General features: G+C 45.5%; 2 long non-coding RNA genes across 2 annotated transcripts in view; both read right to left on the reverse strand.

Moving 5' to 3' along the window:
- Positions 1–13,326: 13,326 nt before the first annotated feature.
- LOC135446162 (uncharacterized) lies at positions 13,327–61,612 on the reverse strand. The gene is made up of 3 exons (XR_010439682.1): positions 61,541–61,612; positions 23,389–23,465; positions 13,327–15,484 (listed from the first exon to the last, which is right to left on the reverse strand). It is a non-coding gene; the product is annotated as an uncharacterized LOC135446162 (long non-coding RNA).
- A 45,925-nt stretch (positions 61,613–107,537) lies between these two features.
- LOC135445055 (uncharacterized) overlaps positions 107,538–144,179 on the reverse strand; it is a 198,079-nt gene continuing 161,437 nt past the window's right edge. The window contains exon 4 of the long non-coding RNA XR_010439448.1: positions 107,538–107,597. This is a non-coding gene — a long non-coding RNA (uncharacterized LOC135445055). The remainder of the gene's footprint in view (positions 107,598–144,179) is intronic.

Consider the following 144,179-nt stretch of genomic DNA (forward strand, 5'->3'; position numbering starts at 1 on the left):
GAAAGCCTTTTCTGCTATAGCCTGGAAAGAGTTTGCCAAAATTCAGGGGTTTGAATAAAAATAACTGCATGTCCACATTGTTTAGTTTCTCTTGGAAACTTTAAAAAATGTAAAATATTTTTGATAGCTTTACCCTGCACTGCCCAGCCACATTAAGCCACAGTAAACTACATTCTTATGGTTGTCATAACATTTTGCCCTGTGTTGCTTGTGACGTGAATAATCTATTAAGATACACAAGGTGCAAAGTGCTGCCTTCCTGTCTCTGAGTTCCTGCAATCTCCTGTAACAATTCCATGCAATTCCTGCTGGAGTGGTGCAGGAAGAACTCTCTGCCACTGCTAGAGCCACCAGAGGGTCCAGGATTGCGACTCTGGATGGGCTTGGCCCCGACTATTGGGGCTGTGGGGATCAGCCTTCCTCCCGCTGCGCTCCCCCTCCTCCTCCCCATCCCAGCCTGTCATCAATCTCACTACAATGACAGCAGACAAATGTTAGCCTTTGCAAAGATCAGATGAAATCTATGGCTTTAGGGCTGCTCACCAAGGAGCGGGGCAGGCTGCACCAGACACGGGCACCAGCAGTCACCTCCTCTGCATCAACCTACTCAAATCACTTTGGCAGCCATCACAGGCATCTTCCACGGGCAATCCCAGTGCTCAGATAGATTCTGACAAACTTTAATGCTTCAGCTTCTCCACACAGTCGGTGTTTTGGTAGTTTTTTATAGCAAGATTGCTCATTCAAAACTTTTTTTTGGGGGGAGGCTTTTGAGGTGTGTTTGGGGCAATGCTGGAAGCCACTCCACCAGCAGCTCAGGAGTGCACAGAACTGGAGTTTATTTTAGGTTAGTACACTTGTCCCTCACATGCTCTGTAACCTGAATTCTGCTAGCCAAGGGGAAGAGAGGGGGAAAAAAAAGGAAAAAAAAAGATTACTGCATGGCATAAATATGCTGTATGTGCCCTTGTCTCCTGCAATTTCTTTACATCGATGTGCAGGAATATTTATCCCCAGTAGAAATGTTTAACTAATCTGGTAAATGTCAAGCCATATGGTGTACATTGTAAGGATTTCATCAGGCCTTTTTAACTCTTTGTGAAAGTCTCTCCCTCTCTTTCCCTCCGCTTACTTCCTCCCTCATTTTTTTCCTTTTTTTCCCCCCCTCCTTTTTTTTTTTTTTTCCTTTGTGGCTGCCCTGCCAGAGCCTATGAGGCAGGAGATAGAGCAGGGAGTGTTATTACCCACAGTCAGATCAGGGATGTGATGTTCATGGTGTACAATAACAAGCAGTATTAACCAGAAGTGCAGCTCACGAGGCACCTTTTCGCTGGGCACTGAATGTAATTTTTATCAGCAGTGACCTGCAGAAGAAGATCACTAATACTTTTTTTTTAAAACAAACTGTCCACTCCAACAATGCACAAAATTCCCAGGGGCTACCTCATCTCTTATCGCTTCCTTTGAATAATCAAGTCCTTACAACAAATAAACTGCAGTTTTGCAGCACTTTCAAGTAAGGAAGCATTTCTGCACTGTAACTATCTGGTGTATCTCCCACAAAGATAGAGTGCAATTTACAATAAGCAATATCAAAAAAGAATAAACCGTTATATTCGTGCCAATCCTTATTCATGGTTTTATAACAAGACATATCTGTTTTCTTCCTATAAATCTTGACTCTATTTTTAGAGTTTGCAAATAATGACTCCAGTCTTTGGCTGCCTGCCACTTCTGTGAAAAACTAGAATAGCCACAGTGCAAGACTATAATATTAAGGGGGAAAAAAAAAAAGAAAAAGGAAAAGGGAAAAACAAAAAGAGAGGGATTCTTGCTGAACTCTGTGTATTTCCTACCAGGACAGACCTGTTCAAGATTGTGATAAGTGATGCAAATGCGCAGAATGTGTCAGGGAAAAGCAGGAACAGCATGGAACTTCGGCTAAACTTCAACACCTATTTATGAATTCTTTTGCCTAAATCAAGTTTCTTGTACCTGCAGGGGCCCTTTGCTGCATCACAGGCAGATGCTCACACCCAGCAAGGCACCAGCCAGCCCGGGCTGCTCTGCTGGGCACCACTGCTGCCTTCCCCTCTCAGCAGCCACCAAACTTGCTTTTAGCATCTCTGATGGGCACAGCCTCTGAGGCAGGGGATTGCAGAGCACTTCTTGCTATGCTTCAGCTCAGAAATAAAAAATAAAACCAAAAAACCCCAGCAGGAGAAGCTGCCACCTTCAGCCGAGGCCTCCGGACATTTTAGAGCCGTGGCAGGCTAGGGAGGGGGAGCTGCAGGTCAAGGAAAGGATAAGATCTGGGTGGCTGGGAATGGGGAGGGAGAAAGAGGAATGTAATGAAGGAGGTAGAGAGGGAAAAGCAGGGAAATGACAGCATTCAGATAAATTTAGCTCTGAATCCAAACTTCAGGGGGAGGGGAGGCGTTTCCTGCCCCAAACCTCTGAACTCTCTGAGATTCTCCCATATCGCGAGTGATTTACCTGTAAAAAGAACTGCAAAGGGGGGGGGAAAAGAGGAGAAAATTGAAATAAACAGTTCTCTGCTCTTTAAACAGTCTTTCCATCCTACTCCTCCAGGGTCAAATGTTCAGGCACAAGGACGCAAACAAAAAAAAAAAAAGGAAAGAAATAAAGGAAAATCACTTTTATAAAGAAGATCTTTACACAAGTGCATTAGCCCCAGTTTTCAGCAGTGTAACAACAGTGTATCAGCTGTTAACACAAAGTGGCCTCCCCACATACCTGCCAGTTCCCTAACTCCAAAATATTTATTGGTACTTTATTGGAAACATAACATTTCATCATTATTAGCGACATTATTAAGGCAAGTAATAGTACAACGGATACCAGCATAGTTATCTGAGCTTTGTTATGTGCGTTTTGGGGAAAAAAAAAAAAAAAAAGAGAGGCACGGCTAAGTTGTAAACACACCCAAAAAAAAGGAGCAAAACAACAAATTATTAATTATTAATTAATCAGAAGCACAAGTCCAAGACTTTTGCTGTAAAAGCCATCAAATGAATGTAGCTATTAGCCATGTATGTATTTTTTTTAATTTCTTACACTAACGTGTTTCTATTAGCAGCACTATCTGGCTGGGCAGACAGCTCATGCCTGAGCAGCCTCTCAGCATTCAGGAAGTTGTTGACAAAGACTCCTGCAATAGCCTGTCTGATTTTGTGTTATTTCCTTTAATTGAACCAATAAGACCTGCACTCCTGCACTCCTGACCTTTGCCCAGAAGGCTAATTTGAGATTAGGGTAGTCTGCAAGAAAGAAATGGGGACTGAATTTTTAAAGCACAGAAACATTCCTATAAGTAACAGAAGAAAAGGATCAATTTTAGCCCCAAACCACTCTGCTCTTAGAGAGGTCTGTGGAAGGACTTCGGTGAGACAATACAGCCTCTTAATTTCAGAAAAGTTAGAATCACTCAGCTTTGTCTTTGTGCTGAGTGTTTTAGGGCGTGCAATAAAAATGATGCCCATGACTTTGAGTCCTTGGTGTCTTTACAGTCACCCAGTAGGACATTCAGAAGTCCCCCAGGAAAACTTACACAAGAGCATAAAATATGTCATGCCAGATAAATGATTCTTTGTGGTTCTTATATTATTCTGGTGTGGTACTGAAGGCTGTGATATTTAAGCCCTGTGCAGTGCCAGGGAATGAATGAGACAGGCTCCTCAGCTCGAAACTCACAAAAAAAAAAAAAAAAAAAAAAAAAGGAACAAGATGACAAACATTAATAATTAATCAGAAGCACCAGCCCAAGACTTTTACTGTGAAAGCCCTCAGCTCTCCTGAATCCATATCCCTAACAGAGGAAAAGAAGCAGCTGAACACCAGTTAACTTAACTGCACTGGCCTTCTGCAGTGCTGCATGCAGAAAATTCCTGTTCAGAGCCACAATAACATGTTTCCCTCAGCTGCAACGCTGGAATGGGGCTGCTGGTGCTGTCCTACACAAGGACACCCACCAAGCTGGGGGAACACTTCAAGCAGCAGGTAAAAGACCCAACAGTTGCTGCTGCCACGCAGATTTAAAGGCTGTTCCCTCTATTTACACATGTAGATATTGTAGTGCTGCTATGCAAACAGTCCTCTGTGGACTTTTGCTAGTGGGTTTTATTATAACACATTCCTGACTATGAATGGCACCTTTCCTCCGCAATATCTGCTGCCGTGCCCTTTGTGTTTTACCTTCCGACTTCTGGTTTTGTTACTTTTCTTGCCGGCAGCGTTTAAAAAGTAGGAAATGAACTTTCCCTTCCCTTCCTAGGGACGCTCTCGGCCCGAGGGCTGCGGCCGCATTGTGTTCCCTGAGCTCCGCAGCCGCTGGGAACGCGGGCTCTGTGTCAGCTTGTTCCTGCCTGTGCCGGAGAATCCAAGGTCAGGCTGACCAGTGAACTCTGGGGTTTAGCGGGGCGGTGTGCAGCACAGGAGGGAGATGTTAACCCTGTGCTGGGCCTCTCGGAGCGCTCCGCTCGCCGTCGGCGCAGCCGGACGCGCCGCACACGGCCCGGGGCCCTCACAGCGTCCCGTCCCTCGCCGGGATGCACGGGAGGCCCCCAAGGGGTTAATACATGCCATTCCCGAGTTCAGTGAAGGGACAGGCCGGGCCCAACAGCGGGAATTTCAGGATGTTAATAGCCTCTTCTCTTCCGATTGGCCCAGAACGAATGCAGGGTACAGTAAATTGTCCTTGTCAGCTTAGCTCACATGATGATATGCTTTATTTCTAGACATGCCTTGAATCTGTCCCTTGAATTTATGTTCAGAAAATAAACACTTCCAGACGGCAATAAAGCATTCAGTTGTGGCTGGCTGTTGCTCAGTCTCAAGCCAACCAAAGCCATTTACTTTGGAGTTTCTAGAGCTTGCAAAGCTTTGGGTCCCTCAGTTCCTGCTCACGTTAGCAAGTGTCTCAGGTTCCCCCCCTCCAAACCCTTGGGTTTCAGAGGGTGTCCAAGTGGAGCTCCAGAGAGTTTCACTTGGTTTCCATGAATCATCCTGAAAGATGACATCAGGTCACCTCGTCCACACACAGAGACCTTCCTATCTTTTATGGCAGGCAACACTGAGAGGAAAGAAAATAAAATAATCAATGGCGGCAAGTTGCAAAATAAAGATATCAATGATTCAGGATATGAATTTCCTACCATAAAAAAGTAAATTAAACAGCTGTTCCATTTGTGCCTGATGTGGCTAAGGAAACAATTGGTGGCTGGCTGATTTACTGATTAGGAAGGTTGCATGCAGTAATCTCCAGGTGTTTCTGACAAATGCCCAAACAGAGCCGCAGTGTTTGTTTGCAACCAGTAATTTCATGGCTATCCCTTCCCTCCTCAGCTCCCCTCAATAACACCAGTTTATAACTGCATAGTTACAGTATAGGGGAGTTTGGCAAAAATCAATGGTAAATGCACGTAGGAGACAACAAAAGAGCAATACAAATAGAGAAAGCCTCGTTACAGCTTTAGTTTATTAGAGGTGTGTGGATATTAAAATGCTTTCTTCAACCCAAAGGCAATAGAAGAAAAAATACTGGGTTATATCCACCACTTTTAGGGCTGGGCAGACAGCACTCAAATATTCTACCTGGAAGAAGCTGGGAGAGCCCCATGCATAGGTGGTTTAATTTTTCTCCTGTTTGACATGACACAGAATTTCTGCTTGAGTCTATTCCTCCTGAAAAAAGCCCCCACAGAGGAGCCTGTGTGGGGCCAGAAGCAGCTCTCGGGCATCTGAATGTGCCTGATAGCAAAATCATTTGATAAGGAGCCTGGAGACCTGCAGGGGTACTGCTCTGTTCTAGATTATAAACTCATTAGGAGATAAGAATGCAAAAATAGGAATACTCCAGGTATCAGGTGGAGCTGGAGTAAATTCCCACGGATGGAGGGCTGGCAGTAACAGCTGCCTGCTACAGGGCCAGCCTGGCCAAGACAGAGGGTGAGCACGGGGGTGGCTCTCTCTGCCACCCTCAGGCGGGGACCTGGGGCAGGGGGGATGGCCCAAGGGACCTGACACAGAGACCAGCACAGAGGCTGGTGGGGGGACATCCATTGGGCCACCTTCCAGCAAGACACACACTGGAAATTATCTGAGCAGAGGAGGAAAACTGCTGCACCATTTCTTCCCTTTTTACCCACCCAGCACCAGGCCAGATGCCTCCCATGCAGCAGGGGTGCAAAAAACATCCCTGGGGCTGGTTCATCCCTGGGTGTTCAAAAGATTTTGCAGTTTCACGGGAAGGCAAAGGGCAATTACACTTAACACCCATCCCCTTTGCTTTTCTCTGGCTATCTTGCTTTCTGTTCCTCATTGGCTCTCATTCCCATCCTTCCTTTCCTCTTCTCTTCCCTTGATCCCATTCAGGGACTCCAAAGGACTAATTCAGCACAGCACGGGCAGAGATAAGTTAAAACAATGAGGAGATTTGCAATTAGGGAGAGTTTGAAGGATTGGGAATTGTGCATGTTTTACAGTCATCCTTGGTGATGGGGACTTTATCTAAAGGAGATAGAGCTCCTTCCTTAGCTGCCACAGCCCCACCCTCCTGCACCAAGTGAAATTCCACATTTTAACTAAGGTGCTGCTGTATTTCAAACGTTATCCCATTGAGGGGGGAGGAAAAAAAAAGTTTAAAAGGTAAGGTGTACTTTGACTGATTATCAATGGCATACATGCCTTTAAAATCCTTTGTTAATGAGGTATCCTTATTACCATAATCAAACACACTTAGAAACTTGTCACAGATAAGCAAAATTCCTCACATTCTTTGCTCTGCGCTTTCCTTTGGCATCTCCTCCCCACCCCCTCCGATGCTTCTGAAGGTTAAGGACCGGTAGTGCTGGAAATTGAAGTCCTCTGTTTACCCCCAGGACTAAGGAACAGTCAGAGCCGCCTTGCTCTGCTGCAGCGATGACCCCGAGGGTGACCTGAGGAGACCACCCTCCTGAGAGAGGAGAGGTCACCCAGCCTCCACACAGGACCTGCTGGGGCATCCTCTGCACACACAGCCTGCAAATCACCCCAACTCTGCCAAATTATGTGTGAAGGTTTTGTAATGCAGACTACTGTCCACCAGGGATTAAATTAAGAACATCAAACCCAACACAGAAAGAATTTCATTTTATCCTAAATTCGACTTGCAGTGTTTTATTTAATGCTTCTTATCAGCCCTCACGTCCCAAAACATCTCGCCACAAGAAAATACTTAAATAAATTGGTGAATTTGTGCAGAGGGCCATACAAATTTAGCATGAAAGACTCCTGCTTTTAATTTGTTCATACAGAACATGGACTCCGACAGCCACTCAGGCAGCCTTTCCTATTCATTCCAGAAACCATCTCTTCTGCCTGTGTTTACAGAGTACCTGTCTAAATAGCACAAAAACTTGATTTAAATGCAAGTGGTCTGACATGAATCAAGTGATTGATAATTAGAGCAAAGTTAGAAATATACTCAGCTCAGACAGGAGAGTGTGCACATAACTACGTGTCAGCATCCAACGAATTCTATTCCAGACTGGACCATTTCATGTGGAATTGCAATCCACAGCAGCATTTTTCATAAATCTGACTTTTTGTTACATAAATATACATCTTATTACTTGGGATTGTTGGGGTTTTTTTTAAATCTATGAGAAAAACTTTCTGCTTTACTGTGGCCTTCAACATACAGATTTGCTTATTTTTGGATTTGACAAAGTTGTTGAGGGCTAAAAACCTGAAATAAGTCAAGTTATGAATCCTGAGGACCACTCCAGCTCCTTTACTGAAAAGCCACACTGACTTCCCTGCAGTTCCTTCCTCTGAGTTTAAAAACAAATCTCCAGAAGCCCACAAAAAAAAAAAAAAAAAAAAAAAAACCAAACAAAAAAAAAAAAAAAGCAAAATTCAAGGCTGGTAGATAGGAAAATTCAGGCTTCTGAATATATGAAAATTTGATTCCTAGACTTAACAGATTATTTGTAATTAGAGCCTAAATGTGTCAAGTAAGTAGAAAGTAAGTAGAACAGGTTAAGGAATTAGAATATAGAATATATTGATCTTATATATGTATAAATAAATGTGTATATATTTAGATACTTTATATTAAGCAGTAACATTCCAATTCTCCAGCTAGCAGGACTCTGTTAAACTCATTCACCAGGATGAGCACTTTCACTTGGGAGGCTGAATATCAGTAAATGTGTGAAGAAAACCCACTGAAAACACACGTGTGCTCCTTTGGAAAGTGAAACAACAACTCCTACCACACACTGTTATGCCATTAAAACTCCTGATACTCACGTCACCTTCTGTATTGATCAATTATGGCTGCTCATGACCTAGCCAGGCAGTAAAAATCCTGTAATTTTGGATGGCATGGGGGGCCCAATCCTGCTGTGGCTTGAGACAGAGCAGCCAAAACCCTCATGAAAGGCCATGTGGATTGGGGTTTATAATCCAACAAAGTACTTGGCTGCAACACTGTTAAAAAGTCAGCGTTTGCCAGAGCTACCACACAATTATGGGATGGCTGCAGCATCTCCAGAATTACAGGATGACTGTAGTTCCTCCGACAAGGCAGTGTGGGAACTGCAGGTTAATGGTATCTCTTAATGGCGATGGCTGTAATGTAGGTTAATGGGATCATAATTTCTTTTCCCTGGGAGAATTTGCAAATTCTTCCATTCATTGCCATTATTTTTAGCAGCAAATGAAGGATGTGATTCCGACCTGCAGATGTTTGCACCAGGAGGTTTGTTTTTAGTGAAGAGCCTGTTCAACTAACTGAAACCAAACCCAGGGCAATAGTTTCAGGGATAGTGAGGAAGGCTCAGACTGGAACTGTTTTGCCTCTGTGTGTTTGGTGCTGCCCACTTTTCAGAGAGCTCTTTTGGGCTCTCCCATAGCATCCCCTGACTGTGGTCGTGGTGGAAGACTTTAACATTGCCCTATGAACTAAGCCCAAATCCTTTATGCCCTGAAACCCACCATGTGGGACATTGTGAGGGTTAACCCACCATGTGGGACATTGTGAGGGTTAACCCACCATGTGGGACATTGTGAGGGTTAACCCACCATGTGGGACATTGTGAGGGTTAACCCACCATGTGGGACGTTGTGAGGGTTGCAAAAACCCCATTTTGGGTTATGGATGAAGTTTATCAGTGATCTGGAGGCAGATCTGCCCAGCCACATCGCTGTCCCTGCTTGTCCCCATGCTGCCTGCTCCATCCTGCCCTTCAGGCCTTGCTGCTGAAGATGCTGGAGGGCACGAGCTGTTTGTCCCTAGGAAAACCAAACTTTGCTGACTTATCAGAACAGGGCATGCCTGGCTGTCAGCTTATCAGAGGAGGGGGGGAAAGAGAGGAAAAGCCTTTCTTAAGCAGCACCCAGGCCCCAGCTGGGCAGCTGGAAAGGGCAGGGGGCTGATGGTTCTGCTGTACCAGCATTGCCCCCTCCCTTTGCAGCTTCCCAGGCGGGTTTGACAGGCCCTGGAGAGCAGGGCAGCCTCACAAACACTCCTCAGAGGGACTCCTGCCCACCCTTCCACCCTTTTCCCTGCTCTTTCCTCGTGTCCCCGTGGTCTGTGCCCTGGCTGGGGTGTCCATGTCCCGTCTCCGATGCCGCCGTGACCCCGTGAGCGGGCAGGCGAGCGCCGGGTCAGGGCTCGCCGGGGCCAAGTTCAAGGGCACAGGCTGGTACAGACATATAAACAAGGGAATGGTATGTAAGCAATAAAGACATAAAGGTTAGGATCAGGGCTAGCAGTACAATAAACAGCTGTGATAACCCGGTTTGTTTATAGATAAAGAATTTACTGTAAAATCTGCAACGTGCAGGATACGTTTGTTAACGCTTTAAGGGACGTATGCTTTTAGATCCTCTTTCATTTCTTGTTCTGTGCACAGAGTAAATGTCACCAAACATCCCTTTTTACTTCTGCTTTCTTTTAAATCAAGCCCAGGAAACACACACATATCACATTAGCTGGAAATCATTCCCTTCAAAAATCCCTCAAGAGCAGCCAACACGTTCCACAGGAGTTTAAAACTGCTGCTACAAGAAATGCAGACAGCCCAGCCCTTAAGATTTTCCTGATAAAACACCCATGTTTCAGGCAAGGAATATCCCTTTATGCACCATTTTTCCTAATTTACTATTAACACACATAAATACAGTAAACACAATTTCAGCAGGGCTCTTGTAATTTTGCACAGTGTCTGTTTTGGCAACTTTTACTTTTAAGATATATTTCAGAGTGTAGCCAAGCGTTTTGCAAAATTACCACGGTGCTTCTTAGGTGTCCTGTGAGGCTCCCATCAGAAGTACCATATATTGTACTGCAGCTATTGATCCAAATGGCTACATTTCTGAAGCAGAAAATGATTGTGTGGTGAAAGCAGTGCAGAGGTGCAGTAAAATGCCCTCAAGTATATAAAGACATAAAGATTAAAGTCACCCTGCAGGTTCCCTTTAACTCCTCCAAATCCACTGTGTAATGTGTTCTTTTAGGATAAATCAAAAACTTTGTACAAATTAACATGACAGGTGCCAGTGTTCATAAATAAGATGGCTCCTCACCATCAGGAGGCTCCAGGAAAGTTTACTTTGCTTTAAATACATGCAAAAGCTGTTAATTAAATTCCCAGATGTCCAAAGAACATCTGAATAACTAGAAGGCAAAATAACACCCCAAAATTTGTCAGCCAGAACACGTATTCAGGATAAGAAATTGAGTCTTCAGTACACAGGATGCCCTAGAGTGTTAATACCAACAATTTTCAGTTCTGTGGTTAGTCTTCGATAAAGTGCAGATGATCTTAAATAGAAAACACATAGGTGGAGTCTGTCAGGGATGCTTTCTCCTCCACAGCACCAAAGTGCCTTTTCTAAACTGTGGGATACACTTTTCACCAGCTTTTAGCAACACATTTGTTACGTAGGACTTGTAAAAGCATTTGACTGCAGGACAAACAGATTTGCCCTTGCATTGCTTTCACATTCATCCTTGGGATACTTTTTGGTGCCAGCCAGCTTCAAGACATTTAACCTTCCCCCAGTGACACATAAAAGCATTTTGCAGCTGACAGAGAGGGCTCCCAACACCCCTGAACTCCACAACCAGGCTCAGATCACGAGCAGGGCTCTCCAGCTCTTCTTCAGTCTAATTAATAAATAACAGCATCTTACCAATAAGCTGCATAATTTAATTATATAAACCTGCCCTGAGCCAGGTTCTTCTTTGTCCTGCTTCTGCTTCCACCATGCTCAGCAGATGAACACTCAAGGTGAAATATTTCCCCCAGTCAAGCTGATGGTTGAATTGTCCAGGATCATAAGGGAACTGGTAGACCCTAAACAGATTAATCTTTGAAGAAAGAAACCTTTCAGTCTCTGGCTCCTAACTCCTCCTGTACACAAATAAGGTATTTTCAGGAGCTTGTACTTCAGGAGCTCTGTCACTGAAATAATCAGTTGATCAAAACATCCTTATAAGTAAAATTCTGGCCCTCTCTAGCTCTGGTCAAAAGACAGATGGATGAAAAGGCATTGCTAATGCAAACCCCTATCACGTCTGGGGCCTTTCCCCTGCACAATTATCCCGCCTGGATTATTCCTCCAGGACTGTGACTGATTTACACACTACAGGAGTGCATCTCATCTGGGAAACGAGTGCAGCTTTTTAATTATTCTCTGCACCACGGTATCACCCGCTGGGTTCTGGTCAGGGCTGCCGTGCTTGGGGCTGCACGTTGCAGGGGGACAGGATGGGGCCCTCCCAAACTGCTTCCCCCCACCTTGGAAGTTGGGCAGAGAGGTGACACAAGGCTGCAGAGAGATGGCTGCAGCTCAGACAATGAGCAGCTGTAGCACCCTGCCTGGCCTGCTCTCCTCAAGGGCTCAGAGGAGCCCCAAGGGAGGTTGAAGGAGGAAGATTGGTGTGAGCGCTGTGCACGGTCAAAGCCTGATGGTGCTGGCCAAAATTATTACTTGAAAGCATAAATAAAAGGATGGAAAGGCTCTGACAAGGACAGTGAGGGTTTAATGTGGGGTATGACAGCACAGAGGCAGCGGGGGCAGGTGACAGGAGGTGGCACAGATGCTGTGACAGATTCAGTGGCTCTGGATCCAGAGCCAGGCTGGGGAAGCAGGGGTCCCACTGCCTGCCAGGGTGGAAGGGAACAGGGCAGTGTGGAAGTACAGTGTGGGCCATCCCCCTCCCAACACCCTTCCACAGAAAAACCATCCATCCCAGGAACAGCAAGCAGTGGTAACGAGCAACTGCAACAGGGTGGATCCCTACAACTGCACAGAATCACAGGATGGTTTGCATTGGAAGGGACCTTAAAGCTCATCCAACTCCACCCCCTGCCATGGGCAGGGACACCTTCCACTGTCCCAGGCTGCTCAGAGCCCCATCCAGCCTGACCCTGAACTCTTCCACAGCTGGGGCATCCACAGCTTCTCTGGGCAACATGTGCCAGGGCCTCACCACCCTCACAATAAAGAAGTTTTTCCTAACATCCAGTCTAAGCCTACTCTCTCCCAGTTTAAAGCCATTCCCTTTTGTCCTGTCACTACACACTCTCGTAAAAATTCCTTCTCCTCCTCTCTTCCCTTCAGGTACTGGAAGGCAGCAATTAGGTCACCTCTAAGCCTAAGTCTCTTCTGTAACATCAAGGAACAAACAACAACACCAACAAAGCCCTGCAAGGTTAACCCAAATTCATTTCCCAAGGCCCCAGTCACTGCTGATGCCCCTGCCTTGTGGAGGAAGCTGTTTGAAGCGGGGCAGCATATCCGTGTCCTTCCCACCTGGCCACCCACACCCCAGCATCCCTGGACTGTGTGAGAACAAGCTCAGAGCACTCAGACAGGCTGGACAAGATGCTCTGGCAGCTGCTTTCATCCTGCGCATCTATCTGAGAAAGGCACTGCTGGAGGGGACCCTCGCTGGCCACAGGAGGCATCATTAGAGCCGTGAGCTGGCCTTCAAACCAGCTTGCACTCAGAAGGGATGAAGAATTGTAAGAAGGAACAACAAGAAAGAATAAACACACAGCTCTGCCCTGCTCAGACAGGTAACGTGGGGAGGGGTCACACTCATGTTGGGGGCTGCCCCGTGTTTCCCTTTTGAAACTGGTGGCCCCAGCTCTTACACGACAATTATTCACATATCCGGATTTATGAGATTCCTCACCCAGCCAATAAAAGCGGGAGGGAAATATAGAGATGTCCATAAATGACATATTTTCATGCTTTGTGCAACCCGTCCCTGCGAAGCGCTTTTGAGCAGCTAAGCAATTTACATCTAATAGCAAAGTGTTTTTTAATCAGTCAGATCAATTTGTGAAGAATTGGTACATTAGGTATAGCCATATAGCAGAGATCCTTATAGCAAAGGTTTAGAAGTAATTGCTCCCTGACCCACTGAACACTGTATTACTATAGAAGTTTGTATTCTATTAAGAGTTAATAAGTGACCAAAATCTAGACTAATACACTGTCAGGGTTCATTATCATTACAGGTTCTTGCTATTTTTCCAGTGCCTTTTGCTCTGCCGTTCTTGCTACGTATGGAAAACCTATATCAAGATGGTTGTCATGGCAATGGAAAGATTTGCATGTGTCTTATCTATCTATTTAAATACCTTCTTATGGTTTATAACTGCCATAATACATCCCTCCAGCCCTGCTCATTGCTAATTTAGAGCCAGCCCAGTGTGTCTGAGGTCAGTGATACCATCAGAAGCATGTTGTCTAGACAACTCCAGAGCCACTGTCCATGGGATAATTGTTTTATGCAAATAGAAATGTACAGTGGTGACACTCTCATCCATGACTTGCACAATCTGCCTGTGCTGGGGCTGGACCATCATCACCTGCCCAGAAAGGGCATTTTCTGCCACGTCATCACTGGTCTGTTGGTCTTTTTGGATACCAGTTTCCTTTGGTCAGGCCTGGAGCTGCTTTGAGATGAGGCACTGCAAAAATCTGCCTTGAGTGCAGGTGTGCCACTTAAGAGCATTGAAGAAAACCTGCCAAATCCATGCCCCTCATCAAAATTACCCATTTGTACAAGGGTGGATGAAACCCTTTCGACCCAGGGCATGAGCCCTCAATAAAAATTTTGAGTTGGTACCAAGGGTCTTTTTGGAAGGATATTAAAAAACAACTCGACAAAGATTCCAATGGGTTGGACTAAAATGATCTAAAACTTTCTACCTGCCACAAATCTAAGTTCTTCCTTTCTCCATGTCTTTGTACCTCAATTATTTCTATCAAAACACACTGGGCTGAGAGTGCTCCTTAGGAAGATCATGTGGAAGACATGGAAATATTTTGCAGACAACAGAAACTGCTGGCTACTGACAGAGAGAGCAATACCTGCATCACTCTGCTCCCCTCTTTTATCTTTTCCTCCTTCAGGAGTTCATACTTTTCTGCTACATCCAAATGGCTGCAAAGGTAAGTGTGGCTATTACTGCAGAAATCCCTAATGCACACTATGAAAACACAGAGCGTGGCAGCAACAACCACCACCATGAAAGGCTATCTCTGAAACCCAAAACCCCAGACTCCTCATTCCTCTTTGATCTCCCTGACTCAGGGGTTGTGGTTTTTCAGGACGTCCACAGATTAAAACCACTTTTTCAAGTACTCCAAGATCTACTAACGATTTATTTCCCAGCAAATCGTACACTGCTGCTACCAGAGATAATTAATAATAATATTAGAAATGTTTAATAATTTGATAATTGACTGATTTGTTGCCACTATTTGCATCTCTTGACCACACTTACGGATTAGAAATGTATTTCTCCTCAAGATAATTGATATTTGTATTCACAGTGTGAGGAAATGCCACCTATTCCTGCAGCAGTAAATCAGGAACCATTTACCCTGCCAATACAGTTAGACAATGTTTACGTGCAGGGCTACATTCATTGTTTGACTAATCCGCGAGGGGTAGATTTTCTATTGCATTTCAATAGCTCATCTACTTCAGACTGTTGTGAACTTTCTAAAGATGTGTTTTCACTGATAATAGCAGATCTTGGAGTGCAGTAATCTGGAATTGAAGCTGCAGTGACAGATTTACTCGAGGAGCGTTTTGCATGAGGCATTGCTGCAAACATTAGTTTATATCCGCGCGTGTACAAATATTTTACACGGGCACACGGAGCCCACAAAAGCTTCGGAAGGTGATTCCTGCAGTTTAACCAAGGAAGAATTTCAAGTGCAGCGCCGGTGACCGAGCGTTTCTCATAATGGATTTCACAGCAGATGACCTGGCAGCTAATCCCGTGATCTGAGCTGCACATACCCAAACAAGGCCCCCAGAGGGTCCCCTGCTTTCACATGCCGCTGTCCAGAGGTCCAGACTGACCTCCTCACCCCGTCTGGGAAACATTCCCGCTCCCGCCGGCTCATTCTTGCTGACAAACAGAGCAGGACCAGTGGGCACTCGCTGAAAAGGGACAAGAGAGGGGCCGTGAATGGAGCGTGTCTGGTACAACAATGCCAGACAATGTCTGTGAATGGGGCTGCAAACCGTGCTCCTGTTAGAGGGGCTGCCAGCAGCCTCCCTGCCCCCTTCTGCTCTGCTCCCCTTTCAGAGACACATCAGGCCCAAAGACGCACCAAAGGGGTGCACAGTCACTGGGTGCTGTGATTCAGAGGGGGAGTCCCATGGCTACGTAATTTCTCCATGTGCCACCTGCCCCGTGCGCCACTAAAACTGGTGGGAAGGACAAAGCCAAACTTCTGAGTGCAAAAGCACCAGTGTTACACTCTGGGATGGGCCACTGGCCTCCAGTTCTGGCACCACTAATGAGGGGTGGGGTTCCGACCAGGTTTGATTTTAATTTGATTTAAGTTTTGTGTTTTGGATAAACACAAAGCAAAAAACAAACCATTTACCCACACTGTGACATTCTTCTCCCATCTAGTTTATAGCAAAAATGGCTTCACAGAGAACATGAGATAAAAGCAAAACATGTTAAAGGTTTTATAGGATACACTTAAACTTGTCTCACTTATGCTTAACCAAATCCTGAGTAACTTTTCCAAAACGAGGAGAGAATATCCAAATTTTACTGGTGAAGGCCAGTATGCAGCCCAAAGCACAGAAGGAGTTTGGAAAGTACCTGGGCCTAAATATTGTCCCTTTTTCCCTGAGAAGATATAAAGTTTCATTGAAAATACTTTAAATTACTTCCAATTACATGGGAAAATTTGAATTAAAATTCAATATTTTTCCTACTTCTAGTACTTACTACCAGTACTGATCACAAGTGACCATTATGTCTACAGGATGAGCCTTTGGTACTGCCTTACCCTCTAGTCCACAGTCTGGCAAAAAGAAATAAAAGGAAATTATAGGTTTGCCATATGAAACAGCAAGTGCCATATGAAAATCTCTTCCCAAGAGGCTCCATAAGCCTCATAAAGGCTATTTTGGGTGTTGAATCAAAAGCTGGGGAGCTCCAGTTGGGAAACCCACAGTATACTCCTCAGGAATTTGGGATTTCTCCTCTTGGGAGCCCACCAGTAACTCTAGCTCTACATCTGCAAATGCCCTTTGGGACAGGAGCAATTGGGTCAAGGCTGAGACTGTGAATCTTAGTAAAACACAAAAAAAAAAAAAAAAATCCTTCAAATACTGGGAGCCTTCAGGATCAAAGCTGCCCCATCTGACTGATGTGTCCATCTATGTTTCTCTGTCTGCAGAGCTCTGCATGGGTCTATGTGCAAAATAAAACTTCCTGCCCACATTTTAGATCATTTCCCAAAAGCATATTTGGGATGTGAACGTCCAGGCTGACCTGCCCAGACCTATATCAGCAGCTAATTTAAGCCAGCTAAAAAACCCGTGGGTGGTCACAGCAGGGTGAGGGGCACCAGCACCATCTGCAAGAGCAGCCTCAAGAGCAAGTCTGTTCTACTTGGGCCAAGCTCTAAGAAGGGACTACATTCTGTCCCTACTAAATCCTGTCCTGGTGAAAGCAGGGCTCCCAGAGCCGCAGTTTGCTGGCAAGGCAGCCTGACAGCTTAGGGGAAAAAACAATTCAGCAGCAGCCCCAGCTGCTCCAGGCAAAGCAAACAGACAGGAACAGCCCCCAGCAGTGGCCATGGGGCCAACCCTGGCCACAGGGTCCCCGTGGGGCTGGTGCCACCACAGCTGGGCAGGAGCTGGGCCCCTGTGCCACAGCATCCCCTGGGAGGGTGGGCAGCTGGGGGTGACACAAAGCAGGCTCCAGGCTGTTTCATCTTGTGCTGTTTTATCCCAGGAGCAGGAAAGCATAAAGGTGGTTTAAAAAAACCACAGCTTTCTGTTGTTGTTGTTGTTGGGCTGTGGAGGTTGCCCCTTTTGGAACATCTGGGCCTCTCCTGGAGCGTGTCTGTGGGCAGAGCAGAGCCTCTGGCCCCGAGCCTGCAATGCCCAGAGGACAGCCAGGGCTTATGTGACAGATAAAAGCAATGGATCAGGGGGAAGGTGGAGGTTAAAACAATAAGGAGAAATTTTTATTTAAAAATGCATGCTCCTATCTGTTTAGTATAAATATTTTAGTTGTATGGAGGGATTTTAAACACCCACGGGAGCTTGATTTGCTGTTAAATTCAGTGAGATTTAGGTGCATCAATCTGGGAATGTGCTGGTCTGGACAGAACTAACACTCTTCCTGTGGGTTTGGAGCCACAAAATCAGTGCTGACCTCCAAAGCTTAACATCCCAGGGACAAAGTGACCTCCCTGCTCTGGCAAACTCGGCCCTGGCCGGCTGCTCCCCCTGCCCTGGAGGCGAGGCAGGGAAGGAGGGAGGGGAAGAGCCTTCCCCTTCTCCCCGGGCTCATAACCAGCTAAGTTTTTGTCTCGTTATGCCTTTTAACACAAGTAAATCCAAATAACTGGGCAGTAATGAATTATAAATGGAACAAAAATGAATATACTATTAATACTACTCCCAGAAGGGGATAAAAGGGATCAGCAGCTTTATCCCATGGTGCAGCTGAGAACTGACAGGCAGGCTGGGCTGACATTCAGAGGCCACTCTCTTTTCATGAGGGAAAATAAAATCCCTGGTGAAGGCAAGGCAATATTTCCCCACTCCTGCAGAGGAGCCCTGACTGTATTCCCACCCAATCCCAAACACTGGGGCTCTTTCCCCTAAAGCAGCAGCTCCTGAGAGGCACAGGCCTGGGATGGATGCACAGGGGATGCTCACAAGGCGACCAACCAGGGCCTGCTTCTCCTCCTCCAGTGAAACACACTCGTATAAAAGAGGGAAGAAATAAAATCCAGTGCTTACCAATCTCCAGAGCTCCGGGTGCTCCAGCAGCCGGGCCCTGAGGAGAAGAGAAAGCCAAGGCCTGTCCTGGCTCTGACCTTCCCCCAGCCAGGTGCCACGGGGCACCCATGCCTCTGGTGAGGCCCTGGCCCTGCTGCTCCACAGGAATGATGGGAGATAAGGGCAGTGATGATTTCTGAATTATTTTCTACAACAGGCTTGAGAGAAGGGGAAGGGGTGCAGCTGCATGGCAAGGCCATCCCTGCCCCTCACTCCCCCTGCAGTGGTTTGGATATCAGTGAGGATCACCCCTGATTTCTGTTTTTAACTCCACCCAGATCCAGAAAGTTGCTAAGCGCCTCTCTAATCCTCAAGCACTGAGCAAAGCCAATGGAGCAGACACTTAAACTTTTTTATATATTTTAAAGTGTGGATAAACTTCAGCAAGTGCTGAAATCTGGGTGGCATTGATCTGAGGTACAGTGGGCACTTCCAGTTTTTCACACATTCAGCTCCAGGCCCTTTCTGGCCACAGTGGCCATGAGGGGCAGCAGCTCCAGGGCTCATTCCTGCACCCTGTGCAGCCCAGAGGTCACAGAGCCTCTGGGACCAACACAAAGGCTCATCTCAACTGCAGCAACAGGAAAAAGAAACTTTGGCATGGTCTACAGTGGAGTTTCTTTGGTCATCAATCTTGTTGCTAATTTTGGCAAATTTTTACTTTTTTCACTATGCAATTCTCTCCCTCTGGCTCTGGAAAAAGCCTGCAGAGACTGCCAGGTGAAAACTGCTCAGAGCAAGGGAGTTGGGCACACCAGGAGAGATATTTTCCTTTTCTCTTCCCCTTCTGCAGTGCCAGTAACACCTGGTAGCACCCATAGAGCAGCAGGTACATGGGCACCCAGCAAAGTGCTTGTGCCCAGAGGCTGTGGCAGGGCTTGGTCCTGCTGTGTTCAGCCAGGCCAAAGCTCTACCTTGTCATGGGTGGGACCAGGACACACCAGCATGTGCAGAAGAAGTTTGGAAAGCAGTTTTGAAAGTTGTTTTCAACAGTGACTTGGCTAATTTGGGCAGAAAAGGAGGCGCTTCGTTTTTGCACGTGTTTAACTGGAAGTGCTTTAAAGTGGACAGGTTTTCTTCTCAACAGGAACATTTGGGCTGAACTCAGCTCCTCCAATCCACTTCCCTCATCCTCTTTGTCTTTCACTTGGCACAGTCATTTTTGCACAAATTAATCACTCCCAGGTTCATCCTCCCTGTGTCCTTCCCCCGCTCCATGGCAGAGCAGGCATGCCCTGCTCTGGGTCTCCCAGGAGACAGAGATAAATAATTGGATCATTGATAGTGTTTCAAGAAGAGTTAAAAAGAAGAAGAAGCCTCCAGCCGCATCACATGAAGAGGATGCAACATGTCCCAGAGTCCTTGGTGACACTAACGCTGTTTGCTATTGTGCTTATGTCACTTTTTGCCCTTACCAGGCTTAGATAATTTGAAATAATAAATTGCCATTCCTTCATCAATACTTTGGAAACAACACCAGTCTGTGCCTTCACTCACAGCCCATGGTTTCTCTGAGAACTGGTAGTTATTTAACAGCTACCATCAGGCCTGGGGATGCAGGCAGCACTCAACCAAACTAATGGAGGGATAAAAGCAGCCAACAAAGCTCCTTTCACTGCCCAGTGATCAAGAAATACAAAGTTCACCTTCAGCATGTAATGTACAGATTTTAAAAAAAACCCTTCAGCAGGTGCATAGATTATTTTCATGTCTGACCTTACCCACTTGAGCCTTCCTTGACACAGAAAGCCATTGCTGCCCACCAGGATTTGCTCACTTAAGCATGTTCTGCTCAGCCTCAGAGCAGCTGCTCTCCTTGCAGGGCTGGTGGCTCTGGTGCAGGTGCACATCGTGTGAGCCCAGCCTAAACAAAGCACCTGGCTGTGACTGCTGTGGGGGGCCCTGCTCCTGAGCCTCCCTGCTCTCCCGGGGACAGGGACACCTGCACGGAGCTGGGACACTGCTCCCGCCACCCTCACGGTGACACTGCAGGAGATCTCTGGAGCCAGGTGATTAATGGGGCCGGGGTCTGGTCCCTGCTCCCACAGGGAAAGTGCAGGCCTCAGAGAGTGCCAGGAGGAGAGCTCTGTGCCCTGAGGCTGGCAGCAGTGACAAACTGTCCTCCAGCTGCTGATGGTGACCTGCTGTGCCCAGCCTGCCAGCCCTGCTGCCCCCAGGCCATGGACAGGTACCCCAGGCACCAGCTCCCCATCCCACAGCCAGGGTACCACCGTATCCATGGAGACTGGCCCTGCTGTGGTCACCATGGAAACACCCAGCAGTGCTCAGGTGATGCTCAAGCACTGGGGAGGTGGCAAGGGGACTGTCCCACGCTGACCCCACAGGGGTGAGAGCACGACCCCAGCTATGGGAAAACCAACAAAACCCAAAGAAGCATGGCAGCAGAGATGCAGAAACACCACACAGCTCTTCATCCTTCCTCCTGGGCAATGTGGGCTTCCAGCAAGACTGGTAACATTTCCCAAAGAAACCCCAAGAACAGAAAAGAAGAAGAAAATGGCTTTTCATGACACGTGGGGTGGTGCCATGAAACTTTGTCCCAGCTGCACTGGCTGGCTCCAGCTCACAACCAGCACAGGCCTTGCAAGATCATCACAGCCCTCAGGTCTGGGTAACAAAAAGCTTAAAAAGTGACTTTCTCCAAAGGAGATGGAATTTTAATTGTTGTCACTGCTTCTCTCACCCACAATGTTTTGCACAGAAAAAGTGCTCATTTCTACCACGCCAGAATGACCCAGAATTCATGTTAGGATATGGGCATGCCTGCACACTGATGGATTTATTTACTGTTTTATGGGATGTGCATCCAACCTCAGTCATCAGCCCTGTGTCCCCTTGGGTCATGGAAGAGCGAGTCAAAAATCATCAAAAAGAAAATAATTTCTTTTTGAAAGCTACTTGCACTGCAGCCCCAAGAAGCTGCCTGTGAGCTGGGCTGTCTCAGCAGCACAGAATGGCATTGCATCTCCACTGCCCTGACCATGGGGAGCAGGGGAATATTCCAGCAATTACTGCAAATCCCCAGGTGAACCATCTGGAATAACCAATTTTAATAGTGTGTCACTGCTGTGTCTCAAGAAGCAGCAGTGAATGGGCTCTAAGAGGTGCAGTGGGGACCTGCCCCTAGCAGGGCCTGCCCCATGAGGGGTTCAATCATCAGCATCCACACACCCACCCCTGGTGTCCACCAGCACTGTCCCAGTCCTTCCCAGCTGCCTCCTCTTCCCTAACCTGTCGTGCTTTCAAGGAAAGCATCGTTTCCCCACTACAGAGGATAAAATGCTGAATTTAAGGCACTAAAACTTTGCTTTCCATTTAAACAGTTCAAACATTGTCTTTGCCTGAAAAATAACATCTCACACTCCCTGCCCTGAGCCCCTCAAGGCCTACAGAAAGCTTGGAAGAGAGAAGGAAGTTCAGTTTGCTTCCCTTTCTCCACCCAAATGTCTTCTACTGACTGCAAAACCTGTAGGGACATCCTTGCGAAATCCAAATTCCCGGAACAAACTTCAAAGCATTGGGAGCTAATATTAGCATTTTTCATAATGTTGCAATGATTGTATTGTGTTATAAAGCCTTACAAATTACTTAAAAGGGCTTTTTTTTTTTGGCCTTAATATTAGAGACTAGGCCGATAATTTGTGTGATTTCAAGGCTGCAGCTACAAGTGCTGAGCTGGCTGGCCGAGCCATGGTGCTGCATGGGCAGCAGTGGATCAGCTGGACAAACAATCCACAGCCATTCACATTCCTGAAAAAACATCACCTTGCAGGGATCCAGAAGCAGGTTACACAAAACAAAACAAAAAAGCCTCAACCAAATTTAAAAAAAATACAAAAACAAAACAAAGAACCCCACCAAAACAAAGCAAGCAAACCAAAATAATTAAACTACATTGTGTTTACAGTGATGTAAAAAAAATCACCTTCCACACATTTACTAAATAACTGCTCTAAAAGTCAGCCTAGAAGCAAATTAGACCCAGAATCCAGGAATCCACAGTACAGACAGCAACAATTCCTAAAGTTGGTTAGAGTTCAGTCTTGATGAGAGCACACATTGGATTTCTGCAAACAAAAATAATACATACCCCCCCAAAAAAACCCTAAACCCCAATATTAATATTTTAAAGAGTGGAAATATTGGGGTTTTCTAATGTTTTTATGTTGCAGTGCAATATTTCCTCAATTATGTGACTAATGAAAAATAGTTTAGCTTAAAAAAAAAGATCTGGTACAGGCTCTGCACTCAGAACTTTTACTACCTACAGAGAGGGTTTAATTACAAAGGTCTTGTCCACAAGGTCAGGAAGAAGAAAACTAAAGGGAGTCTGATCCTGATTTACTGTGACTCCCTATCCCCACTCCCATACTGTTAGAGGTGCTTTTCCATTGTAACATAATTTATATTCACTTTGAAGATACTTCATGGGGCACGGGGAGACGTGGGCTCTGCTGAGGATGACATGAGCCCATTCCAACTACAAGGATTTAGCCTGGGATAAAGGAGCTGTGTTATCAGCTGAGATCAGATCTGGAATGCTGCCCTGTACCTTGCTGGCTTTTTCAGGGGCAGGTTAAAACACCAAAGCACAGATTTGGTCAAAGGAGAGGGCCCAACACCTCCTGGGTGGCCCTTGGCCAAAGCAATGCTCCTACAGACACACTTTCACACAGGTCTTGTTTTGGAAAAGCGACTACAAAGCAGGTGTTGCATTTTTCTATAGGACTGGGGAGCCAGCAAGGAGAAATTCTCTGAAGCAATACAGAGAGAAAAAATAGAGGGAAAAAAAGCCGTAAGAGGAAGCAGGCTGTGGCTACAGGAAAGCATATTTCTTTAAAAACACCTCAGGAAGTTATGTTACTTTAAATTCTTCAGCTGCCGCCCTCAGAAGAAGCACACGTTCCACTTTATCATGCGAAGGAAAGAGAAAACGGAGCACCATAAATCGGAGTTGTGCTTACAGAGAAGGTGCTGTTTATCTGTCTGATATTTAGACTGACCTTTGCTGGGTTGTGGAGTTTGTCTGTCTGCAAATCCTCAAATCTCAAACAGAGAACACTGCCGAGCACCAAGTGACCTGCGGGGGGATGAAATATTATCTCCTGCTCTGTATACAACTTCTTCCCCGGGAGCCTCAGCAGCGCCAGCCCTTTATCTCCAGCCTCTCCTGGGGCTGGGGGGCTGCAGGGCACCCCGTGTGCCAGCACCACGCTCTGGAGTGTGCCCGGGCTCCTCACTCTCATCTCTCTGATCAGCAGACACTAAACCTGGCAGAGCCCCGCTCCAGCCCCGCTTTGTCCCTGCTCCCGTCCGCTCCTGCCGCTCGCGCACAGTGGCAGAACCTGGGCAAAGCCCCACGGGGGAAATCTCACAAGCAAACACACCCAGCTCCCATCCAACATGCACTTTGTTTCCTCAGAATTGCCTCATTCCCTCCTTAGAACGCTGGAGTGGTTTCTTTTAAATCATCCCTTGGAAGATGATCCTGCACCAGAGATGGCACCGGCGCTGCTTTTGTTATCCCCAGGAAAATGTATTGCTGTGTTTTTGCCAACCACCTCCGCTGCCAGTGCTTAAGATTCAGCGCTGGAGCTCGTGCCTTCCCCTTGCTTAGCCTTCCAAAGCCTTTTGCAAACATTTAAATAAACAGCCCTAGGAAGTAAGTATTAATAAATACATTTTACAGAGGCTGATTTAGTCCAGCCAGTAGGAGTTATGCACACACGAATTAGCAGCAGACTCAGAAGTCCCTGTGCCTGCAGTCCAAGTGCTGCCAGACAAAAGCTGGCTGGAGTCACTTCCTGAACATCCCAGAAAAAGAGACGCTCACTCCACCATTCAGTCCCCTTGCAAACTTCTTTCAAGAGCCTGAGACCCCATGAAATAGCCAGGTTCACCAAAGTGGGCTGAAAGCAGTCCTAGCCTAATTTCCATCCACTCCTCCAGGAAGCCCTTTCCAGTGCAGCACCTCCAGTCCTTCCCTCCAGCCACAGGAGCAATCCCTCATGAGTTAAAGCTAAACGTAGCAACAGGCAAGATTTGTGAATGAACAGGCCAGAGGACTGTCAGGCCAATCTTCTCACAACGATGGCTTATTCACAAAAACTGGGCTTTGAACAACCTAATTAGGACTAGGAATACATCATCTGGACAGTACTGAGAAAAGTGAAATATGTTGCAATTGCCAACACTCTTTCTATTGTTTCCAGTATCAGCTGAGCAGCCAAGGAAACCTCCTTCCTTGAGCAGGAAAAGGGCACAGCAGGCTCCACATGCCTCTGCTTGTGCAATCTGAGGACACCCCAGTGAAAACCCCAGGCCGAGGAGCAGCAGCTGGGCTCTTTTCCCTTTTCCCTCGGTGTTCCAAACCTGCCCAGGTGTGATATCCCCATCCACCAAGACCCAAGCCAGCTCTGGTGATGGCCACAGCGGTCACTCCACTGCCCAGAGTTCAAGCCCAGGACTGAAACTCTGCCTTAAACCCCATCTAAAGGTGCACTTGGGGGCACAGCACTTGCAGGCAGCAGTGACCCAACCACCTTTCCATCCTTGCTGGCATCCCACTGGCTGATGCTCCGTACCGAGGAGGGCACTGCAGGCCTCTGGTGGGGTTATCACCACCATGGAGGGAGTGATTTCATCCATCTGCACACAGATGAGGAAGCTGAGCACCTGTCCTTTCCCTCAGAGGCTTTCCCTACCCACAGTTCCACTGGTGGCCTCCCTGCCACCAGCAAAAGGTGACATGGCAGAGCCCAGGCGTGAGCTGGAAGAGTTAATCCTCCAGCATTTAAGCACAGATGGAGCCAGGGAAGACTTTCCTTCTTTAAAAGTACAACTGTTGTTCTGTTTTCCTCAGGTACAGATTCATTAGCTCTTGACTGGCTCTCCTGGCTTGCTGACTACTTGTGGAAAAAGCCATTTACCCTGGTGAATGTCAAGGTTAGTTCAAACCGTCCTTGTCATCAGTCTCTCTGGCAGAAGGTCAGGGAGAAGCTTCCCTCAAATGGGCAGCATCAAACAAAGCAGAGGCTGACTTAACTCATGTAAGGAAAGGAGACCTTCCCTGCTAGGCAATAAGGACAGGAGATTAACCCCTCTCTCTCCCCCAGCTCCTCTGGGGCTGCCTTCAGGTAGGCACCTCCACGTCCATGGGGCTGATCACATCCTCATCTCCCCTTGCTGGCACACCCAGGCACACCAAACCTTCCAGGGAGGACTCATCCCCCAGAAATGTTATCCCAGCAACAGCTCATGTCCCTTTTCTTTAATTATTACTGTTTGTTTAGACTTCCAGTTTAATTCTTACACCTCTGGCACCACAAGCCTCCTCACTACTTCATATGGTAAGGATCACAGCACATCACCAAACAATAACAACCCCTTTCATAATACCTGTTATTCCTACAGAACAGGATGGGGTGTCTTCATATATGGTGGGAAGCCCCTCCATATATGCAAAGAGAGGCACATGTGGTACTTAATGAAAAAGGAAAAAAAACCCCAATCCTGCCGAGCCTCTGTACCCTTTTGCCTGCTGCGAGTGAGCCGGCTCACAGGATAATTAACTTTAAAAGGAAATATTTTTGGAGGTAACACTTTTGATAAGAATACCATGGGTAAATTACAGGAAAACCTCTCTGGCACCTGGAATGGGTTTCACCCAGAGGGCTTTAGCATAAGAAAATGAACGGGGGAACAAGAGAGGAAACTCTCGGTGCTCCTTTCTATGCTCTCCATTCACATGGGAAAATTTAGAGGAATTTTTCAGCAGGAAGGAATGGTGGTAAATTATAAATGGTAAAAAAATACTGAGGTTCTGAACACTCAATCTTGCAGCATTACAGCTTGCTCCTAGGGTTTCACTCTGTACCCTCTCCTACGCCAGAAGGGATGGGCCAGCTCTGAGGGTCCCATCCAGAGGGCCACCTCTGCATCCCATCTGAGGGTGCTGGGACCAAAGGGAGGCAGAGAGGATGGACATGTCCTCATTGCAAAAGCCAGAGCACACCCGTGGCAAGCAGACACTGTGAGGAAGAATAAAGATTAAGGAAATAAAATGTTTGCTGTCCTACAGAATTCTTCAGCTGGGAGACCCAGAGCTTTCTGTAAAAAGCTCATTAGCAATCTTAACACAGAAGGAGAAAGTGCTGCAATTATGGAGATTCAACTCAAAATCTTTTTGGAGACCGTTTTGAATTCTCACATTCACCTCTAAGGCACAAGAGAAGCTTGGTCTGAGAGTTCTGGTGCAGAAGAGCTCTCCTGTAAAGCAATACTCACCTACAGTCAATTAGACATTAGCCGGTGCTTTGAAGTTTAGAGGCTCTGAGATTCTTCAAAGAAGGTCTATTTTGAACCAGGATTTCAGCCGAGGTCAAACACGGCACCCAGACCTCGCTTCAGACTTCTCTGCCCTCGCAACAACAAACATGGCTTGTGGTATTTCTAATTTGTGGAGGTTTCTGAGAGATGAGCAGATCAAAAATGTAAATGGCTTCAGCCCTGGGGTCAAGCAGGCAATCTGTGCCAGCGTGTGAAGGAAATGAGTATGACAGTTCACAAAACGTTGCTTCCAGGAATAAGAGCTCTCCTAATAAGCCAATGGTGGGCTCACAGAGGATGCTCTGAATCCCAGTCTCCCTCTGAATTCCCTCTGGGTTGCAGCTGGAGAGCAGACCCTGGGCCTGTCAGAAGACAGATCTGTCTACTTGGAGGGCCCAGGCCTGGACCTAACTTTTGGTTCCCTCATGTTTCAGCATCTGCCTGGCCCGCTGTGTCAGGATTCAGAGGGGCCTGTGCTTTTTACCCCTGTGCAAATGAGCCCTGCAAAAAACCCTCCCCTGCTTTTATTGTCTGCAAGGCTCCTTTCCACACTAATTCTGCACTTGTAAAACACTCCTGCAAAATGAAGCCAGAGATGTACAAGGCCTGTCCTGTCTGCTTCCATTAGGGATGGGGAGCATTCCTATCAGTTTGAAAGTAGGTCGAGGCCTTTTCATGTTCATTCAGTTTTCAGGTTTCATTTTTACACACACGCACATATTCTAGGTGGGGCTGATGGCACTGTCTATTACTAAGGTTGTATGACACTTCCCATTATAAGGGACTGTTTCATTTGCTTATAACTTTTGCCAAACTCAAACCAGACTTTTTCTGTAATTGCAGCTTCCAGCTGCTGGAAGAGGGGCCTTGGAGAGAACAACGGGAATCATTTTTCCCTGGGTATCTCCAAGTCTCGGAGACACAGAAAAGGAAACAACTTCATTTAATGGGGGGGGAGAAGAGGACATGTGAGGAAGACACTGAGGGTGGAAAGAAATCCACGGGATAACAGGTCAAGCAAAATTGAAATATGGGATGGGAAAGACTGGTTACAGCTGGCCTTGCTTGGGTGGACACAGGGTCTGCAGAGAGGAGCTGGTGCTAAATGATGAGGGGAAGAGTAAGGCTGTTTGGGCTAAGTCATGAGATAAAAACACTTGTAGGAATAAAAATAATATTTTTTTTTAAATAGACCCTGTGCCTGGGCAAGCAGTGAGACTGGGAGTCAGAGGATGGCAGCAAAACAGTGGAGCTGGACAAGGCCACGATGGTGGGGCAGGCTGGGTGAGGAAGCAGGAAGAGAATCCAACTGAAGGGTCGGTGCAGAAGGTCACAGAATCACACCAGTTGGTCTGTGTCAATGGGAAAATGTCAGGGATGTCCCACAGTAAAGGAAGAACTTTGAATGAACTTCCCAACCTATCCTGGAAAAATGAAAGCAGCACAAAGCTGAGTTCAACAGACACGGAGTCTCCTTTGCTTAGGAACAGGCACTACTCGTGCTCATCAGCAAGGGGAAGGAGAGGCCTTTCAGCCCCCTTACCCCAAAACAGCAGCAACTTCTGCCACTGCTTCCAGCATAAACACTGGGTATGAGGGGAAAAAATCATAAAATGATCACTAAGATTAAAAAAACCCACACTGACAAAGACTACCTGAGTGGTGAGAGGAAAGAGCTGCAGAGGGAAGCCAGCCAAGCATTCATGGGCAAGTGCTGCCTTTGAGTCTCCCTGTGACCCTGGAAAGATGAGAACTGAGGTGCCCCAAACCCCTAGCCAGTTCTGTAAATACAAGTTACATCTTCCCTATCGCTACATTTCCTGACATAATTCTTAGGAACTATTTGCATATCCAGGGATTCACAAAAAAAAAAAAAAAAAAAAAAAGATTAGGTGAGATCATGAGGTAAAATTAGACTGGGTGCAGATGGGAGAAGGTTAAAACCACTCTTCGCTTCCGTGCTCGGAGATGGGAGACGCGAGAGCATCTCGCAGTAGGAACGGGCGCTGCGGAGATAATTTGTGTCAAATTGAAGCTCTGCATTGACAGATAGCTAAGTACAATAACAATTATAATAATAAAAGCCAGGCCCCAGCACATGCTGCGTGCACGGACATCTCTTGCCCTTGAAAATAGCAAGGGAACGGTGGAGCTCTGTGTAACCATCACTTAAGTAAGCTAAAAAACGCCTGAGCTAAAAGCAACTGTGTTTCCTGATGAATTGAAGAGTTTGCTGATGCAAAGTCTTAAATGCAGGTTTGAAGTGGCAAATTCACTGCTGTAATGCATTGGAAGGTGCCACAGTGGTTTGCAAAAGGAGCAAAAGGGAAGGTGTTATTTGGAAGGATCCATGCATTGTAGAGAACTGGACATCACCCTAAAGTTTTCCTTCACCAAGTGCACGAATAATGCTGCAGGTCTGAGGTTCTGCTTCTCCTGCTGTGACAATTGCTCTGGACCACACTTGTGCCCCAGAGCTTGACACAGACCTCAGGAGCACTGAGTCACCACATTCCTCTGGTCATAGAAACGGTGAAAGGCTGGAATCTAAATAAACCACCACCAAAAAAAACCCAAAAACCTAGGGTTGGGAAGGGAAATAAAAGTTATTCCTGAGGGTTTAAAACAACCTCTAACTACAAATGGTTTGGGTGAATTCTTCCTGTGGACAGACTGTTCTACATCTCCACACTTACTCTTGCATCCCTCTTTGGTGCATCTGGTGCAGACTAAATTCAGTGCCCATCTGACGCAGCGTGGCAAACTGTACACAATAACAAACCCAAAAGTCACATTGTTCCTTCAGCTGTCGCTCCCCAAAGGGCAGCAGATGAAAGTTGCACCCTCTGTCCCAGTGGTGGGCGTTTGGGAATCTGGGAGTCAACAACTCCTGTGCTGAAACTTGGATTGTGGCTAGAGGTGAGCATGGCTACCACATGCCAATATGCCATACAATTTTTAGGACAAAAATACCCTAAGATTGCATGCAAAAGGAGAAATAATTAAAGTCAATTCAAATCAAGTTCTTAAAACTTAGGAAATGCCAAACTGAAAGTTGCCTGGTCAACTTTAATTTAGGCTCCTTCCTGGTACAATGGAATTTTGATTCAGTCTTTAATTACACGATCACTTAATGTTTGTTTCACAAGATCATTTCCTCATTCAGTACAAAGCAGTTGCCCAGGCAACCTTCATCTTTGCATTTTCAAATTTTGAGTGCTCAATTCAACAGTCTTTAGGAGGAAAAAAATAAAAAAGGAACATTTGTACGGAGTAACTGTGGACCTGGTCTAGGTGGTTTCCTTGGGGACATGTGGTGCTCCTCCAAGAGGAATGAAGTTCTCTCAGAGAGTGAGCACTTCTCCACAGTAATTGTTCTGGCAGCAATCACACCTTCCCTTCCCCAGCCAAAACAAGGCTGTGGGTGACAAGTGCTACTCTCTCGCAAGGTCCAGCACGACAGGGAGCAATGCTGAGCTCCCAAAGATGCTCAAGCCCTCTCCAAAGGCATGGAGCCGGCCTCCAGCTACCAGGCGAAGTTGTGGCTTAGGCTCTGGGGTGATTCCCAGCTGCCAGCACTCACACCCAGCACGGGCAGGATGGCAGAAAGTGAGATATGCTTTTGGCTATCACAACACTCTGTTAGTTACTGTTCCACCCTGGCCCCCAATTAACTCCCTGCTCCAGCCTCAAATCAATTAGGTTTATGCCCCTGCCCAGTTCTCAGTGTGCTCCAGTCTCACATCAATTCTGCCTGCAGTGATTTAACAGTGATTTAGCCCCTGTCTCAAACGTACCACTTACCCCCCATGACATTGCAATCGTTCTACATTTATTTTCTCCTCTTTTCTATGCTTCTCCCCGCCCCTCCTCAATATGGGAAATTTGTCAAAGCACACCCTTTGCCTGGAGTTGTTTTGCTTTCACAAATTAGCACTTTCCAGTAACAAAATGGTTTGCCTAAAAAGAAAAATAAAAAAAGGAAAAAAATATCTCCACACAGCCTCTGGTGAGAGCTCTGTGGCCTCAGCTGATGGCTCCCTTCTCTAGCAACCTTTCGCTTCTACATTTCACTTTAGCTCTCCTGGCTTTCTTCTGAGGATTTCAATATCAGTGAAGCCAGTAGCCACTGTGTTTTCTCATGATGATCATTCCACATTTTTCATTTGGGGAATGCCTTTACAAGGCTTCATTCTTCCAGGTTTGCTCTTCATGTGCACCCCGAGTGGACTTTCCCTGGACTGAAATTCAAATCTGAATGACTACGGCCATAAAAGTCTCATTTTCAGTCCACCGGGACAAGGTGAAACAACAGCCTTGGGACTCTGCCCCGAGGGGCACTTTGGTGTGTTGGGAAGGTGGAGGCATTAGTGATGGCATTTGGGATGGGTCTTAGAGTTTAAAATGGGAGCTCATTCCCATTCCTCATACACGCAAATAAACAAACAAAATCCAACAAACAAAACAAACCCCCAAGAAAGAATAAAAAGTTTGCTTTTGCCTCAGCCTTGTTTCAGCACTAATTAGAACTTCCACCTCCCCATGGTGCTGCCTGTGACACGGGCAGTGTCACCTGCTGCTGGCGATGGCCAGGTGCCAGCCTGGCACTGCCAGCCCTGCTCCTTCTCAGTTCACAGATTTAGCCCAAGCTCAGCTCCCCTGGTCCTCCCAGCCCGCCTGCTTCCGGAAACTGGAGATATTGTATTTCAGGGTGCTAAAGCATTTGTGTATCCCTGCCTTATAAAACATGCAAAAATGCCATCTGCAGTTAGCATGACTAACTCCAAGCACGCAGTCCTACTACAGATCCCCTCGCAGCTTTCTTCCTTTCATTGCTAAACACTTTTCAAGAAAGAAAGAAAAATCCATTTTTAGTGCTAATGCCACCTGCAGGTTGAAGAAAAACAGTTGCAAGATCCCTGAAAACTGAACAAACATGCTTTTTGTCCCCCCCTCCTTCCCTATCTAACCACAAGGAATGTTCCTGTGCAACTGCACCTTTTTTCTGAAAGGAAATGACTTTGTCCGTTGGAAAAGTGACCTTTTCTCACTCTCAGATAACACAGCTTGTCTTATCTGCTGGTGGAAACTTCCACCTGGCTGGTCGCTGGTGGTTTGTGGGGAGCCTAAAATTAAATCAGGAATTTTCTCTCATGTTACTTCTGCAACTGCTCCCAGCTCCCCTGCCCCGATGGGATGTAGGGATCTCAGTTGCCAATGACCCATTCCCAAAAAGTCTAATTCACATGGACACTCAAATACGCATTTATCCACCTGCAAAAACTGTCTGGAGATGCTTCATGCTGTATCTGAGCACTAAATGCAAACACTGCTGTTGGATGCACAGCCCCCCTCCCTGACTGACACGGCCGGGTGCTCCAAAGGCAAACCTGGGAGCTGCAAACTATTTTGGCACAGAATGCCTTTACCATGGTGCTTTCCAGCCTCATCTCAGTTCTTTAAAGTGGGATTAGTTACCCCAGGCAGATGAGGAAGAACCACCTTGTTGTGAAGAAGAAATTAACCCTAAGCACACCCGGCCAGGCTCCATTATTTACCTCCACCTTAGTGCCACCAGCAGGACCTCCCGTGGCTGCTCCCTGCCAAGACCAGGGGTGCCACACATTTCTCCCTCCTTAGGGGCCCATCCAGGTGTTCTCCTCCCAGGCCCAGGCCCAGCACAGCTCTCACACCAGCTCTTCCCCTCCAAAAGCTGCTGCTGGGAACACCACCACCACCACCACCAGCTCATCGTTATCATCAGCGGTACGCTCTCAGTCACGTCACGGACCCTGCTCTCAGCCTCACACTGCTTTTTCCTGCTGTGTGAATTCTATCTGGGAAGGAGCGAGCAGAGCTGGAACAGTCAAGTGTGTTTGACTCTGCCCTCGCCCCGAAAAGGGCATCTTGGACCTACATTTTGTAACCATTGGACTTAAGTACGGGAGACTGCGCCACCTCTGACACAAAGTAACGCGGAATACGATGACATAATGTTATAAGAACAGACAGAAATAATGTGGAAAAGCCCTTTCTGGCTCTAATAGGCAGCTGGTGACACAGGTGAAACACCTACTGTACCACTTAATAAAATTATTTTAATTTAGAATGGGAATGAAGAAATGGAGCCAATTACCTTAGTGGATCTGACAGGCAACCCTAAATGGATCCTTGGTTTGGGCCATTTTTATCCCTATGAATAATGATAAAATGACTCAGAAGAGATGCCTGAGGAAACACTGCACGCTCCCAGCCCAGATAATATTAATAAGGCAGGCTCCCAGCTGCAGAGAAAGAAACCCGAACAAATCATCCTGTTTTCACTTGTGCCCCCTTTTCTTTGACCGAATTACAGGAGAGGATGGGGGGAGTGCCTGCCCTCCCACACCTGAGCGGATGACAACATCCCTGTCACCTCCAGGCACGCTCCAGAAGGAGTTTGCAGCATTTCCATGGGCAGAAATAATATTGGTGTCTGCACTTAGCTGGGTTAAAAAAAGAAGTTTCAGGGCAAAGAAACGCCTGAAGGGTGTGGAGGGACTGACAGTCAGGAGCAAGGAGAAACACTGTACCCCCACCCAGTGAGAAACAAGAAGTATTTGTGGAGGGTGCAAGTACAGGATGGATTTTCTACCCCCATGGACGGGTCCAGGCACTGGCCCGGGTGGACAAATGGTCTGTTCCAGTATGGCAACTCCTATTTTCCTGTGAAAATACAGATTTCATGGTGCAAGATCAGTTCTGTCAGATTAAATCAAAATGCAATAATCACTGAGCAATTGCCATCTGATATCTAAATACCCCCACCAGCCTTATCCTACTATTAATTTTAAAACAGACACCTCAGAGAAGGAGGATTTTTTTTTTTTCCCAGGGAGAGGAATAAAAATCCTCTGAAGTGATAAAAATTAATCTCAATTCATGTTACTTTCAGTGACAGCGATTGTACCAGGCACACAGGCTGTCCGGTGGTATTTCTGGGATGAATTCTGCATCTTGAAATAAGACAGAGGAGCCTGAGAGATGTTGTTTTGTAGGAAGAATTCCCCCCCCCCGCCCCCCTCCAAAAAATCATCTTCCACTGCAACTTCTGGGCAGAGAGGCCACGGGAACCGCTGTGCCTTTAAGACCAGATGTAACCTGCAAATCAAAAGGCCACAGCATTCACCCATGTCATTGTCCCCTGAAAGATCAAAACCTCATTATATACTTGGTGGAATATCTGTTCTTTTAAAGGAGTTTACATATTTCTCGTCTTTTTTTTTCTTGTTTTATTTTTCTGAGAGCCCCCACCACTTCTCCTTTCCTCCATCTATTCTTATCACTTTCAAATTACAGAGATCTATTTTCAGATGAACGCACTGAACAAAACCTTCATCTGGGTATTTTTTTTCCCTCTCCTCTCTTTTTTTTCCCCCTCTTTTTTTTCCTTTCCTTTTTTTTTTTTTTTTTTTATTTCCCAACATGGCGGTACGTGCTTATGCCCGCTATCTGCATAAGTCTTTTGTGTATTGCTAATGGAGTGCTGGAATTGTGGCAGCTCTGAGCAGGGAATACATGTGAGCAACAATATGCTGACAGACCCCTCAGTGGAATCTAATCTGTTCCAGCTCATGCACTCCTCAGAAACTATTTAACTTTCATTAAACTGTGTTTGATATCAGCTAAATAGAATGCATACGGCACCAATATAGCTCATATGGTCTCATTCATTCGATCACAGCAGTGCTTTTTTCTTATATTTTCCCCCCACTTGTGTCAGTACCCGGTATAGCTGGGTAAATAGGAGACCTTTGAAGATATAGTTAGTACTCAGATTTCTTTATTCTTTTGTGCTGGTTTCTTAGTGTTGAAACAGTGATTCATGTATGTCTCAGACAGCCTCCATTAATTTCATGTAATGTAGCTTTTATCTCGTAGCTGGGACAACTATCTCCAGCGCTGTCTCCCTATAGCATCTCTGGCGCAGCAGCCCCTCCGCCTTCCCACCTCCCCCCAGCGCCCCTTTTTCTCTCACCAGCAGCTCATTTCTGGAGAATTTACTTTTGTTTTCTTACGTTGGGTGGGTGTGTGTGTGTGGGGGGGATAAATAAAAGAGGGCTAAGATTGCAGAGGAGAAGTAAGGTAAAGATCTCCCCATCCGCGTGGATGTCTTTATGTCTCGCGGAGGGAGGAAAAAAAGGCAGGGGGAGCGGGGAGGGGAGGGTTTGGGGGGAGTGGGCTAAAATATCTTTCGTGGCAGCGGCTGGATAACAGTTTTTTTAACCTATTCACAGCACACTAATTTGATTATGAATGCAGCACAGTAGGAGCATGCAGTTTCTGGGGAGCGGGAGGAGGGGGCGACGGGCACTGGATTTACAAGCCGGGGCTGTTCAAAAGTTTGAACGGTCAAATGCGCCTTGAGAAAAAAAAAAAAATTTAAAAATGTATCAAGACCCAAATCTCCCTCCAACGGTCATGAACCCCCCAAAATATTTTTAAAAATCCCCAACGCCAAAGTAGCCAGTCCTTCAAACCACAGAGAGCTGCAGCGAGTGTGCTACCACCACAAACAAACATTGCGAGTCCATTTGTAAATAGAGAGAGAAAAAAGCTGTTTTGCTTCTTTTTTCCCCTTCTTTCTTTTTTTGCCTCTTGAATGATCCAAATACATTAAAGACTTCTTCACCTTACAAGGAGGATGGAAGAGGGAAAGCAACATCAACTTGATTGGGAAAAGTGAAAGCGATTACCTTACGCTTTCTTTCAAGATTTTTTCCAATTACGTTTTATTAAGTCCAAAGGAATAATCACAATTTTTTTTATATATTGCTTAAGAGAAACAACATGGGGTCCTCTGGTAGAGGGAACCCAATTATTTGGGATATTATTTCACGAAACCTTTTCATTTTATTAGTATACCAGAGGGTTTTCACATTCGCCAGGCTAAGTCCTAACTATTATTACTTTTTGGGAAGAAGTGTCTCACCGGGGCAATTAATTCCGTGCATTAACACCGGTGGCTGCCGTGCCGCACGTTTTAAACCGGAGGAGGAACGCGAGCTCCCCGCGCGATTTATCATCCAGTTCAGAACGGGGTCACCGACGCCAGCCCAGGTAATACAAAATGAGTTTTTTTTAGAGGAGATTTTGCTGCGCAGCAACTTTGCAAAGTCCCGAGCTGCACCGAGCTTGCTGGCGCTCCGAGCACGAGCCCTGGGTCTCCAGGCAGCGGCTGCCAAAGGGAGAACACAGCCGTGCCCTATCTGCTCCCTGGAAATCAAATCCTACTGCAGCAACTTCGCTCCCGAGCCCGCAGAGGCTGCGCAGGCAAGGGCTCGCTGCTAGCCAGCCAAAAGGCTGATCCAAAAATCATGGAGATAAGCTTATTGACATTTTTACTGTACGTTATTAATCTTATTAATAGCGTTAACAAAGGCTAATTGAAAATGCATCATCTGTAATCATGTCAGTCTTCGGTTTAGGGCATTTTTGTCAAAGTAAACTGTAGAGAAGTAATTCACACTCTGCTGCTGTTTGCCCCTAGTTTTGGGGAGGCAGGAAGGAGGACAGGCTGATTTCACTCAGCTCCACACAGCCCGGAGTCAGAGGCAGTGAAATTAACGGCTGTGGTTTCCTGCACTGTGAGCCCAGAGATAAAACCAGCTTTAGATGAGCGTGCATGGGGCCAGGGGGTGACAGAGGCAATGCTTGCCCCCTTTCTGTTGCAGCCAACACAGGACCCTGGTCTGGCAGGGACCTCTGGTACCTCAGGTACCAGTAACAGGCATTGCCTGTCCTCATGCTTTTCCATTCTAAAACCAGGCCAAAACAACAATTTTAATCACAAAAATATTGTTGTAGGACAAGGGACAAGCAGGCACATGGGAAAGGCAGGTGGGGAGCAAAGATGTTTCACTCTCCAGCAAGCGACAGCAAAACCCAAAGAGCAGCTTTTGCACCTCCTGATGTGGTACAACAAGCACTGTGAAGCCTCTCCCAAAAGGATGATGCCAGCACAATCCCACAGCCACACACAACCCAAATGGCCACTGGAAGGCTCCATGGAAGAGATCCCTCAGCTCAATGGGAGGAAAAGTGCCACCACTGTCATTGCAGCATCTCCCCACTTGCCCCGAGACCACCTCAAAATTACGTTGCCCCATTTCCTTGTAAATTAGAGGCAGCAGAGCCCTGACCTGTGCTATGGCCACCCTGCAGGGTTCTGGGCACCCTGGGCATCATCACAGCACAGGGAAGAGTGCTGGGTATGGATGGTGCCCTGGCTCTGCTTGCCCAGAATCTTGCACTGTTACTCCTCTGGATGCTCCACATTATATTATCTCTGCTTTGGGACAGCTGGGGAAGCACCACTGATTCCCCTGGGACAAAGTAACAGCTTTCACATAATGGAAATTCAAGATCCTTGCAAAACCCACGAGCTGCTCACACATCCCCAGACCCCTCCTTGCGACAGGGGCAATGACAGCACTGGCCACAATCACACTTTACAACGCAGAAGAGCTCACCTCTCCAAGCCAAAACAGAGCGTGCAGCAATGCACAAGCCCCCTCACACCCTTTTTTTTTTTTTAATTATTTCAAGTATTTCAAGCAACACCCATGCTCCTGAGCCCTGCTGCCAAGGACAAGCAGAAGGAAGGGGGAAGAGCCGAGGCCAGGGAATTGCTGGAACACCAGCGAGCAGCCGCCCCAGCGCTGTGCAGCCAGGTAGAGCTGAGAGAGAAATCTCTGATTCATAATCTCCGCTCAGCACTGCTCCTGTGCTCTAATGAAAACCGTGGCATATTGGTCGCTCTCGCTGCCAAGTGATATGGCCATGCCCTCTCCACAGTATCCAGCTCCAAACACGCTTGATGGGCGCTCTCCAGGGGCACTGCCTGCGCTGGTTTTACATTGCTAACATATGTAGGTACACCTGAAAGCTGCAGCCTGCCACTTCTCGTGGACCTCGCTGGGGTACCTTTGCTCTTTTGCCACCAAGGGTTAATTTTCTAATGGCTGCTTTGCTGCTGAAGCTGGCCAAGTTTTTCATCGCCTGCAGAGCACCACAAGCTGTGATTTGGAGCCAGAAAACACCATTAATTTTCTAAATAGGAAGGATCACATATGTAAACTGTCTGGGTCTATAACCAGTTGGGCAGGTAGAAGGCAAAGAGAAGGAAAGAGGATTTTCTTTTTTTTTTTTTAACACCAAAGCAAAATAAACCCAAGGCTGCTGGCTGCACTGAAGTTTCTTGGCAAGGCTGGGCTCCCCCTTGCCTCCCCCCATGCCTCCACCACACACACACACTCTCGGCATCACCCATGGCAGTGCTCATTTTTACTGGAAAAGGTCAGCTGGATGATTTATTGAACAGTTATTGAAGCTTTTTTACATGAGGCTGTATGGACGAGTTACTGGAAAATTCAAGGAACTGGCTCATGGTTCATATCAGAACCAGCCCCATAACCAGAACCTTCCCAGGGCAGCGTGGGCTAATCCTGCCCCAGGAGAGGCACTGCCAGCTCCCCTTTGTGCCCATGGAGCTGGCAGGTGGCCCTGGAATTCTGCAGGAGCAGAGGGCTGACACGGTGGGGTCAGGTGTTTGCTCCCCACACCACCCTCCTCCCAAACACCCAGGGCAGCCGATGCCACAGGGATGCCTGGTTTCTTTCAGCCAAGCACATGCACAAGAACAGCCCTCTGGTGCTGCAGAAGGAGGGGATGGAGCTCCAGGTGCTCTCCTGCCCTGGGTGCAGCAGCCCACATCCCCTCCTGCCACTGGCCATGCCTCAATTTCTCTATGTACAAGCTGGTGTGCAGATACTGACCACAGAGGGGTGCTCTGGGTCTTAATTAATTAATTAACACCTTCCACAAGGCACTTGGAAGGTCTTTGGTGGAGGGGACTAACAAAGTTCATATTATCAAGTGACTTAAGAGGCCGAAAAAATTTTTAATCTGTTTTTTTGCACGTCTTTCATGCAACATTTGGCACTGCACAATTCAGATTCCCAGCTTTTTTTATGCCCCTCCACAAATACTTTGGAGCTGCCTTCTACTCCCTTTGTGATCTGAGAAGGGCAGGACCAAGGGCACCCAGCACCACTCAAAGCACAGGGGACACCCCAGCTCCCCAGGGCAGAACAAACCCTCCAGCTGCAGACCAGGACAGAAAAATTACATTTTTTCCAAGTTACTCAATACAGCAAAGACACAAGGAAACACAGGCCTTTTCCACTTTCAGGTGCTGTGTAAATACCGAGGCAATCACGGGCTGCTTGCAGCTGTGATTGCACCGTGACCTCCCAAGGCCTGATCCTGCATTATTCCCCACTGCAGCAGCCATCCCAAGCAGATGCAAGAACCACGGCAGGATCAGGCCCTTAATTAGTTCAATATTCCCCCCCACCCTCTGCCTCTCAGCACTTTCCCTCCCAAGGAAGAGCATTATTCATTAAGGGCTGAGCAGAGCCCACCGGAGCTCGTTTTAGCAGAGCTCTCCCTATGATCTTCCCAAGCCTTTAGCAGGGAGCGAGCCTCGGACTCCCTTTCATGGGCTGCGTTGTGACCTGGCTTCAAAGTGTGCAAAGAGGTTCCACAGCTCCCTTTGTGCAGCACAGTCTCTTAATTGCACTTTTAAACACAGTGTAATTTTTGTAATTAACATTATGGTTTCAGAGGGCAGAGAAGCCTGCACTATGCTAATTACAAACTGGAGTAGTCGGAGTAGAAATCCAAGGCTCCGGTTGCTGAGGCCGAATGCAGTTTTTATGAAGGATTTCAAAGCTCCTCCGTGGGCTCTGTGTTCCGAGTTATCATTAGCATTTGATAACATAAAGAATTTTTATAACATGTGACAGATTTCAATGTGAAGATCTCACCTGATAACTGGAAAATTTACATAAAGATCTTCATTAGCTCTCTGCTCACATTACTGCGAGTGGAAGAACTACAGCGTGCTGTCTGCCTGCAAGATGGGGCTGGGGAGCCCAAGAATTCCAGCTTTATTATAAAATTTATAGTACCTTGTGAGGGGAGGTTATAATAATCCTCAATGACGTTGGGAATCAGAGCAATTCAGAGTGGAAGGGAGCATCAGAGGTGATGGGAAGGGATATTTCAGATTGCCACGCAGCGGAGATCACGGCTGTGGCAAAAGCCATAAAACATCCCTGAGCAGCTGCTCAACCCCCCTCCAGATGCCCAGCTTGGGCCAGGACCCATCCAGGCTCCATCCCATGGCCATCACAGCAGTCTGAGGTGGCCTCTGGATGGGGCAAATGAGGGTTCACATCACTCCTGGTGCCTCTCTGCTTTCTGCCAGGCAGAGGTGGCTGCATCTCTGTGGGATGCACTGCCCTCCCCCAGGAATGCTTCCTTTGCTTTTATGGATACAGAGCCTCACATCACCACAAAACTCACACCACCCAGAAACCATTAGTAAAAGTTGATTGGTGTCCCTCTCTCTTACAATCACGACATCCCACAGCTTCTCCTGGGACAACACACAGTATTTCCCAGGCATCTGCACTGCCCCAAGACCTCTCTATTGCCTGGTAAAAGCTGCCTGGCAGTATCCTGGGGACACCTAATTTTCTAAAGGTTTCATATTTAATATAACCTTCAGAAAATAACTGAAATTGCTCACCAGCACAGTGTCACAAATTAGGAGCTGATGCCCACAGAGCTGCTCCATGGCACACTCCTGCCACACTGAACCAGCCAGGGATCTGAGCAGTGGCCAGACCTTAAAGTCATCACACCAACCTCAGCCTACCAGGTTTCCTCAGAAGCCATCAGTACCTGTTTTCTGATTTTCTTCTTGGGCTAAAAAGCCTCCCCAGCACTTTCAACTTCAGGTAGAATAAACTTTTGCTCTTCCCACAGGAAAACCAAGCACTTTCACCATTTGGTGCACAAGCTTCACTCCAAGTCTCCAGTGGGACTGTTAAAACCACTGCGTGTCTCAGACAAGCCTCCTTACTCCTGTTGCATGTGCAAGAGCTACACTGGGACCTCCAGAGCTGTCCCTGCAATGCAATCTCCCTTTCCTCTACTTCTGCAAGCCCAGTGGTTGGAGAAACCAAAAAGCAACCTTAGATCAATGATCAAACTTTCATAGTAGATGGCTTTTATTTTTACAAAATATTTGCTTCCAGCAGAGTATATCTTAATTTACGAATGCAGAAATCTGTCATTAAGCTTTGACCCAGCTTCATGGCATTGTCAAATGCAATAACGTATCTTTTAATAGTTTTATATCAAGTAAGGACATAACATATCATTAGTTTAAATGTATTTGCAAGCAATTACCCCCACCAGGATATTTGTGAATGCTCATGCAAAATTGATGAAATTCTGACATGCTTAAACATTGTTCATTTAGCTCTATTCCTTATGTATAGAAAAAATAGAATAAATAATTCTGCTGCCACTTGCAAACTACTGCTTGGCATTTTCATTCTGTTCGTGGCTTCTGTCCTGCCTTTAAACTATAGCCCTTGGTGATCATTTGGAAAAACAGTTTCATATATGTTTAATTTTAAATAGATGTACTAGATTATTCATTCCTCTTATTATTGTTCAATGCAGTAATTTAAACATGGACTAGATTTAGTGCGTGTCAGCTGCCTTTCTTTTACAAAATGGGATAAATTATTAAATGAGTGGAGGTTGTTTGACAACGGGTTTTCCACTACTTCACAAAAGAAAGACCTTTGACATTCAGCTGTCTTTTGCAAAGAATAAAGAGCAAATCAATTAAGCCTCTATCCTGTGGTTCAAAACACACTGTTATGGCACATTCTTGCTTACCTCCAGGTTGATTTGGGAAGACTCAACCCATCTCAGTCATACCACGAGGTAAATTATTGATGTCATTGTCAGGTTGCCTTGCAGGCTGCACTCTCTGGCTCAAGCACCTTCCATAGAGTCATTCCTACTCATTCCCAGACCTACAGAAAATTCCTATCAATCCCTAGCAACATTTGCCACCCACTTGGAAGATGTGTTTATTTTTGGCTGCTTCTCTTGCAGGGGCTCTGGCTTTCTAAGAAATGTCTTCATTGACAATGGTCAGGAACTTTTGTGTTTACAGCTCCTACGAGAGAAGATGCCCAAGGAGGTGGAGTGGGACATCAGGTGTGAGGTGATCAAAGCTAATTTTATAATGTTTTTTGGCTCTGTAGAAACCAAAAGTGAAGGGTTTTTTCTCTGCCAGAATTAAGATTTTTGCAATTTCACTAAGTGCAGGTGATCACCCCTCACATTTTTTCCATTGTGTTTTTCCACTTCCGAATGACAAATATTTTAGAAGCTAAGGGCTGATCCAGAGTAGAAATGTAAATCACTGAAAGCACACTTGGAAAAAGACTTGGGAGTCTCCCAAGCCCCTTCCTCACCTGTGAAAGATGCTTCCCTGCTATCTTTAGGCCAGAACTTCATTCACTCCAGTTTCTACCATCCCAAGTGACAGGATCTGCATTTGCTCCCCTGGGGCACTGCTCCTGCCAGGGAGCTCTCAGTACTGCTCAGCTCCAGCTTTCTATTTCTCCCTTTTCCCTGCAGGACTGGAGCTCTTTGAGCAGTGTGACAGCTCACAGGAGGTCTTTGGGCCTGAGGACTGCCCCAAGGCCACCTGCACACAGAGATATCAGGGCTGCAAGTGCCACCATACAAGAGGGAGAGACGCATATTTTTGAGCCAATGATTAATTTTGAAATAAAAAAAAAATTAAAAATATCCAAAGTTACATCTTCCCATAAATCTTTCCTAGGCTGCAATATTTCTCCTCACAGCAGAACTATGAAGACAACAGATGTGGGGTTTGCAGCTGCATTTTCTCTTGGGGGGAGCTTGTACACACCCTGCCCGGGAAGCGCTCGCAGAATTTTGCAAACTCCTGCAATCCCACTTTAGAGCATTGCTTCCTGAGGAAAGGTTAAACGAGGTTTAAGTGCAACGTAATAAACCTTCACTGTTCATAAAGTCGTGTGATAAATGCACATGTGGTTACTCTGGGTAAAAGCAGCGAGGTCAGCAGGCAGAGCTGGGAAGCAGCAGCCCCACAGAGCCAGGTCCCAGCACAGGGCTCCCATCCATCAGCAGGGTGGGATGCTCCAGCCCATTCCCAAGCACCTCACCCCGAGCTGGGATAACTCCTCACCCACCACAGACACACCACCTGCACAAAATAACAAACTTTTGGCACTTCCAAAAGGAGTACTGCACTGATTGTGGTGCAGGTAAGCAGAATGGCACTTCAATTATTATTGTTATTTCAAAGTGAAACTCTGATTGCTAGGGGCATCCCAGTTTTATCGAGCTCATTTTATTTTCCCTTCATATATTTGAATAATATGTCCTTTGCCAGCAATAAAAAATTGTCATATACCCCCTCACCAGAGTAGCATTTTATATAAACATAGCATTGTCCTGATGAGCTCAGATATGAACCTTTTTGTTTATAGAATTTCTCCACAATCTGCAATATTTATGATTTAGAAAAGGAACCAAGGGGGAAACGGCCTGCAAGGAGCTATTGTGCCTGCAGACTTGATTCACCAGGTAGGGATGTGGTCACAGAATAATGATCTTGCTGAAAATAATAATAATAATAAAAGTAGTAGTAAAACAGTATGAACTTTCAGTGTATTCCCCTCACTTTGGGAGACTCAGTAACATGGCAATTTCAGCCCTAAGGGGCTAAAACTCAACACACCAAGGTGGCCAGAACCCCTCTTTGCCAGCACTACAAGAGTGTGGAGTTGTTCCTGTGCGTGAGTGGAACCACCTGGACAGAGCAGGACAAGGACAGGCACCCTTGGTGACACATGGGACAAGAGACAAGGCTCATCCTCTGCAGCACAGGGACACTGCAGAGACAGTGATGGTCTGAAGAAGCAGCAAAGTCTCACAAAGAATGGAGTAAATGGTGGAAAGACTTCCATCCTCCATTGTGCCAAGCCCAGACAGTCCAGCTGGTGAGAGGGAAGAGGGATGATCCCCGTGGGACACCTCACAATAAGGACTTTACGTCAGCGGCGCATCACGAGGCAAAATCACTCAGAGGAAAAACAAAAGCAGAATGAGAGCTGCTTTTGAGAGGTTTCTTCAGGGGTTGTATCTTCCAACCACCTTGTGGCTATGGTGCACAAAAGCTGTGAAATGCCACAGAGTGGAAGATGAGCCACGTTCAAGAGGGCACTTCCTCCCCCCCTCCCCACTGGTTTGGGGCAGATAAACCCCAAAGCCAACCCTTTTACAGCAACACTCGGGTGGAAGCAGAGGTGCTCCACCAGCCAGCCACTTGTTATCATGAAGGCCCAGCCAGAAATTGTGTTTTTTGCAACAATTTCCTCCAAATTGGATTTTCATTATGATCAGAGAGCCATTTACTGGAAGCAATTGCTAATTACACTCATGTCCCCTGGAGGGAGGATGTACAGCAAAATGAGCATTTTGGTGGGAAATTCTCACACAGTGTACCTTCCACAATTTCACCCATGGACATTTTCCAACAGGACAGGCTCACAAGTTCTTCATCTGACTTCAGCAAGAGTTTTGGCTCAGCACAGTCCTGTGAGAGTCTGCTGTATATGTTTTGGCCAATTAGGAAACAAAACATGAAAACAAATACTCCTTGAATCACTCTGAAAATCCCATAGGGCACCTTGTCCATCCTGCTGACAACTGCAATATTTTTCTTCAGTCTATTCCCACTGTGGTTTTCACTGGCCAGCATGCCATGGCTTTCCTAGATCTCTCAGGAGACCAGTCCACAGACCACTAGCCTGTATTATTTTTTCCATGGCTTGAAGTTTTCCTTAGCTCAGTTTCATGCCATTACTCTTTCCACTTAAAACATCCCAGATAATTCTCCTTATGCATGCACCAGCAGCTTTCCTGTCTACCCAAACTCCTTATAGAAGACATCTTGAATGTTTTTGCTCCTAAAGAAGCCAGGCAGCCACATGTGCTGAGGATGGATTTCACCACTTTGGCAAGGAGCTGTCTGAAGATATTTACCTCCAATGTCAGAGCCTACATTTATGGCTGTGTGAGCCTCTCACATTGCAGAGGAGCTTTAGTCTAAGCCCAGCTTTGGGTGGAAACACACCCTGAACCCAGGAGGTTCTGGTTCCTCTCCCCAACACCTTTGTGTGTGCATCCAGCACCAACATTTCTGGGTTACACATCTGAATAAAATGATGACTATTTTATTCCTCCTTCACATGTGACAAAATAAAACAAATCACCCTGATAATTCCAGCATCTCACCTCAGGACCTGCAGGAGCTGCCTGCAAGAACCATAAATCCTTTTATGGATTTACGGCCACACAGTTACTTTGTGATATCCAAATAAACCCACCTGGATGAAAACTGGGGAGTCATATTTACTCCTGGAGCAACTCTGCTGAAGGCCATGGAGTTCTGGACTTCAGAGCATTGGATTTTCTCTTTTCAGTTGCATGGGATTCTTTCCATAAAGGTATAATAGGGAGAGTAATGAATAATCTTGTTTTGTTTAGAGATTTGGGGACCCAGGCAAGAGCTGGTCAAAGCAGCTGGGATAAAACACTCTCCAACAGGAAACACCATTTTGTTGGATAGGAACTTTTTGCAGGAGCCAGCACATTCTGATAGAATTTTCTTTAGAACAAAAATTGAACCATGGTGTTTTGGTGAGAATAAACCCTAAAATTAAATTTCATTGGAACAGAGCAAGTCAATTATTCATTGCCAAAGAAAAAGCTGTTCTGAACTGTTACTTTGCATTATATCCCTAATTATAAAAGAAATACTGAATTGGAATGAAACCTTTTGATTTATTGAACCAGAACATTTTGACTAATTCAAAAGAGCATGTCCCAGAAATGTGTTTTTTTTACAGGCAATTTCAAACTTTGTGCCAGTTGTTCTCATTGAGAACAGATCTCTGCATTCTGAAGCCACAGATTTCCCAGCTAAATGGAGAGAGGATGCATGAGAAAACCCAGCAGTTTGCACAGAACTGGTGGCAATATTACATCTGATACTGCTCCTCACACTCCCAGAGCTCGCTGCCCACCCAGCCCAGCCACATCCCCACCCCTGCAATTTCTGCAGGGGGGAGGAAAAGCAGGCACCAGGCTATCGAGTGGTTAACTACACAACCGGTACCTAATGGTCCTCATTTGCATGATTTTAATAATAATGAGCAAAACCAAACAGTTAACTTGCACTTTCTACCTCAGCAAAACCGAGCTGTAATTGTGTAGAGAATAATTTTATGGGTGAAGTGTGCCCTATATTATAAGAGATTAGAATAAAGTGCTCTAATATTCAATGTCTTAGCAGGTGCAGGCACTTACCTGGGCAATTAAAATCTTTTTAATATACAAATCACAGCCAATGAGACTACCAGCATGACAAACTGGATCTTTGAGGACATACTGTGTTTGTCTAAAATAGATTTTTGTTTGCTAGCAATAATGTCTCTAACTTTTGTTTAAAAGAGCAAATGATGAACACAGACAAATTAGCAGGGGATTATTTAAAAAAAATCTTATTTCTGTGAAAACATTCATTACATCTCTACCTTTGTGTAATACGGGCATTGATACTTTTACCCAATACCTCTTTTAAAAAATATCCACATGCAACAATTGATTTTATATTTTAAAGTTTTATCTCTTAGGGGTTTCTGGGCTGGCTTGAATTGAGTTTGGCATTGAAATAAAATCCGATCATGGAAAGCACATGAATTTTCTTTAATTGATGGATTCATTAGGTTCATTAAATGCCCTCCTTTGTGCTCAGAGCATTCTGTGAATGTGAACAGGTAAGACAGGTGTAATGTTTCCTGTCAGAAAAAGAATTTCCCAGTTACTCCTGAGCAATTCCACAACTTAAGGAAAATAAAAAGGAAACTTGACTCAGCCACCACTCAGCTCTGCGCACAAAACCACCCTGGGTTTGTGTTAACTTGTGAATCTCTGGTACCATTTAAAAAGCAGGATTTTGCGCACAAATATCAGCCAAAACAGGGAAGGACTATCAGTAATTTCAAGGAGTGAAGGCAGAGGAGTGAGGCTTGTCACCAGGCCCATCACTTCTCCCACCCTAAGTCCAGCCCAGGGATGCAGCCCCAGCCTCCAGGAGCAAGGCAGAGGTGCTGGATCCCCCACAAACACACTTCCCAGAAAAACAATTTGGGCAAGGACAGCAAATTTGTGTTGGAAAAACGAACGTCCCTTTCTCCTTGTTGCCCGGTGGAAAACGGTCCTGGTGGTTTCCCAAGCAGGAAGCAAAGCCTGGCAGCCTCCTCACTCAATTCACACCTCAGCCTGTGCAGAGAGGTGCAAATTGCACCTCCCAGAGCCACCTCTCCAGGAGGGTTTATCCTAAGGGAGGGCAGGCTGTGCTGCACAGCCACCCCTTGAGCAAACCCTCTCCTGGAAGGCAGCTTCCATGCAGGGACACTCCTCACCCTCAGCGCCACAGCACGGACCCCTGGCTCTGAAGGAATTGCCACAGCTCCAGTGTTTGCAGTTATGGGGACGTGCCAAGCCTGTTGTGGCTGCACCAAGAGGGATCACAGCCTGGCCCACCTGGGAAGGAAAAGTGCCGAGTGCTTGGAAGATGTTGGAATGATTCAAGGCTGAAGGAAGACTGTGAAATGAGTTGTGTGAAGACCAACAGGGAGGTACTGAACTAACCACAGACAGAGGACATGGTGTGGGATCACCCTGTTGGAAGTGGCTTAAAGTCCCACAGGGCACAGAATGACATGAGTTTACACACAAACAGAGTGTGCTCAGCAACTGAATGAATATTTGGCTGGAAATTGGGACCACTTCAAACACTTTGCAGGTAACTCCAGGAGTCCCAAGAGGGAGTTGCTCCTCCTTGGAAGAAGCTATTGGTTTCCAGAGTTTTGTTTCTGTGAATAAGTGGAAAATACTCCTAGCATGGCCAGTTAGGATCACTTCACAATATATTAATAAATACAGGCTTTTCCACCTCAAGAGAGGTTTCAAGACTTGCTAAACCACACACTTTGAAAGAAGTTATGTTTCCAAACTAGGCTTCCCATTCCAGCCTTCAGAGAGAGACAGGCAGATACTTGGCATGACCACCCCTGCCACAAACACCTTCTCCATGCCTCAGGTCTCTGACAGATCTTCCTGTGCAATTGGAAACGAGCAGCTTGGGCCCTTCTTCTGTATCTGGGTGATCTTAACTTGTTATCCCAGCAATGCCCAGATTAGGCATTGGTCTCTTGGAGACCCTTCCTGTGCTGGGCAGCAATGCTTGCCAGAAGCTCATGGAGAAGAAGCAGCAGCCCACCCTCTTTGCTGAGGGGGCCATTGCCCACCCTCTTTGCTGAGGGTCCATTTGGCTGGCCCAAAACCCCCAAAGAGGTTTGAGAGGCCGGATCTCCCTCATCCTTCTATTTTAATGCTTATGTCATTAACCACAGCACACTTGGCTTCCTTCTTGTTAAACCATAAACATGGGAAAATCCCTGAAATTACCAGTGCCTTAAAAAAAAATAAATAATGCAAGCTCTGAGCCTCTCTGCTTCTGCTGCGGAAACAATTTAAACCCGAGCTTTGGTTTGCACCCAAGCTGCTTCTTAAAGGAGCTTAAACCCTTTAATGTTCAGGCATTCTTGCACGCCCAGTATCAACATTTTGCCTCGCGGTCTCTTCCAAGTTCGCTGGGAAATGCACATCTGCAACTGCTTTACATACTTTTTGCTTTCTCATTTCCTAGGCCAAAAGTCTTCCACTATCAAGCCACAAATTAATCTAATTATTTGGATATTTAGGCCTTTTAGGCTCGAGTCAGCAGAGAGTTAGGCATGTGTCTAATATTGCCTCTGCAACGTGACTGCTGGGGGACTATTTAAAGATAAGCACATGGCTAAACACTGCTCTGAATTAAGCCTCAGCATCTCCAGAAGCTGGCTTGAAACAAACTGGGGTTTAGGCACGCAAAGAATTGCCTTGGAATAGAAAACCAGAGGATGGGAAGGTATTTAGCAGGTGTGCACAAACACCCTATGGAAGGAATAGATTGTTTTGGACAAAAATCCTCAACACATGGCTGAGATAGCTGCAATGATTAGGAGAAGGGAACAGTTTTAAAATATAATTATTTTTGTAACTCATCATATGGCAGTTTGAGGGGACTTATTTCACCTTTAGCACTGTTTTTTAAGACTGGTCAATGATAAATTAGAAGCTTTTTCCACAGCACAAGCATGAAGGTGTCAGGTTCTGCAAGGGTCCAGCCTTGCCTCAACCCTCTGGTCTGTGTGGCCTGAGGAAAAACAATTCCCAGAAAGGACTTGCCACCAAAAATCAAATGTGCAACATTGTCAGTAGTTAAATGAAAGGAAGTAAGAGTGAAAGCAAACTGTAAGAATCTCTACCATGTTTCCAACCGCAGTTTGGGCATTTATATGCAATACTTACAAACATTTAAAGAAGCTAAATTATCCAGGCCCATTATCCTGATGTTCAAATTCCACACATGACTCTGCTCTGGGGGAATGGCAGAAATGTGACCACCCTGGGACAGCCAGCAGAGGGGACACCCAGATTTGGAATGCCGGGGATGGAGTTTTTGTTTGTCCTGAGGACGAGCCATCCCTCAAAAGGCAAATTGTGAGCAACAAACCTCCCAAGCCAGCACCCCAGAGCACCCCAGCAACGCCTGGGGAGGTGGGCTGCTGCTCCCCATGGCTCAAGCCCTGCTCCCTGTGGGGCTGGGACACCTCCAGGCGCTGCCACCCACGGCAGCGTGACCTCGGCGGCGCTCATGATCCATGGTGCCATCAGCTCCCCGTTTACAGCAGGAAAGCAGAAAAGCCATTTAGCCAGAGCCTGCAACCCTTCAGCCCACGGTGCCTTGACAGCAGAGGTTATGGGGGGGGGGGGGGGGGGAGAAAGGGGGGAGAAAAAAAAAATAAAAAAGAGAGGGAGAGAAAGAAAGAACAATGTGCAATCGGCGCTGCATTAGAGATGGAAAAAGTACTTAAAGCCTGCAACATTCATCAAGGCTGAATACATAAATGCCACATTTTGAATAAGCCAAGCAAAAGACAATGACAAAGGAAAGGCGCGTTGCTTCAGGAATCTCTATCATTTTCATTTGCTGCTGTCAGGAACCTGTTTTTTGCCTCTCACTCTATCAGCCATTATAGCATTAATGAAGTAACCTCACATAGTTATTGACTGGCTTGTCAGAGTCCCTGCCTGATCCCTTAATAGAAACCATTGGTCTTCAGTTAAAAATGGGGTGAGCTGGGAGGTGCTGTGGGCATGTGCTGAATTTCAAGTGCACTCCTGAGGTTATCAAAAGCCATGAAATGCAAATTATTATATTTTTTAAACACACAGATTTCATGCAACTGAGCATATAAAATTGACTAATACTGTACTTTATGCATTCCTAATAATGTTTCCAAATATGCTCTGCATATGATCTTTCCCCAGAAAGTTGTGGGTGGTATTTGAATAAGCAGAAACGGGCCTAGTTTTATTTTGTGAATAAAGTAGTTTCCTGGATGTTGCGAGTCTCTGTTCCTTCTAATATAAGGTAATGTTTATGCACTGTCTGTTCAAACAACACGGGTAATCCTTTGTCTGAATTTCTGTCTCAGATCAAAATCATTTTCCCTTCTTCATTTTTCCCCCCTCCCCTCCTTTCATAAAACATCCGAGGTCCCAGAACTAGTATATTCTCATTTACTAGAAATTGAGGGTTGGCAGAGGGTCTAGAAATAACTTCTTTTCCCAGAAGGTAGTAAATCCAGGGAGTAATCTAAAACACTGAGTTGTTAATTCCAGTACCACCACGCCACTGCCTGCTCTGGGGGTACCACAGTGAACCAGCCCTGGTGACAAGCAGCCAGGGCCTGCACATCCTCCTGCAGTGGCTGCATCCAAAGAAGCCATTTCCAGCTGGGAAAGCTGGAAAACTTGGGACTGACCAGTGGGAAAAGCTACAGGGTGACCTTTCACAGGTGATTCCAGGGGAGACGGGACCATCATGCCTGTGGTCTGGTGATGTTCATCAAGGCTCTTAGGTGATCTGACTGCCAAACCACACAGCCCTGCCCAGCAAACCCAGCCAGCTTTCCTGGCTCAGGCTCTGCCTGCAGGGAGCATTTGGACAGGTAGCCCTGCTGAATAAACTCCTCTCCGAGCTCAGGAGAGCCTCAGAGGTTAAACATGACACAGGTTGTGAAAACAGGAACGAGCAGCCTCACGTCACAGACAGCAGTGAGAGGAAGAGCTCCACAGCCAGACCTGATTTGAGATTGTTCAGACCTCCTGGGTCTGCAAAACTGGGTTGACATTCTCAGAAGAACAGACTCCCATAATAATTGTGGTCCTCTCTCGTTTCTGATTGGGCTAAAAATTCCCTCAGAACAACTCTCACGGCACTTCCACATCCCTGGTCTGAAATTAAGCAAATTTCTCCTAATGAATACTCTGTCTGTTGATTTGGTGACACGTTTTCTCAGTCTGAAATATTATGAAATTCTTTAATTCTGCCCCCTTCCCCCTGTTTTCAATTAATTATTTGCAGGCTGTTTCCCTCCACAAAAGACATTCCTTTTCATTGGGACATTTGGTGGGCAGCACATCAGGAATGCCTTTCATTTAACCTATTTCCAAAATTCTCCCCTAGCCCTGGGTGTGCAGTGGTAGCAGTACATTTCCCCATCCCCTCACACGGCCATGAGGGACACAGGGCACCACAAAGACTCAGCTGCTCCAAAATCAGGGCAAGGAGGATTCCAGGGGTCCTTGAGGGAGTCACAGCATCACCCAGTGTACAAACACCCTCCAGCCCACAGCACTCTTGGGTGACAGTTCAGTCATTGTGCAGGACAAGCTTACCCTTGGCTGAAAATAAGAGTTCTCTTTGCATATGAGGAAAAAGAAACCCCACAACATGACACCACTTTCTAATCCAGAAGAGAATACATGGGACAAATAGCCCTGTGCTCTCTCCCACATCTCAGGAAAGTTTCAGGGCATTGGGTTTTGGTCCAGTGCAAAGCCCAAGCAGCCAACCAGCAGCTTTTTGTGTGAGCTTGCACACTGACAGCTCTGGAATGGGCACAGCAGAGACTCTAACCTTTGTTTGGATTCTCACTTTCCAGTGGGATTTGTCCATCCCTACTCATAAGCTCCATTACCTTTAAGTTTTTCTCTTTTTGGGAGATTTTTTTCTTCCCCTTCAGGGTACCCTGATGCCACCTCTGTAGCCTGAACCCCACAAACAGCCACTCCTGCCCACAGCAGTGACACAAGGAGTGGCCCTCACAAACATCATCACTGCCAGGAGCTCAACAGGGCTGATCTTCTAATTGTGCTTAACAGTTGCTAAAAGGAACCAAAAATTCATCAGTGAACTTTGGCTTCCCTGGCAATTAATATTGTTATTACAGATTTGTTAATAATTATTAGGCTCTGGCAATGCAGCAAAGATTTTGAGCATCTCCAGGAAGACAGAGCGTGCTGGACTCTGCTTCCATGGGTTACAGCTGTGGCCTTATTTTGACTGTACCTTTTTTGCCTGCAAGAAATCCTGCTTGATTCATCGATAAATTCGCACTCATGACCATCATCTTTGTTTTGGGGACATGCTCCAAGATCCTCAGAGAAACCTGCATGGATTTTGTGCACCCCAGCTGCCACCAGGAGCTGCTCAGCCTTGAGGATTTTCACACGAGCAGTGAAAAACTGAAATTATTCTTCAAGGCTACTAAACCCAGCAAATTCACAATGGCACTGCCTGTATGCAAACAGGCCCACGGCTCCCTGTGTTTTGTTGAGTGCAATATATTTGGCATGCAAAAGCTGTGTCTTCAGGGATTTTTTTTTTACTTTTTTTTTTTAAATAAGTAGTCTGGACGTATTGTAAGAGACAAAGTAATTAGCATTCACTCAGCCCAGCAGGGCAGCAATTTAAACTTTTACAAGGAGTCAAAGTTCAGGATGCTGCCCTGCCATCAACTTTCTACATACAGATGGGGTACAGACTGGAATATCCAAATGCTTCCAGCTACTCTGGCTTATTTGAAACTCCAATAGACACGTTACTGTGGGGAAATTGCTTAATCTGCTGCAGGATTTATTGCCATTGTATGCTCAGTATGCAGGTCCTGGAGGGTCAGAAAGAGCTGCTCTCAGTGCAACTATTTCATACCATACTAAAAAAGTTTCTGACCATACCTTTAATCCTCAACATCTCTACATCCTATTTTTATGCAGACAGGCACATAAAAACACTCCACAAATTGATTGGGTGTTCACACCCTACTCCAAATAATACCACAGAGTGGGGAAAGGAGAGAGGCACAGCACTCCACTGCTCATTTCAGTCCAGAAAGAGGCAACTTTGTTGTCATATAAAGTAAATAAATAGAAAAGTCAGGAGGAAAAAAAATAAGTGCCCTGCTGCATTGGATTGATTTAAGAGTAAGTGTGTGCTGCTGGAGAAATAGATTTTTTCACTTCTTAGGCAGTCATTTTTACAAATGTGTGAGGTGAGCACCGATTAAAGCTCGCCAAGACAGAAGCATTTTGTTCCTGGCCCTCTGTTTTCAGCTCCTCCCACCCTTCTCTCCCCATGCCCACCCTGACCTGTTCACTGGCAAGGACAGGAATCTGTGCCCACCTTGGGGACCAGAATCCAGAGCCCCAGGGCTCTCAGGAGGGGAGGGGGTACTGCAGCCACTCACAGCAGAGAAAAATGCTCTGCCCCACTCCGCATCATTATTTGGGGCTTCCAGAGGGAAAACACTAAGAAATTATTTTTTTTCCTTGTTGCCCACCCCCAGGCTCTCACTTGTAAAAGCAGGTAAAACTGACTAGAAAGAGGAGATAAATGTATAAAAGCATTCCTTTTGTACACAATTCTCACTCAGCAAAAGCAAAACAACTCTAGCAGGAAGGAAACCCAGGTACAACAAATATAAATATAACAACCCAGGTGAAAACCAGTCTTGTCTAATTGCCCTGAGAAGTACTGTCATTATTTTGATGGCTTCACCAGTTTTGTTTTTTTTTAAAAAAAAGTTGGAAAACTTGACTCTGATTTTTGGCAGGATCTTTGCACCTCAGAAAAATAAATTCAAAGACAAAAAGCAAGAGCAGAAGGAATCAACACACCAAGATTTTAGGCCTCATGCAGGGATGAGCATTGGTTCTGTACAGGCCCCACTTCATGCAAGTTCCAGATTCAGAATGAAGCACTTGCCTTGTTTGCAGATAAAAGTATCATCTCCCAGGTTCTCACTATCTCCTATTTGCCAAGCAAAACAGAACTTAGAACACAAACAGTTCAGCTCTTTCCCTTTTCCAAAAAACCTAATAAAGGCTATCAGCTTCTATATGGTGTGTATAAAACCAGGGGGAAACAACCCTACAGCTCCCCTGGTTTTAGGGGAATATTTGCCTTCTTAAATAAGCAGCACAGGACATGAAGGAACTTTTCTGAGTCAGTAATTCAGGCTGTCCTGTGAGTGCTGGAGGAGATGGGGATGGCTGATCTGTGCTTTGATTCAGAAATAAACCCCTCATCACTTCCTCCTCAAATGAGACAGACACCTTCCCCCCAGCCCCAATGCAAATTTGCACTGGCTCAAGTCATACAAAGGTCTAAAACGTTTATTTCCTTTTCTTTGTTTTAAGCCTGCCAGATTTCTTCTCACAGGTGAAATACCACAGGAAAAGCAAGATAAGGTTTCCTGAATATTTACAGATTTGCCCAAATTCAGCAGAGAGGAAAAAAATCAAAAATTAGTACTCACAAAAGGTTTCCAGAGTTCTTGCCCTCAAGAAACCTGAAGAGTTTGGGTACCTGTCTGAGTGCTGGTCTCCATTACTTTTGGAAACCACACAAGACCCATAGGATCTTGTCCAGTGAGGCCAACACCACACTTGGTTAGGACCCATCACAGCACCCTTAATCCCAGACCCAAGCCTAATTAAGACTGAAATAAAGCTTTTTTTCTTGCTTTCATCAAGGTCCATTCCTATCATGAATTTAGACAAATTCTTACTGCTAAATTTTCTTTTCTTGTGCCAAAAATACCTCTCTTTTCAATTAGAAAATGCAACTTGTTTTAGTGTCAGAGGCTTTAATTAAGCATAGTTTGTCTAGAACAGCTCCAGGGTTTATTTATTATTTATTATAGAAAGGTTAGTTATTTATTGGGGAGGGGGAAGACACATCTGTTAGCTGCAACTCCACGGAACGAACCAGACAGCCCATCACTCAAAGTGCTGTAGGATATGAGTGGATCACTATCAGGGTCAGGAAAAAATACTTCTTTTCCTCATGTGTTACATAATGAGCATGTTTTTGATACTTTCAAGTCTCCCTTGAAGCTGTGGCTGTTCCTGGTCACTATTCAAGGACAAGACATTGGGTTTAAGGGGAGGGGGGAAATAAAACAGGGGGCTTGGTTTGGGCTGCGCTGCAGGAGTGCTCCCACACCACTGAGACAGGCACTGCAGAAGGGGCTGGACATTTTTCCTCGCCTCTGGCAGATGCAGCATCCGAAGTGAGGATCAGTCCAGGTGCAAGCAGAGCAGTGTGCAGGCAGGATCCTCTGGGAAGTGGCAGGACACGCTGCAGACCAGCTCCTGCTGCAGGGACAAGCTCCTCTCTTGAGCACCTCTTGGAGGGCAGGAGCCTATAAACCCAATGAGGGGCCTAAAAAGCCATGCTAAGTTATATTTTTGCCTTTTTTTTTTAATTAAGAAAGCTTTAACTTTCCCCTCACCACTTCTGGGCTGAATTGGTTTGATCCAGACAGGTAGTTATGCATAAGAGCAACCACTTTATATTGAATTAGGGGATTTCTCATGCAACACATCTCACCAATTACAAGGCAGGGATGCAATTCTATGATTTATAATACATTATACTGTTAAATAATATAACATTATAGATACAATTTGTACCTATCTCTCCGTGGATTAGAGAGGTGGCACATGAAGAGTGGATCATTAAACAGCAGTGCAAGGCCAGGGGCCAAGCACTTCTGTTTAACAAGCTGCTCCAAGTACCACCCCTCTAATCCATGGAGAGAGAGAGAATAAATTGTTCCTGTGTCTTGTTCTGAATCAGGTTCTTTGGGTGTGTTTTGGGGGGTTTATATAATAATTATCATTTCCTCTTTGGGGGTTTTGCTTTCTGGGGCTGAACCAGTTTAGGCTGAAGGAGCTTCTGTTCCAGAGAGGATCTGGAATTTAGGATCTGGACAGATTTGAGGGGAGAGAAGAATGACTTTCAGGCCATTCCAGCAGAAGCTCAAAGGCACACCTGGAGAGCACAGCCAGCTCCCCAAATGAATGGGCTGCAAAAGGCAGCAAGGATGGCCCAGGGCAGGAGCCTGGCTGCATCCTTGCTCCATCAGGCAGGAATGCCCCAGGAGCACCCAGCCTGCAGAGCTCAAACCCCTCCAGCAGGGCTCTGGGTGGGGACAGCACCTTTCCAGCACAGCATTCCACCTCCCTGGTCAGCTCCATGGCCATTCCTGGGTGCACATCAGGAAGAAGCCGTGGCTCAGCGTGCCAAGGTCCTCGGGAGGACAGAGGGGACACGGTGCTATTTCAGTGTGGCCACAGGCAGCAGCTGAAGGTGAGCTCTTTGACCTCCATCTCTTGTGCTTGTATTACCTCTCCAGGGTCAATAATCAATGCAGATGGGAGCACCAGGCTCGACAGACAAGGTGGTGCTTTATAACCCTGGCACTGGGATGAGGGCTCCATGCCTTGGCTGCCAGGTTTATTAAACTCCATTTCTGACCCCTGAACGATGACAACACCTCTCCATAACAGCACAGTTGCCTGGCTCCCGAGGAGGGCAGCACAATGAGGGAGCCTGAAGATATAGGGACACTGTTAGGCTGCCTTATAGCCCCTAACTCATCATCTGACAAGGCATTGATTTCTATTGACAATTTCATTGTAATGTCAGAACGTAACCTGAATTCATCTTTCATCCACTTCAGAAGTAAACAATGGCTCTTGGAACAGGGAAGGAAAAAAAATAACAAAAATAATAAAAAGAATTTTTATTCCAGCTTTTCCTCAAAAAAACCCAAGAGAACCAAGACTGCTCAGCAGCTACATGGAGCAGGGCAAACTATTAATAGAAAACACATTATTTGACAAATTTTATCACTGCTTCAATTTGCAAATTATTCACAAATCTACTGTCACTCATTCAATTCTGTTCAATTTATGAAGTCGTATTAAATTAGCATTATTCCACAGAAACTATTTCCAGCCTCCAAAAAAATTTCCAGGTGATATTTACAGCATTAGCTGACAATTCCCCGTCACCTCAGCCATGGGAAGGTGCCATTACTGTCCCTCAGCTTAACAAGCTGTGAAATAAACAGGGATGGGGGGATCCTCCTGATCAGGCTTTCCACGCTGTCTATGTTTGAAAGAGGAGATAAAAAGGAAAGGCTGGCAGGGCTTGGCGTTGGCACCACATCACATTTCTATTAATAAAGAACGGCAATCAGCTCTGAAATTAATGTGGATCTGTTATCTCCTCACACACACAAAGAATCCGTGTCTGATGTGCTCACACGGACCACAGTGTGAGCCATGGGGACAAGCCACTCGTTTTTCTGTTTCACTACCCCTGTGCCTTGGCTCTGGTCTGGTTTTGTGGGTTTTTTCCTCAGAAAAGCATGTGCAGACATGTAGGATAAAGATCTGTCAGCATGGTCCCTCTCTGTGTTTCTAGAGACGACACAGATGTATTTCATACGCCTCCAAAATGCAAATTGAAATTTGCTAATTTCTAGGTTTTGGCCACCTGTTGCACTTTACCACTCCTCTTTAATAGACACATGGTGCAGATTAAAAGTTTTACTGGGCTGGAGGCTGAGACACTTCCAAAGTCCTCCACAAATATCAGACACACTTGGCAGACAGGAACACTGAGGTACAAATTTCCACACCGTGGTGAAAGAGACCCTGGAGCCTTAAGAAAAGTGAAATAAAATAATGAAAACACACCTCTTCATTTCAGTTTCACGGGATTCAAATGATGTACAAAAATTCCCTAAGCAATTTTCCTGCAGCACAGCTCCCTAATGAGGCTGGGGAAGCAGCTTTTCTCCACACTCCCACAAATAGCTAGTCAGGATGAGCAGAAAAGGTAAATTCAGTCTTTCAGGGTGGAAGCCATGCTAGAGATGACAAGCTGCTGGTCATGGCTCAGCTAAACCATCCCATGGCAAAATTCTAATTTTGAGAAATTTGTTTGGGGTATTTGCTTTTTCACCAATGGTTACTTGGGGTATTGTTTCAAGTTATGTCTGAGTAGTCCCACACTGAATAAAGAGTAAGGAAAACATCCAAAATTACCACTTGTCCCATACAGTTTTGGCATAAATAGGATCTCAAGGTATTTCATGATATTGTCTTGGGCAACAAGAAAGCACAAGATAGAAATACTCTAAGTCTAGAGAAAAATAAAGTAAAATACATAATCATTACAAAAGGAAGTAACAAACCCAACACCTGAGGAGGTGTGCACTGAGGGGGAATTTGCATTCCTTTAAAAACATTATTCCATGCATTGTCTCTGTTGTATGTTCCAGGGACACTGTCTCTCCAGCTGTGACCCATCAAGCTACTCCTGAGGACAAAATAGAGTCATCCTGGGATATTGTCACATCCATCTCCCACAGGAGAAGAGACCTGACAGTGCCTGGGACATCTTGGCAAAAAGAAGCGACAGAGAGCAGCCAGGGAGGGAAGAGCTGACTCTGAGAGACTGCCCCTCACACTGTGCCGCAGCCCCCAGCCGGGCTCAGCACGCCCAGTGCTGTCCCCAGGAGCACAGGGCACATGGGAAGCACGGCTGGCACTGCACCAGCTGCTCCCAGGGATCCCAGAGCACCCCGGGGGCCGCGGCACCCGGAGCCTGCCAAAGCATCTCAGCTCATCCCTAATTGTCAGCCATCTCTATTAGCTCCACACTGGGGCTCTGACATAAGGATGAACAGAAGGGTTGTTACTGGCTACTGAGAGGAGAGGAGCTTCTGGTCCAAGGAAGAAAAGCATCTTCCATGGCAGAAGGAAAAAAATCTTTTTTTCCTTCTCCCATAGGCTAAGATGTACTATGACAAAAGACAAAGGGACCACGGAATGGATGTCCATCAGCCTAAACTTCTCATAAGAGCACAAAAAAAAAAAAAAAAACAAAAAAAGGGAAAAAGGCTTTATGGCTTGCCTCTCAGTATTAAGCAGTAAGTGATCTGTTTTATAATTGTCTCAAAGAGGGAAAAGGAAACAGAAAGGGAAACAGCACTACCTGCACCAATCCCAGTGCACCATGACTCCATTTGAGCCCTCAGCCCCAGGAGAAGGTGGCTGGTTTGGCAGGGGCAGCTCCTTCTCCAGAGCACCTCCCTCTCAATGCTCCTTGAGACCCACAGCCACAGTGCAACTCTCCCTGTGCCAGCTGAAGCTAAAAACTTATGTAGCTGGGAAGTAAAGGGAGAAGGGAAAAAAGTCTTGACTATGCCGAGACCACGTTTCTCAGATTATGCCAAAATTCTGATCTTTCCGTATTATTTCCCTGAACAACAGCCCAAGTTAATAGGACCTAAAAATACCCCAAACACATTTTTGGTTTTACAAACAGCGTTTCATTCATGCATGTCTGCCTGGTGATGCAGCGTCACAATTGTAATAAGAGAGCTGCCAGCCCTGGAAGGGTGGATTGCTCCCTGCACTTGGAATGCTAAAGAGGGATGAAGCCACAGAGCAGGTTAAAGTGAGTTTCAATGATAAGGGAATTAAGTCAGGCCTGGAGCTAGAAGTCACCTGAGTCCAGGGCCACAAGCACCTCTGCTTTAGGCTTAAGTTTTTTGCCCAACACAAACAGCAGAAGCATCACTGAGATGCCAGGAGCAGGCTCAGCTAGGTGTTGGATCCTGGGATGGAGTCAGGCACTCAGGTGGCACCTGCACCCCCTCACTGTGCCTGGGGATGAGAGGTGCCACAAACAGGGAGCATAAAGCAGCCCTAAATTAAAGCGCTTCCAACACAAGGCAATTACACTCCATAATGTTTACTTATCTTATATACACTCATAGGGAAGATAAATGTCTAGTAAAAACCACAATCCACTATTAAACAGCTATAAAATACTTCGCTGTCTTCCCATTTCAAAAGCTCCCATAGTATAAATAGTGGTCAAAAGTTCAGTGAACTGTCTTGTAGTCTGGTGCTCCATTCAAACCATGCTATTTCCAGAGAGTCTCCTGACACCGTATCTAATTTCCAAAATGAATATGCTTTAATTTTCCTTCTTCATGCATTGTGCTTTTTCCTCATTTAAAACAGCAACAGCCTCTGGCAGTAAAGGACATCACATTTCCGTGTGAGATGAAGCTTTTTTCCCCCGATATGCAGGAGAATGGCATGGGTCAAGGGAGAAAAAATGTATGCAAAAAACATCACACCCCACTGACCCCAGTATATTTTACATTACAATTTTGCCATTTCCAATATAGGTTCATTTTGCAGTGGACCATATCAGCCATATTTCAGGATTTACACTCAAAAAAAAAAAAAAGAAAAATCAGTACCTGGAGCATTGTCTGCATAGGGTCTGTCCTAATGCAATATACGGATTGTCTCAATGTGTAGTGTAGCTTGCAGGGAACACACAGGCATGCAGGGAATACTTATGCATGCCAGGGAGGCAGCACAGGTGTTCTGCTGGGGATGTGCACATACATTCAATTATCTCTGCAGGTAACACACAAGTGCATTTGGATGGCTTCAAACCCAGCCTGGCACATGCTGCAGGTGAACCCCCTGGAAGCAGAGGGGGTTTCTATGTAGGAACTCCACCTCCAAGCCATTAAAATCCAGAAAATGGGGTACATGACACAGGTTCACCCATTTGAGCTGAGCCTGCTATGCTTTCAGTGGACAACACAAGATTTATCCCCTGGCAGGCATTAAAAGGCTTCCTTCCACCTCTAGCAGAAGGCAGAGATAATTAATTAATCCACAGCCTGATTGGAAAAGCCCAAAAGGTTCTGGAAGCTCCTCATGGCTTCACCCTTTAGCCTTAAGTGTTTAAACGAGGCCCAGCTGTGCCTCGTTAACACTGCCCAGGCCCTCTGAAGCTCCAGCAGCTGAGGAAAAAGATTCACCTTTTGTTCCCCCAACCCTCCTCCAGCACCAGGAAAGGGGTGAAGTGGAAACTTGGGGTAACCCTTATATTTACCAGGGGTAAAAATCCCCACACTCAGTGGGAGTATTGTCTAAAGGCCATAAAAAAACCGACTCTACAAACTACCAGGACCACAATGCTCACAGAGCTGGCACAGCTGACCATTAGCAACAAAATAATCATCTGCTATTTTGACAGAAAAATCAAAGAACTGTGACTTAAAAAGCACTGATTCTCATAAAAACCCCACTGAATTCCCATAAAATCCTCATCCTCTCCACAGATGACCAGCTCAGGGAAGGCTTACAAGAGAAACAATACACATATACAGGTGCATAAATATGCCAACAAAGTTGAACCACAGAACTGAGGGTAAATATAGATGGGGAGAGGGCTTAAAAGAGAAAAAAAATTAAGAATTTCACCACAGAAAATCATCACCTTTCACATCCCAAGCAGCTACGCCACCTTACAACAGCCATAGCAAGGAGCAACTTCAGGTCCTACAACCATCAAGCTTTCTCTGCTCATCACCTCAAAGAAACACGGAGCATTGTTGTGCCACAAATCTGTAAAACTTTAGGAATAACAGGCAAACTTACCTCACCCAAAGCTCAGGGTAGCCCAGGGAGCTGGGGGGAGCTGCTGTGAGGGAACGTGGAACAGCACAGACTAAAACTGCAGCCAGAGCAAGCTGAGGCTATAAGTGTGCTCCACAGGTGTTTGGGATAACACACTAATTAACTCCCAGAGCTCATTGGCTGTGAGTGCTCTGCTCCACACCCTGCCAGCAGCCCTGCCTCAGCACACCCCAAATTCTGCTGTGGAGCTGCTTTTGGGGTACATAAAGCTGCTCTGGGTTATTTCAGAGTCCCAACCATGGCACTAATGGAGGTTTCCTTTAATCAGAGGCAGATGGGGGCCCTTAGATCCTGGGGACAGAGGTGGGGACAGCCTGCTGAAAATGCCCCGAAATGCAATTGCAAGAGCAGCAGCTTTTGGTGTTATTTGAAGCAGAAAGGGTAAAACATGCAATATTTTCTTCAGGTGTTACCACTCTTAAATGTCACAGAGAAGCATCCTGTTGCCTGGCACGTTGTGGACTCGAGGCTCAACAGGTTTGCTTGCTTATTGTCAGCATTTACCTGAACTGGTTTTTAATAAAAGCCTCTGAAGCAGGAAAATCTCCTGCCTGAGAGGAGGCGTGGGGAGCCCGAGTGGAGGCCCCTGAGAGTTGCTGAGCTACTTAGTGACAGCCAGCTGCATCCCTGATATATCCCATTCCTTCATAACTGCAAATCCCCTCGGTGCTGCTCTGCACAGGACCAGCTTTCCTGTCAGCAGTATTGGATGGGAGCTGATGCTGCTGTTTACACATCCACGGTCACAACAATTTCAGTACCTGCCTGGCAAACACTGCTATGTTCCAAGTGGCCAGCTTGAGCCAGCAAGATGTGCTGGAGGACAGAACTTGGGCCTTTCTGTATTCACCCAGGGCTTTGAACTTACCAAAATGAACCTTGATTCCAAATAATAATAACAATAACAGTAATAATAATAATTATGTTCCCTTTGGCTTCAGAACACCAGTTCCATCAAAGTACTGACTATTGAAAGTTCAACTGCTAATGGCAAGCTATTTTGAAAAGGGAAAAGTCTGGAGGCAAATTATGAGGGAAAGAATAGATATTAATCATTTTTAAAGTCATACTGTCTCAGGCATTATTTTCCTTTCTTTCATTATTCATGATGAGTTTTTTTGCTTCAAGGCCAAGTGAATTCATAGGGCCTGACCCATCCAAACACAACCACAACTCTGAACAATGCAGCCCAGCTGAGAATGTAGATAAAAGAAGAGCCCAAATGGAAAGAAAGAATGAAAAAGAAGATAATTTTGAACATTGGATTTAAACACACACATGAAAGTACAACCTTCCTGCTGATGAGTTCTTTTCCCTGTACCCTGTCCACTCTGTTGCCATCCCATGCACCCTGGTGAGGGATCTGTGGAATGGGAGTGCCAACAAGGGACTCATCCCATTTCTCTGTCCCTGCCTCCTTGGCCTTTAAAGCCAAGGGAAAACCTTTCACCTTGTCTTTTTTAGCTTAATTCCAGAGCTAATGGAAACTCAGTAGTTTCAGCTTGGATAACCTGCACAGCATTTTGTTGCTGTGGGGCATGAGCAGACCCTGGGAAGAACTGAGCCTGGAGCCTTTTACAGTTCTCTCTGTTGACAAATTGAAGAGCTTGGAGGGAAAATCTCAATCCAGAGGAGGGTTTTTCCCCCCAAAGCTCCCTTGGGGAAGGTTTTCCCACACTGGGTGGGCAGAGCACAGGGAGACTCCTACATTTGGACACAGAGGGACACCATGTCTGTGGCAGCTTCCTCTTGCCAGGAATGAGGGGGCCAGAAAGAAGCTTAAAGGACAGAAGCAATGACAATTCCCTAGACCTTCTCCCCCTCCACTAATTCTCAGCATCCCCAAGTAGCCCATGCACTGAAGAAAAACAGCAGTTCAGAATTCCCTTTGCTTCAGGGCAAAATAGCCCAGCTGCATTACTTTGGTTTATCTCTATTTGTAACCATGTTCCTTGGAAGACAGGAGTTTGCTGTGGGATATCTCTGGCAACCTTGAAGGCAACTGATGCACTTTCCCCACTCTGGAATAAACTCAGCAAGATGAATCCTGCCTCAGACTCCACAGATGTGTGCATCTGCAGAAGAGGCTGTTAATAATTAATATAATTGTACAACCCCCTAGATATAAAAATACACAGACGGAGCCTCACATTTTGCCTGCTTCTCTGTAACAAATACCCAAACTGAAACAAATTTAACAAGATACATTACACAAGTCTGCAGACAGAAGTTGTATGAAAATTTTAACTCTCTTCAGCAAGAAAGCACTTCTATTTCCAGTAACGCTGGCAGCATATACTGTAGCTAGGCAGCCACATTTATTTTCAATTATCATTTTTGCCTTTTTATACAGCATAATGAAATGCCTGGTAAATTATACATTTTTGTAAAACACAAACTTGTCTCTTTATTTGCAGCTCAAGTCTTGCAATATCGTTTTGTCTGCATTAGTTCTGGCTCTTTATGAGAGGCCAATTACTTTTCTTAGCTGTAACACGTAGAGTGTGATGTGTTACTCGCCAGTCCTGGCTGAGACACAGCCTGCTGCAAAGTGACCATGGCTGAGGCTCGGACCTTTGGAGAAAAGGGGGAGAATTCCCAGCATTCTGCTTGCTAAAACATCATCCACACTCACTTGCTCCAGCTTCCATACCTAAGATTTTCAGTCCAAACCTCCTGCTAAACAAAAGCATGTTTTTAGGAGAAAAAAAAAGCATACAGTTGCTTCTTCCCCCAGTCTCCCTTTAGAAAGACGCTCTCCTGGCAGATGGATTTCAATATGCCGTCTCCCAAATCTTAAGCAACTCTGAAAATATAAAGTTCACTTATACCAACGGGCCATATATATCTGCACCTCTCGATTCCCTGTCTCTTTAACTGGCACTTTGAACTAGTGAGCACCTCTTTAATCTTGCCCCATTATCATCCTAATAGCACCTCCCGATATTCATAAATGTCTAGCAAGACTTTCAGCTATTTGGTATGAAGAAGAAATATCCAGCTAAATTGAGAAGATTACCACATCACCACATAAATCAGTGACAGGCCGCGTGTTATTACAGTTGATTTTTGTTGACAGTTGGCTGTAGGCAGTTGTGTTTCAAATGCCTTTTTTCTCTGGGAAATTAAACAAAATTCCATGCAAAATGCAGCCCTCCAGTTCAAAAACTGTAAATCCAAAATTAGCATTTCATACTTTAAAAGGTAGCACAGCACAATTTTCCATTGAAAGGTCTGTACAGTTGTCACAAATGGGTGCTTCACACATGACACTAATGCTACCGATGCCTTTTAAGAAAGCCACCTTTCTCTGATATTATTTTCTTCTCCCAATAATCTGCATACACTATGGTTCATCCCTACGGAAAAGAAAGAGAGCTCACTTACTTATCTCTCATATGGGAGCATTATGCTTTCAGCAATTCAGACAGATAGGCTGGCTGGGGGGGAGCGCCTTGCTGAAGCCTCCGCGATAAGAGGGAGGGAATCGTGGCCAGCGAAAGGTTAATCCTCCCTCTCCAAGTCCCTCCTTCTGTCTTGGCATAACCTGGAGAGCAAAGAAAATGCCAGGCTCACAAAAGTGAAAAGACACACCGGCACCAGAGCGTTGGCGCCGCGTCGCGCGGCGGGGCCACGCGTGACCTAATTAACAAAAAGCCGTCGCTGGAAGTCAGGGAAGCAGCTTGGGTGACACCAGAGAGGACCAGAACTTGCGAAGGAGTGTCTGCTTCCAGCAGCTGCTGATCTGCCAGTTCTGGCTCGGAGAGCGCCCGCTGCCAAGCCAATTCTCAGGGACTGTGGTGTCAGCGCGTTGATTGAGCAGACAGAGCGCCTTCCCTTCTCCAGACAGATCCTGGGGGCATTGGCTTTGTCTTGGGCAGGAGCTTGGAGAAATCACCACCACAAGAAGTTCACATTTTTGGCTATGCATACACACACACATATATATATATAACACAGGGAGTTGAAGCAGAGAACTGCTCTGCCTACTCCTGGGCATGGGGACAGACATGTAATGCAGTTTGTCAGCCAAAAGATGTTTTATGTGTCTTCACACAAACACTCTGCTGGCAGCTCACTGGCTTCTGGCCACGCAGCCCAGCGTCCCCTGGTCAGAAGTGCTGGGCTGAAAAGCAGATCACCAGCCACTTGCATCTGCTTCATTCTCCCCAGTGTTCAAGGGCAGGGGTGTGATGGCCTGAGTTAGGGATCATCCCTTCTCCAGCCCTGTCCTCAGAGGGGAGCTAAGGATGGAGAGCCCACCTGCTGACCTCTGAGCTGGGTAATCCTGCTGCTTGTCACTGAGAGGGAAGTGTGCTCACAGTAGCCAGTGCCAATAAAATTAAGCATTTCAGTCAATATTGAAATGGTTTAATCTGAATTCACCATCAGGCATTTTAAACAGCTGCCTCGCTCTCATTTGCTCGTGGCTGGGTCAAGGTTTAGTTTTTACAGCCTGTGCCAAACCTTTCCCTGGTGTAACTCTGCTACAGAACAGGACAAGATGTCCATGGGAGCCTGGCCTCAGTCACACGTGGTGTGTCACCCATACGAAAAAGCTCTTGACCCTCTGCTAGAGGTTAGATTTGCCCCTGATTACAGGCAAAGACTAAATCATAATAATCACAGTGAGATACTGGTTTCTTACCAGTTGCCCGACTGGGGAAAAAGTACTCAGCCAAGCAGCATGGAAAGTGGCAGCAGAAGAGAACACACAGTGAATATGATGGAGCAATCCTGTGTTCCCTGTTGAGGAGAGATTGGAAACAGGACAAAACTTTGCTGTTGAGTGAGCTGCAGCCTACAGAGAGTGATTGAATGATTTAAGGCAGCACTTGTTCAACACTGGAAATATTTATACCTGTAAGATCTGTAGGGAATATCATTAGAAGGGTTATGCCACTAATACTTTCTCTTCTAACTCTGTGCACATTTTCATATCTGATTCCCAGTGAATACTTCTTACAAATTTTTGAAACACACAATAGGTGACCTCCCATTTCCGCTTGGGACCAGCTCCTCAGGAAAACCAGACAGTGAGGTGACACAGACCAAACTGGCAGTGTGAAAGAGCATCCACACGGAAAAGAAGAGCCCCACCAAAAAATGCCCAACATGAACACAAAGCAGCAAAAACCAAAGCAGGTTTAAGGTACAAAGCTGCCCATTCTGATAAAGATGAGGAACCAGTACATGATCACTGGGGAGAGGAAGCTGAGCTGAACCAGACAGTGTTGCCAAGAATGGTGCTTGTGTGAGGAGGGCTCTGACTGCAGGCAGAAGGTGACTCTGTGTGCACAAGCGGGTGTTTTGTGCCACATAAAAAGCCTGAGAAGTGTGGCAGCTCCCTGTGCCTCCAGACATGGGACAGGCTGTTCACCCCATGGTACAGGAGAGCCCTCCTCCAGGGCCGTGCTCATGCAAGGACAGGGAAAGGCTGATAAGAGGAGGGAGATTTGGGAGCCCAGGTGTCACCTCACCCCGACCAGAGGAAGGCATCAGGGTGCCATGGGCTAATGAAGGATACACAATGGCTTTGCTTGAGGAGGAGCCCAGTGACAAAGGCCAGCTTTGTTGTGCCAAGGTATCAAACAGCCTTGCAGGACAACCAGCAGACTTGCCTGAAGAACAGCAGAAATTCAACAGCAAAAATTATCCTTCAACAGAGGAGATGAGGCAATCTGGGGTGGTGACAGTGGGAGCAGGGGAAGCAAAATGTGGGCAGCCTGACCCACAGCCATGGCAGAGCAGGTTGCTCCAGAGAGCCTACAGAGTGCTGGAAATGGAAAGCCTTCTCGTGCTGTCCCCTGACAGGTGGTTCTTTGAGATGTTCCTACCTCCAAAACTTCTGGGTTTGGCAGCACTACAGACATCATGTAAAGGGGAGAGCCTCTGGATTTGCTGTTTCAGTGAATGCAAAGAGTGCAAGCCACCCCTCTGGTCCCCGGCATCCTTTTCTGCACAGCCCAGGTGTTTGCATCTCAACAGCAGTTTTTGTACTGAACCCAGCAAGACACGATGAAATCCCAGTGCGTTTCGCAGAGACATCCGGCTGTGAGGGAGAGATCACACTCAGCTTTGGATTGTAAGCCCAGGCTTGTCATGAGAACAAGTCAATTACTCCACAAATGAGGGGAAATACTCTACAAATTTTAGCTGAACTAAGTAGAGAAATGAATCTGTAAATAATCAAATGGCGTGTCTGTTTATAATTATTATCATGCAAGTAGTATAATGTTAGTTGAGCAAGATAATTTTTGTGTGTTTTGGGATTTCCTAGTTTGCATCTTTCTGCCTACAAATTTAGATCTCCAGGGCAGGTAATTTTTTTTTTTCCTGATGTCTCAGAAAGATAAAGAAATGTTGAATATAAAACCTGACAGGACGTTTTTCCTTTCGAAGTATAGTTCATGTGGTTGTTTAGAAAAACACAGTTCAAATACTGTTCTTTCCTTTGTTCTTACAAGTTGTGAGTAATACACACATTTGTTCACAGGACAAAGACTGTGCTCGTGACAGTAGCCTTGGAACAATGTCAGGTGGCTGTTGCTTACAGGACAGGAGTCCTGTGGTCTCTCCCAACTCCAAGCTCATCAGTGTTAGCAGCTGAAGCTGGATTTAACTGCTGGCCAAATCACAGAGGTGTGCAGGCTTCCTGCACTGCCTTCAGTTGGGGTGCCCAGAAAACTCTTCAGGAACAAATAAATTTATAAAATATCCTAGGGGATGTGTGAGAATTGGAGCTGAAATTTAGTATTTTCTAACTGCTCTCACCCTTCCTCCTGGGACTGCTGCTGATCTTTGATCACTTCCCTCATTTACAAATGCTGTCATCTCACCATTCTCCTTCCACTCTGTATCATTAATACAAATCTGGAAACAATGGCTTTCTCCCTGCTAAAACATTGCAACATCCCACTATTTGTTTCCTCTTCTAAAACGGATCATTCATTATAACCCATATCCCCCAAAGAATTTTATCACTTGAAACCTGTTTGCAGTGAATCTAAAGTAGCTGGGAAATCATCTCCTCAGAAATTCCTGTGTATGCTGGAGCCGACTTCTCCTGGAAGCCCAATAAAGTGTTGAGTCCCTCTGCAGGCAATATCCATTTTTCTTCTTTCTGATACAGTCTCCGGCAGTAACCCCTGCAGCTGTGCACGATCCATTTTTTTATTTTTTTGCTGCTGAAATTCACTGCTCAGCTCTGTTAGCTCTTGTACCCACTTCATCCCAGAGAGTTGGGATAATTGCCTCCTTGCTTCGGCGTTCCACCACCTCCATGCTTATCGCAGAGGTCAGCTTTTCTTTTATCTCTCCTATAACCAACTCGTTATTTGCTGCTTTCTCTTGCAAGGGACAGGCTGCTGCTCCCTGACTCCTGCCCCATTCCACTTTTCCTGGTGTTGTGCACCTCGTTTGAATATTTCTCCCTAAAAGGACATCTCTGCCTCTCAGCATTTGAATTTAGGATTTTACTTTGCAGTCTGCAGTCTCCAGCAGCAGCAGCAAAGGCTTGGGTGAACACTGACCTCTGTGATGAGGCATCACCAAAATGCTTACACCTGCAGTTCAAGAGTTGTGTGAGCAGGGAATTTTCCCAAAAATCTGGGCAGCCTTTAGAGCCATGGAAGGCTCTGTTTAATAAATTAAATAGGAGTAACATGCTCACTGGTTTTTTTTACCTGAGAACGGTTATGCAACCTAGTAATGTTAAAATACATTCAGGGTGAGGCTTGGGACTCAAATTGCTCAAATGTTGGTAGAAAAGAATGGAGTGTTGAATATGAAACAAAATAATGCAGGAAATGGTCTACACTGTTAAGGGTGAAGGCAGCTATGGCTGTGCAATATTTACCATCAAGGAGGCTTGGACCAAAGCTGCCTTTGAACTACTCACAGTCAAGAATAAACCCTAATGTCAGGATTTGAAAATTTGAAGTGCAGAAAGGGCAACCATCCCTTACAAGTCCCCAGACTATCTAAATACTATGGGAGACACTTTGAAACAGATGCAGATGATGAAACACTGAGCTATCCTACAGAACTTTTTCTCAGGACATACAATTTTTTAAAATAACAGCAAATTCTGGACTACTGAGGAGTGGGTAATAAGGTCTGGAAAGCACAGGCAGAGCCAGGCTTACTAAAATCAGCCTTGAAGTGTCACTCACAAATTGTCACCAAAGCACTGTGAGAGGAGTGCAGACAGGGCAACTTTTGCAGAGATACCAATGACACTCAGACTTCCAGGGGCTTTCAGAGGATGTTATGTACCCATTTCCCTGTTTGAAAATGTGCCTCTTCACGCAAAACAAGAGATCTTTGCATTTTTAAATAGCACATGTCAAATCTCGCTCATGTAAAACCTCTCCTCCAGTGCTCTGCCGAGCAGCAGTGGTGCTGTCTGAAAACACAGATGTTTTCTGGAAATTTGGGTGTCTCCAGCTTTTCAGTCCATGTCAATGCAATGCAGTTGAACTTCCTAATCAATGATAATTCACTGTAATATTGATGATGACACTCAATGTGCATAGAGACATAAACCCCCAATTTTTTGCTGTTGCTTAATGCCATTGTGAATTTCAGACAGGCTGGATTGTCCCACACTAGGCACACTAGGATGAAACCTGGCTTCATCCTGAGGCCACCAGAACAGCAGAAGAATAGAGTCCAGTCCCACACCTGCCACCAGCCAGCCTGAATCACTTTATTTGCTTTCTTCCCCTCACAACATTTTCTGTTTAAACCTGAAGCTCTGTAAGATAGGAAATGTTTTCCTTCAATGGGGTATGCACAGTTCCTACAATGGTGGGACTCCTGTCTCTGCCAGGACCTTGGAGCAGACAAGAAATCAAGCAGAAAGAGCTGGCAGGAGAGAAGCAGCATCCCTTGGCCTCAGCAGAAATCTGATTTCAGAGGGAGCTTGTTTTAATCCAAAAGAGCAAAATACATTTGGGTATTGTTAACTCTGAGCATTCCTCGCTACCTCTGTTTCCTAAGGTGAGTGAAAAGGCAGCTTGTGCTACCACAGAGGGGAATTCAGGTCTTGCAAATGACTCTGTTTCTTTGTCCAAGAGGCCAAGCTGGGGGCCATGGCTTCATGAAGGGTATGTGAGTGTGGCAGCTGCCTCTCACTTCTCAGTTTGCTTTCAGGAGCAAACTGTAGGCCACACAGTGCCACACTGAGGCCTCCTGACCCTGTGGGGCCTCAGCCACGGCCATTTGAGCAGCAGACAGAACCAGGAGCCTCTGAAGAGCCGCTGGGCCGCATTGGCCACTCCACATCCAACACATGCCAGGCAGGGCCCGGTGGAAAGCCCCATGGCCACCTCAAAGGCACAGCCAGCAGCCTCAGCAGCAGGCCTGATGCCACATCCCCTCCCTGCTCATCCCCAGCACGGAGGGGATGTTCAGGGCCAGCTCTCAGGGACAAAACACTCCAGGCACAAACACCTCCCTGCACAGGTCCCACAGGGCAACTCATGCACTGCCCAGCAGCTGGTGGCAGCAGGGATGAGACATCCTTGGTTCTGCCAGGCAGAGCCACCGGCCCATGGCCAGGGCAAGAGCACGACCTGCAGATCTGCTGCCTGTGCCTGGGCACAGCTGAGCCCCAGCCTGGCCATGATGTCCCACAGAGCTCATCATCCTGCACCCTACACCACCCACATTTAGGGGCACCACCACCACACTTGGTGCCTCTGCAGGGCCCCATCATGGCTAAAGTGATCTTTTACACTTCCCAGGAGTGGACATGAGGAAGGCACACTTCTCTTCTTGTCCTTGTTGCTTCAGACCTGTTTCCAGCTCCGACAGACGTTGGAGTCGTTCAGCGTGGCCGGCCCTGCGGATGTGAGCAGGGCGTGTGTTCAGCTTCTCATCCGAAATATTTGCATGAGCTGCTGGTTTCCTCTCTCCCCACTGGGGACAGGAGGCTTTCTCTCACTTCTCTATTTCAGGGTGATCTATAGAAGCAAGTTCAAAAGGGCAGGAGCCCTCTCACGTCCTGATGCTTTGCCTCACCCTGGTGAAAAGTTATGGGTGTCAGTACGACTACAGCTGCTCACTTCCCCTCCAGCCTCTTTAATTTCTGTCCCTTTGCTTGATGACAAACAATAATGAGTTTTTACATTCCCTCTCTAACTATATTTCTCACACTCCCAGGAAAACTTATATACACTCAAACATAACTATACACACACCCCTACATGCCATCTATTGGTTAACTCCTGAAGAAAAATTTATTTATCTGCTCTGAAGGTATGAGTAGGTTGTGGCCTTCAGCCTTACTGGCTTTTAAAAAGCTACCAGTGATAATTTCTGTAACAGTTTTTACCAGATTAACATAAAAACTTTGTTCTGAAGAGCGTTTTCTTTTTCCTTTGTGACAAAGACCGTGGTTTGCACTCTGCATTTCCTAGCCCAATAAAAGCTGTGCTATGCGTGGCACCTCAAATTCCCCATTCTCCATCCCAGAGCAATCTGTCTCTGTGTATCACACTCTCGGTCTCCACGTCTGAGTACCTATAAAGGGACTGCCAAATAAAATGTTGTGAACGCTGCTCTCCGTTCTCACTCACTAAAACTTTGTTGAATTTGCTTGGTTTGACACCTATTACAGCTCAAAGACTGTTTGCTTCTCCCCTGCAGGGTTGTGGAAGCGGCAAAAGTAGCGGGGAAGGAAAAATCTTCAAACCAGCTCACTGCATTCTCCCTTTAAACGGATGAACAGAAGTGTTGAAGTCTCAAAGTTTTGCTTTTCTCTGAGTTTTGTTTTTCAGGGTTTTTTTAATCACTGGCTGCCACAACTCAAAATGCCTCATTCTGTATCAACAGAATTTATGCTGATAATTGAGATTTCCAGGCAAGATACTTGGAGTGAGCTTTCCTTATGGTTTTCCTCTAATACCAAGAGTTCAGATAATTTTAATCTAACAATTGACTTTGGTCTCTTGTTTGAGTTTTCCTTTTCCCCCAATAGCAAAAGAAAAAGGAAAAAAAAAAGAAAAATAAAATTAAAAAGAAATATGATTTTTATTGCATGGAAAATGCCTGGGGGAAACAAACTAAATTCAGCACTAACTTGCAAAGGCAGATTTTAAAGTTGCAAAATCAGAGCATAATTTGGCCCAATATTCTGTTTCAGCGCTTGGCTCAGTGGAGAAACCAAGACGTGTTTTTTCCTGCCCAGGAATTATTGTTAAAATGAAAAATGAGTTTTCATAGACAGGGAAGTATCATTGCTGCAAGCAAGCATGAACAATGCTGAATCTCGGTCATGCGTAAAACCCAAGAAGTGGCCAAAAAAGTGCTTTTCTGAGCAAGCTGGCAATGCCTGCTTTGGAAAGTTGTGCCATACCCCACGCCAACTCGCTCCACCAGCGCCGGCTGTGGAAATTACTCTCCTTGAAACAACATCTACCTAATTTGTAGCAGTTAATAACTAACAGCATATAATTTTAAAACCCAGCCACACTTTGCTGGTTCCTGCTTTTAATTAAACCTCACTCATAGCAGTGAATGGAGTGGGATGCTGGAGCTACAGCCTGTGATGAGAGGGGCCAGCAGTGGTGCCCCTAGCAGGACCCCCTCCCCTTCTCCTCAGTGTGCATGTTAATCCAGAGTCAGGGCTGGATACTGAGGAAATGATGGGCCTAAACTGATGAAGAGTCACTCACTCTCTCTGTGAGTAGGGATGAAGAAGCCCACAGTCAGAACCCAGCCACAGAGCTCCTCTGGATCAGGACATGTGATGGGAAGTTAATGATGTATTAAAAATGCATGTTAATTAAGGCAATTTTTTAAATTATAACTTTTGCTCAAGCCATAGCTGGTATGCAAGTGGCAGGAGGGCTGGAGCGAGCAGCTGCCACCTCCTCAGTGCCTGGCATGGCCACTGCCACCCCTTCACCTCCTCCATCGAGGCCAGGAAACAAAACAGGGCCGTGTGTTCCAGGGCACCCTGAATAAACAGCAGTGTGGACATCACTCAAGCATTGAGCAGAGCTCTTCCTGGGCCTGAAGCAGCTCGGTGCCCCTTGCCACCACTTGAGCCTTGGCGCAGGGAGATCCAGGGTGGACCCAAGGTCCCCGGCCATCAAAGCTCCTCCGTCTTGGGGAAGCGGCAGAGTTTTGGCTTGCAGGCTCTGGAGGCAATTCTCTCTCTGCTGCTGCTGAATTTGTTTTGCAGTTGCAGTATGTCTCTGTCCATGTGCCATTAAGAGCTCAATTCTTTTATTCCCCCCCCCCGCCTTTTTAAAACATCATGTTTATGCAAGTGGACAGGAGGCTCTCATATCTGGGTCACACGTTTGCTGGAGGTCATTGAAAGGCTACAAAATGGAGCATGCCTAATTCTGCTATTTCAGAAGTTTTCTCACATGTACTCAAGACAATTATGCCTATTAAATGAGTTCATTAAATTTCAGAAATCCTTTGAAATTGTGACGTACCAAAAAAATATGCTGAACTCCTTCCATTTCTTCTGACACCTCCTACAAATGCTCTAATCCGAGGAGGTGATGGACACTGGAGCTTGGCTGCCTGTGGTGTGACCAACATATTAAGCATGTCCTGTCTCCATTGCAAGCCAAATAAACTAAGTAAATAAAACAGGGCGTCGAGGTCCACCAAGTGACCTTTTGCAGCATCACTGTCACTGGCCCAAGCACCACTCTACTGAGAATAATTTAGAGACACAGGGTAAATGTCATCGATGCTCCTTGAGAGCTGTGGGGTTTGAGACAGGATGGGACACTCAAGGCTTTTCCAGGACTGAGCTGCAAACTTCAGGGATGCAGGAGGAAAGCAAAGGCAGGCTCTGTGTGGGACATCCTGGTCCCTGCCCTCCCAAAGGACATGGGGACTTGCAGAAGGACATTCTTTTAGGCTAGGGCACACATAGAGGAAGAGGACATAACCAAGTCATGGAGAACAGGCAGAACCATCCCGTTGGAAAGGGGCTTTTCCCACAATGAAACATCCTGATGCTGATCATCAGGAACTGTGAATGAACAGGAGCTGTGGGTGCCCAGTCACTGCAATCCCATTCCACAAATGCTGAGGTGCCACTCACTAACCACATATGAATACTTCTTGTTTTACAATACATGGAAACAGGAGTTAATAGCTCATTGTTGCAATATTAGTCACACAGAGGCATCAGGTCATGGGATTGGCTTGGCATCAGAAAGTTCTATGGGCCTACAAAGAAAGCAAAGTGTTGCTTAGGGGAGCATGCCTCGAGCAGCACTGTCACTTCTGGGGAACTGTGTATGGACTCAACAGCAATTTGGAAATTAAAATGTACACAAGCTGATCGCTCATTAAGACGTGTTTCTTTTTGGTGAGTAAGAGAGCATTTATCATAGTTGGCCCACACCAACAATCAGCTTTGGACAGAAGCCACCTTTCCTAATGAATGGGAGGGAACAGTTTTTAATCTCTCTGAGATCTCTTATCAATTGATTTTGGATGATGTATGGGAGGTTTTGTTCTCCAAGAATTACGATACTCCTCGAGTGGCAGCAGAGACCCAATATTTTCATTGTATGGCTTTGTCTCCTGACACGATGCCATTTGGTCTTGACACTGCAGCAGCCTCTCTGCAGATTCTTTCCCATTGTCTCCCCTTATCCTTGTCTCCCTTGCATTGTCCAGCCTTCCCTGTGATTGCACTAACACTGATCTAAACAAACAAGGGAAGGGGGAATAAACCAGCTGATACTTTTGATGAATTCTAGCCACAAAATATTAAAAGGATGGTTTTAAGCTCTGTGCTTGCTGATACAGTGAGAATGAACCGGCCTGAAGTCACATCCAGCCCCTGAATGGTACCTGTGAATGAAGGTGGCCAGAAGGCACAAAGCTGGCACTGAAGAGAGAGCCTTTGATCAGGTCCTCAGGAAACACTTCCTCTGTCTTCCTGAAGTGTAACTTTAGACCAGGCTCTACCAAGGCCACTTCACTCTTTTGTGCATCCCCTTGAGCTCAGTGGTGAATGAGCTGAAGCCTGCTCTGTTTCCTGTGCTAGGTGGCACATGTCAAGGATCTCTGTGATCACTTTTGTTCCTTGCTTTATCTAAAGAGCTCCTTGCAGGAGCCCGGGGTGTCAGTGGCCGTGAAAAGAGCACAGCTGGAATACTGCAGTGTTTCATGTCCTCTGGGCAGACAATTAACTGAGCCCCATTAGTGGCTGGAGTCTCAGGCCTGCATCCAAACAATAGCAAGGAGGTGTCAGGTCTCCCTTAGGGTTGCAGGAATGCCAGTCTCCTCATGGGAGGTTCCAAAGCTGCTGGAAGCCTGGTGGCTCTGCCCAGTGTGCTCAGAAGGACAGAAGCGGGCACTTGAAGGGTGTGGGTGGACAGAGGATCTCTGCAGCAGCTCTAAATATCCCCAGATTACTCACACAGCTCCAGTGAGGGGTCAGTCTGGCTCCTTCCTAAGTCAAGAGAAATTCTGTGCTCGGTGCCACTGGGCAGATCTTTGGTCCTTGAGCCCCTCTACCAGCTCTTGTGGGATCATCCCTGAGGATGTGGTCCCAGGTGAAAGCAAAGAGAAGGGGGACAGCAGAAAAATGGGGCAAGGAAGAAAAACAGCACAGTTTCTTTTGGTCAGCTGCTGTGGATTTCAGGCTCTCAGCCTGCTACAGGAGAAAGGAGCACAGTGACCAACCCTTCAAAGAGAAATCCCCTCAGCTCCTCTGGATAAACACACACATGGATTTCCACGTCTGCTCCCATACATGGATTTCCACGTCTCCTCATGACGATCAGCTCCAGGAGACTAATGTCATACAAGATGTCAAAAACAAGAAGCAACATGCTAGAAGAGTGCCACTTGGAAATAAAGCCCTGCTTTTATTGGATAGCTGATCTGCTAAAAGCAGTTATTTGAAATATCTGCAGATCGTTGGGATCCATGAATAATTGCTATCTGCACATCTCAAATTCTTTACAGTTTTTGCTGTTACATAGCTCTGCATGTCTATAAATAGTGGAGCAATGTCGCTCACTGCATAATACAGTCTCTGTGTTTTTACAACTCATCATGAACTTCTATGTAATTTATTTTTTATTGAAGAATTCCAATTAATGGCTTCCTGGTGATTTTAAAGCCTCAAATTATCAGTCTCTGAAAACAAAGCAGAGAACATAATTATCATAAACCGAGAATTTTTCATTTTGAAGCTTATCTGTTTGTGCTAAGTATCTTGTCTGTAAGTAATTAGTGCCTTTATTTTTTTCAGTAAAAATAATGACCATTCTATGCTGCACATCCAAATTCCACTAACTGCTAGATGTACTGTATACATTATATTTGAAAATGCACCACCTTGGACCAGCTTTAAAGTATTTCATCAAATGATAATGGCAACAACAAAATACATCTGTTTGTTGGAATAAATTATGTGACATATTAAAAAAAAAAAAAGCCATTATATCTTTTTCTCTTCTAAGAGTAAAAAGCCTTTAAAGAACATGCACATTTATTACCATGGTGGTGTATGATGATGGTGAGCTGCTTTTAGGCTATTTATAACTCCCTACTGCTGATCAGGACTGATCAGGTGATGGTGTAGATGGACAGAGCACCCTTTTTGTGGGTGTCTGTCTGTGCTGATGCATCTTTGCACTCTGCCTAGTGCACCCAACCCAAGGCTGGAAGCTGAGGTAGGTAACAGGAGAAATCTGCAGCACCTCTCCCAAGCACTCCTTGTAAAGAGGGAATTTAAACACAACAGTGAGATCCTGCTCCTGAAAACCCAGGTAAACAGGGTAGATTGGGATATTTAGAGTCACTCCAGTGCCAAGAGCAGATTTGTGGCACTGGTATTTTTGTGAGGGACAGAACTTAGCACAAGTTTCCTGCACAGTCTCCCTTGGATGCTCAGTGCCTGTCTGTGTTTGCAGGTGGGATGAGTTTTCCCAGCTGCAGGTAAATCAGTTTATAACCTGCATTGTGAGGGCTGGTCCTGCCTGCCATCACTGGAACTGAGCAATTTCTGTGCTACATGCACCCCCCAGATAGATCAGAAGTCCCCCACAGCAAGGGTGGAGGGAGACCTTGGCCAGATCTCTCATCCCACATGTGCTCCACACATCCAGAGCATCCACAGAGGGAGGTGGGCACCAAGCCCTAAAGGAGGAGGAGTGTGCCCTGTGCCAGCCCTACTCAGCATTGCCACAAGTCTAACTCACAGAGCCCTGCTTTATTTCCCTGCCTTGCTAATGCCTTTTCTATTGGGGCATCAAGCTAAGAAATCACATAGTCAATAATCCAGCAGCAATGCATGTTGGATAAAGTGGGGAGGAATGAATTAGGAAGACAGTGAGGATACTGCCCTGTAAGAATGTGTTCCTGGTGATCTGTGGACTCTCCTCAAGAGCAAGCTCATTTCCAGATTGCCCCAAACTTAATCAAATAGCACTTCCAGTCTGAGATAGGCTGGTCTCTACTAGACACTGCACCTTCTGCAATGCCTGCAAACAGGTATGAAGCAATATCCTACTTTTACTTTCATAAGGGATTCTGCTGATTGCAGTAGAAACCTCCTAAAGAGAGTGAATTTTGAAGTGAACCCAAGGTAAAATGCTAACGCCATAATTTTAAACCATAAATAAACATGCCTTAAATATCTAAAGTTGAGTTAGAGTAACATCAGCTCCCCTCTCTGGCTGGCTCCTTGCTCTGTGAGAAGTGGGATGGTTGGACAGTGAATGTCCCTCGACATCTGAAGGGGCTCAAGGTCCCTTCCCAGCCTGAGCATGGCACAGATCAGAGCTGGTGACTGTCCAGCCCCAGCTCACACCTCCTGCACCCTTGAACCAAGATCCCGGGCTCCACTTCTGAGCTCCCTCTCGTTTTGGCAGACATCCAGGCCAGCTGCTAAAATAAATGGTTTTTTTCCCTTCCCCGGCAAGCCCTGACGTTCTCCTACTGCAGAAAGGTAGCAATAGCAGTGGTGTTTCTTGGCTTTCATCCTGGCTGTGTGATGCACCCCGAGCCACCTCTCCCCACGTCTCCAGCCCGCGTTCCCAGGCTGCAGGATGAAGGAGAGCTCGCCGTCTGCCTTGCAGTCTCTTTGCTCCCAGGCACTAAGTAAATGTCAGCTTTTTTTCTCTGTGTTACATACATTGTTAATTTTAAAAAGAAATCCAATATCATTGTTTTTCATGCTAGCTGAGATGATTCTGAAATTTAATAAAAATAGTGGAATTTTTCATTAATGGCAGCCAGGGTTTAAGCCAGCACTAACTTTCCATAGCAGCAAGAGCAGATGAAAGGAGGTCATCCTCATCTTGTTATATTGCAACTGTCCTCAGTCACAACTTCAATGGCAATGAATTCAAATGCAGCCCTTTTGCTTTACTGAATTAGCATAAATAAACTGGCACAAGGGAAAGGGACACCCCAAGCACCTAGAAACATTAGATCAAATAATATTTTCTGTAAGACAAAAATGCAAGAGCAAGGAAATTATGTGAGATACTTTTTCCTGGTCAGGCATTTCTCTCACTGGCAGGGAGGGAAAAACTAGAGGTAATTAGGGTAGGAATTTGGCTAAAGCATCCTGCAGACTCACCCTGCTTCTGTGGCAGCCAATCCTAAAGGAAATCCTTCTCCAGTGGGTACCCACTTGAACTGCAGGGCTGAGCAGGTAGGTGCACCAATCTTGGAGAAATTGCTACACCATCATCTGTAGTATCTGAATATCTTCAGAGCAGATACCAGCATGGACTTTGCCTTCTCTGGCTGCAGCCCTGTGGTCTGCCACCACCACATGAAGGAGGAAAACTAAGGGGAAGAATGTGAAAAAAATATTTTGCTTTCAAAGTATATTTTCTTTATGGTTGTTACTGGAAAAAAAGAACCAAACCTACATCAAAACTGTGCTGTGAGGTATTTGTTCTTTCAACTTTGTTGCTGTAAAAGGCTCCCCAGGTCTCACCCGTGTCTGAGGCCAAAGTAAGTAAGGCTCTTCCTCTCCCCCAACTCTTCCATTACTAAATCAGCAGTTCATCATCCCCTCTCCCAAGGCCACCATTGAGTGGCCACCTCAGAGCACGTTAACAGTCAGCAGAAAAATCAGGAATGTCAGCCAGTGGCCATCCACACTGCACGTGGGCACAAAGCAGGACGAGCAAGATGCTCATCCCTCTCCTAGCCAGGTCAGCTACCAATCAAGGAAATGCTTTTCCTGAGCCTCTTCTTTGGACAGAACCAGATCAATTCCAAAAGGAAGAACAATACCTGCTCTCTCCACAACGAATGTCTCTGGACAATTGGAGTCTCTTTTGTATGTAAAAATCTGTATAACTGCTCCTGAGTTGGCAGGAGGGAGGGTGGTGTGGAAAACAGAGAGCAAACAACCCTCCCCAGTGAGCTCCCAAAGAGCCTGCCCAACTCCAGTGTCACACACACTTTTATTTCAGCATCTGTGTCTTCCCATCAGCAAGACCTTCGTCTAACAAGAAAAATACAACTTTTATTTTTCCCCTCTCCTTTGCTTCTGAGCCTGGCCTCTAGACATTCAAAAGCCAAAGAGATCCCAGAATCCACTTCCTCTGAGCAAGAACACAGACTGAAGTTTAGCCCCAGGTTCTGCCTCTGCCAGCACTGTGCTCTGATATTAGGAAATATCAGAGATTACAGAGAAACTGAGAGCAGCACTTCTGTGGGAAGACTGAAAAATATGAATGGCTCTTTGCAGAGCAGCCCTTTCTTCTTGCAGACTTGCATTTCTAAGTTAAATTTGTCACATATTTTCCCAGCTCGTCACTGCAAGCAAGGAACTTACTGCAGCAAGAAATTCACTGGGTTTCCACAAATTTTCCCCAAATGGCCATTGATTCTCTCCCTGAGCATCCTTGGTGTGACTCAGGGCAGAGCTCCCAGGCTGGTACACGGCACTTTGTGCTAGATTGCCCCAGCCAGAGCAGCAGCAGAAGTCACTGAAAACTTTTATATACTGGAAATTGGCAGTAATGTGTGATAATGAGGAAGAGGCTCCTGTCTGTGCTGCAGGAGCCTGACCTTTTAACAGAGCAAATGTCAGGCAGAGATACACAAATGTGTTTAGACCAATATCAGTGGCTTCATGCGGGGCTGCTCACTCAGGCCCATGGACAGACAGTGAGGGATTTGCAGCCACTGTTCCTGCAGAGGGACACAGTACTGCAGGTCCCTCCTGGGGGAAATATCCCTGGAAGTTGTGCTCTTGGGTGCAAAGGGGCAGATCCTCACAACAGAATCATCCTGGATTCTGTGTATCCATATTTCCCGACCCCAGCTCACACAGGGCACATAATGCACTGTCTTTCCATTGGCCTGGTTCTCCTTATCATTCTTCTTCACCTGAAATTCTGGTTCCCAGGGCTGTCAGAAAGGACTGAGCTTGCAAATGTGTCCAGCTGTGAACCAGTCAAAGGAGCCAGAAGGGCAGCTGGCTTGGGTAGGGATGCAAGGCCATTGTTTGGGATCCAAGGCCTAGCTTGTGGCCATCACCTGGAATGTCTGGGAGTCTCCATGTGCTCTTCTCAAATGCTACTTTAGTTTCCCTATTAATTAAGGAAGAGCTACCACTATTCTAGAAAAATTAATAAAATAAAGACCTGCTTCTTACTCTTCCCACACTCACATGGAGACATCTAGCACAGTAACAGTGCAGAGCAGACCTGTGTGATCCCAAATACCCACCCTCTGCTCCTCAGTCCCAGGAGGTCTGACAGGACACACTTGTAAGAAGCCACCTACGGTAGTCAAGAGAGCCCTGAAATCAAATCCAGTTAAATTCATCTAATTGCTTTCCTGAGAGGAGCTGCACCCACATAAAGAAGCCCAGCAGGACTGGCCCCTTAGCACAGAGCCAGCACAACCAACAAGCTGCCGGCTCAGACTGGGGACACCAGGCACCTTTTGGCACTGGGCCTGTCTAATTTCTCAGCTGCAATTAGAAGAGGGGTGAGTGTATGTGCTAAAACATGTGGGAGGGTGCAGCACCCTCCAGCTCCTTTTGAGCAGCACCACAGCAAGGAAGAACGTTGGTACCAGAACCCAAACATTGGGAAATGTGTGGCTCCAGTGCCCAAAACGTGTCACACCTACCCTGGATCTCCCATGGCTGCGTTTCCTGCTGCAGGGAGGACAGGCAGAGATGCACATAATGGATCATTAGCTCTGCCTCAGCCTTGCAGCAGAGCTACTCTCCTTGGGAGAGGCACAGCAGGGATCCACAGGGATCCCTGCTATCCCTGGGTGATGGCGTGAGGAGCACGCTCCGAGGGGCCCGGCTGGTCCATCGGGGCCAGGGAAGCAGCAGCAAGGGAAAAGTCCAAATTGTTGTGCTGCAATGTTGAGTTAGCAATGCTGTTGGGGGATAGGAGAAGGTAATAAGCAGAATTTTCTAGGAAGCACGCTGAAAATAAGGTACTAAGAAAAGTCACTGAAAATGTCAGGCAAGCCAACAGGGAAAGGTCCAAGGAGCAAGCAAAAGCACAGCATATACTTTTTCATCTATTCAATCTGACCCTGGGCCCGGTGCCACAATCTTTTTAAGGTTAGTGGTGGGAAAGCAGCCTTTTGAATGTTTGCAGAGGCCTATTAACATCCTGTGCTGAGGAACCTTAAACCCCAGGTAGTATTTCAGAGGAAATGGACAGCACAAAACACAGACTGAAAATTAACCACAGCAGACCCCAGGCCTAAATAAGTTCCACTAGCCCTTTCTGAAATCACTTAAAGGCTTTCCTTCCAGTTGGACTCCTGCCCAACCACTTTAATAGGTGCAGCAGGCAGGGGGGAAGAAAAAAAAAGGGGGGGAAGAGAAAAAAGAGAAAAATAAAAGGGAAAAAGAAACCTATTTGGCCCAGTAATTTAAACATTCTTTGCAAAATAATAATAAAGTTAAAAAAAAAAAAAGGCACTTTAACAAAAATTGCAAGTGTAGCAGGATCGGGAGGGTAACTTGGTGAAATTCTCTGTGGATGGCTGCAAACCTCTAATGGAAAGTTGTATAAGTGGCTGAGGCCAAAGTAGGCATTAATTACAATGAAAAATCAGTTTAGTGCAGGCCACAACTAAATTGGAAGCTGGTCCTCTAGGTAAAACAAAGAAAGTGAACAGAAGCTTTAGATTTGATTACATGGCAATACAAGAAAAATGTGCTGTATGTTGTCTATTATTAAAGCTGCTTTTGGGCCTTCTGTGTGCGCCTAAGGGATTTTAATAAAAAATTAGTAATAACCCTGCTGCCCTGGCTGGCTGAGGCTTTTGGCGTGTTTGTGGGCACAAGGCTACTCCTGCAGCACAAATTAAGGCACTTTAGACAAGCACAGCCTTGAAAGCATTGTGTGGTAAGTTCAAGCAGCACACTTGGACTCCAAGAGGACACAGTCCCTTCCTGGAGGCCAGCTCTGGCTTTGGAAGCTGCAGTAGGATTTCATCAGGAAAGAAACCCTCCAACTGCTATATTTGTCTGTGATTATTCTTGGCAACACTAGAAATACATACTCAGGTTCATAAACACTGCATAAAATACTGCAAAAGAGTGAGTTAATGGCAAAAAGTCACCATTAACAGATTTTTTTTTACAAATGCTAACTCTGTAACCTTCTTTACATCGATGTAATGCTGCTAATAACATTGTCTTTATTGCTAATATCAGCACTTGGTCCTTGGCATGGATGGATACAACTAAGCCAGGAAAGTTTACCTGGATTCATTTAAAAATACAAAACCCCCCACTCTCTCAACTTTATAAAGGTAACTTTTCAAATCTCTATCCTCGACATATTTATTTTAAAGTTGCATAAATTCTGTTCTTTTTACTCCAGAATAGCCATAGCTCAGTGGATCCAAATCTGCTGCTGAGTCCCTGTTTACAATATCCTATAAACTAAAGGCAAAATTTGCTGTATGCAGAATTTTCTAACCTCCATGGAAATAGGGGGAAAAGCAAAAAACATTTTAGGGCCACAGAGACAGGGAAACATAGGAGAACAAGCAGCTTTGTGTCTCTTTAGTGGTGGGCTGCTGCTACCAACTGCTCCAGTGGGTCTCCATCCCTCCAGCACTCCATGCTGGGAAAGAGGGGTTGTACAGCTCCTGGATGGGTGAAAATTAGGAATTTTTTATGCCACAGGCATTGGTCATGTCCCAGAAGGGCGGCCCAGCCCTCAAACCCTGCCTGGGTAGGAGTGTGTCTGCCTGTACTCCAGTATTATCAGTGTTTGCTATTTCACTGACTTGCATCAGGTTTCTATGATCTCTCCTAAAGAGCCTCCCTCCTCTTGGGTTATTTTCTGCCCCTTCAAACCCATGTTTACCACTCTTTTTCCTTGCAGAGGAAAGTATGGAGAAAGCATCCAATTCCTTTCTACACTTACCAAGCAAGAAGTATGGGGAAAAAGAAAACAAAACAGCTCCCTTCCCTGCCACCTTCCCTCCTGCACTAGTCCAGTTCTGTGGTGTCAGGCAGGGGTGTCACAAGAAAGGACTACCCCACTTTACCGTTCTGATAGCCAGCAGAGCTGTTTTACAGCACAGAACCCAATTACTTAGAAGAAGTTGGGACATGAGCACTGAAAGAAAGGTTCCTTCCAAAAATCAAGCAAAACCAACATTGTAAACATGTAAGTTCCTCCTCCAGAGCAGTGGACCACTGGGGTGGGTGGCTCATCCCCATTATTCAGACTGCCCCATTGCAGCCTCCTCTCCATGAAAGGGTGAAGAGGAGCAGGAGGGATTTCCTGGGGAGAATCAGCACAGCCAAGGCAGCTCATGCCCCTGAATGCTGAGGTTGTACAGCTCCAAGGGAGGAGATTGGGAAAACCAAATTGTCGTGCTGAACATTTCCCATCACGGGCAATGAGCTCACTCAGACACCACCCAACGTTTAAAATCCATGGCTGGCAGGCAAGGAACCAGTGGGGAATAGCCTGGTGTAGCTGGAATACTAAAAAAAACCCAGAGACAAACAGTCCCCTTTGCATCCACATATAAGCCTATAGATACACACGAATGTTTTACAATGTGTCTGAGTTTGAGGTGTGTTAGCACATCAGGGCTTCCAGGTCCCTTCTCTTTCTTTCCAAGCGTGTTTGCTTTTCCTCATTGAAAGCTGCAGCCTTGGAGGCCGCCTGGCACCACATCTGCTCAGCGGGTGCAGGAGTGGCCTCCAGAATCAAGTCCCTTTCTCCAGCTAAGATCTGCAAAAAAAATAATGTGGGGAAAAAAAAAAACACCCAAGGAAAAGAAAAAGAATAAAAAAAAGGAAAACAACTAAAAACTTTTGTCCATGGATTCAAAAGAGCCCTCTTCATGCCAGATTCATCTACATTAAATTGGTCATGACCTTCCAGGTGTCTTTAAGGTTGAAGTGTTTGCTGGACCATTTAAAGCTCCTCTCCCGGGCTCCTGCGACCCTCGTGACATGGAGAGCTGGGCTTTTAAGAGTGTAGCCACCTTGTCAATGCTCAGAGGTCACTAATAGCCTGCCTTGGGCCTTCCAGCGGGTCGCGTTCGGCTTGCTAGCCCAACACAAAGGAAAAGGAGAGGAAAGCTGGGGAGGGGGGATAATTATCATTCTTCCTCTCCACCCCCCCTCTCCAGGCTGAGAGTTATGCTCCATGTCACTGTGTTAATGCGCTTGCATCCAGGGAGACACATAATGCTCCTCTCAGCCCTGTTTATTAGTGAGATCCATTTGCGAAAGGCCCTTCTTTTGTACCACAATATGAATGTGCTTTGATGGCAAATAATTACGCTAGTCCTTTTGACATGAGGATCCACAGGCTGCCCTAGTTAAGCCAGTAATTAGCCTGTCCTCCTTCTTTTTTTTTCCTTTTTTTTTTTTTATTATTATTGAGAAACTACAAATTATCCTCATATGAGCACTGGCCATTGCTTTTTCTCTTTTCTATTCTGCCTCTCACTCTCTCCCTCTCCCCTTGTATCTCTCGGCACTTTGGATAAGGGGAATGCAGCTGCACTAGAGCAAGATAAAGCTCCGCCATCAAGATGATGAACAATTTGGATGAAGAGGCTTCGAGATGAACACAAAAGCTGAAGAAGTGCGGCTGATGCAGCCCCGGACAGCTGAAGAATGCTGCAGTCTGCAGATGAATAGCCCTCATTTGCGAATATACAGATTTTCCATGATGAATAAAAACTGAGTGTAGGTCACAATAAATAAACTTTTTTTTCCCCCTTCTTCTCAAATAATAATTCAGGTTCCCGGCACCAAACAGCTGTAAATTGAAGGTTGTGCTTAGTTTTCTCAACTCTCAAAGGGGATAATTAAGCTAAGCTCATATTGTTTGATATATTAGCGTAATGATGAGCTACTATATTCTGGCTTGTTTCGAGTTATTTTAGGGGTTTTTTTTTCCATTATCTTTTTTCTTAAATTACATTTCAAATACATTTTAAATCTAGAAACAGCATTTCAGAAACACAGTTGCCCTGTGTTTGGGTCTATCTGGAATGTATTCATATAACATTTAATTAAAGATGCTACATGCCCCTGTTTTGGGGAAAAAGCATGGAGGTAAAAAATACTGGCATTATTTGAGTAGTCCTGACATAATCTCACTCAACTGCCAAACCTTCATCCTCATTGGTGCAAGACAGCTAAACGTGGCTGAATTCTTCATCAATGCAGTCACTACCCTTCTGGAACTTCAGGACTGGTAGTCCTTGGCAACCATAAAACCACTTCAGCCCTCCTAATCTTTCCGTAATTTCATTGGAAGGTCATCAGAGGGCAAATATAATTTCTGATTTTACCTGTAAGCTCAGGGTTCCATGCACAGACTGGTAGATGTCATCTTTTTAGGAGAGCTGACCAGATTTGGGGCCTCCAAGGAGTTTAAAATACCTGCAAGTTGAAGAGGTATCTTAAGAAACAGAGTAAAAGTGAAGGAAGCTCAAGAACCTGAGTGCAGGTGGAGAGCAATGGTCCAAAACATGCTCATAAAAGCAGGATACACAGTAGTAGTAGTAATAATGAGTAGGACTACTCCATGAAATCATTTGTTATCTTGTCATTTTCCAAGCTAAAAGAACACATGCAGCTTTTTCTCCATGATCATGACCCACAAGTTTGAGCAATGGTTATATTAGAGAAGAAGGAACTCAGGGAGCAGCACACTGATCTGGCTTTAGTTTTGGTGTTGTATAGAAAGTTCTGCTAACCTAAGTCAAACAGACTTTTCCTCTTATCCATGTTTTGAGAATTAAATCCCACAGCACACTCATTTGTTTATATTCCAAGGCTATGGCACAGCTTCATAACATGGTGAGAAGAGACAGTTCAAATATTTCAGGAAAAAAGTAAGATTATCCTACATCTTGACCTGTTTCTGGAACCAATGTCAAGCCACATGTTTTTTATGGTTCAAAAATGTGTGTGAATTGTTCCTTTCATCTCTAGTTTGGGATCAAAGGGAAAGCAGCCCCTGTGATATTTACAGCATGCCTAGAAAGAAACCCCAGGAATCTTCCACCAAATGTTCCTGTGAGCTCCTATGAGTTTTCTGAGTTGCTCATCGTGGCCTGCTCTAAAGCTTTGCCCATAACCCACAGTCCTTGTGTTCATCCCATCAAACAGCAATGGGATGTCACCATGCATGAGGTGGGGCCCAACTTTCTCCTCCTGGGAATATCCACAATACACTAATCACAAGTGAGTGGGTCCGGAGCACAAATTAATCAGAAATTGTAAAACACGGAGAGCAAGAAGGGAAGAAAAAAAAAAAAAAAGAAAAAAAATTATTTTTTCCCCCACACCTGGGAGAAAATTCCCACTGGTTGTTCACTTCAGGAAAACACTTCCACAATCCTGAACCAAAGGCCGTTAGAGACTGCCAGTCTTCCCAATGGCTTCAAGGGAGTTTCAAGCAGGTCATTACAAAACACAGAGAAAAATAAAACCAGGGGCTTTGCAGTGCTGCACACCAGAGCAAAGCAGGGAGCCAGGCACATCCCTGAGGATCACAGCTCCAGGGCCCTGTGGGTCTCTTCCCAGTGGCACTGACAGTGGTCAGCAGGCTTGAATTATCATCCAGAGCCCATCCAGTACTTGAACTGATGATGGATTTCCATTCATGCTTGCAGTAATGGCTGAACATTTATTAACTGTTTTCTCACCCATTATCTCCCTCTTAAAAGGGTGCTCACAGCAAATCTGGGATCAATAGTTAGGAAAACGGATTTTTCATTTGACAGCTGTGTAAAAGCACACCTTTAATTTGTATATAGCCCCCTATAGACTCTGCTCACCAATTAAAGATTCTATTTATTTTTTAACAGCCATGAAATCATTATTAATATTTTTGTTAGGACCTTGAATTCCTCATCAGAGCTGCACTAGGGCCTGCTCATATTTGTGATGAGAGAGAGGGAGGGGGCAGCTCCTGCTCTAAAGAGGTTGCAATTTTAGCAGGTAAGAGACAAAGAAGTGCAGATAAACCATCCAGGAGGCAGGAGAGGTTGAGGACAAGGAAAAGGTGAAAAAACCAAACAACCAACCCTGTTGTGTTTAACAAGTTCAGCCCCAGTTTATGCTATTATAGGATTTCAATATATTTCAAATTATGCAATCTGATTTAATAATCAGTTGCTCAATACAAGTCTTGTTCTTTCTCATCTCTGCTGTAAGAGCTGATGGAAGCAGAAGGCCCTCGTGCCCTGGTGGGGAGCACCACTCTCACATTCAAAACTTTAGACTGGCCCAAGGGATCATCAATCAGTAGCTCACTTTAAAATTCTCTTTAAAATGTTTTACTAGCTCACTTTACTTGGCATTTTTATCACTATCTATATCTCTAAAGCAGTGATATAATTAGTAAAGTTATTAATGTTTCTTATGTTTAGTCTTACAAAAGCTACAAATATCTATAAATCTGGCTTACAGCAAAATAAATAATGACAATAATTCTGTCAAGCATCAATATAATTTGCTGGACAGCATTGTGTAAACCAAGCAAATATCTGAACCATTAATGAGCTTAATCTGTGCCATTTAACCAGCCCCTCAGTAAATTGTTCTGCAGGCCAGAGAGGGGTGTCCAGCTTAGTAACTCTGCAGATTTCCCAGTGTTTGCTTTCACCAACTTGACTTAACCCAATTCTGCCTCACACTCTTACAACTTGAGACAATCCCTTATCAAATGTGTAGGAAAGGGGGTTTTTTGCCCCATCCTTGTAAAACTTCGTGTTTTCAGAGAAGTTGATGTTCTGCATGGATCCACATTCCTTTAGAGAAAAACCCAAATAAAACAAACCAAGGAACCTGCCACCAGAAAATAATTCCATTTTCCTTTTTATTCCTGACAATATTCACTTTTTAGTGGTGAGGGTGTTCACTTAGGACAAGAAGCAGTCATTTATAAGACTGCTCTGTGTGGTTCAAACCAGTGACAGGAATCTGGGTGCCAGCATCTTCGCCTTAGGGTTAGGCTCTCTCATTCAAGCCAAAATTTATGCCTCAGGCAGGAGAAACTTTTCATCTCTAAAACATCAAACCAGGATGCTGCAGAGTCCTGCTTTCTGTCACATTTCCTGCTCCCAATACAGAGATTTTTGTGAAAACTCCTGGACAGCTCACGCCCCCAAGACTTTGAACCATGGCATGGGCCACCCTTTATTCTGCTATCACTTGATTTTCTTTAAAATGGAGAGGGTACCAACATATGCACTAAAAAAATAAAGGAAAGGGCAGACCAAGCCTTCTTGGCAAAATAATACAAACCCACCACCCATGGCATCACCATTCCAATAACAAAATAAATGTCTGCTCTCATGGGCCCCGAGTAAAAGCCCCTTTAAGTAAAAGTATTAGAAGAATACATCAGCTATAAGATATAATACCAGTGACTAATACCACAGGATGAGCATTTTTAACTTTCACTCTGAAATGACTGGATGATAAGAGAGTACAATATATATTTTGAATTCAGGGTGAGAAGATCTTTTTAATATAAGTGTTTTATGATGTAGCCATACATCATTTCTAACTAAAATGCTAAACAAAACACCATCCTTTTCTGAAACATAGATAATGATGGATTTTTGTTATTCTATTTTATTCCATAAGATAATTTTTCAACTCAAACTTTTATTTTATTGATGGCATAAGAAGGCCCCAGTACATCTTCTTTCATATATGAGACAATTTCATGAAAACTGTGAGCTAAAACTCAAATGTCATCGCAGAGAAAGAATTTTTGGATACGTGATCATTTATTGGGAGAGTCCCACAAGATGGGATTAAAGGAGATTAAAAGGACCAGGTATGTTTTGTTGATTGCTTTGGCACTTGAAAACCCCTCTGATCTCAGAGCAGGAGTTTTGTGGGTATTATTATAATAATAATGGGGATCTTGGAGGACGGGAGGTGGATAAGCAGAAGCGAACTAAATCCAATAATGTTTGTACTGTCACAAAGCCAGGATGGTTTGGGATATGATTTAATCCTATGGAGCAGACCTACCCAACACTCCTAAGCAAGAGATAGACAAATAAATACACCCAGTAAAACAGAGGCATATCTGCAAAGTGAAATCCCTCACCCTTCCCTGGGCAAAATATTTTATTCCCTCAACACCAAAACTCACCAGTAATTTGGCTCTGTGTGTGCTGAGCAAAAATCCCAACAAATCTCTGCCCCCTCCACTTTACAGCCTCAGCAAAACACAGCATCCGAGGACTTGCCTGTGCTTTCTGTCTCTTTCCTTGTTTGTTTTCATGTGTACCACCAAAACAGACTGTGTCACTGCCTATAAGGAACCAAAACATTTCAAGTACTGACTACTGCAAAAATATGAAACACCTTTTTTAGTACTTGGTTCAAACAGAGGGATCAAGGGGGAAGGAAAATGGCATTTCCACTGCTCTGGTTCTCAGGATGGAGGGCGGCTCACGGTACCATTGCCTTTCCAGATACCTTACTGTGTCTATCACAAGATAATCTCTCCCCCAGTCTCTTGTTCCAGGGACTCCCAAGCTTGGCTGTGTTTTTTAAAAATAACTGTCCTGGAAAGGCTGATGTTAAAATGGTGGTGTGAAGTTGTACAAATTTTATCACTTCTGTGCTTCGAGAAAATCGGAATTAAACCCTCAATTTGTAACACTTCAATCCGTTCTTCTCATGAAGTCAAGGGAGCAACCCTGAGTGGGACCAAGCCATGAGCCAGCCCATGGCAGACACATCTGAGCAGAGACAAGGGGCCTGCTTTTACAACAGTTAAATAACAAGTTAGAAAACCTCCAGGCCTGTAGTTCTTGTTTTGAGTTCTTACTTTGCCTCTATACCTCCTGAAGATTTTGGCCATGCTGCCTCATCAGAACAATAGCTCAGAAGAAGCCAGCAGTCCTGGTTACAATTAGTTGAGACTATTTTAACTACCTGTTGGGTTGTTACAGATTTAAGAAGGACTGGCTGATGAGAAGAAGGTTCTGGCAAAAACATCTCTGCTAAGTTATGAAGACTTAGGGTTTTTTTTTAATTTTTAAGTTCAGCGACATGGTTTGAAAAGACTCTGTAAAAAACCTGAGATATATCCTTCCCTGTTTTTCATATCAATGCCTGACTCATAGCCCTCCAAGGAATTCCATATTCCTTATTTACACACAGTGGCCAGCACAGCACCCTCCTGTCCCCAGCTGGGCTTGGAGCTCAGTCAGAACAGAAATATAAACAACAATAAAAATAATAAAAAAAACTGAATAAAAACAGCCTGAAGAACAAGTGAATCACACAACCAGTGTGATCTTCCCCTAAATCCTGGATGAAAAACCTCATGAAATGAGGGAAAGCCTGAATGCATTAACCAAAAAAAAAAAAAAAAATTAAGAGACCTGTGAAAGAAGTTCCACTTAAAATAAAAGGCAGCAGAGACCAAACTCTAAGAGTCTAGGTTTTGAATGAGCTTTCATTATTCATTGACCCAGGTTTCTTCTTCATGCTATGCAGAAAGCAAAAGATTAAACCGGTGCTGATGGGAGCGGGGACGGCAGGGTGGGTGCTGAGGACAGCCTGCCCCGTGGAGCTGGGGAGGGGGTGCTCTGACTGTGCCCTCAGAACTCCCCAGCACAAGGGTGCAGCAACTCAGCTAATTGGGGAAGATAAAAGGCAGGTTTTGATGAGACAGGCACCATCATTATCAGAAATGAAGGATAAAAACTTGAGCAGCTACATCTTATTTTATCGCTGGGAAGTCTCAGAAGGAAAAAAAAAGAATTATCAAAGTTTTTGATAGTTCCATTTAACCACAAGAAAACTATGTTAATGTAACCTTAAAGGTTTGACTAAAACCTATGAAATCAGAGTGCAGGCCTCAGCTTCTTCCCTAAGCCACCTGTAGTGCTGGGACCGTGTGAGACACAAACACTGCCTGTTTGGGAACAGTGTCATTTCTGTGGGCAGACCATGCTGGTGCCTCCTGAACCCCAAACCAGCACCAGCACAGCCCCTAGAGCTGCACCCACAGTGGGCTTCTGTTTTCTACGCTTTTCCTTTGCTTCTTGTAGGGAAAACACAAAGACATTGAGCAGTTTCATCCCCAACCAGTCCAACACAAAACGTCCCTCTCCAAAGTGCAGCCAGGCAGCGAGAAGCAAATGCTTTAATGGCCAGGTTTAAAAAGCCCTGGAAGTCTGGGTTCCTAATGAAAATACTGACAGACCTTCAGCCACCAGGCAGGGTGAGCAGGCGCCACCATAATGACCATTTAAGCCCTGTTTTCTGAGAAAGGCTTGGCCCAGCAGCACGGGAGGAGTAAACAGGACTGGTAACTTAATGACCTTTGAGCATTAGCAGATGGCCTTTTTATGAGCACAGATTAGCAGAACATGGGAGCTTTTAATGGCCACTAACAGGTGCCAAGGCTGCTTTTCCCTTCTCTACCTACCCACAGCCAGTAAAGCACCAATCTGCTCCTGCCACATCCTTTATTCATCTTACACCCCAACATCTTGGATGACACAGCAAGGAATGTCCTGCACCATCCTGGCAAAGCTGTAGGGCACCCAAAAGCATGAGCACATCACCTTTGGGTGATGGCATTGCCAGGTGAGTTCTCATCACAATAACACTTCTGAGGTACAGCCAGTTCAGCGGGGACGGTCAAAATGGTTTCACCCTTCTTTCTGGTTCAAGAGAGATGTAGGAAACCCCAAGAGCAGGCTCCAGAGCTGTTTGAAAGCAAGAGAGAGTCTAAGCAAAACCATCACAGGGGATTCCTCTTTCTTATTTATAGCATCATGGGGTTCACCTATGACATCCCTGGCTCTGCCCCATTAAAGGCACCCTGGTATCTTGATGAGCTGGGACCACAGTGAGTGCTCCATTCATGTCTCTGCAAATATTCCCTCACCCAACCTTATCCTGGCCCGGGAACAACTCAGAAGCACACCAGGACTCAAGGCAATTACCAAATTGGCTCCTCTGCATTTATCTCTGTGGGTGGGTGGAGGAAAGCCCTCACAATTAATCTCAGATGCTGCCTGATTAGACACAACTCAGGGGTTGTGATCCTCCCGGAGCCAAGGGGCCTGCCTGAAGTCTGGAGCCGCAGTGACAGGCTGAGGCAGCTCCTGCTCTCACCTCGGGTGTAGGGGGTCACACACAAGTGCAGGTCTGCAGCCACTGAGTGGGAAACTGAGGAAATGTAGGAAAAAAAAAAAAAAAACAGCAAGAGCCTGACCTGGAGATTAGAGTGTCCTTCAGCCTGCATTCTTTGGGCTTCCCACTTTTGGCTTCTCTTCTCTCAGCTCCCATCACTGGCCTCCAAATCTCTTACCCTCCTCTTTCTTGGCCTCCCACTCTCAGCCTCCACTCTCTTGAGAGATGCCATATACCAGTGCCTCATTTTTCCATGGAAAAAGATAACACGGTGCAAACTCCAGATTTTGTAACGTGTGGTGGCAGTGCCAATCTTGCAACTGTCAGGTTGGAATCCCTTATTAGAAGGAACATATTATGGCTGGGATTTGAGGCAAAACACCAGGGAAAGAGGTTGGAAAACTCAGGGAAAAAAAAAAATTCCTTGATAAAACAATTAAAATTTGCCACACAGTGGAATTCATCGTGTCCAGAACAGAATTCCTGGAAAGCAGCACTGTGAGAAGCTTCATTCAAAGCACTGCAAGAAAACAGGGCCAGCATGAGTGGAACTGGGATTCTGCAGAAAATGGTGCATTGAAGTGTGCACTGTGGGAAATGGCACAGGAGAGGGGATGTGGAGTGTGGGGGGAATAAAATGCTGGCACCAACCATGCTGGCTCTGGGCCCTCCTGGCACCACTGCTGGTGCCTCTGGGTAGGGGTGGACTCATCCCCGAGAAGAAAAGGAGAGTTTGTGGCTCTGAGTCCAGCAAGGGAGAACAAGTCAGCGTGGGGCCAACCCCAGTGGTGTTATGGAAAAAAAAATATCCCAAGTGCAACAAGGGAGTGGAAAAGTTAAAGATGGAAGCTCCCAGCAGAGCAGGGCTGAAGGAGCTGATGCAGGCCTCATCCTGTCCTACAGGTGTTCACATAAATGGGAAATAAGAGAACATTTTCCATTACCTAGCAGAGAGGTGCACTTGGAAGCTGGGCTAATGCCCAGAGTGTTGGATGTGTCCAGAGGGTCCCTTTCCTTCATGCTCATGATTCACTTTGGGGCCTCTCTTGCAGCACCATTGGGATTGTGCAGCATTTCAAAGGAAAATGCAATTTCTTGTTAGAGACACAGGGTCTGCACAGGTGCTGGCTGAACCTGAAGACAAGAGGGATAAAATACAGAATCAGAGCTTCAAAAAACTTTGGGAAGAGTGTACTGCTGTGCAAAAGCCAAGTGAAACATGAATTAAAGTGAAGAGAAAGATGTGCTAAAAGGCCTGATGGTCCTTTGACACCAAATTTCAGAAGAAACAGGAGTAAGTTACACAGATGCCAGATCTGGCAGGAAGCACTGATGTCTGTAGACCTCGCCAAAGAGAGAACTAAGCCACACTCTTGAAACTACATTGTGTAAAGAGAGACCTGGGCTTTATGTGACAGATATGGGAACCCTCACCCTGCAACCCAAGCAGGCAAACTTGGTCATAGTGCCCAGGAAGGGGCATGGGGTAGTGCCCTGCTGAGCCCTGAACTCACACAGCCCTGCAGAGCCCTGGTAAATGCATTACAGGGGAGCACCCAGCCTTTCATCAGCTTCCAGCAGGAAAAGGGAGAAAGTGCTCTGAAGTGGGTGTTCCTCCTGGGAGCACGAGACCAGAGGGGAGCACGGTGAGGCAGCTGAGCGTGCGGACAAGACACAACCAGAACTCATTAACTCACCGCTGTGGTGCCAGGGTGCCTCCAGGGAGACCACACAGCAGCAAAGAAAACCCCGGAGACTAATTAAACATGGTTAATTATTAGATGGTTTAAGATATATTTGAATTTCTTTATTGTGCTCATGTTGTTTGTTGTAGTTGTTTTTGGCTGGGGAAATGGTACCTTGCAGGAACTTTGGAAAGAGTGATTTGGAAGGGACTCATGTCCCTCAGGGTTGGGGTGACACATGGCTGAGCTACCTCAGCCTCCTCCCAAGGCCCTTCAGTGCCTGCCAGCATCAGATGCCAACCTGCCAACCCCAGCACATGCTCTTGTAAAAGGACATGGCAAAGCAAACACCTCGACTGATGGCAGGAATTCAGAACATTTGAGAAATTATTTGTGAAAGCCAGCAGTGGGATCACAGCCTTCCCAAACACCATGATATAACCATGGGCTTGGAGGTCCAGGCTTTAGCTGGCCTAAGACTTTATGAGCTGGAACCTGCACAGAAACTTCACCTTGGTAATGGTGGATCAATTTACATCACTGCATCAAAGCCTGGTTAACACTGAGGGTTTCTGTGCACGAGCTGAAGAGCAAGGCCAGCTCAGTGCAGTGGCATAACCAGTGCAACCACATCAAAGGCAGTGGAGAGACTCTCCTTCCCAGCGGAGGGTGCACTCATGTGACTGCTCTGTGCCGGAGATCAGGAGATTATGCAAGCATTGAAATTTAAAGCAAAATCAGGTGTGAATTAAGCTGGCTGAAGCCAACACACAGAAGAGTTTCGTTCCAAACTGTGTCCAGTCTTTAAAGCCATTTCTGCTGAGTGTTGCACCCACGTTTCAGCTCACCTGGCTCGAGCTCTGAGCACTGAGACCCAAGGATCTGCTCTGCAGAGAGTTAATTCCTGGCAGCCAAATTCAAGTCTCCAGGCACAAGGGGTGTTACCCCCTGGGACAAATTTGGCCACAGTCCATTCCTGCTCATCCAGTATTCAGTCCTGGATGAGCAGGAATGGCTTCCTGGACTTGCAGAGCTCATTTGTGCCAGCTCCGAATTTGGCCCTGTGTCATTCTCTTTGTTCCATGCACAGTTAAATAGACAAGATGAAAAAACCATGGCTAATTAGACTGTTAAATTAAACTGCTTTAAATTTATTTTATGTGATGCATAAAGTTCATAAAAAGAGGTATCCAGAGTAGTATCAGTGACCTTTCTCTAGGAGCTGCAGTCCACCCGGATGCTTTTTTGAACCAATTGGCTGAAAACTCCTGGATTTCTTAACACCTTTTATTCCCTCTCTGCCACTTTCAAACCTGAAGGATTTATTTTTATCAGTCCCTCACCCACATAATGACTTTAAAATTCCTTAGGTTCATACCTTAAAATATAGCTGGGAATTAGAAGTAATGCCAATTAACAAGTCAAGGCTCAAAGGCACTGATGGAGTTAGCTTGCACTTCTCCCTGGAAAACTGTCATAAGTATATATAAGGATCTGCACACCTCAGGATTTCTGTTCAGAGCACTCTGTTGGAAAGCACCTTTTCCATGGAATTTGTAGCCCCACCACCACCGTGGTGTCTGTATACTTGTCTGCCCTGAGCCAAAAGGAGTAGTGCCAAACAAGCAGTGCCCCACAGGTGCCCCCCCAGGCAATTGCCTCCCTCCAGGCTCTGGACTCACAGCAGATCCCTGTTTGGACAGACTTGGCTGGCACATCTGTGTTTGGACCCGCAGGTCTGTCCTCACCACACCAAAAAGGCAGTTTATATGCTCCAGGTGTCAGTTGGTTCCTGGATCTGAAAACCTGGAATTTCGAGACGGACAAAACCCCCTGATTTGATATGCAGACATTCCTCCCACTCCCATTTACCAGGCACACAGATAAAAGGCAATTTGGTTAGACCTCGTGAGCCTCTGCTCCAGGATCTGGCACATGAAGGAGGCCAGAGTTTAGTTCCCAGGTCTGTCGGTGGCTTCAGGCAAGTTATTTCACTTTTCCCGATTCAGTTTCCTCCTCAGTGGCAAAGTGGTGCCTGCAATATCAAATAATATGTTTTCCCTCTGGCCACTGCACATGCTTTGCTTTTCTGGAAAAGCTGCTTCTGCCCTCCAGGGTCCCTCACAGGGTGGGGGTGGCTGCAGAGACACATTCAGGTACTGAGGGAGAGGGGCTAGCTCGGGAAATTCTGGAGGGGAACAAGTTTTTCCTTTTGTTACCAAGGGCTCCTTACATCATCTTACTGCTGTTAAAATAACCATTCCTATTTCACGTTTCATGGGGAGTCCTATTGGTCATTCCCCACCTAATTCCGGGTTCAATCTTTCATCCCCTGTGTTGTCACCACCGTGAGAGCCCAGAGGCCAGCCCAACCCAGGCCAAATTCTGCCTGCATCAGCTGCTGGCAGCAGAGTTTGGTCTCCCCTGAAAGAAAAAGGCCACGAGACCCCCTTGTACCCTCCAAGCTCACAGGACAGCACCGGCACTGGGATGAGGCACTTTGTCTCTCCACACCCGAGGAAGACAACTGGGGAGAGCAGATGGCTTTTTGGAAGCCTAGAGCTGTACACTGAGGCTGTGGCATCCCCTGCTCCTGCTGATGCTGCACTTCCCTGCCTCGTGCTGCTCTGTTTGGGGAGGATGCATTCTCAGCTAAGGTGTGAATGTCGCTCCCCTTGCAGCTAATCCCGGCACGCCAGTGGCCCACGAGCACCAGGCACTGCCAAGCAACACTTGGCAAAATCCATGCCAGGTTGTGTCGGCCCCTTTTGATGTTTCACAGAAGCATTGTCATTTCCATCTCTGGCATTGTTTCCAGCATTTTGGGTGTCAGTGTTCCTGAAAACCATCACAGAAAGGATGTTTATTGAACTGTCAGAGGGTGAATGATTGACACTAGGCACAAGTACTTTTCATGTTCAGGTTTTGGCATGCCACAATTGGATTATTTCCTGATAAATGCCATCCAATTCTACCAGATGGACCACTGAGAGATATGCCAACCTGTGTGAGAAATGGAGTAGATGCTCAGTGCCACTTATTGGTAGATGTGTGCTTCTCCAGTCTATCCTTTTGTGTAGCTGCAGGGTATTTCACTGAAGCAGTGACTTTTGTGATGCTCATAATTAGAAGAGCAAGGCAATTTTCATTGTGGAGAAGGATAGGTTTCAATGCCCAAATCTGATTTCATTCACCTCAGTGTAGAAGTGCAATACCTGTTCCTCTCCTCTTAGATTTAATGTGTTCTCTGTGACTTGAGCATTAAAGAGCCATGAATTTCCAAAGTCAGGTATTTCTCATATATAAATAATTTCAATAAACCAATCCTCTGCCTTGCCCTTCATCTTTTCCTAATGGCTCGTTTACAGATCCAAATGCAATAGAAGGATTGTGAGGCAGGTAAAACATCTAAGGCAGAATGTGCTCTATGTACCACCCAAAGTTTATTAAACAGCTGAATTCATTTCATTGGCACTCAGCTGGAGAGGCCTCTGTGGCCTCAGGATGGCAGAGGGACAAGTGGCAGCACAAGGGGACAGGCATGAAGTCAGTCATGGAGAAGGTTAGGGGCCATCAAATTGCCCCTGGAGCCATGTGGGGAAGTGGAAAGAAGCAGGAAGGGCTTTTCCATGGACACTGGTGCCTGCACTGAGCAGAGGGGAGAAGGTGGGAACCATCCCACACACCCTCACACAGGCACTGGGTGAAGAACTGTCACAGGGAACAGGAGCTTTGCTTGCTGGGTTTCAAGAGGGAGGGGAGTTGTCTTTTTCTATTTGTTAGAGGTGATGCAGGAGGAAATCCCTGATTCTGCAGGATGGAAAGTTGCATGTCTGTGAAAACACAATTTCTCTGTCTGGACTGACCCACTAGAGAGACAAAAGAAACATGAAGTTATCTATTCCTGTAGTCCTGAGCACTTTAATATATACATAAAAAGCAGGGCCTTTGTACTACACCTAATGAGCAGAAGTGAATAATGTGGTATAATTAGCTTCCCTTTCTCAGCCTGCTCTCTCCGATATCTCAACACACTTCTGACAGCAGCATGGTACAAGTGGTGACTGGTGCCTACATCTCAGATTTACCATCACTTCATTGTTCTCTGCTAACACATGTTTCATCTCTGCCATTCTGAGGGCCTCTCTCTGCAGCTCCTATTTCTGCATTTCAGCCGTTGGCTCAGTCCCTGCCAGCCAAAATGAGACTCAGCCCGGGCAGAGGCTCCGGGCAGCAGCGGCTGTTATTGCACCCTGCCCTCCCCAGGGACCTGCGGTCAAACCCTTGGGTGCACACGTGCACACTGCACCCCTCAGAAACGTGTCTGACTGCCAGCCCAGCCCTGCCAGCACCTAAAAATAACACACAGGAAAACGTACAGTGCCCCCTTTTTTTTCTTTTCTTTTTTTTTTTTTTTTTTAATGGCCTCGATTAACTGAGGCCTTGGATTTGTGATGGTTTGTGCATCGGCCGATTTCTGTGTCTCACCAGGACTCGGGGATCTCAGAGCTGTGAATTTCCAAAGTTCACAAAGCACTGAGAAAAAGAAATTTATACAAAATAACATAGCTCTGTGCAACCTCCTACTATTCTAGAGGAAAATGCAGAATAATAGCCTTTTTTGTTTTGCTGTCCTAACAAAAGGGAGCTGAGAGGCAAACTGATGATGCAGGACTTGCAAAAACCAGAGAGATCAAAAAATTCTGCTCCCAAAACAGCCCCCTGTAAAATGACATTACTGGGGTTACTTCCAGGAAAGCAGCTACAATTTTGATTGCAGATTTGTGAGTAAGCTTATAAATCAATTCAAAACCAAGCCTGTTTAAAAACCTGTTATGCAGAGATGCAGTAAAATGAAACGCACGCAGGTAATACCGCTGGTCTTGAGAACTTCAAAATTTCCTCAAAGTAATAACTTTAATTCAGTTCTTTCTGGCATAAACTTTTTCATCCCATTATGTCAAAAACTGTATTATCCATCCATTTGTCTGTCAGAACGATTCCCCCTGGGCCCATATACCACTGGTTCTTCTATTCTAAACCTCCCCATTACATCCTGCTATCAAGAGTCACAATTTTCAGTGAAAGTCTCTTGTGACTTTTGACAATGTTTTACAGTGAACTAGACCAGGAAGCTCAGAGTTAAAGGAAATCTTCCATTCTGGCAATGAATATGTAATAGGCATTACACTGTGCAGTACACCAAAAATGTAAGGTTCATTAAGTCTTTCAAAGGCAAGAACTTCCATGTAGCTTTGAATGAACCTGTCTCTGTGATGGCATTAGCAAATGATATTTTGGGGCAGGAGATATTAATACTACACATTAAGGAACAAATTTGTTTAAATGCTATATAGCTCTGCGTGGATGCAGATGATCCAGGAATAAATAAAAAGTGAATAGTCGTTCAACTTTATATGTAAATTGTCTTTGGCTTATATACATAAGAATGCTCTTTGCTACTAAATTCCTTCATATTAACAAGCAGGAGTGTAACTAATATATAAAATAAAGTCATTCTCTTTAATGAGAATGCTAAATATTTTAAAGAAATGCACAGCTATGAAATATTGTCAAGGGCATTTTTATACTTAAGTTTAAGAACACTTATGACTTAACTGTTGAATAATTTAACACATTCAGCCTTGAAGTACTATTTATGTATGTTTTTTAATGTTCATACTTATGTAGGCTTTTCTTTGCTCAGGATTTAGGACCTTTGATTTCTGTTTATAAAATTTACATCTTTAATCTCCCAGCTCTGTGCATTTCCCCATTTGACTCCTGCAACAATATAGGCAAAAAATGCTGAGAGGAAAAAAGGAGCTAAAAGCCTCATGCAGCTTGGAACAGGGACTGCGTGGATTTTAGCAAACATAAGGACAGATTTTAAGGAAATGAGCTCCAAGTAGAAAACCTCGATAAACATGAGCCACCTGTACAGCTCAGACGGAGGATTTGCAAATGGGTTTGTGAGCTTTCTCTGAGAGGCAGAGAAAGCCCCAGGAAGGGCCCCGGCACTTCGTGGGAACCCCGAGTCCTCCCGCACAGCTCCTTTGGGGGAGCCCCGTGCCCAGGGGGAAATTCCCCTTGCAGCCCACGCGTGGGTGGTGGGACACAGCTGAGGCTGGGGGAAGTGCCACCCCAGCACTCCTGACCCCTCAGGGTCCCTGGGGTCGGCGAGCACAGACCCACCACTGCGCGCTGGGGCAGGGGCGGTGATCCCGAGAGCGCTCGGCTCGAAGGCTGACCTACCCCCACACCCAAAATGTTCAGGGTCAGAGCACCACAGGCAAAAGTTTTACTGGGTGATGGAACAGAAGGTGAATTCTCCTCGCGATCGTGATATTGCATGAAATTTGCTCTGGGATAAATAAAAACATCGACCGAAACTGTTTACAGCGTGTCTTGTCACCTTGCATTATGGTCTTTCGCAACACGCTGATGTTTCGTGACACAGCAGATGTAACTTGACATGTCACACACTGAGCAGCGACTTTCAGGAATTTCTAAGACACGTTTCTTTCCAAAAGGAGCGTCTCAACCAGACAGTTGGGCCATGAGTGCATTTAAAACTGGGGCTGGAAGAGTCGGGCTGAGATGAGACGAGCATCGCTCGCAGAATATTTGGTCTGACTTTTCCTCTGTGTTTTATGCGCTACAAGCCATAGGCAGGGAGATGGACAGATCATCCAGCACGATGGATGAGCTGCTGCCAGGCTGATGTTACTGTATAACTATGGGCCCCTCAGTACCCATTCTGCCTCTGATAGTCATCACTTGCCAGTGTCCAAATGGATTATATAAATCTGGCATGTTTATGGTATAAAGGAAGATGAATCTGAATATCTGTGAACCTTGGGCTTGCAGGATGATGCATTAGGAAGGGAAAGCAAGTTTTTCAAGGGCAAAAAAAAGTTAGTAGGGTTTTATCAAAGGGAATTAACCTAACACCTCCTTGCATCAGGCTGCACTACCACACATTGAGAGATCACTTACCCGGGGAGGCAGAAGGAGAGCGTTAGGATTAAGAGCAAGGAGCACCACATATTTTAGCTCAGAGATGTCTTTCTAGCTGGAAATTCTCTGTGGTGGTCACTGACACACCGAGCTGAGTAATTTCTTTAGTGCTGATGTCTATTCAGACAAGCACATCATCAGAAGGAGTCACAAGGACCTGGTTCTGTGAGGTTCATCAAGCCGGGTCATGGCTGAGCAGGGGACCCTGGAGGGATGAGAACTGGGGACCCTGGCCTGCCTGAGCAAAAGCTGGGCTACATCAGCCTTCCTTGGTGAGTGCTCTGGGAAGTGGCTGCTTTCTAGGTCATGGGCACTATCTTCTCAGGAGAGGCAAAACAGAGAAGCATGGAAGACTAGAAGAACTGTGACATATACGGAACGATGTAGGATTAAGACAAGAAAACTGCTCCCTTGCTGCAGCAGACCAGATCCTCTGGCAGCAGCAATGGGCTCTGAGCACAGAGCCCATTTGCACTGACTCAGCATCACTGAAATGTAAGTATCACCCCCACTGGGGTCTTTAGCTCCACAGTGCTGTCAGCACGGGCTTTGCATCCCAGGGAGGAGATACCTAATTTGCTCAGAATAACCGCTTGCACTCACTCTGCCTCTGCTTTCCAGCAGACCTGAACTAGGAGGCAATTTGGTTCCACAAAAGCAGCCTCAGATGAAAATATGTAAATAAAGGGAGAACTGGAGAGTGAGAACACTCATCGTCTTCCCGAAACGAGGCGACTCAAGGTATGTCCTTGGGATATCGGCACAGGGACCCAGAAATCTCAACAGGAAGTCAAAGTTTACAACAGGAATTCAAGACAAAATGAATGTTGCAGCTGTAATACACAAACTCACAACCTTGCCAGGCCTTACTCCCTTAATAAACACTGAAACCTCTGTATCTCATAGCTTCAAGGACCTCTTTTCCAAGAGTGCCTCCTGTAAAGCTTTATTTCCTTTTGAAGTCTGCTTTCTACTTTACTCTGTTTTTTTGCTAGGAATATATTTAGGTAGGAGCTGGCCTTTGCAGGCAGCTGTGGCTATCAGTCAATCTATCAGCAAACCGCTCATGAAGTTCACTAGACAAAGGGTTAGTGCAGCTAGTACCACAATAATGTAGAAACAGAAATATTACAAAGTAAAGGCTTATAAAATAATAAAAATTCTACTTAGTTCAGATACCTCCCAGTGCCTTTGGCAAAATACCTTAAGCATTCCACATAAGGCGGGCATTGTCTTTATAAGATGGCACCTCATAAAATGGTATTAAATATCACCAACGGGGCTTCATATTTCATCCAGCAGGGTTTAGGCCAGACATGTTCTATATCACACATTATTAGAATGACATCTGCTTTGCAAGTTGTGTACCCAGGAGCATACCTTGATAACTCATTTCAGCACTCATTCTCGAGGCTTCTGTGGCTTCGTAATACCTAATATGTTTAACTCATTTTGAACAGAAGTCTAAAGCCTGTCGTGGCCCTCTGGCCAAAACTGTAGCTGTCAGGCAACGAAGCCAGCTATCAAACATTACTCATTTATCATTAGTGGTGATGCAGCTGTACAGAGAAATGTACCCACTGAAGTGAAGGGCTGTCAATTGTTCCTGTATAATGCTCCTCTCCTCAACAGGGCATTTCTCCATGGAGGTACAGCTAGAGCACTCTGCTGCTTCCCCATAGCACGGAATTTATGGCAGCAAGGGAATGCATTTTCATTTAAATGGGTCTGCCACAAGATGAATAAAGCAATCATCAATGGGATCTATAAGCACAGAGGGGTGGGGCACTGTTTATAAACATCTCACATAGGTGTACATCTGTACCAGCGCCTGTGTGCCCATACACACATGGGGTGTTGGGAAATAAACTCTCTGGATCTGTATTGGTATTTAAAAACTGGCACATGATCAGTACCAAAGGCTCTGCTTCCTCTTTGCTTGCCATTTCCATAAGAAGGCTGGAATGTGCAATTTAGGCTTCAAATTTCCATGTCTATTCTGCTTGCAAAACTCAAACACACGCTACCTTGAACTTCGCTATCCTCAACTCTGCTCCCCAGGGAGGAAAGCAGCCAGATTAAATCTATATGAGAGATCTCCTGACTGCAGACACTACTGCCTTTATTCACAAAGGCAAAGCACAGCAATGGTCTGGGAAAGCACCACAGTTAAGATACTATCTCCAGGCTCCTTTGAACCGCTGCTGCATGCAAATATTTGTACACATGCATTATGAAGAGAGTGTGGCACAAGTCCCTGAATTTTGATTTGTCTCTGCACAAGCGAGATACAGAGGAGAGAGATGGGCTCTGGTGTGAAGAGCAGAGATCTGGCTCCCACATCTGCCTTTGCTCTATCTCAGTGTGCTTTCTCCTCTGGAGCCCACCGAGGCCAAAAGGAATTTGTTCATTGCTTTCAAGGCAGTCACACAACAGCAAAAATGTCAGAAATGGATACTTGGGATCAGGAATCCAAATCCACCCCTAGCAAGCAACTAGAATATAACTGTTGCTCCCATATTAAGTTCTCACCCTGGTCCATCTGTGCCCAAGTTTCTGGGAAATGGAGATGGTCTGTGCCTAGAAAAGGGTTTCAGATCTTTAAGTGAGCAGCAAGCACAGCCCTGAAGTGACTTTGAGCAGATGTTACACAAAACCTCAATTGTATACCCACATTTCCAGATTCACCCCAAACAAGTTTGCTGAAAAATCAACTTTCTCCAAAGAACTTCAAGAAAGCCTTTTGTCAAACATGGTCAAACTAAGAGATTATAGCAAAACCACGGTCAAAAGGACTTTTATCCTCCCCTTTGGCCTTGTTCAAAGTACCCATGAATTCTGCCATGGATAATTCTGCCACCTTGTCAACAGAACAGCAATTAAACAACTTTATATGTATTAATACATATTTCTGGCACTTTTCCACTATGGTATAGAAATCCAGTGGCCAAAATACAGCTGTGCTTCAGTTCTGTCCCAGGTTCAAACACTACCAACATGGTTCTCATCCATAACAAGACAAGTAACAGGGGAAAGGAGGGAAAATGCAGCTCTGAAAGTCACAAATATGGAATTTCTTCTGGGGAAAAGCTCCTCTCTCCAGAATCAGCCAAGAGTGGACATGGGTAAACCTGGAGGTGCCTGGGGCAGCTACCTTTTGAAGGGATGTCACTGAGAAGGGGAGTGGAAGTCCCACAGCCTATTTTGTGTGTGCTGGGGACCTTCTTTTTCCTCCTCTTCCCCACTTCTGAACACTGTTTATATCCAGGGGTGTAAGGACTATGCTCCCTCTATCCCTCCTGCTCTGAGCACCAGGCCAGGAGCCTTTGCACTCCCTCAGAAGCACAAGGGCATTTTGGGCCCAGCTGGAAATGAACACGGCAGAGAGGAGGACAGTGAATGACAGAGCTTTCCTGGCAGATGTAGGCTATAAAAAGAGACCAAGATGTGGTGAAACAAGTCTAACCAAAGGGGTTTGCCAGAAACACAGTGAAAGGGGCCTGCAGTGTGGAAATGACACTGCCAGATTCAGAAAGAGAAAACTGAAGCTTAGCAAGCACGCAGCAACTTGGAGATGCTGAGGAAAGTGGAAATCACTTCACTTTTGGTTGATTTCCCTCCTCTAGAGCCCGTGGTCTCCCAGGGAAAGGGCCCACCCCCTCACTGGCAGGGCGCAGAGCTGAGGAGAGGCCAATGGCACCTGCTGCTGGCAAGCTGGGCTGCGGCTCACCACGCTCCACACAGCAGGACCAGGCTGCCAGCCTCCTTCCTTGACCTGATCTGATCTTATCTGCACTTCCAGGTGCCTCTGGAGCCCAAGGCTCTCTAATTACCACGGAGCTGCCCACAACAAACTTGGATACATTTGCGTTCATTCCTCATTTTCCTTACTTAATGTAGGAATGGGCCGAGGAGCGCTGCAGGGAGGGTGGTGAATGGTGGTTTCATTAACCACATTTTATTTCTAAACCAGCAAAACTCAGCCTTTGAAGGGGGCCCCTCCTTTCTTTTTTTTTTTCTTTTTTTTTTTTTTTTGCCAAGCCCTGGACAGAAGCCATCTTTCCAAGTCAGAAGGGATGTACATGACTGTGTAAAATCCCAGGAGCCTCTCCTCAAAACAGCCACAGGGGTTTGCAAACAAGTCACAGAAACACCCTCTTCACCCATTCCCCCAGGGCTAAGCAAGCTCCCAATGAAACACTCCCAGCTGCTTTCTGCTCACAGAGCAGCAAGGCCTGAGCACAGCCTTTAAAATTGTGTTGCAACCAGACCATGCAGGGAAATTCTTGACTTTTTAAACATCCTTTTTGTAATATTACATATTAGCAGAAACAATGGGTTTGGTTATGACTGTGAAGTTAAGCAGGGGCTGGAGAAGAAAGTTGTCAGCTTTCCTCATAGGAAACAGACACAGCTGACCTCTGTGTTAGATATGCCTGGACAGGGAAGAGCTTAATTTAAACTGCTTTGGGTGACTAAAATGAACTCAATCTTATCATTGCACCATGACTTTTGGGGCTTACTTTGTCTTCTGCAGCAGACTCACCCTTCCTATTACTGCTCAATCTCCTTGTAACACATTCACACCCCAGTTTCCTAAGAGAGGTGTCTTCCTCTCTCTAGACTGAGCTCCTATCACCTGTTGTACCACCATCACTTTGCTCCGTGAGGTTTTCTCAAAATCCCTGCAGCACTGCTTTGTGCAGGGATGCTGGGAGGGCAGCAGCAGTGGTGGGTTGGCAGCTGGCAGCCTGCAGGGCCCAGGGAAGTGGCTGAGCAGGGGGAGGGCAGCAGCAGGGCTGGGGACCACGCTGTGCCCCACTGCCCCAGCTCTGCAGAGGCCACCTTGTGCCCCGAGTTTCTGTGTGAGCCCTGCTGGCTGCTGAGAGGGGTCAGAGCTCATCTCCAGCATGCCTCAGTGCACCGAGGCTTCCCACAGCTCCTGAGGCCTGGCTGTGGTGCAGCTGGTGAGTCATGCACAGGTTACTCATGGAGGGGTTTATTCTTGTCTGCAGAAAGTCCGGCATGAGTAAAGACAGTGTAACTGTGGCAGAGGCTTGTTTCGGGTCTGGCTGGTGCCAGAGCTGAGCTGTGTCTCACCCCCAGGTGTGTGGCTCAGGCTGGGGGGGCAGACAGGGCCACACATCCTTTTTCATGCCTTTCTGCCCACGCCAAAACTTTTGAGTCACTGCAGGCACTGCAGAATGGGACCGACTCATCTCACAAGCTCCTCTTCAGGCTAAAGACACTTCTGCTAATTACTGACCTTCATCAGAGCAAGCTACCAGGAAAGGCTCCAAGTCCTCATGAATCCTCAGATTCTCCCACTGAAGCTTACCTGTCACTCGGATGAGATCTTGGCTTCATCCAGGCTGCTAGCAAAACACTCACACAAGCCTAGAGTAATTATGCAGGAATCTAATTTCCCTCTATATCTTCCACTCCCAGAGCACCAAATCCCTAAACTTCTCCTGGAGATTTTTTAACTGTAAAAACCCCTTTTTTTTATTTCTCAGGAACAATAAGATATCCAGCAATAACGACACATTTCTGACCATGGTGCTGCCACAATGTTAAGTTCCAGGTAATTTTTCCTGGCTGAGTTTATGCAGTGAGTGTAAAATCCTACCTGCTGGCTGCGGCAGGAGTCACGGGTCTGTGGGACACTCCTTCAGAACTTGGGCTTCTGAAACGAGAAAATGTTTTCATTCATATTTTAAAATTCCATTCATTAACAGGTGTATGAGGTTTGACTTCTTCAAAGTATGCTGCAGACACAGCCTAATAAATCTCCATGACACCTCACTGCATCTCCATTTTATAGATGTGGTGATTCGAATATATCCAAGTGAAATGACTTGCCCAAGGCTAATGAAGGAATCAATGTCAGAGACAGGATTAAAAGTAGAAAAATTCCTGGCCCCTAGTCTCATAACCTAACTGTGGTCTGCATTTCCCTCATATGAAAACAGAAAAGGGAAACACATCTATTTTGAATATTGTGAAAAGTAGTTCAGAGCAGATGGGCGGCCTGATGTTTTAAAATTGCTTTACTTTGTCATAAAATATCAATAATACACAGGATGTGGTTCTTGTCCAAGAGTATACCAAGGTGTGAACAGCACAATATGTGTCACTGGTAGCTTTCAGAGCAGCTGAGGTGGCACTACAGAATAAAATAAGGACAGTCTTTGAGATGTCTCTCCTGCCCTGCTCCTTAAAACAGATTTCTTCCCGTGTGCTAGAGCTGGTAAAAGCAGCTTTGAAGCTGCTGAAAACCTGTTGGGCAATGAGTCTGTAGTGAGACACCTATTGTCACATCTCAGGGGCAGCACAGGAGGTCTGCAATGGCCATTGCTCAAAATTTTGGGTGGCTCTAACCCACCTCTTCCTTAGATGCTAACACAGAGCGAGGCAGCATCTTCTCTGCTGCCAGAACGTAACAGGAAGACAATGCACCTGTCTAGCTGTGTAGAAGAATAATTTAAAGGGAAAAAAAAAAGGAAGGTACACTTGGGTCATTAAATATTGATGAGTAAGATTCATTGACTGAGTGGGAGACAGTAGGATATGGCTTGAAATAAAACCCCATGAGGGCCACACCCCCTAGTATGCCCAGGGCCATCCCTTTAAAGGTAGGACAATTATAATTAATTGAGCAATCTGACAGAAAGCATACATCCATACACTGGAGCAGAAAGTGACACTGTGCACGGAGCCATCATGGACACTTGAAGGGTTAATACTGGTTCACTAGACCAAGGACAGTAAATTCTGCCTGTGGCTACCACCAGTCTATTGTATTATTATTGCAGGCTTTAGAAACAGCTTTTAATTTTAACCCTTTCCAGCCCTTTCTTCTGTTTTCTCTTTATAAATAATTGTCATTGAATAAAATGGCATAAAATCTTCCTTGTCCTGCCTTTCAATAATTTCTTTTCACTTTCAGCATTTGGAACACTGTGCAAAAATAAAGAAAGAACCCAAACAACATGGGCTTCCTTTACCTGCAACTTTTAAGGTTGCCACAAAACTGGGGCCCTTTCATTTTGTTGCCATCAGTCTCCACTCTGCTGCAAGGATGAACAATCCCATCCACCACTTACTGGGAACTGTGATGTGGGTGTTCAGAGTTGTGACAAGCACAGAGGGAATGCAGATAGCCCTGTACCCCCTCCAGTCCTGCCAACACCTGCGCTCATCCCCCTGACTGCGATTTTAAGGTGACGTGCTGGGAATCGCTCCCGCCTGCAGAAGCTGACAAATCAAACACAGCTCAGGAGCTGCTGGTTACCTGGAATGCACAAATCCCCATCTGGATAACCATCCAGCAGTATGCTGAGCACATCCTCAGCCTTAGACAGGCTGAAGAGAAACAACCAATGGAGAAGGGATGTGCAGGGGACAGCAGAGGACTGACTCAGTGACCCAGGAGGTCCTTTCCAATCCTGCATTTCCGTGTTCGTCTGTTCATATTGAAGTTGATGGGAGACATTTCCACCGACTTCAAAGGGCTTTTATCCAGCCCCAGTTTCATTTATTTTCAATATATAGATGCAAGAGTAATGTCACGCATGATTTTCATGAGACATGCTAATATACAATCAGTTCTGGGAGCAGCAGAATGAACCCAGCTAGATAAATTGTTCATCCCAAAATGCTAAACATGCCAAGACCTGAAAAACATATCTCCTTGTATCTGACTTGCTGGCAAGTCCAGCAGTGTCACAGCTGGATTTCTAGTCATCATTACCCATAATCAATTATGCCAACTAAACTGCCCCGTGGTTGCACTTTTTGTGAAATACAAGGAAGAAGGTGAACAAACATTTTGATCAGGGGATCAGCTCACTACAAGGCTGGTCTGTGTTCCCGGCAGCAAGAAGGAATGTCCCATCATGAAACCTGTAGCTTCCTGTGGAAGGTTATTCACTGTAAATGGGACATCACCTGCCAGAGAGACAAGCCAGAGACAAAGTACTCTGGAAAGGAAAGTGCTGCAGAACCCTAATTTTGATGGAGACAGAAAGAAAGGAAGAAAGAAGGAGAAGGTAGAACGGGGTGGCTGTACGATTACACAGTGTTTTCTCTTCCTCTCTTTTTTTTTTCACTGAGCAGGCACTCAGCCTGCTCAGCAGAGTCACTCCAATATGTTATCTAATGGCTCCATCGTTACTTGTGAGATTCCCCATCTGTGGCCAGACTGTGCCACTGCCTCGTTCCGCGGAGCAAGAGAACATTCGCTCGCTCACTCTGATCGGGGGGACAGGTCCTGCTCTGGAGCAACAAAAAATGAGCTGCTCCTTAGCCGGGTCTGAACCCTTGCACAAAAGTCAGCCTTTGATGAAAGTTTCCTCTGGATTTCAATGCTGCTCTTTACAGCTGGACAATCTGCTGGCTCACTCTGCCTCTGTCTTTTTTTTTTGTTCTTTGCACTTGCATCATTCTGATCTATGTGGTGGTCTCATATTTTCCTCCAGAGCTTTCTGCACCGGCCTTGTTTTCAAAGCCATATAACACAAGCAATGATTTCCAACCTGCAGTTGCTTTAGAAGGATGGATGTTCAGACATAATCAGTCCATTTTGCTATTTTTTCACCTGTTATACAGTAGCTGCTCCTGCTGTTTGGATGCTTCTTTACTCACTTTGCTTTTCAATCTCTTTTGTCCTCATAATTTACTGTAAAACTCTAAGTGATTTATAAAACATGGAAAAGTGTATCACATCCAGTTTAGTTCTCCTCAAAGCAGATTAATTTCCTCCCTCTGGTGCCTCTAATGAGGATGTTCCATGGAAGGATTCAGCCATCCAGGGGCACAGGTACTGATCACTCCTCAGATGTGGCAGGTCTTCCATGACCAGGACAGAAAAATGACACCACACCATGAGAAGAGAGATGCTCAGGGTGCTGAGATAACCCTGATGTGCATTCAGAGGTCTGAGCACTTTGGGGCTGAACCTCAAAACTACATCAGGAATCACACAAAGGATCCACAAGTGGCACAGGCCTGATGGAAGAGCAATTCCCAGGTACTGAGAGTTCTAGCTCATATTTGAAGTCCATCAGTTCATACAGACCTGCAGAATTGCTCTGGTTGACTTCACAATTATCTACCTCATAAGTGGCCACGTATCACAAAGGAAAAGTTGTGGTTTGCTGTCACTTACAAATGTCACCCTCTACAAACAGGATGAGGAGCAAGAGAACGGCAAAGCTCAATTGATTTGTTCAGGCACCAGTATTCCAGCGTGGCAAGATATTTTACCTATGACTGTCACATCCAAATTTAGTAGATAGCATGCTTGCTTTTTATTTGATTTTTAGCAGGTCTCTCCACAATAAATATAAGAGCAGAATGCATAAACAAAGTGCCTGGCACTTACAGTTTATCTTGGTGACGGAAAATTTGATTGATGATAAGTTCAGAAAGTGGCAAATTTTCAACATAGGGCTAAACAACCTTTCATTGCTGATTTTAATTATTTAATTTTTTTTAGCTCATTTCCTCTTAGCTGTCTTGTTCCAGTGCTCCATCAGCTTCTGGGTGGGGAAAAATAAGCCCACCCTATTTGTTCCTTATGGATTTTCACTGACCAAGTTGCGTATCACCAGGTTAAGAATTAAATGGAGAACTTTTGCCTGTCACATTCCTTCTTCTTGTCTCTTTCCAGGACAGAGACTGTGGGACAGACCTTTCTGCCTGTAAAATGCTAATTTTTAACTTATCCTTGTTACTGCAATACCAAAAGGGTGGAGGGGTGCAGGCACACAAGCAGAATGAGGCAGCTCAGAGGAGATACCAGTTAGAGAAGCCCCATTCATAAAGCAAAGAAGGAAAAAATATTTTAGAGAGGGGGGAAATCAAGGCACCATCTTGTAGTGGTTTGTGTCCAGGAGCTTCCAGGAGGAGCATGGACAAAGGGCAGGCACAAGCTGGACCCCACGGCTGCTAATCTTGTGCCTTAGCAACAAAACCACTCTCCCTCTGCGCGCAGGCTCGGAGGGAAGAGGGCCAACCTTCCAGGAGGGAACTCCTTGCTGGATTAAGCACTTTGCTTGCTTTCCTCTTCTCACCCCTTCCCTCCTCCAGAGCATGGAGGATGGGGAGGGGGCCAGGCCCTGAAAAGGTGCCTGCCCCCCCTCATTCTCCAGCCCAGCCCACGTCCAGCGGGGTCCTGGGGCTCCCCAGCAGCCCCCGGATGCCCGCGCCCCTCGGCCGGGGAGGAGGGACATGATTTGTAATTGCAATATTTTCATTACCGTCTCTTAGTTCTTTGCACACTAATGTCAAGAGCTTTGTCTTTGTAGTGTTATTGGCATTTTTCATCATATTCATGAAGTGTGGGTCAATTTTCTTCAAAAGGCTCACTTCGCCAACTTGCCACAAAGACAGACAGTAATAAATTCTACTAGTGCACAGCGAAGGCTTCGTAGCTGCAAGCAACAATAAAAAGCAATGAGCTGGGTGTCACTAAGTAACTCCAGTTTACACTGCATTTTCTTCTTTTATTGAAAACTCAGAATATGAATTTATTAATGAACACACAGGCCTACTTTGAAGGGGTGTGGGGGGGGCCCGAGTCAATTTATTTGGTATTCACACAGTGTGTGCCTACATTGTATTGTTTCATCATTTTATGGCCAGGCACAGCTTGTTAGGCTGTGGCCCTCCAGAAAAAAGCAGGCTCATATAGCAACACCTTGACGTAGATGTACAGCTGCTTTCACTGTGGCTGTCTCACCTTTAGCCCCGTCTGTCTACTGCCGGCTTTCATTTTCCGCATTCATACATCAATAAGCTTTGCATGCTGACACCTAATTTTGCAGGCTACTTTGGTTATGGAGGCCATGTTTTGCATATCACTACCCACCCCCTTCTGACATCTACTGCCTTTAAAGAGGGAGAGAATAGAGAGAGCACGAAAGAGGGATTCTTTTCTTCTCAGCCTAATCAGAGATTTCTTTATATTTGTCAAAAGCAGATCTGCCAAATCAACTTTAATTGATTCTTCCACAGTTCTCATGTATGATTTTTGAAGGACTGGGCTTGTGTTCCAAGACACAGTGTTGTGTTTCAAACAAATATGAGGTTTCTACAGTAAATCAAATTTGGATGCCAATTAGTTAGCATTTTCCATTCCAATTAAATTTGAGACCTTTCTGATTTTGAAAGACTTGTGTGTCTATGCCTGTGTGCATGTACTGATGTGCGTGTGCCTATCTCTATCTATTCTGGAGCAGCAGAAAGATATATACATATAAAATATTTAATGTGCTCTTGGTGGTCTAATAAGCAGGGAGGGGTTAGAGCCACCCATTTAAATACACATTTTGGAGGATTTTTTTTTTTCACCCTGTTTATTTCACAAGGGCTTACCAGCCCATTCTAACCTGTTATGTGACACCACAAAGGTTTTTACTTTCTCAGTCAGGTGGCTAATGTCATTATATCGTTGACAACTCATAAAATGTTATAATCTAATAGGGCTTTCCCTCCCCACACACACACATAGTGAAAGCTCATTGTAGCAAAGAAAGGATTAGGGGCAAAAAGCAAGATTAATGTTTAAAAAAATGGAAGCAGGCTGAGTCCAGATAGAACACTGTAGCTTAAAAACAAATGTAATTTGTATATTAAAATGTGTCTTGATCTTCCTAGATTTACTCTAAATAAACCCTGCATACAATACAAGGGATTTCCTACTGGATATTGAATATTTCAAGCAAAGTCTATATATTTGGGTTGAATCAATTTTTAAATGAATTCCTCCTTTTATGACTAAAAATCAGTTTTTAGGCAGACTCGGAATAGAGAGACTAAGACTGAATCCCACACTAGCAGGATGGGAAGGAAACAAAAGCTTGCTTAGATTAGCTGGAACTCTCAAGTGCCATCACAGGCAACCATCAAACTATCCTGGACAATATTTGTTCTGTGGACAAGGAATCTTCCCAGCACCCATGGGTCTGGCAGGCACACAAGGGACAAACCTCTCACCAATAAGTTTTACCCTCTTGGGTCTCTAGAAGGACCTCAGGCCAGCCCAGACATCAGGAGCAAGCAAATCCATTTCCATTCATTTCCAAGGACTCAAAACCGTGGCAGTGAGGAATTCACCCTCAGCAAAATTCAGGTGGGAACAAGCACACGCCTGCATTTCTTGGGGAAAGAGATTAATTAGTTTCTTCCTCTTATAAAACATAAATAAAGGAACAAAGACCTGAGCTTGAAGAGGTGAGAAAATCCAGGCGCACTTGGCCAGCAGGGAACAGCAATAATCTTCAGGTAGTTTGGCGCTAGGACGGCGCGTTTTGTATTCTCTCCTGCTACACACAACTACTGGCTATGCCACCAAAAGCAGTAAAATGAGGAATTATGATGGCTATTGAACACCATTCACATATTCACAGTGTCGCATCCGATGTCAATTAGCGAGCCTGTTTCCATAATTGTTATACAAGGGGAAAATCTACGGTGTTAAACAGCTCTTGAGTTCACGTTGGTGGATGGGCTTTGTTTGGTGGAGTGTTTAGTGCACATCAAGTAAAATCCATGGGAAATCTGCCTGGCACGAGACCTTTGATGGATTTGTGTTGTGAGAGTTTTTATATTCAGTCTAGTATGTGTGGTTTAGGCTACATTTTTAAAGCCAGCTTCTCTGCCTACCTGGGTAAAACCAGGCCTTTTGGGTGGGGAAGCTGCAGATTTGCTGAGATTTTTATCTGAATGGATGGGCAGCTTCAGGAGGAAAATTGCAGAGGACTATGCAAACATTTTGTAACTCTCAAACCAAAAATGTCTCAAGCCTTTTATATAAAATCTGTTGGACTCTGACATTTAGTTATTAGCTTGCATAAAAACAAAAGGATTCAGTATTGAAGTGGAACTAATGTCGAACGTCAAACTGGTCTTTTAAAGGTTTGGGGATTTTTAATTCTTTTTTTCTAATAAAAAGTCTAAAATTTAATGCTTTGTTCAGCTGATGATCAATTTTTCTTCTACATTTCAAGGTCTGCAATAACCCACCAAATCCTCTACTTATCTCCCATTGTGCTGACTTCTGTAAAAAATGTGGCCCTTCAAGCTACAAAATGATAGAGGAAAATCAGACAACACACAATAAAGTCTATAAAATCACGAACAGTATAGGGAAAGCAAACAGAAAAGAAGCAGTCATTATTTCTCACAGCATAAGAACCAGGGCACACCCAATTATGAGGCACAGGGTTAAAACAGCCCATAAGAAACATTTTGCAAAGAATAACTAAATTATGCAACTGAGCGCACAGCAGGTAGAAGAGACCAGGAATACAAATGGATTGTAAACACCATTAGACAAATTTATGGGAGAGTTCCAGGGAGCACAATGATCCTGCATGGCCCGTGGATTGGGACCCTGCCTGGACAGAGCTTGGGAAGGGAGAGGTCCCTGTCCAGGTACCTCCATCCTGACAAGATGGTGACACTGGGAGCTGTAACATCACCCTCACAGTGTGAATTGCTCATGGCATGTCCTTCCCTGCCTGGAGATGGTAAAGGAAAAGGCCAAAAGAAGGCTGCTGGTCCGAGTTTGGAACCTCCAAACCCCAAGGGAATCACTGCACTGCCAAGTGCATGCCGAGCCCTTGATCCAGACCACACGTGCAGCAAAAACAATGGCCCTGATGAGCGATTATGTGCCTTTGTCTGGAAAGCCTCCCACCAAGGTGCACTCGCCTGTCTGGTGTGCAACAGGGCTGTGGATTAAGCTCTTTGTGTGTTTGTCACTTTGGGGGCATTTAATTGCAGGGTAAGTAGAAAAAGGCAGAATTAAAAGAGGGCCACAGGCTGGTTTGACAGTGGTGGCAAGAAGTGCCCTCTTCAGCAATAGGAGCAGGCACAGGGAATCAAGATGGGCACATAAATGTGGCTGACGTGAGCTGTCTTTAACCGCTGGCAAAGACCAGAGCAGAAGTTTTCAACCATTTCTTGATTTATGGACCCTTACACTTCCAACGGAGAGGTGATCACCTGTAACAGTGAATTAAAGCCTCCTGACAATAGGGTTTTTTTCTGCTGCCTTTCAGGCACCCTTTAGGGAGGTGGCTCAGAGACCCTCTGGGACGTGCAGCCCCACTGGAAACCTACTGGCATAGGAATGAGCAAAGGGGCAGGGATAGGCAGTGTCCAACCTTGGGGGTTAGATTTGCCATCCCATCTCCATTTCCTGTCTAACTGTGGAAAAAGAATAATTCTTAAAAGTCTTCATTTTCCTTCATAGTTTTAAGGCTAAAAAGGACTATTAGATCATTTATTCTGACCTTTTACATCTACAGGCCATCACACTTCCTCCAGTTTACGAGTACCTCCATAAAATAAGAGCCCATATTAATTTCAATCACCACTGAGGGAAATAAACCTGCTCCAGTCAGGAAAGGATCTCTCTGAGGTTCACCACTGTTCACACTCTCACCATTCACATCCTTTCTAATTACTGTACTATTTTCCCTCTGTATATCCATGAATGCATTGTTAAAATACCGAGAACAGGAGCTTAAATTACAATGGCACCCCATTCTGGCCACATTTTACATAGTAAAAAGGATTCCCAATGGAAAGACTTGGACAGCCTAGCCAGACAAGGAAAATAAAAGCACCCACAAAAAAAAATTTAAAAGGGAGAAATCCCTGTTCTCCACAGGCCTCATAAGCCCAAGGAGATTAGACGACTGGTCAAAAGCCACCCCAAAGTTTGTGGCAGAGATGGAGCTGAAACCTACTTTCTCAAGTCAAATCCAGAGTTTTAATCACCAGAACACCCTTCCTCTCCCTTCATTGCTTTCATTTATCATTTCAGGCTAGGCAGACTACATCGAAATGATGGCTTTGTGAAGCATAGAAACACAGTTTTACGGGCAATAAACAATAAATATGAACCTGAGAGACATCTCCGGGAAACCTCCATACACCAAAAAAGAGTCAGTCCCATTTCTCCCCCTAGAGAAGATGGCACATCCCCTTTCCCTTTCCCTGCTGCCCGCACCCCTTTGGCGGGCAGAGTGCGGTGCCAGCGCCAGGTCCCTGCCCGGCGCGGTGGCTGCGCGATGGCAGCGAGCTCCCCTGCTCCCTGCCAAGATGACAAAGTCCTGGCTGGCTCAGCCGCCGCCTCTGCCAGCCTGCCAGGGGCTCGGCTGTGCCGTTCCATTTAAGCGCTGCTCACTAATTATTAACTGCGGGCCCGGCATTCAGGGCGCAGACAATGGGATCAGCCAGGCACCGCTCCGCGGGCGGGGGCGCACCGAGCTCGGCACGGGCTCCTGCTCAGTTATTGTGCACTGGAATTGGCCCTGGAGAGGAGAACTGAAAAGTATATAAAATTCTGATTCATAACCATAAGGGCTTTTCTCTTTTTTTGTTGGTTTTTTTTTGTTTGTTTGGTGGTGCTCTGGGTTCCCTCCCACAGGAACCCAAATGTTCTTCCTCAACACCAGAACCTGCACAAATTTTAAAAATACCCAAGAGAACATATTTTGGTTTACAGGACTACTCCACAATAACAACGAATTATGCAGAGTTGAGCCCAAAACCTATTTCTGGATCCAGATAGAGACTTTGAGGGATGATGGATGATCCTGTTTTATGGCACCCCTGAGAAAGACATAAACCTCTCCCCAGGCTGGAAGGGCTCTGTTGTGGACTGATGTCCAGGCTTCAAAGTTTCAGGCCTCTGCTTGGTACTACACTTTGCTTTGTGTAAAGGCTGAACTCCTGTGGTATCTGTGTTACCTCCTCTCCCAAGGGATTTGTGCAAGGAAAGGTTGTCTTTATCTCCTCTGGCATTTGTGTCTCACTGGCTCTGTTGCTTTTGAACTGCTGAACTACACACTGGACAAGGATTGCTGTGAGAGTGGCTCCATGCTCATTCAGAAATTAGGTGCATCTTAGCAACACTTAAGGTGATTTTCCAATATGTTTCCTTTTTTCTAACAGCATATTGATTAATGTATTTCCATTTCAGAGAGAGATTGTGACAATTTTGTGCAAAATAGTAGGAGGAGGGAAAAAAATTAATCAGGGTCATCTGAAAATAATGTTTCATCCTGGAAAGGCTTTTTTTCAACGTAACAGAATCCTTCATTAGGCTCTCTGAGGACACACCTCAGACAGGAGCTGGAGCCTCTCTTCCCATAGTTTTCCCAACAGTGGGAACACATGATTTGCATTAGGGACAGGGGACAGCATCCTGTGGCCTCAGCCAGGGCTTCAGTGTTGAGGAAGCAGCATCCCCACTGTGGGCTGAGCAGCACCCCAGGGAGGCAGCAGCTCCTCTGTAATACAGAGCATGTGAGCAGGGGCTATCATGAGCAGGGATAAGGAAAAACACATGCTGGAGCAGGTGCCAGGGCAAGGATTAGAGAAAATGTGCTGCTGTATCTCACAGAGCGAGAGCGCGTCAGGGTCTGAAAGCGAGCGCAGCCCTTTGGTGTGGGAGCCTCGTGCTGCACCTGCAATGAAGCCTTTCCTGCAAATGGAGACATCAGAAGGAGATGACATTCCCCAGGGGATGGCAAAATGTTATGTGAATCACACCCGACTCCACTCAGAAACATCTCTCTTAGGTCTGAGTGGAATTCTACACCAAAGGCATATATTTTTGCATTAGGATCTCTTTTTCTTTCACTTTCAATATCTTGGAAGTGCTTTTTCACACTAAGCAGTTATTAAAAAGAAAGAAGATGTAGTCTTGTACCTGAGTAATATTTCTTCCCCAATCTTTCTCAACTTAACCAGATGACAATCCCTCCTCTTCCTCCTCAAGCCTTCCAGGTTTGAGCCTTGACACATTTTGACCGAGTTCCCAGTGTTTCTGACACTCCACTTTGCTCCCACATGGACCAGCGTGCAGCAGAGACTCCCAGCTCACACAGGCTCCCTGCTCACCTCACTCCCAAGGCTCTGCTGGGAGGAGGAAAGAGCCCCCTAAAATGACAGTAGGAATTGTTGATTCCTTTTCAGGCTCTTAGAGCCACAATTCCTCACATCCATCTGTGGCAAGGCATTGTGGGGTATTGTGTTTGACTCTCAACAAACTGTGTTGCTAGGACGACGTTTATTATGATACATAATGTGAATAAAGGATGAAACTGTACACAGCGTGCTGATTTGCTATAACTGTCATCTGTGATGATAGTCTCTAGTTTATACCTCAAATGAATTTTGCATGGATGGTACCGATGCTACCGAGTGCTGCAGAGGTGTATTTTACAAAGCTGCCTGGGCCTGGCATGAAGATCATGCCACTTTAAACAGCGAATCTGTTATTGTGATGTTTGTGAGAGGAGAACAAGTGGGAAAGTCACTTTCAAGTGCAGCTCAGTGCTCTTTTAATGAGGAATGGGGTCTTCTTCAGAGTCAGCCAACTACTGAGGAGGAGCTGACACCCTTAGTAGTCAACATCCTCAAAACAGCTGACAGCTCCAGATAAATCAGTTTGTGTACTTCCTCCCCTTCTCATATCACCTGCAGTGACAGGAAAGCACTAATTTCCTTTGAGAGGGAGAGAGATGGATGCACGCGTGCATCCTGGGCATGTTGATCCTTCAGTGTAAAATTAACAAAAACAGAGGCCAGGGAGAGCTGGGAATAGGCACAGCACTTTGTCAAGAGGAAGACTCTGCTGTGGTATGGCCCCATATTCATCATTTGGTAATTTACAAATGTGCATACAGCAGAGCCACGTTGCATCAGGCCCTGGAAGGAGCAGCTGTGACAAACGGAGTGCATTTGGTCACCCGACTGCCCCGTTCACAGCCACAGTCCTCCTCCACACAGCACAGGGCTGCATGCCCAGGGGGCCAGCACAGAGTGTGTGACAGCAGTGGCACCTGGGCACAGTGCTGGGTCCTGCAGCTGGACACAGCCCAGCCCTGCATGTGCACCCACCTCGGAGGAGTTCTCCGACACTCACTACCCTTGAATAGGAATATCCCAGTGAGAGCAAAAGCAAATCCTGTTTAGTTGATTATTCCAAAGGGAAAGGCGCTGAAATGCTGCTGCTGCAGATGATAGTCCCAGTGCCACCCCTGAAGAGCCTGGGGCTGCAGCACCCTTTGGGGTTGATCAGGAGGCACTCACTTGTTTATCAGTCACTGGCAATCGATGGGGAGTTAAGTACTGCCTGCACCCTCTTGCACAGACAATCCTCGCCACACACTTCCTGAATTCATTACTCTGACGCTGCCACAAGGCTGAATGATGTTGTAAAAATTAGATACTCCAGGTTTTGAAAAGCAGTGCACCCTCCTTGGAAAGGAACCTACTCGGAAAACCTCTCAGATAAAACCACGGAGGGATTTCTCCTGGTAGGCAACGCAGCTCAGAGCCCTCCCCTGGGCCCAGAGGCCTCTGGTGGCAGTCTGAGCAGGGCTGGCTGCCACTCGCCTTGTGCCATTACTTCTGAGAGTCAGCTCATCCCACCCTCCTCACTGAGCTGCCACGTTTCAGAGACAGGCTCTGACACGAGCTCAAACAAGGCAGAAACAAAAGGCACCCAGCCTGTTTACAGGGAATGAACCACTCACTGTGAGGATTTGCCCCAAACACCAGACATGCACTGTCCAGGCCTGAAGAGAGGCTGTCTCCCCTGCCTGTGCTCAGTGCACACGGTATTTCAGCTGAATTTAAGAACCCCTCTCCTGCACAAGGACTTTTCAATGAAAAGAAAAAAATAAGAAGAAAAACCAATCAAACAAGACTTTTAAAATATAGAGGAGGATCTGAGGTCTCAATTTCTGCCTTTCTAAGCCGACAGTAACCTCGGTGTTGCCTTGATGCATTAGGTTACATTAGTTAAATCACTGACCATCCCATCATTTATGAAATGGGACACGACTGGCGTGCTCAGATGAGACAAGTCACAGCAAAAATGTCTAAAAGGGGGGATTTGCCTGACAACCATTTTAAAAACACTTGTAGGTTTAGATTTTAAAATAAATTCATATCGCTGTATATGCAAACACAGAACTATAAATACATCTATACATGCATGCACGTGTGCACACACATATGTATAATGACATACATATGCTCCAGTGGTTTTCCAGCTAAACTGCTGCCATGTGTTGTACATTATCCCAGGGCACCGAGCAGAAAGGCTGAAACCTACCTCTGGGGCAGGGGATTTTGAAGCCAATTTCTCCCAGACCAGAAATCCACAAAGTCAGTCTGTGCACACGCCCTGCTGCCCACAGCCCAAGTTCAGCAGCACAGAGCCCCAAAAAACCAACGAGGACATTTTGGTCACCCCTGAGGCTGCTCACTAAATGCCAATTCCTGTTTGGGTGGTGCAGAAATGCACCTCTCTGGGCAGAAGGACTTGCTTCCATTGCAGTCTCATAGAATCTGGGTTGTTCCTCCCTTGCACCATTGAGCGTTTCAGTGGAAAAGCTCTTTTGTGTGTAAATAACTATTAGGTGCTATTTTTTTATAAGCAAAGAAAATTCATAAAATAAAGCAGACAGAATTCATTTATATGAAAAATAGAGGGATTAAACATAGCAAATAAATTACAATAAACTGTCCACAGTGAACAATGCTACCAGATGACCATAATGGAGATCCACTGCTCTTGTGCTTTTATTAAAAGAACAAAGCACTGCAATTAAATGTAAAATCCGGTAATATGTCATCGTACCTTAAGCATCCTTTTCTCATTCATTGAACACCGTCCTCTGATTTAATTGAAGCCCCTGGTCCCTTTGAGACAGCAATAGTCCTTACTCTAGGCCAAGTTTAGCATTTCATTATTTAGTAATCTGAGATGGAGTCATGCTATTGACTCTCAAGCAATCCTCTTTGCTTCTTATAACAAAAAGGATGCCCACAGAAATAATTGATACCACATTCTACTCTCTAGTAAATCGTCCCTTAGTGGATTGTGAAAAGAGGTTTTTGATTTAGACTTAAGAATAACAAAAGTTGGGTATATTTTTCACTGATGACCCCCATATGACACGTCCATAACCCCTTTCACAGCAGGAATGTTGGCCTAAAGGCATTTTAGCAGCTAAAATGAGTGACTAGAGGCTTTCCAGGTTTTGTTATATGTATTCGGTATATAAGTGATGCCTTCATAGAGGAAAGTCATTTTTTTCTATAGAACAACTCACAGTAGACCTGATCCGGGCAAGAGCTGACACTTCCCTGCCTGGCACCAGGCAGCCATCGGTGCTTAGCACCTCGTAAAGGCAATCAGCAACTTGCAGATTCATTACAGCTCCGCAGGCTGGAAATGGGCTGGAGCAGCATGGGCTGTTTTCTTTGGGAGGTGAAACAACCCAGGTGAGTCAGGACCGGAACCGAAATAACCCAGGTGAGTCAGGGACTGGATCTGACATGAGGTCCCCACATCCCCCGAGGTAGGAACAGCCCTAACGAATTTCCCAGCTCTGAAACACCCTTACCTCCAGGAAATCTCTGTTATGCTCTGGCCTTTGGGATTTTCATCCCTTCCTGCTGGATGTCGAGCTCAGATCCCTGCAGACTGCCCACGAAGGGGTGGTGGTGCTGCAGTTGCATCCCCAGCTGCTCAGCTGGCTGCTCAAGCCTCCCCAGAACTGCCCAGGATGCAGGAGCTCCCCTGGTGACAGGGGTGGTGGTCACTCCTGTGTCACCTCCCCCAGGATGCAGGAGCTCCCCTGGTGACAGGGTGGCGGTCACTCCTGTGTCACCTCCCCAGGGACAGCCCCACAGCCGGCAGAAAAGGCACAGACATCCTGCACACCCTCCTGCAGTGCTGCTCAGGATGCCCCCAGCCACAGTCCCAGGCAGGGCCCACTCTCCTTTTCCATCGGTAACACAACACTCTGCTTGCACAACTGCACGGGGTGACAATGGATCCAAGGATCTCCTGCCTTCAGCCACTTTGCTGGGACACCAGCCCATCCCTCCCTCCCCTCGCTAATTCCTGCCAGCTCTTTGTGGTCCTGGAAGCACTCAGTGCATGGACCCGACTGCCAGCCTCCTCTTCACCATCACACAAAGGTTCTCCTCATCTTAGAGCTGTACAGACTCAGGGGTGCAGCCAGGATTAGGACACCAGCCCTCCCACAAGCCAACTCACAGGTCAAACAGAAAAGATTTTACCCTGACACCTCCCTGCTTTTGTGCTCTGGCACCTCCTGCTCCCTGGAGAATCAAAACCATGAATTTTCACTAACTTTGAGAGCCCAGTGGTCAAAAGAGGCTGTTTTCATCTGGAGATCTGCGCCATCATTACCAGGCAATGCAAACACAAGGCCAAGCTGGGCACACCAAGTTTCCCCCAACAAACTCGCAGGGTTCCCATTAATATTAATGGGAATTACACAGGTGTATTGGGAAATGGTCCCCTCGCAGGGCTGCAACTCTCCTGGCCCTGACCTACGCCCATAAGCCTGCACTCAAACTCCTCTGTCTGTAATTCTGTAATCTACTTGGCATGTTAAGCATTTCAAATTAAAAAGTGTCAGGGTCAGAGCCAAAACAATGCATTATATGGGATAAGATTTTAATTCAGCCGGTCCTGGGAGAGACGTGGGGAAGGAGGAGAAATTCATACCAATTATTTTGCATTTTGGGAGAGTTATTTGACTGTAGGACCAACCCATAGCAGGGCACTGTTCAGCGAGTTTTGTTTTGTTTGTTTGCTTCTCTTCTCCCAGTACTCAAATTATCTCCAGGTCCTTAGATCCATTAGACTAATTAATATTAAGAACATATGCATATGCAAATTAGGCCGTGGTGCCCATATATTTCACTTTACGTGACAGCTTGAAGTGTAGTTGTGTGAGTCAATCAAATGCCATAAATTTGCTATGCACAAAAGATCATTAATATTAATTGGGGCATGGGCACTGTGCAGTAGCCCATGCCACCATTAGAAATGGACCCCTCGCTTTAATTGTTCAGCAAATTCCTTTTTTCCTTTATTTACTTTTTTAATTTTGAATCAGTACCTATGGCCTGATTAAAATATGTATTTTTTTTCCCCAGGTAGTCTACAGAACAGCATCAGAATTGTATTAAAAAATACCGAGCAGACCTTTTCTAAGACAGATGGCACACAATGAGGTTAAAAAAAGTATCTTGAGATCCAACCAGCAAGAACAAAAAAAAAAATTGCTTGCATTGTTGTTTTCATTATCTTGCTTCTGTCATTTCATGAGCTTTGTATCTTGCAAGGAAAGAAAGAAGGGAGAAAAACTGTGAAATTAATCTTTTGTGCATGGCCTGATAAAGAAGAGACATGCTCAGACAAAAGATAGACTGAGAGAAGGTACCGTGATTGATGACTAAAGTAAAGGTGTCAGAAGAGTATTATGTAAATTACTGGAGGCACAGACCATTTCAGAGAGAATGAGAGGGAGAGGGGAAGCCAGGGAGAGAGAGAGAAAAAAAGGACTGCAGAGTCGATGTCACCAAGACACTGGTCCCCAAGCGCCAATTTTTTGCCATCTTTCATCTGCTCAGACAAGCTCACCTCACTTTCTATTTGGTTTGCACAATGTAACAAAGGAGGAAAAAACCTGTCAACATTAGCATGAATACAGGCCAAAAGCGGGGTTCGAGCAGGCAGCGCCTGAAGTGAGGCAGCAAGACGGGAACTTTAAGGCAGCCTGGCGCTGGTAGGTGAGCCTGATTCCTCTGCTGTTTGGTGCAGAATGGGGATTCACAAGCAGGGCCAGGCTGTCTCTCTGTGTTTGATCCCCTGCTGCCTTTGCATGCCCCTGGACAGCCTGGAGCTGCCCCTCTGCTCCCCTTTAGTGCCATCTGTGCCCATCCCAAATGCTGGACACAGAGAGAAGGCATGGACAGGTCTCACCCCTGCCAAATTCCTCTAGGAAAGCCTTTCCTCACTACTGACACAGCCACACGCTCACATGAGGCCCCAGCACACCCCACCTATGGACAGAACTTAGCTATTGCCTGCCACAGAATTCCACAAGGGTTCAATGAAAGCACAGTCCAGATCAACTTACACCGAGCAAAAACACCTTTGGTCTCCCATTCCCTTTCCCTCTGGCACAGAACAGCCCCTGGGTTTCACATCCCCAAAGAATGATCCGGTTAATACCATGGACAGTAAGAAACCATTTTTATACTTCTATTTTTTGGAGAAAAAAAAAAAAAGGCAAAACAAAAACTCCAAGGGAAAAAAGCAAAATGCTTTCAGGATTTTTTCCCTTCATTCCTGACTATATGATTAATCTGGCTCCTGTTTGAATTTCACCTCCGGCAGATCTTTGCCCCTATTTAATTTGATCACTGGCTTTTATTCAAAAACTTCATTTTCCAAGGAATAAACAACTACAAATGGTCACCTATCACCTCCATGGTAACAAGTGAAAGGAGCATTCAAGGGGAAGAAAACATGAAACTGGCATTTGATGAAATGCACTGTTCCACACCGCAGGTACACGGTGCCCCTATACATTGACTAATCACCCTGATCCCTGCCCTGTAGAGTGAATCCCGGCTTTAAAAAGGGATAGCAGGGGGAAACATGAGTGGGGAGGCTGGAAATGCTCATCTGCCCTGTCTCGGTGCTCTGACAGCTCAGTGAGGGCATCCCTCAGCCCCGTCTTTCCCGTGCGGCCGGCCACAGCTTGCTGTGTGGATTCCCTCTGCAGTGGAGTGAGATCTGCTGTGGAGTGGGATCTGAGTGTCTGGATCCCCTCTGCAGTGGAGTGGGATCTGCTGTGGAGTGGGATCTGAGTGTCTGGATTCCCTCTGCTGTGGAGTGGGATCTGAGTGTCTGGATTCCCTCTGCAGTGCAGTGGGATCTGCTGTGCTGTGGGATTGCATCCTCCCTGCTCCCTTCCTGCTGCCCAGCACTGGGATGCTGAAGGACGTGGCTGGATCTGGGGCAAAGATGGCAATCCTGGCACGGCTCCTGGCAGAGAGCGAGTGTGCAAATAAAGCTGCTTTCCAACTCCCTTCCTTCAGATTCAATCAGCTATCACATGGCTCTCATTTCGAGTGTTGAGAGACATTAAAATGAGATTTAATAACAAATTGCTTCAATTTTGCGTGCCTTCTAAATTCGGTTGGCCAGGCAGGATAGTCCATGGAAAAAGCATTCAGTCCTTCTCATCAAATGTTTCTTTTTTTTTTCTTTTTTTTTGTACCATGAGTGCAACAGTTGGAAAAAATTTAGAATCCAAAGAGGCAGCTATTTCTATACCTCAATTTGCCCCTTAAAGAGTGAAATGACAAAATGAGGGGAAAAAAATAGATGTTCTGGGCACCAAGCTCTGTGCAAATCAGTTCTTAAAGTATCAGTGAATTCATATTTTAAAGAATACTTTAGTTTGGAAGATTGAAATTCTTTTAGAGAAAAAACTCTCAAAGGAAGTTGTCATTTTAGGCTGCACAAACCAAAACCCTTCCAAAATCAGGTGCTTAGAAAAAAAATTGAAGCACTTTAATAATTTAAATTGCTCCCCTTTGCACATGCCCAGAACCCAAATCCCTTTTCTAACTGAAGTGCTTATATAAAAATTTGACAGCTCTTATAATTTTAAATTGCTCTACACTGAGTATGCCCAGAACCTCGATCACTTCCAAATTCAAGGGCTTATAAAAATTTGAAGCACTCCAATAATTTTAAATTGCAATGCACAGTGCAGAGTGATTTAAAATTATTGGACTGCTTCAATTTTTTTAAAAGGTCTTCAATTTGGAAGTGAGTCAAGCAGCATTCTAATACAGTAGTTTAAGACATACTGTATTGATGTAAAATTTAACATCTAAAAATAATGAAAATTAAACCGAATACACTGTTTAAAAAGTGAGGACGAGTTTCCTAAACAGACCTAGGAAATGCAGAAAACCACAACTTTGAGCTGGTCAGTCTTGCTTGGGGAAAGAGTCAAGAGTCAAGGAGGACACGCTTGGGACATCACCATCAGCTTCCATCCTTGGGCTGGGCACCAGGAAAGGCCTCCTGGGAGTGCCCAGGGAAAGGCCTGGAGCAGAGCTGGGGGGTCCCCACACTGAGGGAATCCTTGGCATGGCAGCCTGGCATGAGAATCATGCCAACAGGCATCTCTGCACCCTCAGGGGGCACACTTGCCCCTCCAAGCAGAGCCCTTGTGCTTCGGGAGGTGCAGAGGAGCCATCTCAGAGGGGCTGCAGCTCACGCTGACTTCCCTGAGGGAGGAAGAGCCACGGCAAAGACTGGATGGGGCCCGTGGGTCCCCTCCTGCAGGGGAGTGGGTTTGGACTCTTTACAGATGCGCTGGTTGGAGACCAGCACGTTCCAGGATGGGGTTTGTGTTTCCTCTCAAACCATATGCTCTCTGGTGGGGCTCACAGCAAGTGTCCCACGCAGGGTTCAAAGCACTGGCTCCCCACTGCTTGGCTCCATGAGGAGTGGAAATACACGATTTCCACTAGGTTTAATGTTAGGCACTGGCTCTGTGTGTAAGGCTTTTTGGCAGCTATTTGCTTCCCTTTAAAATCTTTCCCTTTTTTGGAGGTGATTTATATTAATAAACTGTTTCGGATCAGAATTGGCATGATATGTAAAACCCATGCCTGTTTGGTATTTCTGTTGTGTATGCTTAATTTGAATGGGGGGAGGGAAGAAGACAACGCTGTTCAGCTGGCTGGGAGTCTTTTTTTTTGTTCCAGTTCTTCTCAGGAGTCAACTGTAACTGTTAGAGAGTTTATCTTTAAAAATCAGTTTTGACATCCTGAAGATAGGGAAAGAAAAGAGACTTGAAGTCACCACATTTTGCATGCATTCATGAACATCTGCAATGTAAAATTGTTTCTCAACAGGGGCTGGGCTCCATTTCATCTTATAACTAGTTGGGGATCGTGTCTATTTGCAGCTTATTCAGCCTGTTTGATGGTAGGGACACCGTGTCTTTGGCTGCCAGCTTCGTTTTGAATTTGGGGTCTTGTGGCCTTCCCTGTTGCCTTTCCCTTCCTGCTAAGTTAAAACTCACAGGAAATGACAGGTAGAGTCCTTATGCCTAGCTTCAAGCTAATAAAATTTTGATTATTTTCTATTCCTATGGAACATCCTTGGACATTGATAGAGATGGCACCTAGGGCAGGGCAGGTTCTGATGTGAGCCCCTGGAAGGGAAAAACATTTAAATATGGATAGCTGGAGTGAGTCACACAAGTTTGGGTGGGAAAGCCAAGCAGAGATGTTTCAAAATAGAGGAGCCCCTTAAAAAAGTAGGACCAGCGAAAGACAAAGGAAAATTACTCTGCAGGAATGATCTCCCTTATAATATACTTCAGGCCACTAAACAAATGTTGTAACTTTTCCCTTCAGGTCCGTGAAGCTTTTTTCTCACTTTTCTCAATCTGTATCCCTCTGGTCAGAATAATTCATTCTGTGGGGCAGGGTGAGAGCACTTTCCCACTGCAGAGGGTTACAGATAAATGGTGTCCTCCTATGGCCCTGCATGACGAACTTGTACTTCTACACAAAAGACTCACAATTCATCACACAAAAAGTATCTGCTTTGAAAAAAAAAAAATGGTGCAAAGAGGTTTTATTCAATAGGCTGTAATGGTGAGCTGTCATGGTCTATCAGGTGGATAATGTGCATCTTAAAATACTGTGTAAATACATATTTCTATAATAGCCTGTTACATTTCCAAAGGAGCCATCGCAGGCTGCATTTGAAGTGAGAAGGAGCTTATAGGAGATGGGCTCTGGCACTCTTTTGCCTCAGCAGGAGGTGGGCAATGACAATTTTTCCTGAATTAGGGAGGAAAAATATTATTTTCTGATTCAAATGAATAATAAAAAACAATGGCAAGAAGCAGCTCAGAGAACTTTGACTGGAAGGAAGGAAGGTAAGTGTTAATGTGATGAGAGCACTGAGAGAGCTTTGCTCTCTCCTACACTCAATGTATTTCCTTGCTCCCCAGCTGAGACAGCAGCATTACATGAATGTTCTCCGTATTTTCTTCCCAAGAGCTGGCACAATTATTTGTTGTGAATAACATTCATAGGAGCTTTGATCCTGAAAATCCCTATGTATGAGAGCAGCCAGGCACCTGAAAGCAGCAGCAGCAGCAGCTTTTTATATGGCACAAGCACATCCCAGAATCCTACATATATACTTCTTACTGAAAAATAATTATTAATTTGGTGCCTGATTAGACAGTTTTGCTGGCTTGCAAGGAGCTGGGTTGGATTACTGGCCACTTATGATGTGTGACTTGTGATAAAAGTCAGGAATAAACTCTTGGTTTCAGCTCCTCGACTGGAAAGCTGAGTGTTTCAAAGCAATGGATGAAGATCCAAAACTGACACAACACACAGGGAAAGAGGGGTGGAACTGCTGGAACTGGCCCTGAAGGGAAACAAGCCATGGCTACGGTGGCCACATAAACAAAACCAAGAAAGGTTTTACATGTTTCTGCTCAAAAAATACAAGTGACTCAATTTGATTCACCCAAATCTGTTTCTACCTCAGAAGACTAAAAGACCCTGCCCAGCTTTTCCTAAAGAGGGACTGGCATGAGCTGAACTGCAAATCCAGCCCTTGGTTTTCCCTCCCTCCTCCTCCACAATCCACCAGGTGTGACCGTCTGCCAGGGGCTGTGCCCTGAACACAAAGACAGCAGCACAGTGAGGGCCAAGCAACATTCTTCCCTTCCCTATTTGCCCATATTTTGGTATTTACACTCTGTGCCATCCCTCACACTCAGCACATATATAATCCTTTACTGTAGAGCTGGAAAAGGATTCTCTATTATTTGCAATTATTTCCTAATTTGGCCAATATGAGAGGTTATTGCTGCTGAAAAGAATGAATAAAAGCATATCTGAGGCAAAAAAAGTGCTAGTAGTAAAGTTTAAAAAGAGCACAGATGAAGATTAATAACCTCAGCAGTCGGGGCCTGGAGTACTTAAAACAAGTAAAAAGACATTACAGAGCAGGAAAATGGAGCCAGCAGGAACTTTTGTTATGACACCCAGTGCCACATGCAACTTCTCAGGTCACTCAGAGCTCACTTTGTGAGCACTCCCAGCAAACCTGCCCTGATGTCAAGGAAACACGCTTGATTTATAACTTTTTTTTTTCCCTTGCAAAGCTTTAGGTGAATGTGTTCACTGACTTATCTAAAAGTCACGGGGAAATTTAGGCAGTATAAAGTCACAAATAATGGAAGTCTGCAGGGGGAAAAACCCCAGGGCTCACCATTTAAGGTGAAAAAAAACCAGTTTGGATGCAGACTGTGTTTGTGGAGGACCACTGACTTAACAGAGCCTTTCAGCTGAGTTCAACACTCTTTGGCTTGTGGCCCAAGCAGGTGAACAGCAGCTACCCCACCAAAACCAGCCCAAGACCACCCATCCAGACAAGCGTGGAGAGGGGAGATCACACTCATGGAAACCAGGGGTCTGCAGGTCAGTGCTGATTGCTGTAACCAACAATGCTTCACGTGGCAAAAATGCAGTAGAAGGTGAAGCAGAAGGATGCAGAGCTACTCTACCTGCTCACATGGGTACCAGGAAGGGCACAGACCCCTTAATTCCAGATTCACTCCTTGGAAAAGGAGTGGGCACACACATTTGCACCCCCAGAGCAGCTGCCAATACTGCACAATAAAGCAATTAGGACTCAGAAGAACCGAGGTAATAAAGGCAATGGAGAGATGATTAAAAATACTTTGCTAAGGAGAAAACAGTTTTAGTCACATGCATACTGAGATGTCACCATTTAATAAAATGACAAAAACTATCTATCACATATGCATGAACACAGAACAATATAAAGAGGTTAACAGAAATTGATGGCATCCCGGCTTTAATTTTACACTGAATCGGAGTCTTTAGTGATTGAAATAGACAAAGATGTATAGGGTTATCTTGGTGAAGAGGCTTTGCTAATTACTGGCACTTGTCATTTCTCCATAGCTTTATCTAAGTCAGGAAGGCTAACTAGCTCCTTTTCCCCAGTGTGCATTGTTTGTTCAGCGGGCTTTGTGCTGAGAAAGCCTTTTCCATAACTGCACCTCATTATTAACGGGTTCATAAATAAATGAGTCCTAATATTTTCCTCAGTTAGCATTTATGATAGGGACATTTGGACTACAAAAGATTACACTTGTCTTTAATAAAAATAGGCACTTATACATGAAGCCTATTAGGGTCCTTGTTACGTTGAAGAGGAGGAGGAGGCGGCAGAAAAAGGGGAGGAGCAGCATTATAAAAACACTCTTTATAGCCCCATCATATTTTTCATGTGATTTTAGTAGCTGTTTATTATCTCACATTAGCTAATTATGGCTCCAACCTGAAACGGATTTCTGGATTCCTCTCTCTGTCCAGAGGTTTGCCATAGTGCAAGTTCTCAGACCAGTCAGACATACACTATCAACCAGGCAAAGACTTGGAAAACTGCAATCTTCTGGAAAAGCAGGTAAGGCATGGGACAAAACAGAGCACTCATGTGCAGCTGACACTCAGGTGTGGAGCTGTCCATTCCCAGATTTCACAGACCTTTTCTCGGGATGCAGCTCAACTCACTGCAGAGATCAGTCACCAAAGCTGGGAATCACTGCAAGGCTGGGGAGAGGCCCATTTGAGGGAGGTCAGGACAGCTGCCTGAGACACCAGAGATCTCAAACTCAAGAGATCTCCTCCTTTACAACCTCCCTTTCTCCCTTTCCAGGAGGCTCACCCCCAAAATGCCACCACCCCATACCAGGACAAGTGACAGAGAAGCAGCTGGCACAACAGCAGGAGCAGACCCCAACCTGCCCCAGCCCAGGGCAGTGTTTCAGCCACAATGCCATCCTGGTTTGTGCTCTCAGCTCTGGGAATGGCACCTCCTGCCCAGCCCACGCTGCAAGTTCACTGCAGCTCCTGTGCATGAAGCCAGAGGAGCAAACAAATATTTGCTGGGAGATTGTGTCATGGGATTGGTTTTGCAACTCCTCGTGGCCAAATCTGCCTCTTCCCTTCCAGCATAAACACTAAAATGCTGCCATCTCCCCGTTTGTTTTTTTTCCCAGAGGTTTCTCCTAGGATCAGGCCTGCTGTTAAGCTTCAGAGTGTTTTTTTATTAGTGTACCAAAAAAGCCTTAAAATAATTACATCAATTCTTTTCAGAAGACATCCACAGCGTTGTCAGATAGCTTTAGAGTGTTCCAGGTCTCAAACAATGCTCTCCCTTTTATAGTTATTGTAACACACCTTTTGTCAGCTATTTATAAAACGCTCTGTAGTCTTCTTTAAACTTCATCTTTTCAAAAATAACTTCAGACCAAACAAGCTGTAATGGACAATTCAAGACGTCAGAAATGCATCTGCCTGAGACCACAGAACTTTTCGGCTTTCTCTTAGGAAGGAACAATCTGAAAGCAAATGTACCAGAAAGCTTGTGCCACAGTGTACCAAAGAATCAGCTAATATGGCAAGCTTGAAGACCCAAAAGCATTTACAATATTTGTGTTTTGTTTTCCTAATTAGATGTGGCTCCCTTTTTTTCCCCTTCTTTTTTCTTTGGTTTGTTTGACTTGATGCTAAAGTCACTGAAATTAAAAAAATCATTTAAGTATATATGGCAATGGGGTTTTTTTATTTATTTGGTTGGGGGAGTTTTTTGGTAACTCAAAGTGAAATACACAAAACCAATTTAATCACAAAAGTACTACTTCCTTCAGGATGTCAGTAATTCTCAAAATTGCTTTAGATATTTGCTAGATATCAGAAATGGGTAATGCAGCATTTTAAGTGGCAGAAATGCATTAGTACTATGTAAGTACATGATCCTTAATGTACTAATCTCAGCAATATGTGTAATGAGAACTTTCAGTAACACTTTATTTTAAGTGTCCTCTGAGAAATGCTAATTTACAATGAAACACCTATGGAAGTACATGTGACATTTACATGAATACCAAATGAATTCATTTTGATCAATGCTATTACAATGAATATGATATGAATTCACAATGATAGGGGGCTTAAAGAATTAGTGCATTTTCCTTGAACATTTCATGTTTTGAAGACCAGCACATGTTAAAAACCCATGTTACATGTTCACCAGGAGGTCTGTGTGTTGGGATGGGCAAGAGACACCCCATGGGACTGTTTAAAGCGTGTTTGCATCATTTAAAAAACTGACAAACACCTGTTAGGAGTGGCACAGGTTCTCCCTTGAGTGCCAGCAATGAGATCTGCCGAGCTCCGTGGATTCCTTGACTTGCTTTTGAGGACAGAGGAAGGGATAACAGGCTGGACCTTGCACCCACTGCTCACCCAGGCAGGTAACTGCTCACCCACCCAAAACCCAGCATACAGTGTCCAGAGCAGAGCTTTTTCACACCCAAGGAGAATGTGTCTTGTGCATTAAAGAAAACTAACCGAGGAGCTCCTCTACAATCTGAGCAACAGTGTCAGGAAAAGACTGCCCAGGATTTGCAGCCTTTGTAAATACAACAATTACTTTGAGTGCCAGAGCAGGGGCTGAGGTTTCAAAAATCTGAGCCCCACTGTTGTTCTCTCTAACTGAGGAGCCTTGGAACAGCCCCAAGATGTAGAGAAAATGTTTTGAAAGCCCTTAACAAGCTAACTGGTGAAAAAAAAACCATGGTCAAAAGCTACCAACAAACTAAAACAGCTGACTGAGCCTCTGTAGGTTTGCTGTTAGCCCCCCCAAACCCATGAATGCTGGTTGCCCTGGCTGCCATTCCTTTCAAATCTGTGAAGTTTCAGAGTGCGTTCTGGTGACAGTGCAGGCATTCCTGGTGGGTTACAGCTCTCTGGGCAGGCAGGGAGAGCAGTCCACCCCCAAGTCCAGAAACTGCTGTGGGTCCATCTGCAAACTCTGTCCTTCCCATGGCAGAGGCCACAGCCAGTTACAGCTGCATTAAAATGGTCAGCATTTGAGTAATGAATAAAAGGAAGAAAGACAGACAGGGAGGTCCTAACAGAGCTGGTCTGAGCTAGGGCAGAGCTTAACATTGCTTGGAAACAGCAACAAGAAATGATCACGGAATCACAGAATAAACTGAGTGGGAAGGGACCCACAAGAATCATCAGGCCCTGCACAGCACCATCCCCAAAACCCATACAGTGTGCCAGTCATACAAGAATATTGTCCAAGCACTTCTTGAGCTCTGTCAGGCCTCAGCAACAAATCCTAATATAAAGCAGTGATCCCTGACTAATTTTACTTCACTTGAAAAACCTTCCTACAAACTTTGTCTATACATATTTTGTATCTATATGGCAACAGTGGTGTTCTTTAAACCTGACTGTGGATTCTCTTTTTTTTACTGTGAACCAGCCTTGGGTTTATTTAGGTTTCCTCTCTCATCCAGGTTCAGTGGCTGGTGCCAGTGAGCAATTGGGCTAATCAAGGTGTGACACCCAGCAGAGCAGAGGCTGCAAGGGCTCTGTGTGTGCTGGCTGAGTGCTGAAAGGTCCCACTGATTGCCAGCACCCAGCTCTGCCTGGGCTATCAGGCGCCGGGAGCTCTCGGCAGCGACTCGGGGCTTGGAAAGGATACAGGAATCCTCTAACAGCACTCAAGGTCCCTCCCCACACAGTGCCAAATATCTCCTGTGAGACACTCCCTCACTTCCAGACACATCCAGAGCCCAGCACTAGCTCAGGGTTCCTCGTTTCCATGGGGTTCCTGTGTCTTCACACCATAGAAATTCCCATCTGCCATAAAGAAATCCCGTCCACTCGTGACTCTGCTGCCAAAATTACCCCAAAAGTTACGGTTCAAGGTGCCTGTACAGATGGATGTCTGCACTCCTACAAGCACACACATGCACACATAATTACTCAGGGATAACGCAGGCTTGTAAACTTCCCCTGTTCAGGCATCAAAGAAAGGACTGTTGATTTGACTGGAAATTAGAAGGGAGTTTAATAAAAGCATGAGAGAGATCCTGAAGTCTTGTGCCTGTGTTGGCATGAGGTGCAGAAGTGTTGCAAAGCACCTCATTCTGTCATGAAAAAAAAAAATTAATTGTTTGATGTTTACATTTAATTCAGCCTTTTCGTTTGGCCAAAAAGCCAGAAGAGTGGCGAAAGAAAACATGGTGTTTCATTTGTCTGATGCTGGGATTAGTAACCTAAACAAGGAACACACTACAGATAGCAAGTTTAAAACACTATGTAGAATAATAAGAATACCATTAATATAGTTTCTCACTCTACTTTTACTCATCTGGACCACATGGTTTTTGGGATTGTCATGGTTTGAGGTCAAACACCACAGGGATGAAGTTGGTGCTATGAGATATATGTTAAAATTCACATTTTGCATTCTCATTAGAAGCCCAGAATTCAGATACCAAAAAAGAGTGGGGAAAGAGAGAGGTGAAAAATTGCAAAAATTTTCTCAGAAAATTGCCTCAGAATGAAATTCTGCCCTTTTCTTCTACTCCAAAAAGTCATTACCATCTGACAGCTGTTTAGTGGCATATGTGTGTTGGTGGTACCAGTCCAATTCCTAGTGGGCAGGTGTCTGCATCACAAAAGCCACCATCACAATTGGCACTAATTGGCACCCTTGCCGGCAGTCTCCATAAAGAAAACAGGGATTAGATGGCACTGAGATCAAATTATCCTGTCACTATAAAGGTGATCCCCCCCTCTAGGTCAGAAGGGCCTTTGGCAGGACAGTTTGGGGAAGTTTGCACTTCCTGGGCTCTTGTTCCAACACAGAGACATGAAATGTTGGGTGTCTGATGCTGGACATGAGCCTCCTTTCACAGGCGCTTCCACTTTGCCTTTCTAGCTGAATTTCAAAACAAAAAAAACCCCAAACCAACACCCAAACTCAAAATTCAAACAACAATCCAGAAAATTCCCTCTTAATTTGGACATTTCCCATACAAACTCGCTATTTTATGCAGATAGTCACCACATTGCTGTGCTGGGGTATCAGTATATCTGATGCCTTTCTTTGTATGGTTTTTTTCCCTTTTTTTTTTTTTTTTTGGAACAGCATGCAAATTCTGTGATTTTTCTAAGTATAGGGTGCAAAATACCCTGGAAAGTGGGGGGGGAGGGGGGATGTCTTACAGCTCAGCAAGCTTTATGAGGATATTCTCTTAGTTATTGAGATGAGTTGAATAATTCTCCACTAATTTATACACCAGTGAAACTGGCCTGTTGGCAAGTCCACAATTAATGCGAATGCCAAGTGGGATTGCAGCTTTGTTTCATCTAGGAAAACACTTAGCTGAACAGCAGCTTTCCCAGCTGAAAATGTGTGTCTGTCTTTAAACTTGCAACAGAAGCTGGCATTTCTTCGTTTCCATTCACTCTATCATTATGATGCATTATACAAAGTAATGATGTAATACTCTGGAAAGCTGAAACGCTAGCTCTTTGCCAAAAATAATAATACAAAAAGTGTACAATTATTTTCATCTATGAAAGCCACTCTCACTACCATCTCCAGCTCCCCAGTCAAAGAGAAATCTTTCCTAATAGTAGATCATTTCTTTCTGTTTGTGAATCAAACATGAATGTGGAAGGGGGGGCCGCCAGCTCATCCGTGCTGAATTACAACTTTTGAAAGATGTAAACATATTCATCACTCCAGCACAGTGGCTTGCCACCACACATCCCTCACACCTGCATTTCGGCACTGGTTTTCCCCTTACCTGTTGTTTCCCTCTGTAAGTGGCTGCACTGGGGCTGCGTGTGAAGGGATTACTGGAGGCAAAAAAAGGCACCAGGACTTGGATCTTGGTCAAAGGATCAAAATGCCAGGAATTTTTCAGGCCCAATCTTACCAATCCTCAGTCACAAAAATGATGTATGCACAATGATGCTGCTTGGGCAGAGATGCAACCTGCCCCAGAGCACAAAAAAGGCCGCGAGGGAGCAGAAATGAGACGTCCTCTGCTTTGGGTCAAGCATCTGCTCTGCTGCTTTATCTCCCAGCTCCTTCAGCCCCAGTGCCACACACACCCTGACAGCAAAGCCATGGAAATCAATACGTGGTGGCCTCACCACAAGGACCAAAACACATCCACACATGGCCCAGATAGCCCCAGATGGCCAGGGAGATGGCAGCTCTGTGGCAAACAGTGACAGCAGCAGGTGAGGGAGGTGAGGCCTCACAGCAAACTCACCATCACCAGTGTGGTTTGGTCACTGCGCTGGTGATCCAGGACAGCGTTTGCCGCTGTCAGAGCTGAGCTCTGGCTGGGCACAGAGCTGAGGAGGGACCTGGGCATGTCACAGAGCTCGAGATGGCTTTTTAGGAGGAAAAGCAAGAAGCAGGATGGAAGGGAAGTGCCTGGGTGCAGGAGGCAGGTGCTGTGCATCAAGGAGGAGCAGGTTTGCCAGGCACAGGGGCCTCTGCTCCCACTGTGATATACAGCCCCACAGTAAGTGTATCTTAATAATACAATAAAGTGCTAGCTCTGATTAGAAAAGAAAGATGAATTCTTCTGCTAAACCGGGGTAACCCTAAAAGCGTGTTAACATGAAATACTAAATAAAATGCTACTCATCTATAATAAATCTTATTACACATTTTGGCAATTTTACTACTAACATACCGAAGGTTTCAAGCAATGTTTGAAAATAGAAATCTTAAATTGAATCATTGTTGCATGAATATATGCAAAATATTCATTTCTAGCACTGTGAGGGTTGAGTGCTTTTAAATTGGAGAAATCACTCATGACTTCACCTTTTCATGCAAGATAAAGTTGTATGTGGTAACATCATTACAATGTCATGAAAGAAGTGGAAATCATACAACAGTTCTGCCTAAAGCTAATATACAAAAAAGTACTTCTATATTTTTCAATATTGTCCAATATTTAAAGGTGCAGTACGAGGCTTTAAATATATTAAAAAAATCATTAGACTTCAGATGTCAGTGCGGCCTTCACTGAGTACTGAGACTAATAAAATCATTGATGAGATCTCTTTAATATTTAACAGAATTCATGTCTTAGGTACTAGCCTATTTTCAACCCCAGTATCTTCGGAGGGAACTAAATATAGAAATAAAAACAGCAAACGATTTATGTGACGGTCATTATGGATTTTTTTTAACTAGGGCACTAAAATTAAACTATTTACTCAATAATACTGTCATAACAACAGAGGAAATGCTGCGACATTTAAATAGTCTTTCCTATAAATCCTTTAGCAGGAGATTACTTCAAAAGTACATAACACTTTTATACACATTAACAATCAGTAAATTCAATCAGCGAAAATGAACGAGCGGATTTTGCAGTGAGTTGCTGCACCATGAATCGCCAATATAGAGCTCAGAAGACTTCTGCAATCTTAAAGGTGTTTTAAAATAGTGGGAAAGGGATAATTTGAGTTTATATACTTCTTTTCCTTTTCTTCCCTCTGATTAAAAAAAAAAAATTAGACCTGAAAGTTCAGCCTCAGAAGTAGAAGTTACATTAAAAAAGCCTACTGCATAGTTTAATTATATTATTTTTTATAGCATGTGAGGGAGAAAAAGAGAAGGAAAATCGGGGCAAAGCAATCACCCAGTGTCAGGTTCAACTTTAAGCCCTGGTACAAACGAAACAGATAGCTCCATCTTGTCACGGCAGCCGCCACTCCAGAGCCTGGAGTCACGGAGATGCAAAGCAAAAACATCTCCAGCTTCCAGTTCCAGACCCGCTGCCCTAAATACTTGCGTTTGCTAAACCAGAAACGTGCGTTTCTAAATTATTGCCTCCTTTTTATGTTAAAAAATATATGTTTTGAAGTCCCACCTGCCGTGGCGGGCGGTTGCTAGGTGACGGTGCCGCACGGGCCGTCGCCGGTGATGGATGGCCTGGCTGGGAGCGGTCCCCGCGCCGCCACCGCCAACCATGCCCTCCGATGGCACTGCCACCAGCCAGCACGGAGGCTGCAAAGGCCACCAACAGATCTTGGCAGCACAAGGGTTGGGCTGCCCTGCACCACACACCAGGGGGATGGCAGTGTGTTCACCACTCTTTTGGATCAGGCAGCGGTGCCAAAGCCAACAGGAGCGTGAAACTGCCCCAAGGAGTCGTGAGAGCCTGTCTGAAAAGTAATGACAGCAGTGTTGTGGGTCAGGAGAACCCTCAACAGGCATGGGTGCTCAAAGATGATGCTCCACAGGCTGCTGTGGCCACCATCAGTCCCTGGCCAGCACTGTCACCAAGCTTGTCCATATCCAAGATGCTCACAAAACAGCTTGTGGGTTCCTCTTGCATTGGTGCTGCAAGTGGTGCACCTGTCTGGTCAACCCTCTGCTCATCCACCACATCTCCACCTTCACGGATTCACTGGGATGCAGAAAGTGAGGGAAAGAGCCTTTTTAACAGAACCCATTGTATCTGAGCAGTGGACAAGGGCGAGTCCTCCTGCAGGCTGGCTGGGAATGCAAACCCCAGGCACAGGGAGGGCTGCACCCTCACAGATAACCCCAACAAGCTGCCCTGGTCACCACAGGGTTCCAATCTCCTGTCCTGACCGCACTGCCAAAACCGTACCCATCAGGAGATGCCTGGGAACTGGGCACAACTGGGAAGTTCTTTGTTCCCAGCTGACACCAGCGCAATTCCAACCTTTATCAGGCCGCACCTCACTGGGGCTTCCACACTCTCATTTTGTTTAAAAACATGCAGTGAGGACATGCCAATGAAACAAACAATTTGGTGGTGTTAATCCACAGATTATTGACAAGATGAATGAGATTCCTTGGGTCTAATGCTCTCCACTACTCAAGGGCTAGCTAAGCTCTATTTTTTCAAATGTGTGGATTTTGAAATGATGGATCATAATAACAGAGCTGGTGCCTATGAATGGGGATTGCAAACACTTAATATTTCAATAGAAGTGTGTGCAACATGATCCAATCACTCTGAAAAATGTACAAAATGGAAATATATAAAGAAAGCAGCTGGCATGAAAGAGAATAAACAAAGAAATATTGATAAAACTCTGTATGGATTAGGCAAAATATATTCAAGCGGCATTTGAATAATCTCATCTATATTTATATGTGTGTACATAATATATACATTCAAAATACAGAAAGATTTCTTACCTCATCATTTCCCTGCTTTGAAGGACAGATCTCTGAATTAACACCCCGCCCTGCAAACCAGAGGGCCGTGCTCGTGCACGAGAACCAGAACTCCCCAGACGCTGCTCATGCCTTGAGAGCGTGCTCACAGCACAGGGCTGGCTCTGAGGGGAGCTCAGCACCCCTCTGCCCCGACTCAGGGAAAGCACATTTCACGTTAAACCCACTAGGGACCCCTTGGAAGATCCATCCTGTCATTCATTAGATTAATTTCTCGCGTGTTTTTTATACAGCGCACTGCAGCGATTTGAGGAGCAGGCCAGGAGGAATCATTTACATTGCACTTCCACTGGAGTGTTTACTGCCCTGTGTCTCTGAGGTAAAACCAATCTGGCCACTGAGAGCTGCTGTTATCTAAGAGCTGAGTCAGGTTCAAGGCAGAAAATGCATTGTTGTAACATGCAGCTCCCTGACCCACGGCACGTCCCTGCAGCTGACTGGGAGAGGCGTGGGGGGACCACACACACCCACTGAACCCACACCAAAGTTCCACAGGCTGGCTTAGGCCTCTAATTTAAAAAAAAAATTAAGCTAAATGATGCTACTTTGCAACTGATGCAGGCTGAGAGGGTGCACACAAGCGGTGAGTGCAGCTCAGCTGATGGGTGGGAGCTCATTGTGCTGGAGGAGCTTCCTATTGAATCTGAGCCCCAAGCTATGCTGCAGTTTGAGGAAGGAAGTGGTGGTAGCAACCTTCTCTCATGACTTTCTGCTTCTTTGCCCTCCCTGCACTTCTCCCACCAGATCATTGCCAGTTTTCTCCAGGTCATTTGAGTTACAAGGGGAACCAGCTCAGCATTCCCCAGCTCTCCACTATCACTCAGTACCAATGTACCCCTTTGGGCTTGTGTTGCGGGGTTTTCCCCTCTTTTAATCACAGCTGCCCTAAAAGCCACATCCCCTCACCACAGCAGCCACCCTCTGCAGAGATGGGGATCACAGTCAGCTGCTCAGGGGTGTTTTTCCATGGCAGTATTCCATATCCCACCTCAGCCCCACTGAGGCTCTCCACCAGCCATGCCACCCCATGAGCCATCCCATGCTCTGGAGCCCAACACAGCAGCGTGCCAGACTGCTGGCTCTTCTCCTGCTGGCTGATGGGTCTCCAGCACTGCTCCCTGGTTTCACAAAGTGCCAGCTGTTTGTGGAGAGGAGAACAAAGCAAGAACTGAGTCCCTTAATTTCCTAAGTCCGTGTGGCTGCATGTGATGCCTGGGACTAATTCTGCCAGCAAAACCCTTGGTCACAGCAATACTATCAGAGACACACCACCTAAAATAGAATAGAAAAGAGAATAATCTCAATTGCTTAAAGCAGCAGCCCTGTAGCCAGGAAGGGAATGTGGAGCAGCAGCCCAGACTCTGCTGCTCTCCTCCCTCAGCTCATTGGTGACATTTATTACTGTAAACCCTAAACCCAAGTTCAGTCCCAGCAGGTTAAGAAGGTAGCACTTCCCAACACATGCAGCTCCTGGCCACCCAGCACAATTTAGCTGACTCCAGAGACCAAACCCAGTGTCTCCGCATGCCACAGCACAGCTCTACCTGCACTCCCCAAGCACAGGCTCTCTAGCACTGACTTCAGTGAGCAGAAGTTTGAGCACTTTATCCTAATCCACCTGCAGTGGGTTTACTGGTAGGTCAGCAGCTCTGTTTGCACAGCCCCTGAGCAGAACAGCATCTGCTTGGCTGTGTGACCCAGCAGACCTTTATGTGGAACACATTGGGATCACCTTGTCTGGAAGCAACATCCCCATGGCAGCATTAAAATCTAGAAGGATGGAGGAGATTCAGACATCTCTGGCAATGGGCTGCCATTTCCAGCTGAGCACGAGAGACAGGACAAAAGGGTTTTGGACCAGGTGTGAATTTCCAAGGACATCACAAACCAGGAGAGGATATCTGAAACCTAACCCAGCTACAACCAGAAGTTTAATTCTGTGGTTTTACATGCCTGGTTTGCTCCTGTCTTACTTTGCCAGCCTATGTCTGAGCACTCACAAATTCCAAGCAGTCTGTATTTCCCCCAGACTTACACGCAACTCTGGTCAAAATCTGTCGCTGAATACCAGACTTGTATAATGAGCCTGAGATATTCCATCGCATTTCTGACTCACATGATGGGAAGCAGCACCATGACACACACACACACACACACACACACACACAAAGCTCAGAGCAGGGGTTTCAAACAGCAGCAGCTTTCCTCCTGGCACAGGGCAGGGGCACCTTGGTTTCTTGAACAGGTGGACAACCTGACAAGCAGCGAGCCCCCTTACTTTTGACTACCAGGCTTTAAATCAGCGCTGTTTGGCAATTCATTAGTGCCTGCTAACTGTTAAACACAGGCAAGTTCAAAAACATGCATATGTTTCCCTCCCTGCCTCCCAGGTGGTCTCTGTTTCAAGCAGCAACCTTTTCACTTCGTGCATGAAGCCTTGTAAACTTCCCGTGGCTACACCAGCGGTTCCTAACCAGGAGCCGCGGTCTCTGAAGAGCAGGAAACTCCATCTGCTGATCTCCGGCTATGTGGATGCCATTCGTTTCTCCTTGAAAGTTTATTGTCAGAATTACTGAAATGTACACAAATGTCTGTATTTGAAGGTGAAATTTGGTGGAAAAATAAAGATATAATAGGATCCTTTCTTATATAATTTCCTGGTGTGATGTCTGTCTGAAAAATGAAGTGAAATTATATGATGTCAAAAAATCATGTTTCAAAATGATTGACAACATGTGAGTGTTTTGCATTGTGAAATGAGGTGGAAAATTTTAATTGCATGATGGAAGGACATAATATTTATTAGAACCTTGTAACCACACTGGATTTCAGTGGAAAGGACACAATTTTAAATTTTATATTAATACTTCGGGCTAAATCCTAAATGAACACACAGAAGCAGAATTCTGCCTCGGAATCTGAGAGTGAGTTTTTAATTTCTAATAATAAAATAGCATCTATAGGGTTGGCACATCACCATAGTGACAAAAAGGCTCCCTCATCCATGCCCTGCTATTCTGATGTGAACAATGCTCAGTGCCCTGCTCCCAGGTCACCAGAGAAATGGTGCTCTGGGCACACGGGGCTTTGATAAAGAATTGGGCAGGAAATTCTAGGAAAATCAAAATCAGCTGATAATCCCAAGCCCATTTCCATCTTTACCAGTGACCATGGGTTCACATCCACACCTGAGTGCTAACTAACCCAGACAGGAGCAGGGAATAAATCCCAGGATCCAAGTCGTACCAGAGAAAATCCCAAATAAACAGCAATGAGTTTCAGAAGAGTCCTGGATGACTGTGTGGGAGGTTTATTACCAGGCTGGCCAGTGCAGCTCCAGACAGTTTGGAGCTCTCAAAGAAAGTGATCTTAGACAAGGAAAAAACTGAGGTAATTTAAAAAACAGAGATATGTATTTACATGGAGGTAAGTCAGAGCAATCAATCTTAGCTTGAGGATGTGCCCCAAATAAGTCTTATGTCAGTAAGGAATCTGGATCAGAAATCTATTTAAGATTCAGCAACATTAGTTATATTTCCTGTCCCTTCCTCCCACCTGGTGCAAAAGGGACTTGAGGAACTGAAAGATGGCAAAGAAACTTTCTCCTTCCCCTTCTGGATTCTGGCACTTTTCTGAGCCTGTTGATAACATCAGAGGCTGAGGGGAAAGGCAAAGGAAATATTTGGGCCCAAGATTTGTCAAGCAGCAGCCCAGAGAGGTGCAGGAGCACGGCAGCTTTGCCACCAGTGCCTTCAGCAAGGGGCTGGATTAACCAGAGGCTTTTCCCACAGATCTCTTTCCACATCAGCTTTCCTGACCAGGAAATGACCAGAGCACAGGGGAGCTGCTGTGACACATCTCCTCTCACTCATCTGTGCAGTGCCAGGTTTGTGTTCGAGGATTTGGGTTTAATCTGAGGATAAAAGATTGAACAGGCAGTCCATACCCAACTTGAGTTGGATTCCACTCTCCCCAGCAAAAGAAGTTGTCTTTTCACAACTTTAGAAGTTGTGGAAATACAACTTCTAAATATGCTGTAATGGCTCTCACTTAAAAGAAAAAAAATCTATGTAACCAAAATAAAAAGCATGGACAATCCACAAGTCCAAAGGAAATTTTGAGAGAAATGCAGCAAACTCCACCCAGCTGACTCTCTTTCTGTTCGTGACTGCATTATAAACGTCTGTGTGG

Source organism: Zonotrichia leucophrys, chromosome 3, assembly GCF_028769735.1.
Source record: "Zonotrichia leucophrys gambelii isolate GWCS_2022_RI chromosome 3, RI_Zleu_2.0, whole genome shotgun sequence".
Taxonomy (NCBI): Eukaryota; Metazoa; Chordata; class Aves; order Passeriformes; family Passerellidae; genus Zonotrichia; species Zonotrichia leucophrys.